The sequence below is a fragment of the Salarias fasciatus genome, chromosome 8 (assembly GCF_902148845.1).
Source record: "Salarias fasciatus chromosome 8, fSalaFa1.1, whole genome shotgun sequence".
In the NCBI taxonomy this organism is placed as follows: Eukaryota; Metazoa; Chordata; class Actinopteri; order Blenniiformes; family Blenniidae; genus Salarias; species Salarias fasciatus.
Window position 1 is genome coordinate 1,117,285 of NC_043752.1, and position 109,552 is coordinate 1,226,836.

At 47.0% G+C, this 109,552-nt stretch overlaps 5 protein-coding genes across 6 annotated transcripts; all 5 read right to left on the reverse strand.

Annotated features, from left to right (window-relative positions):
* Positions 1–5,540: 5,540 nt before the first annotated feature.
* On the reverse strand, positions 5,541–10,093 carry LOC115393676 (rap1 GTPase-GDP dissociation stimulator 1). Its single transcript, XM_030098783.1, has 5 exons — positions 9,997–10,093; positions 8,165–8,272; positions 7,455–7,577; positions 7,227–7,352; positions 5,541–6,013 (listed from the first exon to the last, which is right to left on the reverse strand). The coding sequence occupies exons 1-5, from the start codon at positions 10,091–10,093 to the stop codon at positions 5,541–5,543; spliced, it is 927 nt and encodes a 308-aa protein (XP_029954643.1).
* An 857-nt stretch (positions 10,094–10,950) lies between these two features.
* Positions 10,951–15,392, reverse strand: LOC115393388 (uncharacterized). Its single transcript, XM_030098375.1, has 5 exons — positions 15,319–15,392; positions 13,295–13,777; positions 12,936–13,136; positions 12,706–12,835; positions 10,951–11,752 (listed from the first exon to the last, which is right to left on the reverse strand). Exons 2-5 carry the CDS (start codon positions 13,578–13,580, stop codon positions 11,302–11,304), a joined length of 1,068 nt encoding a protein of 355 aa, XP_029954235.1. The 5' UTR covers positions 13,581–13,777; positions 15,319–15,392; the 3' UTR covers positions 10,951–11,301.
* Positions 15,393–16,612: 1,220 nt separating this feature from the next.
* On the reverse strand, positions 16,613–43,821 carry kif19 (kinesin family member 19). Its single transcript, XM_030098836.1, has 20 exons — positions 43,766–43,821; positions 41,525–41,605; positions 27,129–27,239; positions 26,959–27,046; positions 25,978–26,114; positions 22,551–22,676; positions 22,283–22,477; positions 20,733–20,879; positions 20,519–20,641; positions 20,286–20,442; positions 20,016–20,190; positions 19,649–19,847; positions 19,302–19,572; positions 19,099–19,223; positions 18,845–19,008; positions 18,661–18,766; positions 18,234–18,357; positions 17,552–17,940; positions 17,173–17,341; positions 16,613–17,006 (listed from the first exon to the last, which is right to left on the reverse strand). Exons 1-20 carry the CDS (start codon positions 43,802–43,804, stop codon positions 16,879–16,881), a joined length of 3,054 nt encoding a protein of 1,017 aa, XP_029954696.1. The 5' UTR covers positions 43,805–43,821; the 3' UTR covers positions 16,613–16,878.
* Positions 43,822–49,419: 5,598 nt separating this feature from the next.
* Positions 49,420–102,877, reverse strand: ttyh2 (tweety family member 2). Of its 2 annotated transcripts, XM_030098750.1 has the most exons (15): positions 102,749–102,877; positions 85,849–86,021; positions 78,226–78,337; positions 68,877–69,097; positions 64,262–64,357; positions 57,902–57,974; positions 55,597–55,666; positions 55,417–55,472; positions 53,644–53,736; positions 53,466–53,558; positions 53,191–53,333; positions 52,359–52,544; positions 52,201–52,279; positions 51,106–51,132; positions 49,420–50,315 (listed from the first exon to the last, which is right to left on the reverse strand). In XM_030098750.1, the coding sequence occupies exons 1-15, from the start codon at positions 102,875–102,877 to the stop codon at positions 50,235–50,237; spliced, it is 1,632 nt and encodes a 543-aa protein (XP_029954610.1). In that variant the 3' UTR covers positions 49,420–50,234. The 2 variants fall into 2 exon arrangements, with proteins under 2 accessions (XP_029954610.1, XP_029954611.1); XM_030098751.1 differs by lacking the exon at positions 51,106–51,132.
* A 1,392-nt stretch (positions 102,878–104,269) lies between these two features.
* Positions 104,270–106,960, reverse strand: rpl38 (ribosomal protein L38). The gene is made up of 5 exons (XM_030098091.1): positions 106,920–106,960; positions 106,702–106,728; positions 106,172–106,232; positions 105,836–105,958; positions 104,270–104,340 (listed from the first exon to the last, which is right to left on the reverse strand). Exons 2-5 carry the CDS (start codon positions 106,702–106,704, stop codon positions 104,315–104,317), a joined length of 213 nt encoding a protein of 70 aa, XP_029953951.1. The 5' UTR covers positions 106,705–106,728; positions 106,920–106,960; the 3' UTR covers positions 104,270–104,314.
* Positions 106,961–109,552: the final 2,592 nt, after the last annotated feature.

The window sequence follows — 109,552 nt, forward strand, 5'->3', positions numbered from 1 at the left end:
ACTAAACCGGACCCCGTTCTGTTGCTTAACTGAGGCAAACCGATGCGTCAGCTGCGACTGGGTGAGTAAAGCGTTCAGATATCTCTCTCACAGGAAACACTTCACCTCAACAGAAGGCCAGACGATGCTAATCCTGAGTCTGCTGACGAGGATTGTCATCACCTCGTCACGGAGGACCCGAGGTGAGAATCCAGTCCTCCAGAGAGGCGGAGAAGAAGAGAATCCCACGTTTGGATGGTACGAGTTGGATCTCGCCTGATTCGATTCTCACTTCACCGTAACGGCACTTATTCAATGTCCCTGATTACTGCCGTTACTGCATTTCCAGTTCTAACTTCCTCTTCCTGCCACCGTTTCCTTCGGCATGAGCGACTGGGTCTAATTACCACCCCCAAGTGTCCAAATAATGCAAAAAATATATGAATAAACTCAATAACCTGCTAAGAAAAAGCTGAAAGCCTCCTCCAGTGTTCAAATACAGCTCGTCTACCTGTGTTAAGTTATTGTATTATGATGAGTTTCAGCCAGGGCGTTATAATCTGCCATTCGTTCGTCCGTATCGAGTGAGTAAACGTGCTGCGAGTGAACAATGTGTGCGACTGCTGTCTGTCGCTGAAGGATACTACAGGCTAAGAATAACCCAGGCAACGACAAAGGCGGTAATTAGACGGCGGAGTGAAATCGTACAATTACACCCGGGTGTTTTCTGCAGAAAACAAGGGGATTAAAGTTTAAATGACTCATTTGCAAAGACAAGCAATAAAAAGCAGCGGCGTTATCTGGGTTTGAGGGCACAGAATGCAAAACTCATCATGCATTATTGATGAGTTTTATATTAAAAGTCATATATGCAGCTTCTTCAGAGCTGCAGAGGAAACACTTCATGCGTCTGAGACGGCATCAGTCAGGAAAATAAATGTGAAGCTTCGTAGCAAACCTGCGCAGGATGAGCCAAATGTAGCATGTTAGCTCGTGTTACATGATATAGCCATCCATCCATTGTCAGAGCCTCCTGAAGAACATGCAAACTCCACACGGAAAAGAAGCACAAGTTTAAATTCTTTATATGCAAACAAAAGTTAGTCTCATTGGAAATGAAAACTTGTGTCTCAACAAAATTATCTGTATGAATAAAGATCCAGTTTTTTTTTTAAACTACATTTTCTTGAAAAGCAAATCTCAACTATCAAAAAATATTCGAAATCAGCCTCAGACCTTTTTTCTTTTTGCCATAAGATTAAAATGATCTTGTATAATATTGTTGTAAAAAGCACTCCTAATCCTTTTACTTATTAATTTTTCCAAGGTTTTTATCGATAATCCAAATCTGGCAACGCGAACCTCCAAACCGCTTCTTACTGTAACAGTGATTTCAAATCAGAGAAAAATCACCTCCTCTGCTGTTTTAATGGGCTGAAAATGGAGGTGGATGTTCTCCACATTACTAAAGCTGGCCAGGGGCATGGAGAGCCGGGTTTACCCCCCGCTGAGAGAAAACAGCCCCTCAGACCCTTCGCCCCTTTATGCTGAAGTCGGTCTGAATCCACCAGCTAACGTTAATATTTGCTCCTTATTTTGATGTTAATTAAAACCAAGTTTGTGCCTCTCGTCCAATTTCTCAAAAACATCCAGTAAGCAGTCTTTGAAAAAAAGCTGTTTACAGCTCTTTCCAGTGTTTTAAGTTCAAACGAGCAGCCTCCAAGACTCCTTTAACATCTGAAAGGAAAAATACTCCCAGAATTCTTTATTTCTTTCAGCCCATTATGCAAGTTGCAAAGTGCTGCCAGCAGAAAAGCTTTGAAAACAGCCTGTTGACTGAGGCTCCTGCACGACCTGCTCAAGTGAAAATGGAAAAATGTGATTGTGATTTAAACAGTCGGCGTGTTTTCATGGGACTTTTTATTCCTCTTTAATCAGAATAAAGGTTAATTCCGCTCTAAAATGACCACTAAAACACCTGAAAACTGAATTAAACTGGACGGTTTATTTTCCTTCAGGAGCGGATTTATATATAAATCAGGCGTGTCTTTATTCTGGTCGCTCTGCGCCGCTCGTCCGTCGCCATGACGCAATATTCCAAGATGGCGGCTCGCGGTTCGATTCATATGACGATTTGTTTAACGGGAGTTTGAGAAAAAAAAAACAAAAAAAAAAAACAGGAGTTTGAGAAGAAATGGATATGATGAAAAGAACAGAGCAGTGAGGACATTTTCAAAGCTGTAGCATCAAAGTTAACCGAGAAAGAAAGAGAAAAAAAAATGGCCGCCAACACGCTTTGTTTACATCAGCAGCACCCACTGGAGGCTTTCCTGCCTTTTCTGAGGAAATGATCATTTTTACAACGTTGCCAGATAAACACTTAACCTTTCTGATTCGAAAATACAAATAGAGCGTTCTTTAATTAATTGCCTGTTTAATGAAGACCCTGTCAGGTCAGTTCAAAGGTCAAAGCCCCTTCCAGGAGTTCGTCTGCGAGCGCATTATGAGGTGAAGATGCCCGAGTTCGTTTTCTTCTGTAACCAGTCCTCAGTGAACCTGATTTCCACCAGAGGACAGTCAGAAAAAGGTGTTCACACCTCTTGTCTACTTGTAAATAATTCCGAAGTCTAATCTCATCTCACATCAAATATTTAAGTGGTTCCCAGAGTAATAAAGTTAAGATTGATCAGCTGACGCCCCCCCTTCGTTTGGACGCCGGAGGCGGGATGGAGCCAATCAGAGGGGTAATTAGATGAAGCGGAGGAGCGGAGAACTGATGAGCGGGGAATCGCCTGTGTCTGTCTTTGTGTTGGCGTTTGCATTTAACAGATTTACAGTCAAAGGTCAAGAGCTCGATTTAACATGCAAACTGCTCCCAGAGCATTGTGGGAACGCCGAGCCGTTGAATCTGTGTGGAGTTCTCAGCAAAGCCCCTCAGATCTGCTCTCGGGGTCCTGAGTAGGTTTGGTCCCTGAAAGAGACCAACTGGCTTCATTTATCTGATTTGCGCGCTGAGCAATGAGGGTGAAGCTTCCTGCAAAGCTCGTGTCTGCCCTCTGGTGGTCAACTGTGGTTACTGCTGCACGTGGCAGCTTCAGGCTGCTTACATGCATTTTTTTTTTTTTTTTTTTTAATAACCCAAATGACTGGAGATGATTCCAGGTCACTATAAGAAGAGGTTACACCTTCAAGCTATTGATATATTAAGTAGAAAAAAGCCTGCCTATTCTCCATTTCTCCTTCTGTCTCCTGACTCCAACCGGGAAAGCAGAAAATCTCCACATCTGAGTTTTTCTCTGAAAAGCTGTCTTGAAATGACTGTGCTGTTTTTGGTTCAGAAATAAACCTGAACTGAACTGTAACCAAAAACAAACCATTCACTAGTTCAGTGACCTGCAGCCCTGCTTCAAATGCTTCAACACCCCTGAAGCTCATGTGGTCATCAAGCTCAACAATCAGCCGCTCATTGCCATCAGGTGCTGCAGCAGCTCCAACAGGACAGGGCTGTGCATGGCTCGTTTGTTTTTTGAGTGGGAGAAAAAAACCAGAGCCGACACATGCACAGGGAGAACATGCAAACTCCTGAACAGAAGCCGGACTTGAAAGAAGTCAGTCTCATTATGAGGCCACATTTCTGACCACAGTGTGCTGCAGCTTACACACACACACACACACACACACTTGTGCATGTTTCTGGACTGTGGGAGGAAACGGTTCATCTCCATGTCCACCATTGTGTGTCGTCGCCACACACATTTCCCCTGAAGCCTTTTCAAAGCCCTGAAGTGTGTCACTAATCCCAGTGCAGCCTCAGGGCTCGGAGCAGATCAGGGGGGTTTCCAGGGTTTCCCAGCAGGCATCGTTTCTGGTCCCTCAGCACGTCACCGATCCTGTGGTTTGGAGCAAACACACTTCACAAGTCCACGCCAGAATATAGAATCTGCACCACAGTGAAATATTTCTTATCTCTGTCTTTTAATAAAGTATTGTGGAAAAATACAGAATATTAAAATCCAAATGTGCACAAATTCAGTGTAAACAATGATTCCTGGTAAATGACAGACACAGTCCAAAGATCTGCAGTACTGCAAAGGGCCTGGTTGTTTTCAGAGTGGCTGAGAAACCCATGAGTTACAGGGTCCATCTGAATTCAGCTTATTCACCACGGAAAGACGAACTGCAGAAAGGAGCAGTTTGCAGTGTCTGAAATGGCAATTCAAAGTGATCTAATGCACTTGTGAACAAATCAAAAATGAAAACTCAGCTATTTCAAACAGCCTATCATTTATGGGACTCAATGCGTTTATTTTACAGCCTGTTTCAGGATGAAGAAGTAAAACCGTTTTAATTACTATTAAAGAGACATCATTTTACGCTGAGAGGTGTGAGTGCACGCAGATTGTCACCAGGTGTGAGGAAGAGTAAAACAGGTGTAATTATAGTAACTGGACTCCGATGCTTTGTGTGTTTGTGAGGATCAGACAGATTAAAGAGGTGTCAAGCTGACGCCGGCTTCAGGGCGAACACCTCTCACCTGTCAGGCTGGAAGCACGGCTCCGGGTTTAGCTCCCGGCTGAGGACTCGGGTTTTGGCAGCAGCTGTTTACGAGTTACTAAAACCGGACATTCGGTGCCACAATGCAGCTTTTCCATGACCTTTGACCTGCCATGTCCCTCACGGAGACGCCACACTGCTGAACATAAACCGCCGTGTTTCACCCACTCTGTGCTTTTTCAGTGTCTTAACAATTTAGTTTTAAACCGTTTCAAGTGAAAAGTTTTACGTTTACACGGCAACGTTTTGAAAACGCTGTTCGTTCACATGGAAACAGGAGAAATGCTGAAAAGAGTGTAGTTGTAATGTTGTGCCACTAGTGGGTGCTGTTGGCTGTTTATGTAGGAAACCGCACACATGCACAGTATAAACAGCAGCAGCCACTGTGTGGAGCTCAGGCTCAACAGCAGCGTTTCCACCGTCTCCATGGAGATGAAGGCTGAGCGTTTTCAGAAAGTTGCGTTCCCCCTCGTTTATACGACGACGGCGTCGAAGCGTTTCCTTTCTCCACCTTGGCAGCCGATCTCAGACAGCTCTGAGCGCCGTTATCGACGCTCAGAGCACAATGGAAGTTCTGCGTTTTCACTTGAAAACACTGTAAACGGGCCACGGAGCAGCTCGGAGGAACAGCGCAGCTTCTTGGTCTTTTCCACGCTGGACACACCGGGCGATCAAACCAATCAGAAACATTCTCACCAGACGTAGAAGTGCAGTAAAATACAGTGAACAGGTTTGATAAGTATTTCAGGCAATGGATTTTAGTCTGACTGGAGAATTTTACCGTCTTAAGGCCAGCAAATCTACATAGCAACGCCTGTTTTCAGCTTGGAGATGATAATTAGAGCGTGAGCAGTTGAAGGGTGGGAGTGTGCATGTCCGGGTCGGTGGTGTGTGAAAAAGCTTCTGCTGCTGATCCTATTTAGAGCTGCAGAGTTGATTAGAGAAGCCATTGTAATCCCATGAAGGTTTTATACTCCGCTTTGTCCAGGCCGCCGTGTGTTCGGCCGTCAGAGCAGCGTGTGAAAGACGCGGATCTTCAGGCTCCGGGATCTCGGGCCGCTCTTGGTGGAGAACTTCATCAGTTTGTAGAGGTTGGGCCAGCCGCCCCAGCCGGAGAAGGGGAAGCAGCCGGCCGTGCGCCGGTTCCCGTGGAGGCTCCAGAAGGAGGAGGAGCAGCGCTGGAACACCTCGATGTTGACGGCGTACTGACCGGGCCCGAACTGGGACGCCCTCAGCAGGATGACGGAGGAGGCGAAGCCGCAGGTGTGAGGCGAGACGCCGTGGAACACCGCCTCCCCCGGCCTCACCGACGCCCCGCGCTCCCACGCCAGCCCCGCCTCCTCCGACACCGCCACGCCGCTCAGGTTGCAGAGGGCCTGGAGGCACGCCTCCTCCAGCTCGGCGCCGTCCGGGAAGCGCAGCAGGATGGCGACGAGGCGGGGGACCGCCCCCCGGCGGAGCAGCAGCTCCTGCTGCTTCGCTGGAGGACAGAGAGAGGACAGAGAGGACAGAGAGAGGACAGAGAGAGGACAGAGAGAGGACAGAGAGAGGACAGAGAGAGGACAGAGAGAGGACAGAGCGGCTCTCAGAATCTAACAAACGCTGTCGAGCATGGAAGGATGGATGAAGGGATGGATGGATGGATGGATGGATGAATGGATCTATAGAAGAACGGATGATGGATGGACTGATGCTTGGATGAATGGATTGATGAACGAATGAATGGATGATGAAGGGATGGATGGATGGATGGACAAATAATGGATGGATGATGGACTGAGGAATGGCTGGATGGATGGATGGATGGATGAATGGATCAATGAATGAATGGATAATGGATTGACTGATAGACGGATGAATGGATGAATGAATGAATCAATAAATGGACTGATGATGAAGGATTGCCGGACGGATGAATGGACCAATAAATGGATGGATAGTTGGATGGATTAATGGATGGATGGGTAGATTAATAGATGGATGATGGATGAATGGATGGATGGACGGACAGATGAATGGATGAATAAATGGATGAATGACAGTTGTATGGATTAATCAATGGGTGGATGAATGGATGGGTGGATGAATGGATGGGTGGATGGATGGATGGGTGGATGGATGGATGGGTGGATGGATGGACAGATGTATTAACTGACACTATGAAGAGATGAAGGTGTGGCTGATGGAAGGATTTGACGGCACTAATGACATTTTTCTGGTTAGTTTGATGATCCATCAGTATAAGTCCACTTAAAAGTCTGTATGAGTCCAGAATTCGTTCTTCTCAGGACCGGTTCTCCAGAGAGGATCGGAATTAGAACTAAGTCACCTGCCAACTAATTTCCAATTAAAAAAAAACATCGCCTTTTCCTTCGTAGTAAACAACATTACAGTGAAACACGGCGACAGTCTGAGCTCCTTATTGCAGAAGGTCACAGATTATCATCTTAACTATAGTTTGCTTAATATAGCTTTGCGATTTTCACAGATTACCTCAGAGAAAGGCTGTGACCGCATCTCTGGTTTACCCAAACATTAGTTTTACTTTTTTCTTACACCTTTTTTTTTTTTTTTAATTTTTTTGTGTATTTATGTTTGTTTTGTGAATTTCTGCTTCACTTTTACCACTTCTGTGAGTTCAGGTAGGCTACGCCTGGGGCCGGGTGGGATGCTGAGGCCTCCAGTGGACTTACAGCTGTCGTAGGACAGGCGCGAGATGGCCCTGGCGGCGTGAATCAGCAGCTCCTGGTCTCTGCTGGTCAGCACCGACAGCAGAGCCGTGACCAAGCCGGCGTCGCCGAACCCTTTCCGGACCACGGCTGGGAATCATGGAACACAAAACCTTCAGGATCACATCAAACTTAAGGAGAATCAAGTAAAAAAAAAAAAAACTGTGCGTAAACGTAAAGATAGTATCTTACACTCTTTGGCCAGTTCAGCCACGAGCTTGGCGGTGAGCACGGTGAGACGCCCGCGGCTCCTCAGAGACACGGAGAGGATCGGCAGGATTCCACTGATGACGACCTGCTCGGCAGCGCCTTTATCTGGACACAGATGGAATTACATCGACGTGCACGCCGCCTGCTTCACAGTGTTTCAATTTACAATGCTTCGTTTCTGCCTGAATGAAAAGTTTCGCGCTGACCCAAAAAGCATTCTGAAAATGACGTCTGTTCAAACAGAAACGCTGAAATCGATGTAGTTGAGCCAGTAGTGGGCGCTGTTGTTTGTTTTTCTAGTGGGACCACAACAAGAACAAGATGCTCTGAATATTAACAGTTAACAACGTCCTCTGGCAGATAAAACAGTACCTCAGTAATAAAAAACATCCTGAATGCCACAGTCACAGGAGAAGTTTGTTTTTGTACTTTTCACTTTATTTCGCAGTAGATCGTTTCATTAAAATCGACTTCACGTTGAGACCGTCCTCATTTTCAGTCGGTATTGTTTGGTTTTGTGTAAATAATGACATTTTCGCCACATATTCTGCGCCACTGCAAAGACAGTGTGAAGGTTATTGTGTCAGTATTTTACTGATCCGGCCCACATGAGGAACGGCGATCAGAAAGCTGCTGTCCGGGTGAAACACCGTCTGAATGTGTGTCCAGGCGGTGAGAGCTGCAGGACTCACTCTTCTCCCTGATGTTGCTCAGCACCGTGTTCAGGTGAGGTCTGAGCTCGTCCTCCAGCAGCTCCAGACCCAGAACCCGGATCGCTCCCAGGGCGTTGTTCAAGCTGTCTGCAGGGAAACAGCAGGAGAGGAGCTCCGGTGAGGGAGGGAACGTGAACAGGAAGTGGAAATGGAGACATTCAACACTGCTGCTGCTCGAAAGGACGAGCAAATCACAGCGCTGCTCAGCCAGGGGCCATTTAAGGTCTCCTGTTGACCTCACAGCATGTTCAGGGACAGACACACAGGGAGCACATGCAAACTCCACACAGAAAGACAGACATCTGAAAAATCCATTAAACCGCAGAATCCACACGACTGGAAAAGTAACTAAATAAGTTTTGCACAAATAACTGATGTGCAAATCTTGATGAGTGTGAGCATATTGATAAGTGTGTGTGTGTGTGTGTGTGTGTGTGTGTGTGTGTGTGTGTGTGTATTGTTCCTCAGTACCTGTAATTGTGAGTAAAGAGATTTGTATGTGTGTCAAAGTTCGTATTTGCATGACACAATGTGTAATTTCAATGGTCTGTGTAGACGTGGACACACACACACACACACACACACACACACACACACACACACACACACACACACACACACACACAGTCTTGTATTTCTATCCTTGTGGGGACTTTCCATTGACTCCCATTCATGTCTAGCCCCTAACCCTGACCCTTACCCTAACCCTAACCCACACCACAACAAAGCCTAACCCTAAAGAAATGTTTTTGCACTTTTACTTTTTTCAGTAACAACAACATGGTCAAGAAAACGCTGTTTCTCCTACTTAGGACCGGAAAAAGGTCCCCACAAGGCACGTCGTTCCACGTTTTGCTATCCTTGTGGGGACATTTGGCCCCGACAAGGATAGAAATACAAGAAAACACACACACACACACACACACACACACACACACACACACGTTTGTACAGCTATATGTTGTGAGGACACTCATTGACATAATGCATTTCCTAGCTCCTCACTCTAACCATCAAAAATTAATGCCTAACCCTGACCCAGACCCTCAACCTGACCTAAACCTAATTGTAACCATTTGTAAAAACTAGTCTGAACCGCAAAAAGGCCAAAAAAGGTGTGTCGAATAGTGAGGATCGGCAAAAATGTCCTCACTTTCCACAAATTGTCCTCACTTGTAAGGTTAAAAACCCATTGTCCTCACAAAAGGCCCTCACAACATATAGCTGTACACACACACACACACACACACACACACACACACACACACACACACACACACACACACACACACACACACACACACACACACACACACACACACACACACACACACATACTAAATGGTTATTTACAATATCAACTTGTATCATCAGTGTCAGAAAGTGAATTTGGCTGGACTTTAGTTTTCAGGTAGAAACAGAAATGTGAAAATAACAAATAAAAAACCTCCAGCTTCCATACAAGTTGTTTTTTTTCCTCTTTTAGGTGCAATCGATCAAACTAGAAATGATCACATTCACAAAATACAAATTCGAAGAAATTATAGTTTGAATAATGTGACATTTTCCACAATTTACTTTATCCTCAGTCGGCTTTCACTAATGAAAAGAGGGGCTTGAGTCTCCTTTCGTCTTGTAAACATCAGAAAGTACAATAGAGGTGTTTTGGGACAAAGCGTTTAACCTTTGACTGATCCCATTAAGCCCGTCACGAGCGGCGCGTGGCTGGAAACGTGGCCGATTCAACCGTCTCACGTCCACAGAAGCGGACGCTGCTGCCGTGAATCGGCGGGCGGCGGCGGCCCACTCACCGTTGGGGGGGTTGTAGGGCTGCAGCTGGCCGCCTCGGGGCTTGTCCCGCTGGGATCGGCTGTACTTGTGCGCCGGGGGCACGTTGGGGTGCCCCATGCCGGCCCGCCCGGCCGTCTCCTCGCCGCCGCAGGTGGAGAAGCCTCTCAGGCCGACATCTCGGCACGACGCGGACCGTCTCACCGCCCTCCACCCGTCCCCGGGACTCCCGCGCCTCAGAGGACGCCTCCTTCCAGCTCCGCCTGGAGAAGACTCATGAGTCCTCCTCCGGGCCTCCTCAGCCTCTCCAGCTGGATCTGTGCTCCCTCTCAGGGTTAATACACAGCAAATCCCTCCTAAAGCTGCTCTACTCCTGCGTGTGTGTGTGTGTGTGTGTGTGTGTGTGTGGTCACTGTTAAGGCATTAGCACTTGGCAGCTCTGCTGAGTGAATTCCTGCAGACTTAAAATCCCCCACAATGCCTTTCAGGTGCCTGAAGGTGGGAGTAAAAACGAAAACCTCTCCAGGTGGGAACCTGGCGCTTCGCCACCAGACGGTTTTTCTCTCATTGAACCGGATTTCAGCCCGAGGTTTGACGTGATGCTACAGAATCATCCGTCCCGCGATAGAAATGGATCTACGAGTCCCTGGAGACGATCCCGGCTGACAGTTTTCATTCAAACCCCACACACGAACACCGGAGAGACGAAACCAAACCGTGCCGTTTATATTACTGTGAGGCAACAGAGCAAACCACTGCACCACCATGTGGCTCTGGTTAGGCTTTACACTCCATACGGCTCCGAGTCTGTGGGCGTGGTTTATATTGATGCAGGTATCTGCGGTTCAGCTGAAGCCGGAACACATCTCTGTGGTTTCATCTCTTCTGCACTGCCAGACACTGAGTCGTTTTCATGCTTCACATTTACAATTAAATGTGTTCAATAACATCATGAAATGAGAGCAAATAACAGGGAGTTTAATTCAGACTCAATGTAAACGAGTCCAGTCGCACAATAAAAACAACGAAAGAGAGGAATTTGTTTTTCAGAGGAGAAGAAATCAGCTGTTTCCAGCTGGACGTTCCATCAGAGAGACGTTCTGTCCTGAAAGGCTGTGAGAGAAGAGCGGCGCCGTTCATCTGGAGTTCTCTGAACGTCGTCTGAGCAGAAGGTTTCTGTCCTGCGCCGTCCGACAGAGTGGAAACACTAACGTCCCCCTGCGGTCATGCTTCATCTCCAGGAGAGATTCTGGTGAAATATGAAAATCTGTTACCAAAGTCTACGATCTGCTGGGTTTGGGTTTGACGCGGAGTCTTCCGGACTCGGATCAGACGCTTCCTTCTACGTTCAGCCCTCCTGAAACGGCCTCGTATCCCACGGAGACCAGGGTGAGGACGTTGCTGTCGGCCTGGCTCCGCCCCGCCCCGGCGCCGCCGGCCTCCCGCCTCGCCGCCTTCCCGGCTCTCGCTCTGCTCTTGCCTTTGCAGACGAGCCTCCCCGGCGCGGCGACGCCCTCGCCGGCCCTCTGGCTCGTCTCGCCGTCCGCCGGCCGGGCCCTGCGGTGGCGCCGGCGGACGCGCCGCGCCGGCGGGCCGGAGTCGGCGGGGTCCGCCGCCGCCGCCGCGCCCGACAGGATGCGGATCTGCTGCTCGATCACCGCGACGACCATGTCCAGCGCCACGTCCAGCATGCCCAGGCCGAGGCCGTGCGTCACGCTGTCGAAGGCGCCGCTGTTGGCCGGGTCCCGGAAGCACTTCCTCATGTCCTCCAGGTGATTCCTGAGACACAGAGCAGGTCTCAGACCGGGGACTAAACTACAGCTGACTGGACATGAATGCCAGAAACATCACGAAAAGGAGTCGCAGGAGAAGTTAAAGAAAATAACAGAACACTGATAAAAAAGGCCATTTGAAATGATTGAAGCAGCATTCAAAGCATCCTTTAAAAATGTAAAAACTGAAGCCAATAATGTAATAATGGAATAAAAGGGCTGCATTTCTTTGAAAATAAAGTTTTATTGCAGGTTTTGTGCACACTGCTTTTGAACAAATCAGGATATTGACTGGAATAGTCATTAAATTTATTAGTAGAAGACACTCAGCAACATGCTCTCAATCATGGCTGTAAAAAATATTATTTCATTCCAATATCAGGAAGTTAACGGCTTTACTTCCTTCAGAATTGCCAAAATAATTCAGATTTTTTTATTTAATTTACACACTAGACCTTTTCATGCTATGATTAAAAAAAAAAAAGAGCTGAAATAGCTATAATGTCTATTTTGGCTCAAACCAGTAGTTCTTCTGCGGAGGATCTCACACACTGCAAAAATTCTAAATCTCACCAATGTTTTTAAACTTATTGAGTGAAAATATCTCGTTTTATTTAAGATAAATTCACAAAAATATTATATTTCATCAAGATAAAAAGACTTGATTGAAGAGAAGTTCTCTGAAATCAAGACAATTTTCACTCGTTCTATTGGCAGATTTTTTTACTTATTTCAAAGTAAAAGTATATCAGTTTAAGGAAAAAAAATCTACCAATGAGTGAAAATTGTCTTGATTTCAGAGAACTAATCTTAAATCAATTGTTTTCATCTTGATGAAATATAATATTTACGTGAATTTATCTTAAATCAAGTAAAATGAGACATTTTCACTAAAAACTTGGTCAGAGTTTGACTTTTTGCAGTGCAGGTCAACAGAAACCATGACCCAGAGAAACCTACTTGGACTCGATGATTTTGGACCAGTGCTGCACCATGTTGGAGTCGGGGATGAGCTGTTTGGCCATGTTGCTGTAGTCGATGTAATCCTGGGCGAAGTCCTTCATGTCGTCACAGAGCGCTCTGGTGTCGCCTGCAAGTCCAGAAAAACAAAACAAAACAAAACAAAACAAAAAAAAACTAAAGAAACGAAACTGAGAGACGAGACTCTGCTCCAGGGGGTCGGCCGTCACCTTCGGTGAGCTTGGAGAAGGACGAGGACACGGCGGTGGTGGTGCTGGGCGTGAGGCCCAGCACGCCCAGCGACTCCAGCAGGGCCTTCTTGCTGGCCGGGCCCCGGCTGACCCGGGTGTAGGCCGCCAGCGAGCGCAGCGACATCTTCTCCGGGGCCTGCAGCCGCCGCTTTATCTCATCGTACGCGACGAGGTACTTCCCTGGAGTCAGAGCATCGTTTCGTTCATTTTGCTTAACTTGACGGGTCACAGATTTGTTTATTTTATTCATGGAAATGTCAAGCTGTCAATGCTGTGTTCATGTTTCTGCAAAACTCCCAAATAAACGTCTTAAACACTGAAAGCATCCAGACACTCACGAGCCTTGGATCCCTTCATGTTGGGATCCAGGAGCGACGACACCTCTGCGAACGGCATGTGGCTGCCGGACGAGCTCGCCGGCGCCGCCTTGCTCTGGGCCGGTTCAGAACGCTGCATCTCCGCCTGGCTGTGCTCCGCCGGGGCCGGACTCTGTCCCGGAGGGAGAACTGAGGCGTGGTCGGACAGAGCGTGCACGCCCTGGAAGATCCCCACGACGGGCTTCACCACGGTGAACACCATGTTCCCCTGAGCGTCCAGACCCACCACGCCGGCGGACGGCTCCATGCTGCAGGCTCCAGAGGCTTTACCGATCAGATGGAACGTTACAGGACCCTCCTCCGCCCTCAAACCGTCGTGGTTAAGGTCGACCCGACAGAAGAAGAGCAAAGCGACGCCATCTGTGGTCCAGGTAGAAGCTCCCACATGAGAGCTGTCAGAGCTTTTCACTTTCTCTGTCCTGTTAAATGACGCCGAGTTTCATCCTGGGAAGAAAAGGAAAAGTTTTTAAGTTCAAAACAACACATGAGCTGAGAAAAGCTAGTGGATTCTGTGAAATGCAACATTTTATTTTGACCTTTAAACTTCAATGAAATTATAAGGGACTAAAATTGTCCTGAGTTATTTATTTATTAGCAGTTTAAACCCTGATTTTCATCACAATCCACTCAAAAATACATTTTAATACAGTACTCTAGAAACAAATCCGATTTGATGCGTCATCTCAATATTTTTGCTTGAAAACACAAACTTTCTCTACAGAAAACAACAGTTACAAACAAGCTATGGAAAAAAACTAAACAAAACCAACAACAAAATCGTATTTCAGAATTTTACAGAGTGACTTCATGTAGACTGAAGGCTAACAGGTCTGATGTTCAGGGGAAGAAAGTTCTGAACAGTTTTACTTTCTAATTTAAGAAAAAATAGTTTCTCAAATCAATGCATGAGTCATGAAGACAAATTAAAATGATAAAATGGGCTTCAGTTCTAAGAGTTTTGGACTAAAGAAAAATTACAAGATATGTGTAATTATAAAACGACTAATAAGCGGGAGGATAAATATGAATATTTTGTACTTTAAGGGTGTGAAATGTGATTTTCTTGTGTTTTAAATGTGCAGACACATTGTAAAGCAGATGAATGGAGCCAAACAGTTCAGGATTTTACTGTTAACTGGAACCAAAACTAGAGGAAACTATTTGTTAAAGGAAGATTTTCAATATAACAGACTGAAGTAGAGTCAAACTATTTCAAACTCAGACCAGGTAATACTAGAGTTTCCATTCAGAAACACTGTAAACAGTATATTTCATTTACATATATAGATTTTGTGTTATCCGCTTACACATCCTCATGATTCAGCAGTGGAGCCCCTGAAGAGGGGTCAAAGGTCATGCTCAGGGACCCCCGTGGTGAACTGAACAGAAAAAGTGTTGTGTCAGTGAGTGTGCGTGCGTGCGTGCGTGCCTGTAGATGACACAAGGGGATCCACGTGCATCTCCGTGCGTCACGACGCAGAGGGCGTCCACGCGCATTGCGCGCGGGTTTGGAGCTGCAGAATGAAGCATGTGCGAACAGAAAACAGCAGGGACACTGTGGACAAGTTTCCTGGGAGCTTTTTGGGATTCATTGTTCACGAAAACTTCTGAGAGGATTTATGTTTTGTGCGCGTGAACGCGCGGACACGCGCGTGGACTGTCCACTGCAACACTAATGAGCAAACTGTAAATTTTAATGAAGAAAATAAAGCGAAGAGCTAACCCAGTTTCGTAACTGTGGACGTAATTCATGAATAAAAACAGCGGTTGTTTTCCCGTGGAGGAGCTTGAATATGAATATGAAGAGAAATGGAATCATCCTGAACATCCATCATGGCTGCCGCGTCAAACCGCTGCTGTTTTTTTTTTTTTTAACTGCTGGAGAAACGGCGCCCTGAACGAAGAGGACAGCGGGCATCCTGCACCGGGACACTCGGTAACTTTCACCTCGGCACCCGGGATGCCGCGGCGGCTGTCCCACTCACCGAGCGGAGGCAGGAATCTCCCTGAAAGCGACGCTGATCCTGGAACGGTGCGAGCGGAGGAAGCGACGGCGTCCTTCTTCTCTGCTCCGGCTGCGGCGGGTTGCAAATCAGCTGAGAGTAACGGCCCGCCCACAGCCGAATAGCAGAATCCTATTGGTCCCTTTGGACATCAATCAAAAAACCCGACTCCCTGATTGGATGAAGAGGAAGTCGATCAAAAAGACGAGGCGGGATTTCCGACACGGAGTATGAGGCGGATTACAATATTTCGAGTTTTTGCCTTTTTTTCTTCTCTTTTTAAATTAAAATTTTATAGGTGCCACGTTTAGCTATTAAACAAACATTTACATACTGTGATATTATCGTATGCATGTAATAAACTAATATATTTGATTAAAAAATTATTAGATATTGTTGCATATGTTAATATAATATGAAATATTTAATTAATTTTAGCACGACCATAATAAAAGTCGGTTTTAAAGTGAATTAAATGTTGTTGGTGTGACAATATTTTGTAACCAGATTTCTATCAAACATGTATTCCCACGTCAGAATTCATAAATCATATTGATTTATGAATATAGTTGTTTAAAATGTTGTCTCACACAATACACGAAAAGAAAAACTTCCAGATTTAGGGAATTTACTTACAAAAAGGAGAACTAAAATAAGTAAAACTTTCACACCAAACTTGTGTTTTCAAAATGAGTGACAGCAAAATATTAATTGTAAAACATCCACGCTTCATTTACTGTATTGTAATTATGGAAACTGGCCGTTAGATGGCGTACGGTCATCTTTTTCCACTTGAAGACAATGTGCATTTCCTTATCTGGATTTAAATTGAGCTTTAAGCTCCAACCCCAAAAAAAGAGAAAAGAAAGAAAGAAAAGAAAACAAACTAATCAGAAAGTCCCTTTAACCCCCTCGGTTCCAGATGTGTTGTCTATAAAAACTGCAGCAAACATAAAATCACACCAATTATTTTGTACAAAAGACGTCCACATTTCAAATATCCCATTCAAATTTATTTGAGTACAAATTAAAAAAAATGTACAAAACAAAGCTTAGAAAGTAGTAATTATGAAAACAAATTCAATGACAAGAACACAAAATACAAGGCAACAGTTAAATAATGTAAAAACACAGAACTAATCAGGTGGTAACCACGGCGTGTATCTACACAGACGTGACACTGAGGAGGAGAGAAGGCCGTCATCACATGTCAGTGTGTCAGATCACCAGCACTACAGGAAACACGGAAACCTATTGACAGCAGGCCTCTTTCCACTTTTTTTTTTTTTTTTTTTTTTTTTACATCGGATTGTTTTTTTTTTTCATGAAGCCGGTCGATTCTCTCCAGTCCTATTTACACCTGCGCTCCAGAAACACCTCCGTGAAGCTTGAATTTTTTAGCTCATGACATTAGCGGTCTCTTCGTTGTGTTTGCCCTCGCCCACACCGACCAGTAACAGAGTGAGCTTATTTGTGAGAGGGCCTCTGTGTGGAGGCATGGTCCAGGCTCAGTCAGGGTGGGGGGTGAAAGCGGCGGCCGCCTCAGTGCCGGCGGGTGCGCTGGGCCCCCGTTCCCGTGGTGCTGATGTAGAGGAGCGGCTGAGGCTGCCGGAGCTGAGGCCCCCGCTTCAGGCTCGTCATGTTCGAGGTGGAGGACTCTGCATTGGAGCCTGAGGAGAATCAATCAGGGGAATAGTTGATCACAAACCACAAATCGCATCCTGATGACAAATCTGCCTTCTCCCCAAATTATATTGAATCCAAACGGTTAAACTTCCTGGTTTTGACATGTCTGAGACAAATAATGAATAGTAAAACATGTTGGTTGCGGCGTACCTGGCTGCTGGCTGCTGGGAGGCGGTCTGACCTTGGCCAGAGGAAGGACCCCTCTGTACTGCGGGCGCAGCATGGGGGCCTGCGGCTGGCCGTTGATGTGCAGGTGGGGGTCCGAGGTGCTGTCCAGGGGCCGAAACCTCGGCGCCGTGGCGGCTTTGGTTTGAGGAAGCTGCAGGCGAGACGAGGAAAACTGAGACACAGACGTGGTTCAAAGTCCTGCGAGGAAACAATCTGCATCACGGAGTTCTGAAGTATTTGGGACTGATCATCGGAAATGTTTGGCTTCATAATAATACAGAAAAAACCTTCAAGCTACAGTCGTATTAGATCATGAGAGAAGAGCATTTAATGTGAAATAACGCTGTAATCAAACACTCACAGCTTGTCCGGTGACCTCAAACGACCGGGACCGCCGCTTCTTGCGGCGGGCTTCGAAGTCCGCCTCCCGCGGCGTCTGGTTCTTGGCGGCGAGCTGCCGGTTGCGAGGGCGGGTCCAGGTGACCTGCAGGCCCGGCCCCTCCCCGGTGCTGCTGGACAGGTTGTCGTCCGAGGTGGCGTGCCGCAGCTCGGGGCTGGGCTGCCGGCCGCGCCGCACGGGCAGGCCTGCGGGGGGCGCCTCGCTCAGGGACAGGCTGCTCTTCTGCTTCTTGGGGTCCAGCGGGGAGGGAGCAGGGGGCAGCCGCAGGGCATCCACCTCCAGGGCCTTGGAGCGGCGGCGCGCCGCTTTCACCACGATGTTCTGGACGCCTTTTAAGATCTGCTGGCGCTCTGGTGGATGGTGAAAAGTTTTGAGAAGAAATGTGAAGCCAGAATTCACTTTGTTTAAAGAATAAACTACAAAAAGACAAGTTAAATTGTTTGGATGAGAATTTAAACTCAGTAAAGACTCGGGACAGCAATAGCAGTGAAGTAGAATTCATGGTACAAGTTAAGTAAAATTACAAATTAAAGAGAAAAACTCATTAAAGTGCCTGAAACTAGAACTGGGCAGAACTGGGTCAGAAGTGATCTTTACAGTTCTGAGGACCTGAGTGAAGACTGAATGCGTTCCATGAACGTACCCTTCCGTGTGAGCGGGGTGTCGGCGCCGGCCTCGCTGCTCTCGGGCGACGAGTCCAGGTGACTGCTGACGCTGTGGCTGAGGTGGCTGTAGCTCAGAGAGCTCTCAGGAAGCAGAGGCTGCAGCTGCACACACACACACACACACACACACACACACACACACACACTGATCAGCACCAGCGTCTTCAATTCTGTCTCTTTCAAGTTAAACCTCTGAATCAGACATTTAGAACACGTCGGTTCGTTTTAAGCCTCCAGGAGAGATGGAATCTGCCTGGAGACATCCGACGTGTTGAAGCTGTGATAATGAAGCCGTGTGAGTCTGACTCAAACGGGGGAGTCAAGAGAAAAGCAGCGTCTGACGAAGGCTGCATGAAATCCCAGCGTGGGGAAGAACCTCCCAGCGCTCCGGCCAGCAGTCCTCACCTCCCGGTTGCCCTTGCCGTTGATGTGGATCGGGGGCGGAGTCATCACGGCCGAGTTTTTCATCTGCCTGGCATGAGGGCTGCTCTTGAAAACCCTGTTACTGTCTCTGAAGGGAAGGAGAAAGAGAAGGTGTGTGTGTGCAGATGGAGCGCTGCCGGTTGTGAGATGAACTCTGTCGTCTTACAGTTCGGGCTCGGGCAGGATGGGAGGTAAAGTGTGCCGGCGGATCTTGGCCTGTCCTCGCCTGCTGTCGGAGCACGTGTTGCGGACGCTCTCCTGGTCCGAGTCCACGTCCTGCGCGTTGTCCCGGCCCTGGGCGGGCAGGCTGATCCGGGGTAGGGAGCCCTCCTGGAAACCAAGCGGTCATCCGTCTGGGTTAAAACGGCCCCTGAACGGGATCGAACCTCACCGCCACACCGCCGCCGCCGCCGCCGGTACCTTGATGGTGTGTCTGGTGGTGACCTTGTCCAGGGCCACGGCTCGGTCCAGCTTCCTCTCGTCCAGCTCTCTCATGTACATGTCGTACAGCTCCTGGAGGTGTGGCGGGACGAGCAGACTGTGATCTGAAGGACAGTTGAGGGACAGGATGAGCTCCTGTGGAGGAGGACAGGCTTCGGCTCCTCCGGGCTCCGGCGGCTCACCGTCGATGAACTGCCGCTGCTGCTGGATGATCTCGTCGCACAGGTGCCGGTGCTGCTCGAAGCGCTGCACCACGAAGTTCTTCTGCCGGATGACGTTGTCCTTGAGCAAGGCGTGCGACTGCATCTCGGCGTTCTCGATCTCCAGCTCGTGGACCTTGCAGAGGAGGCCCAGGACCTCGCGCTGCTCCTCCGAGCTGACGCGGCGGGGCAGCAGCTCCTCCAGGCGCCGGGCTCGATCCCGCAGCTCCAGGAACCGGCGTTCCAGCAGAGCCTGCAGGGAAACGCCGGAAGGTTTTCAGACGACGCGGTCGTTTGACGGCTGAACTCGCCGTTTCCGACAAGCCCACCTTCTGCTTGTGGATTCTTTTCTGCTCGGCCATGAGCGTGACGAGGTTTTCTCGAGCCACCGCCACCTCCTGCGTCTCCGTGCCGTCCGGCGGCGATTCGGGGGAATCCGAGTCCTTCTCGCTCTCGTCCTTGTTCACGCTTTCCTTCCTGCGTTCCGCACGCCACTTCCTCCTGCGCCGAGTCCTCTCCTGCTCCCAGCTGCACAACAACACACACATACAACGGTTACTTCAGAAGACCTAAAATCAAATCTGGCCAAACTGAGAAAACTGTACAAATTTCAAAGAAAACAGATTTTTTTTTGCAGTTTTTAAATCGGTGGAGAATCATCATCACTGCAGCGATCAGCGGGGATGAAACACTGACTCTGCGATGGTGAGGAGGTGTTTGGACGTGTCGATCTGGATCTCCATGTGGCTGTTCTCCAGCTCCATCAGGCTCTTCCGGATCTCCATCTGCTGCCTGAAGGCGTCCAGGAGCTGCTCCCTCAGCTGGTCCATCTCCACCCGGCTCTGCTGGCTGGAGTGGGCCTGGACCTCGGCTGCGAGACAGGACAGCATGAGGAGAGGGCGTAGCGCGGCGTAGCGCGGTGTAGCGCGGCGCAGCGCGGCGTAGCGCGGCGGAGGCTCCGTTTACCCTGAACGTTGCGGATGTCGGCCCGGTCCGAGTTCGTCTGGCGGCTCGCCTGATCCGCGATCTTCTTCTTGAGCCGCTGGATCTCGCAGCGCAGGTCAGAGATGATGTTGGTGTACTGAGCGATGTGGTACGACACATTTATCAGGTTCTTCTTCACCTGGGGAGGAAACGGAGTTAATGCACCTGGATTTCAGTGGAACGCCGAGGAAGCTCTTGATGCTTCGGCGGCTCACCCGTGTTCGAATGCTTTTGGCACGGTCGGCGTATGTCAGGGTGTTCCGGGACTCCTCAAACGCCACAGAGGCGGGGCTGATGTGGGCGATCATGACTGTCCGGCTGTTCCCACCCAGAGAGTCCTGTCAGCGAGAACGGGGGGGAAACTCATCAAACTACTGGATTTTAGTGCTACAGAAATAAAAACCGAACCGAATCGGGCAGGTGAAGTACCTTCAGCAGGCGCGTCAGCTTGCTGTCCCGGTAGTTGACGTACTTGTTGCCGTTCTTGTCGCTCAGAGCGTTGATGCAGTTTCCCAAAGCCAGCAGCGAGCGGTTGATGTGCGCGCCCTCCTTCAGCCGCTGACCCCTGTTCTGAGTCTGACACACGCAAAGAGCCCGGGAATCAAACCTCACAACGCTTCGTGATGTCTTAACGAATCACTCTGACGAGAAATAAAGCAGGACAGAGCTGTGCAATCACACACGGGCGTCAAGCCGAAAGCTTTGAAGAAACTTCACACGTTTCGCTGCTTTGAAGTCAAACTGAAAGAAAAGTCTGTGATCTGATTTATTAACGTTTCAGTTTGAACCCTGCTAATGATAAAGCAAATATATAATAACCTGAAGACATTTTAAGTACACTAAAATTAATAACGGCTTTAAATCTGTGTAAATTATTCTAATTAATGACACAAGATACACAAATATGATGCTTCTTTTTCTTTTCTACGTTTTTTTCTTCTCATATCTGAGTTACTCATTTATTGAGGTAAGTTTAGAAGTAACCTTGTCAGTGGTTTCTGTTTTTGACTGAATTATTTGAACGTTAGGAGGGATAAACTTTATTCTTCCCCTCATACTGATTAACACCAGCAGAGTGAACACGACACATGAAGACATTATCAGAAGTAATTATTTAAAATATAAGTGAAGCAGAGCTGTGAGAATGAGCCTAAAATCACAGAGTTTGCCAATGTTCATACCAACCTGACTTCATGTGTCTCTACATTGAAACTTACTGTTTTCTTCTTGGTGAGTTCAAATCAGGCTGATGTGCTGTGGTTAATTATTGAAGTAGACACACAGACTACATTTGTCACTGAATGCCAATAAAAAGTAAATCAGAAAAAAAAGAAATGGAGGAAATACAAAAAGAAAATAAATAATGTGCCACTCTTCAAATCACACTTTCTTAAAGCCTAAGTATGAAATGTATACATGTTGTGGCCACAATACATCCAAAACAATGTCATTAAATATGTACTGAGAGACACTTTGGGCTCTGAATCGTCCGGCCAGTAGATGGCCTTATCTGCCCTCCAGAAACACTTTAACAGTTTATTCCAGGGTAAACTCCGTCTGCTCCGTCTGTCATGAATCTCACACACACCGTGTCTGAACGGCGTGCGATGAGCTGTTTGTAAGTCTGAGAAACTGAACCGACACTTTTCAGTAGCTCGAAAACCCGATCGACCCGCATCGGCTCATCATGCGGCTCTGTTTCTATTAACTGAAGCACAGAAGCATTCGCCCCATAAAATATTGATTTTCTTTTTAAAACACATTTGAAAGCCACTAAACACACATTAGCCTCCAATCCGTGCTGTCAGGGCGACGTGGCAAAAACACACTGATTGCAACAAAGTTCTGGGCAATTCTCTGTACTACATGATTTAAATTTTCTTTATGTTCAGACTGTAGTGATTTTAAGAAAACCTTCAACGTTTAAAAGCAATGGCGGCACGATCTGAAGATGTGTGTGGCCTGGCGCCTGCGCTCACCTGCGCCGCCCGCTCGGACCCGGCCAGGTCGATCATGAAGAGGCGGGCGAAGCGGACCTCCTGCAGGACGTCGCGGCAGCGGCTCTGCTGCTTGACGGCCACCTGCAGCACGGCGTGGGAGCGGGACGAGGTCTGGTTGGCGGCCGTCGGCTCCTGGGTGCGCTGTTTGTTGCCCTTCATGAGCAACTCCATGATCTGAAGAAGAAATCGCTGCTGCAGCTTCTGGAGACTGACGGCGACTGGCGGGGTAACGGCGATCGGGTCTCACCTCTTGGGCGTTGATGGTGGACACTTCTGTGATACCCGCCACTTGAATGACTCCCTTGGAGTCCTCTCGTAGGTCGAGGAAGCCCGAGGACGGGTTCAGCAGGTCACGGATCATCTCATTATAAATCTATAACCAGAGAAGGATTTTCAGCGGTCAGAAACACAGATCAGACGGTTTTTCATTCAATCTGAATGGAGCATTTCCACGATCCCACCAGACTGCTAGCCTCTTCCAAAAACATCAAGAGCAGCATTTTCAGCGAGCTGCCATTAGAAAATCTCCTTGGGTGGCAGGACGTCACCGTGCCGCGCTCGTCTCCCGTGAACAGAAAGTTTCAGTCACTCGTCCAGGAAGACGGCGACGCCTGACGAAAACCTTAAACCACATGACTGGCCGGTGGACGACAGGCCGCCAGGAAGGCGCCAACGTGAAAGACGCTCTTCATTTGACTCTCCGACGAGTCGACGGCTGAGCTCACGGCGACAGCCGGACACGGGAGTGTTTTTCCGTCTGTACATAATAACTGCAGGGTGAAGTTTGAAAAACAAGGCTGAGTGTGGGTGGCCACGCCGGGGGCTCTGGAGGCAGAGCTGCTGCATGATGGGAGTCTGATGGGTTATTAGGAACATTTTGAAGCAATGCTGCTTTTGACATTTCGTTTTCAAAACGTTGCCATGTGAATGCAAAATTCATGCATTTCTTCAAACCGAAGGAGAGAGAGACAGCGGCTCTACAGATGTTTTCATGTAAAATAAAAGTAACAAGCCGTTTACATGAGACTTTTTATTCCTCTAAAAATCTGAATAAAGCCTAATTTTGCTCTAAAATCACCATGTAAATGCCTGAAAACTTTATTCAAAATTAAGAGTACATCCAAATAGACCGGTAGGTTTATTCTCCTTCGGAAGAGGAATTATATGCTAATTCTGCGACTTCCTTCTGGCCGTTCTGCGCATGCTCCGTCGGGATGACGCAATTTTCCAAGATGGCGGCCCACAGTCCGACTTCCGACTCGTACGAAGACGGAGTATTTAAGGGCAATTTATGAGGATTTGGACACAATGAAACGAGCGGATGGACGGGCGCTTAGGAACGTGGACATTTTCGAAGCTGTAGCGTCAAAGTTAATCGAGGAAGAAAGACGAGAAAAACGCTGTTTACTTCCGGGAGACGTCAGTACGTCACGGCCGCTCCGTCCAATCAGAACGCTTCACAGACCCTGGCGCGTGTTTTTTCTCATGCAAACATGATGCTCATTAATATAATTCTGAATTACTCAATTCAGAGTAAACCAATTCCGAATTAAAAACACCCTGCACAAATCATTTATTAGCAGTCTGTAACCAAAGTACCACGTAACTGGATTACTGGAGCCGCTGTTGTTTTTCTTTTAGAAATAAAGTCAAATTCAGTCCGAAGCTGAACTGATGCTGTGAAGTCTTTTATTTCGGGAGAAAAACAGCAGCTTGAAAGCCAGCGAGCGGATAATGACGCCTCTCAGGCTCCGTTAATGGAGCTAAAAAGGTTCCACTGAATGTCACAAAACCAGAATAAACACAAACAAAAGCGAGGGGAGGGCGCGTCGCGTGCGTGTGAGTGGCGAGCGATGGCTCCCGGTGTCTTTTTTTACCCGCCCGGGTCGCATTGTGCTCCGTGCGCGCGTGCTGCAGAGATTGCACACGTGAAAAGAAACGCGATCCGGAGAAGAAAGGGAGCAGATGTGTGCACTTCGCTCGCTGGGGCTATAAAAGCGTGTTTAAACGCTTTGTGGCGAGGCGGCGGTGGTAACAGATTGCTCCCTGGAAACAGCAAACACACATGCGCGCGCACACACGCACACACGCACGCGGACCACTGGCTTCATCACAGGTCAGAAAGCGTCCAAACGTCAGGAATCAGTCACTCACTGAACACAGTGACAGAGCTACAAACACAAAACGTAACTCTGATGTCTGATTACTGCATCTCACTCGCCTCTCTCCTCCTCTTCGGTCTTTTTCCTTGTTTTGTTCAGGCTGTCTTGACGTATTTGTGTTGTATGTGGTACGATGGAAAAAGAAAATGGGACTGAATTCAATCAGGGAAGCCTGATATATCGGCTGTCAAAGAGGAATCGAACTTTTTGAGCCATTTGGAGGAAAAAAAATGTGTAGGATAAACAAAGTTACTGGATGTGAACAATCAGTGTGTGTGTGCTTTCTTGGACGAGTGTGTCAGATAGATGAGACACAAACAGTCAGGAAAGAGCTCAACTGACAAATACATATCAGTGGATCCCTAAACTGAATTGAAATATTCATACATAAACACGAATGATACAATGAAATTATAAGAGCCTAAAATTAAAGCTACAAATGATCCATTTAAACCACATGTGTGCATCATAAGGCCCGTGGGCCATATGTGGCCTTTTAGCTCTACTTGAGCGGCCCTCAGACTGTCAATAGGGAATCCAGAATCACGTGAAAATTGACTGTTATTATTGGCTTTAATACATTTAAAATGGTCACAGTTTTACATTATTACATTACTAGTTTGTGTTACTTCACGAAATGAGTGTTTCAGTCAGAAAAAGGTTCATGAAAACATAGTTTTTATTTACTGAGCTCGAAATGTAAAAAAATGCCATCATGATTCCCAGACAAAGACTGGGAAAGAAAACTGACGTAGAGTAACAGCAGCTCCTGAAATTCATGTGGAAAGCTGCTTTTCATCAAGAGACAATTCCTAACGAACAAAACTCAAATCAGCGTTTGTCCCGGTCCTCAATAATAGAGCTAATTCTAATGTGGCTGGGTTTTCTGCTCCGAGCACGGCTGTCATATAAACATCCGAAATGCAACGCAAGTTTCCGTCGTCTAACCAGGATGTGGTTCTCACTCGGCGCCACGTGAAGCAGCAGCGTTGTTCCCTTCGCTATCGCAGGACGACGCGTCGGCTGAAAGCGCACGAGGACGGCGCGCCGCAGAGGCGCCTATAGATGGAGTATGTAATTAGTGAATTAATTCAGCACTTTGCGAAGCGTGTTGACAGAGCAGCGCAGCTGAAGCACCGAGCGTTTGCTGCTTCAGTAAATCCTGGATTGAAAACAAACTCGGCGTAACGGCCCTCACACCAGGCGACCGCAGACGGGTGACTCACTGCATTTGCATCCTTCTTCTTTTTATCTGTACTTTCACCGTTAAAAGTTGCATTTGAACGCCGCTGATAAACATATAGATTAAAGTTAATATGAAAAGACGCACAGACATGTGAGTTCGGCCCACTTCGCGCAGCATGCCAGGCAAAAGTAAAGCGACACCCGGCGTGTCCGGATACATCTGGCATCGGCTGACGAGCTCAGATGTTATCAGGCGAGCGGAGAGACGGCGGCGGCAGAGATCGGTCTGCTCAGCCGTTCAGACGTGAGCAGATCAGGGAGACTCACCTCCAGGTAGGACATGGAGACGCTGTACAGCATGTCGTCGCTCGTCTCCTCGATGGCACGGAACAAGTCGTTCAGCGTTCGCACGTAGATGCCGGGCTCCTTGTCGGTCCCCAGCATGGTGTACGTTTTCCCGCAGCCTGAGAGGAAAAACAGCAACGCTTCGGATGAACCTTACTGCTACGGCGCATAAAATCCCTCATCTTGTCTTCGTTTAAGATACAGAAAAACCTTAAAGTGTTTGATGGACAATGCAAAAAATGATCATAATCATGATGGAGTGTTTTCAAAAACTTCCACTTCTGGAGCCATTTTCAAAAATTTGCATTTTCAGCTCCACTGTCTTCTAAACCTAAACGGCTGGAAAGCTTTGGGTGTTGATTTTAGTTCAAACTTAACTTCCCTTATAGGAAACCCCACCAGCGTGTGAACACTTTATAAAACATGTTAGCCAAGTTTTTATCTTTTGTCTTTTCATCTGTAAACCTTTCATCCTGCATCATCCTGCGTATATAGCTTTCTCCTGCGGTGCAACACACTGCCTGGAACGCGAGCTCTTCATCTGCAGGCACTTTTACAGGAAAAGAACATCAAAGCCTCAGCAGATCAAATAAAACATAGTTCCACTGCTCAGCTCGAAAGCTGCATCGAAAATTCAAAATATGATCGAAAGCTGGACATGTTGTGAATAGTCGGCGCTTTCCCTGTTTGTCCTTCAACGGCGTGTCGACACTACAACACACAAACTGCTACAAGCAACGTGTTGACTTCTCTACGAGACGGGACAAAGAGCCGCGGAGGCCCGGGGCAGATGGGCGGGCAGAAGGCAGAACAATTCAGGGGCTGGGAGGCAGATGGGAAACAATCATGAATCATTTTCTAACCAGAAACTGAAACGGATCAGGAGAAGCAGTCAGACTCTTATTCTGAAAGAAGGCCTGCCTCAGCAACTTCCCATCCAGACCGGAGCGATCGAACACCCACCTGTGGGTCCGTAGGCGAAGACGGTGGCGTTGTAGCCCGATATGAGGCCTTCGATCAGGCCTCTGGTGGTGGCTCGGTACACCTCCTCCTGCACGGGAGACGCAGCATCCGCTCACTTTTCAGGGTGAAACTGTGCAGGAACGCTGGAGGGGAAACGAACCCCAACTCACCTGACTGGCCGAGAAGTCAAACGCCACGTCGAACATGAAGGTCTTCTCCCTGGAGCGGTTGGCACGCAGGATGTCGTCCGGATCCTCCATGGGGTCCATCAAGACCACCATCTGATGACGGAGACCAGGAAGACGGGGAAAGAGGGCGGAAGTGTTAGATATGAGTGACGTTCATCTCTTTATGATGTTATTTAAGATCGATATGAAAACCTGGCAACAAAAACGTGTTTTGTGCTGCAGCTCTCCAGTCAGCTGTTGTTTTCCAGAATGACTGACAGGCTGTCCTTGATAACAAACCAGCTCCTGCAGTGCGCAGACGCACTCTGCAGCATGCATTTATGCAAATAGACGTCCACTCAGACATGTGAGATCGTCCTCACAGCACATAATGACCCAACAAGCATCCCACATGTCAAAAACATGACGAGCGCCTGGAGGAAGGGTGTTTTTAATAAAATTATATGTTAGAGTTGTTTTATCCACCTATAAGGATCAAAATCTGCCCAGGAACAGCTGATCGGAGGCACTCAGACAGAACGTGACGGCCATCCTACACAAATACCAGACAAGCCACTGAAAATAAAGATCATCTTTTCGTGAAGCTGCACGTCAGCCGGGAGTGTTTTCCAGCTGACCGGCTTCTCTCAGCGGAGGGATGGAGAGTCCTCCGAGGCCGGCAGCACCGCCGCACTCGGCTCGTTTGATCGCCCCCTCCAACCACCGAGTCGCTCACTTTGAAGCCTCTCCATTGAAATTCAAGAGGGGAGATTTCACGTTTATTAAACTGACAACTGGAGACGGCGGCGAGCGGCGAGCCGGGCCTGAGCAAGGCTGCAATCAGCCTGGAGAGGAGAGCCGGGGAACCCAGAGACCAGGCGCTAATTGCTCTGTTGAATGTTGAGATTTCTTTTCAGGCACGTGGGGAAAATGAACGCCCACAGTCTGATCAGTTCTTCATCTTTCAACCGTCCCTCCTCTCCCACCTCCATGTCCTCCTGGCAGACGTTCAGAAACATCAAGCACTGCATCAACGGCGGCTCCCGTCTTTCCGATCCTTCCTCCCTCTTCCTTCGGGCCGCAGTGACGTCTGACTTCTGATCGCATTTCACAGCAGAGATACGGTGAACACGGCAGCGGAGGCTCCTCTTGGGCCCCAAGGTCAGAAGCTTTACAGCCACTTAGTATCAGGAGCAATCGAGATGGATGGAGGGAGTTGGCCAAAAAGAGGCAAAGACACAGTCCAAGTGTGTCAGATAGTGATTAAGGGACAGTTAAACCATGCACACACTAAAGTGGATCAATCAAAATCAAAATGGTAGACGGCGCTCGTACAGCTCAGCAGTTTCATTTATGCACAGAAACAACACTTCTGTTATTAGGGACAAGTTTTTCCCTTTTTCTCTGTGTTGTCATGAGAAAAAAGCCGAGATCACTCTGTGGTGGTTCAGACTTCATCCTCAATGATCAAGGTTCTTTCTTTCACCATCTTTACCTTGTTGCTGACTATTAATCACATTATCAAACACTGGAAATTTGAATGGCGATCACCATTAGGTCGGTAATTATTTCCTTGCAATATCCAGAATAAGCTCTCAGCTCATTTTGTTTAATTATTAGTACAAAAAAAAATCATTAAAAAATTCCTTACAAAGAATGAAAAAGATCCCGAAAGGAAAACCCGTACGACTGATTTATCTTGAGGATCATTTCATGGCCTTAAGCGGGGTGTCAAACATACGGTCTGTGGGTCAGAAACGGCTAGTCAGTGAGTCCAATCCGGACCGCAAGACGAAATTTACCAGCTGTGAGAAATTGTGACATTAACTGTAACGCACCACCAGGAGCACCCTGAACTGATCAGGATTACTGTAGCGATGTAAACATTTTCCACATTAAATGATTCTGATCATTATCTGAACTCGCCGACTGTACTTCTGAGTTCCAGCTACTTGTTACCGCCTCTTTCATGCCTTTGAAAATGTAAACAGTAGAATAAAAATCTGTCTGATCTGGAAGTTGTGAAGCACATGGCCACCTGAGGCAGGGCATTGTTGAATTTGTAGCTTTCTTATTCAGATTTCAGGGTTGTCACGTTCCTGCTGGCATGATTTCATGACAAAAACAGTAATTCTGCCGTCTCCATGTAAACAGACATCGTTTTCGAAACGTTGCGAAAACTTTAATGACACTGAAACACAAAAAGATGCGTTTTCACCTGAAGTGTCATGTAAACAGGGCCTTTAGTTACATTTTACCCAAAAGAAAAGTAAAGAAAATGACGAAATAGCACAATGTGATCATTTAAAATATCGACAACACACTTTACAATGTCAAAAAGGACTTCTAGAAAATGTCCTAACTGGTCTCATATTGAATGGAGACAACATTACCACACCCTTAAGAACCCCTTTTAATATTTAATGTCAAAAAACCAATAATGGAGTGAAAATTACTCCTTGTTCCACTCGAGTCAACTTGTGAAAACGGCTTCTGAATATATGCATGGCGCGGCCGTGTCAGCGGGTTCCTCCAGAAAACCGATGAGCGCGCCACAATGCTCTTACATAATTGCGAGCATAGCAGGTATCGAATAGTTGAGCGTATCCGTGCACGGCTTTGTGTCTGTGCAGGCACTTGGGAAAATCATTAAGGGCCCGGGGTGTTGATGACACCTCTGGTCCCGTCTGTCGTCTGCGTTTCTTGAGTTACAGCGGCTTCCAGCGCTCCACCCAGCAGCTGCTGCCTCCGACGCCGCTCATTTTCTTAAGTCTTTCTGATAAGACTGTAAAGTTCTGGCTCTGGTGACAGAGCGCCGCAGACCTGGGCATGTGCTCCGGGCTTCTGGTGCCAACAACGGAGCGCGGATAACCTTGCAGGGTTTTAGGCGCCCTTCGCGGCGGGCCGTCCTCTGCATTCAGTTAACGGGCCTCTGAGAAACAAAGAGTCCGAGGTGAGGCTCAGGTCACCGCTCGCCGCTGAGCGCTGACGTCCGGTACACAGAGCAGATTAGAGGACATTTGGAAACATGACAGTCTCGTGGATACCGTTAAATCTCCTCCTTCCTCACAGTCGCATGGAAACAGGTGCTCCAACACCCATGGCAACCAGGAAAGAGGCATTTCATGCCGCTGCAGGCAGCAGGTCTGTGCAGGCAGGGCGGCCGGAGGCCCGGCCGGCCGCACCGGGGGAGGCACAAAGCGTCCGAGTGTCTGAGAGGACCGAGGTGTCGGTGGTTAGTCTATCCAAACACTGGCAGCCCTCTAGAGCTCTGTGTAAGACTTTTTAATTGCCCTCCTTACAAGTTTCAGACTGATCCTCAGACCATAAGTTGTTGGTGCATTAGGCCGGGGGTGTTTCAGCTGAGGTGCCACATGAAGCCCAGAGTCATCCTGAGTGAGCTGCATGGATGAAATACTGCCGTAACAACCTCTGAATGTAAATCCTCTGTAGCTGTTGGATTCTGCATGTTATGACAAACTCACTCCGTCAGCAAGGCTTTGAGATTAATGCCAATTAGCAGGCTTTCACGGCAGCATCGCTGAAGTCTCAGTGTTACGTTATGTCTGCTACTCTCCACAAATATGTCAAAAAATTATCTCATTTCTTTCTTCCTTTTAAATTTTTACCATTCGTGGTTTGGCGGGCCAGATTGGAGCCTCTTACGGGCCAATTTTGGCCCACGGGCCTCATGTCTGACACCCCATGCTTTCAGTGAGTAGGTACATTACTGCTAATGCGTCTGCCTGATGCCTGTGCAATATGTCAAAAGCAGAATTAGCTGATGAAGCAGATAGCTCAGTCCGTCCACGACGTGTCTTTTTGCGTCACATGAATCTGGGCTGTAATCTGTGGAAAGCTGCACTTCAACTTGGAACTCAGCCACCAAACGGTTACAAGCAATTTTAAAGTCAATTTCCTGTTTTCTATAACGTCTGATCGCCGGGGTGATCACTGAGTAGCAAAAAAGCAGAAGAGGAAGTCATAAAGAAACGGCGAGAGGCGAGTTCACAGCGTGATTTAACGCTTCCTTCTGTTTGACCCTCTGAGTCTCATCTGCCTTCATTATCATCATGTGGAAATGATCCAATCCAGTGAAATCAGCGAGGAAATCAGCGAGGAAACCATCGGTGGCGGCGAGGGAAGCTTTCAATGGATAAAAACCATAACTGAAGAGAAGTCGTGACTCAGCCGGGCTGTGACGTCCAGCCCATGGATTTTGTGCAGAGAGCTGTTGAAGTGACTTTAAGCACTGAGCGGAGTGTTCGCGATGCCCCCATCTCACCCCCAGATGTCTAAAAGCCCCCACTGCTCCGTCTTCAGGGATCAATAACCCTTTTTTTCCCTGTCGTTTCATAGACGCTGCTGATGGAGACATCAGTTCTGATCCGAGTGGGCCGGAAGCCGGACGGATCGGAGTGAAGAGGAAAGCAATTTCCTGGTCGACGGCCTGCGCGGACCCGGTGTCATTTTTAGCAGTTTTAATCTCACCGTCTCCCGACACAATGGGCGTCAGGGGCCACCGCCACTTTTCATCCCGACTCAATTTAACCCGACCCCGCAAGCTGTCACAACGAAAACCGCCTCAGCATGAATTTACACGCTGTGGCTTTGAAAAAAAAAAAAGACAGAAGAAGAGAAGAAGCTCCTAAAATATTCATATCCCCACAAGGATCAGCCAAAGTCGACCAACAGCTTGCTTATGCAGCGACATGAAACCAATTAGCGTGATGGAGTTGTTTAAACACCATAAAGAGCAGCGGGGTGTGATGGAGCCCTGCCGTCCGCTGATGGCTTTCCTCGCCAACAGGACCCGCTCCTCCCATCAGCGAGGCGGCGGGGCCCGCTCGGTCGGCCGTCCCGCTGATTACAGCCCTCCTGACTCCCGCCGCAGATCCATAACTCAAAGCCCGGGGGCAGGGAGGTCGGCTCTCCTCCGACTCGCTCCGCTGCCATGTGGCGAGGGGGAAACGCCGCCAAGGCAGCAGTTGTGCAGAAATCAAGCACGTTTCTGGGCCCTGCTTTGTTACGGCCTGGGGTGAGGAATAAAATGAGAAAAGAGGAATATCAAATCTCGATCGAATAAGACCCGACAGTGCAGCGGCTGCCGCGCATTCCGTCTTTCCTCATGGCACTGATGAACAGGCTCAGGTGCCAGCAGGCAGAGTTACTGAGAAACCAAATACTTAATTGTGTGAAACATTTTGGCACAATTAAAAATCAATGCACCAACTACTAAAAGAAAGTGTTGTAGAAGTGAGAAGGAGCATCTTGGTTAAGACACCTAGGAGCAAGAAAACATGGTCTTTAGCCCCGTTTACACGACTTTTTCCAAGTTAAAAATGAAAACACAACTTCTTGATAATGGCTCCGAAGACTGACAAAAGTCTGGCTCCGTCTCCGTGGAAACGGTGGAAAACGCTGCTGCTGCTGCGACAGGCACACCACGGCCGAGGTAAACTCTTCTGCACATGCTCAGTAGGTGGACGAGGCGATGGGCTCATCTCTGAGGGAGCTGTGGAACTAATTCAAAGTTTCAGCAATAAAAATGACAAAGCAGCGGGGCCTCGCTCTCTGCCAGCGCAGCTTTCCTCCTAACAATTTGTTAACGGAGCCATTACTCAGCTGACCTCTTGACCCTCCTCAGCTCCACGGCCGCAGGTTGGGTTGAAAGCAGAGAAACAGGCGTTCAGGTGGAAATCAAGCTTATACAGCCTGAGGAGTGTGTGATGGCAGCACAGAGCCGTCTGAACACACACTTCACTTTATTCCAATCCTTCCTGCAGGTCGTCCATCGACGCCGACCTCAGAGTTGTTCAAACAAAGCCGTCTGTGTGCCGAGTCAAGAACACAGCGAAGAACAAAGGCTCGAGATCAGGAAAAGAAAGCGGGCGGGTCAGAGCGGTGACCTTTCAAACAGCTCTTTCAGAAACGCCGCCAACGCTTTGGAAAGTCCAGCAGCCACAATTGCAGCTGGGTTATCTGATCGAAACCCTCAACGATGCCCTCTGCGCCCCGACAATGCCGCCGTGGATCCCGTTTCAGGGGCTCGCCACGATCGGAGGAGCGCGCTGGATCACGTCGCACCTGATCCGGCCGGCCCGATAGCGCTCGGCGTTACGTAAGACGTCTGGCCGCGACAAGCAGACGTGGATCCGGCGCAGTCGCAGTAATTCTGACTCAGACTCGGCGGCGTGCGGACAAAAGGACCCGGGGCCTCTTACACAACACAAAAACACAGGGTGAAAGGTCACGAAATGATGACTGGCACTCCTCTTTTCATCACGCTGTACCTCGAGTCCCCGTTTTTCTCCCCTTCCCATTACTCTTTGTCACATCAGTTTGAAGAGCGCGAAGCGCAGATGAATGGCTGAATGGCACCGATGATTACAAAAGACGAGAGGAGCGATCGGGCGATTTGTCATCCACAGAGGCAATTTTCTGGACCTGAAGATTCTCACTGAGAGTGAAAATGTGGGGGAGGTCGGAGCATCCCGATGTGGCCGTTAATTAAAGACACATCATATTCAGGTCCTACATTTCAGTTGTTCTCATTAAAAAAGGGACAGTTATTCAATCTGTATCCTAAAATTAACCATTTTTTTCAGAGATTTAAGAAGTGTCTTTGTGAGAAGAGTTCTCTAACAAAAGATGGTGCTGAAAGCCTCCTTTGCCTGGCAGAGGTAATTAGGCTGATTACTTAAAAAGCTCTCAGCTAATCACAAGCAACAAACATCACAAAGTACACCGACTGGCAGGAAAGCTCGCTCGCCCGCTGGATATCAGACATCGGCGGATATTAAAGGTCAGGGCACGTGCAAAAACACACAAACTGGGGCAATCGCCAATTAGCCGGGCAGCACAGCACGGATATGCACACAAACACGCCAGGCAGAATGGAGCTACCGCCTCCGGGTCGCCGTGGGTCAGCGTCCAGCCACAGGCTGACCGCCGCGCTGCCAAAAGGACAACCTAATCTCTGGATTACTATCAAGTCAAGTGGAAACTTGAAGAGCAGCCTGCTTTTATCCAGGACCGATCCTGTCCTCGTTCACGGCATGACGTTATCCGTGGCGAGCGAAGAGACGGAAGCTCTACGAGCAGAAGTTGGGGGATTTGACTTGAGAAGTAACTGAAAGCAACATGTGGGACTTGATCCCTGCTTGATTTCACAATCTAACAGATTAGACAAATGTTTTTTCTCCATTTGTACCTCATTTGCTGCTTTTTAACAGCATGAATATGCATGAGCAGCCACGGCAGAGGAACATTTGCACCTCATTAAACCCGAGAACAGGCTGACCGGTGCAGACTGTAGCACTTCTGGAAATGCATCACTTCATTTTTTTCCACTCTATCACCATGATTTATTCAAACGAATAATATAATGGAAATGATTTATTCAGATTATATGACCAATGACTAAATATTTAACAGCAGGAAAGAAGCCCTGAATGTTTATTAAGACCCTTCGAGTGTCCTTTCAGGCAGAACAAGATCCATGTACTTCAGGGTCAAGTTGACTTCTCACCCGTCTCACATGTGAAGACAGAGACAATCAGACACTGCTGCGTTCAGCCTCTGGAGTCACTTCTGCTCCCATTAGCTGTGGCAGAGTGTGAGATAGCATCCAGTAAAGAGTCACTGTAAGCCGTGTAAGGACAGGTGGATTTTGTGAAACCGCATCGTTTTCGTGTCGTCGTTTCAGAAAAGTTCTGCCTTGGGAGTCGTTTTCAAAAAGGTTTCAGTGGCTCCGAACACTGATGTCTTGTAAGAGGAAACCCAAAACGAAACAAGTTTTCTTCTTTCCCTTGAAAATGTGTAAACGGGGCCTCAGTGGGACTGTAGGAGTGAATAAAGAGCTTTGCTGCTCCCTCTCTTCAGTCGATGCCACAGTCCCTCCTCCAATCTATCATGAAGACGACCTTATAAAACAGGCTTCTTACAAAAATTGATTTAAAATGAATAATAGAATAGATATTCCCACATCAAGGAGGATAAATGAAGGCAGGAGGATTGTTTCCATTTGGCTTTACGAGAATCGGCTTTGAACTGTCCTGAAGGGGCTTCCACTGTTCCCTCATCGATTCATTATATCTGACATGATGATATTACATGATGGAAAATCTTAAAAATAAACCTGTGACAAAACACTCACAGGTTCACACTCGGTGGAGTGTTTCTCTCTCTGCAACAGAACGAAGAGCACCATGTTCCCCCACTTCCTCTGCAGCCGCCGGATGCTGCTTTACACAACCGGGCAGTAAAGACGACAGGCAGAGGCAGAGGCCGGCCTGTGGTGGCAAAACAACCCTTCACTTTTAATCTATTATATTAGATGGTAACCTGATTCTAACAAAAAGCAGCTGCACTAAAAACAACATGCAATGCACCGACTGAAGGAGGAAAAACAGAGCAGATGAGCCAGAGCTACCGACTGCAGAGTGTTGACTCGGATAAAAACCTCCTCCCCGCTCGGGGTTTTCAGGGTCCAGTGGGATTTGGTCTCGGCGGGGGCTTTCAGAGCAAAGCTCTCGTCACAACAACAAGCCGTTTCTCTCTGGGGCTCATCATGAGTTCAGTGAGTTATCTTTCCTCTGAACCCAAGCACCTTGTGACTGAAACGTTCAAAACTGGTTCTAAACACGCCTCTGATTTCAGCTCCTCGGATCAGACGCAACGCGGCGATCCAAATGACATTCCCATTTTCAGTTACTCTCATTTGTGCTGCAGATCCTTTCTAGGAGGAATGTTTATGCTCTTCCTTTGTCGGGCTGCGTTTTGTCAGATATACTCTTCTTTCTCCCCACAATGCAGAGACATGCTCGCAACAGGAAATTTCTCCAAACCATATTTAATTTGGATTTTCAACACATTTGGGTTGACCATATTTTCTGTCTGGATGTTTGTCTGCTTCGTTTCGTTTCACAGGGTTTGCACCAGCGCCCAATGCCGGCGGACACCTCTGGGTTCTCTGAGAAGAGCGAAAGAAGGTGCAGGAAAGCTGGGAAAACAAGGGCCTCAACACCTTCAGTGTTGAGTGGATGAATGGATGAATGGGTAGATGCATCATAAAGCCATGGTGATTCATCCAGTCTGAACACTGAAGGCGGTGCCACCATACCCCCACAGGGGGTTCATCCAGGGCATGGAGTGTTTACCAGAGCACTATAAATGACACCAAGCGCCCTCCAGCATGGACGGCCCTCCAGGGGCTGCTCGAGCAGAGCCGTGACGCCCTCCGGATGCTGAGAGGAATCATCAGACCCATCCGCCAAGTAGGGTTCAAGGGGATCAGCGGACCTCTTCCAATGTCAAGGACCAATCCTGAGTGAACCAAATCACAGGGGAAGACGACGAAGAGCCGTTTAATAAGACTGATTATAGCAGGCAGTGCTTTACAAACACGAAGGGCCCGTCTGCTCACACATGTCGCGAAGGGCTATTTAACCATTTGGCAATTACTTTGATGCATCCTGGATTTTTGTCCTCACAGGAGAGAATTGGCAGAATGACAAAGCCTTTTCAGCACTGCGCCGCTCGGCGGGTGCGACGGGACGACTGAGCTTCAAAGACATTTTTTAGAAACAGCCCGAGAGACACCAAGCTAGAGGAGGAGAAGGAAGGAAAGCGAGGATTATCCTCTTCCCAAAGGCAGGCAGTCAGTTTGAGCTGACATACTAACCTAGCTTTGCAAAAAAGAAAAAAAAAAAGTAGGACTACCTTGTGTGCACGACTTAAAATAAACCGTCGGCGTTTCCTGTTCTGCTGCAGATCCCTGTGCTGCCTTCGTCCCTGACTCCCGTCTGTGTGTGTGAAAGTTAAAGGACATATCTGTTTGTGTTTCCTCTCCCTCTCTCGCTCGGCATTGAAGCTATTCAAACACTCGTAAAAGCAGATTCCGTCTGCCCTTTCTCCACTTCACTCCACATTTTTAACCGGCCTATTATCACAATGGGCTTTTTAGGAGAGAACACTGTCATCTGCAAAAAGAGGCATTAAGGCGGCACAGAAGTGGGAATATTCGTTTAATTTGCCATTTTCGACCAAGATTTAATGTGACATTACACAACAGCTTAAAACTGACCATTTGTCGAGTAAGCAGCTCCTCTAATTGCCAGCGGTTTGTCTGGCTGTGGAAGCGTCCATGTCGAATCAGATAAAGCGCAGCACAGGTGAGGGCAATTTGAATCTCCTTTCACTGCCGGGCCGGAGCGGAGGGAGCCGGAAACTCTACACTGAGCCCCGGAGGCGAGGCGCTTTGTGCTCCACAAAGGCAGAAAATTTGCCAATTCATGGCGTCCTGTAATCAAGTCGGATCCACATGAATGCTGCTGATTGTTTTTGAAGGAAAGACACCTGAAGGCGACACGGTGCATTTTTGTTCCCTGACATTTTCTGTCTTTTCTGGGCTCACCGTGCAGGACGAAAGTCTTAAATCCTCTTATTATAGAGAAATACAACGCGGTGAAATACCCCCATGTGTGAAACATCCATTACTATTCCTGCGACTTCTCCCCCTGTTGATTCCTTCATGCCTGCATGCTTCTGACTGCACGACTGAGGAGGACTAAAAAAAAAAAAAAAACAAAAACAAACAATGGCCCTGACCTTGTCTAGGTGTCTCCATGGAGACGAGACCTCGCCATAAAGCACTCCCCACTGTGAGGCGCTGACAGGTCCAACCAGTCGCAGGATCCCAGACACGTCGCACAGGAAGTAAACAACCACATTATTTACATCCTCGCGTATGAAAACATCTATTGAGGGCAGCATTCGTGACAAATGTGAAACAATAAATCTGCACATTTATGTGAAGATTTCTGCAGAGAACCTTCAACATGTTTGAAGGCCATTCTAGAGAGTTTACCTGTTTTTCTTTATTTTATTTATCTTCCTTTTTCACCCTGGAGAATTGGGTTATGTGAGGCTCTGAGCACAACCGTCTGCCGCGAAAGTCAGCGCCCAGATAAAACTGTCTGCTCTCGCGTTCATGAGATTGAGCGACCATCTTTATCTCTCGGGAGCTAAACATAGCTTTGGTTAACCTCTTAAGAGGTGCTTTGCTTTCACCTCTCCGAGTGTTTTATACTCCAGTGGCTGCCGGGGAAGCGCCTTTTGTTTACTGAGCACGAGAGAAACGTTTTCCCAGGCAGAAATCTGACAAACGCCAAACAAGTATAGAAATGGAATTTAAATTGTTTTTATGATTGGATTTCACTTTTTTCTAAATAACTATTATTATATAAAAATTGTAAATTTCAGTTGCAACAAAGAATCAGAGTTGTGTTCATGTTCATGCTTGTTGATCATTTTAAGAATAATTCAACTGTCTTCAGAAATATGTGACATTTTAAGAACAAAACACACTTCTGAGTTTACAATGAGCAGCAGTGAAATAAAAGAAGACAAAATAAAAGAGAATAAACTGATTTAAAGTATAAGTGTTGGCCAGCATACGGCAGCAGCTGCAGTTCATGGTGGTTAAAGAGACTCGGAGTCTGGATAATAATGACAGTAAAGTTCAGTAATCCTCATTCATTCCGCCCCCCCGGTCGACTCCCGTGTCCCGGCAGCAGAAGGTGTCCAAGGCGACACTGGTTAGGCTGGTTCCTTTATATCCTGAGCGATCAAGCCTTTCAACCTGGATCCCGAGATCCAACAACACGACAGTCTCAGCCCCCGTTTCAAGTAAAAACACATCGTATTGCTTTTCTGTTTCAGAAAAGTTTCGTGTTTACACAGCGACCGTTTGAAACTGACGCCATGAAACCAACGAAAACGAGAGTTTTCCGCTTTCCCGCTGTGAAAATGTGAGCTTAAATCTACTGTTTCAGCATCGACTGCATCTGCCACGAATCGAGATGTTGGGTTAAAACAGCATCTCCACCGTGGAGGGACTGAAAACCTGAGCCGTTTGTTATGTCATTCAGGAGTCCTCCTCGCTGCGCCTCCGACCTGCAGGACAAGAAAAGCCCATTGAGGGGAACAGGTGGTCTGCAGCGATCCTCAGAGGCCTTCAGCGGGGGGAGAGTCAGCCCGGGAGAGACAGGGAGAGAGAGAGAGAGAGAGCAGGTGGCACAAGGCTTAACCTGAGCTAAAACTCGTCCAATAAGCTCAACTCCACGGGCTAAGCCAGCTTCCAGTTGTCTGCTTTCTGCCAGGACAGGCAGATCTGAGGACTCCCACCCGGCCGGCCGAGTCGGCCGCCAGCGGCCGGATAATCTGTCTGAGCAGCGCCCCAGAGCCATATGGTCTCACAACACAACAGCAGCAACAACAACAACAACAACAACAACAACAGCAACAACAACAACAACAACAACAACAGCAACAACAAAACAGACATGTGTAAACAGGGCTGTGAGCCTTTCCATACACTCTGAGAGGTAAACGCCGTCAGCCCATCTCCACTGGGATGACCCGGCGCTCTACATCCCCTCCATTCATGCCAGGTAAGCCGCAATCCCACTGTCTCAATAACAAGTGTGTATCGTAAGCCGCATTAATCCTTTGCTGCGAACGTGCCCGATTGAACCTAATATGACCCGGTGGCATAACGGGCGGGATGCGGCCGGGGAGGAGGCGCCGGGGCGCTCGCCGGGGCTGCGTCAGCCTCCCGTCTCCCTTCCCGGCGTTCCGCTCCAATCCCACGAGTCCCCGGACGTTTTTTTTAATGACCAACAGGACTGCTGATGTTGTCCTTCAGACCGGCTGTAATTAAATTACTTCTGAAGCAGACAGACAAACAAGTCGGGCCTCTGGATTAGCTCGTCCCGTCCTCTGGTCAAATCCTCCCACAGCCTCTCAAAACACTCATTATCACACCCCTGTCATCAATATGATGTAAACAGGATAATCCACATCACCGTGTCAGGCGCAGCGGCCCGTACGCCCCCCGCCCCCCGGGCCCCGCCGCCCCGGCGCCGCCTCAGCAGGTTTCCCTCATCATCATTAACGCCGGCTTCATCATCTCCGCACATCCCGCTAAACGCCGTCGCCAGGGAGCCCGGGCGGCCGAACCCGGCTCTCTGCGTCTCGCTCGCCGCGGCCAGGTGGGAGTTCGCACGGTAACGAGCTCGTTAGGCAGAGGGGAAAAAAGAAAGACAACAGGCTCAGAGGGGAAAACCTTCTGCCACATTTCAGGCAGGAACCAGCAGATCGACGCCCGAGGTCGACGTTACGGATCAAACAGTCCTGCCAGCTGAGACTGAAGCGCCGCTCGAAGCTGCTCACGGAGAAAATGGAAAGAAAAGAGAATCGAGATCGCAAATGAGCCTGAGAAATCACGTTCGTTTGGTTAATTAGTTAAAATACATATACATATGTAGAAAATTCTAAATAATCCTATATATGTATGCAGAACTTCCTATTAGATACTGTAGATGAAGCTCTGCTCGACTCCACCAGTTTAAAGCTGTCATTATGATGAGTCATCACATTATTCAACAATATATCAGAACACATTTTACTGATATTAAAATTACAGCAAAAATATGTATTTACTCATCTTAAATCTAGAGATTGACTGATCTTTTTTGGGATTTTACGGCTGTAGAATTGTCAAACATATATTTAATGAGTATTTCTGCTCCATTTTCAAAAAAATATATACTGTATATTTGGTCTTATATTGGGCAATTTTTAGGACTAATATATGCAAACAAAGCTGTATTTGTCTTTTTTTCTGACAGTTTTGATATCTACAGTTGTCACCAGTGATGCAGGAGTTACAGCTATGAGACAAGCTGCATCCTGTCAGCAGCGGCAGGACCGGGATAATCAATTATTTAATGATTAATCTGCTAATGATTGTTGGGTTTATAAGATAAACAAAGGGAAGAAAACATCAGCAGTTCTCAGATTAGACTGCATCAAAACTATCCAAGTGTCAAAGAGTGAGCAAGTCCACAAATCTCCAACCAAACAATCGATGCTTGAGCTTCACTTTGAGGAACGCAGATGATCAGAAGACTCAATCATTCAAAACTCAGGCCGGCAGGACGAACGCAGAGAGACTCCCGCTCAGAGTCACTCATGCATGTTCTTCGACGATGAGTGGATAAAAAGTCAAAATAATTACTACTTGCAGCATCATTTAAGTCAGACGGGCTCGCTGAAAGGATGAACTATAATTAGGGTGAATGTTTTACACTGATAAGTGAGAAATCAGCACAGAGGGTGTGTGTTGGAGCGGTCCGACTCCTCCAGCGTTCGGTTACAGATGGAAACGGGACATCTGAGCTTTACAAATGAGTTGGGTTCTATAAAGAGCTGCCGGTTCACCGAGGTCCTGCAGATACCTTATCTGAGCCGCCAGCTGACAGGAGAGACGGAGGCAGCGGCCCCCTCCCACCCGAGGGCGGGCCGTGACCCCCGCGACCCCGCCGGGCTCTCACCTGATCGTCCAGCCGGTGGGCCACGGTGGTGGCCCCCTCCTCCTGCTCGGCATCGCTGATGGGCCGGATCCTTAAGGCAACCTGCGGAACACACACACACACACACACACACACACACACACACACTTTAAAGTCTGAATTTAAGGGTCTTCTATGCCGTCTGAAATAAAACATGTTGGAATCGACACTCCTGATCTGAGACGTTCTGCCAAAACCAGGTTTGTCTCCTGAAAGCTCTGGAGGTCTGTTAGTTCAGCTCCACTTCCTCTCCCGGTGCTTTTCACGGGCCGATTTGAGTCACGTTTAATTGCAGACGCGTTAAAAAACAAGCGATGACATTTCCCTCAATCCGACGACGACGATCTGATGAGGATGGAAGAGGCGCCCGCTGTTTCAGAGGGTGAACTAAAAACACTGGAAGGCACTCGACGATTAGAAAAGCACTCAGCCGGGGAACACTGTGTAACGGCACAAGTTTTAGTGTCAAACATAAGGCCCGTGGACCAAAACTGGGTCACTAGGGGTGCAAACTGCGCCCATAAGCACCTCTGACCTCCAGAATGACAGCTGGAGCTCATTTCTCTCCATCCTGGGAGTTTGTATATGTGGATCCGCTTCAGTTTCACCGCAGCATCAAATAATAAGGCGGCGTCTCTGTCAGCGGCCGCTGGAAGGTGTATTACATGCTGGACAAGAGAGGCCGGGCAACCGAAACAGCCGCCTCAATAATTCAGGCACGAGGCGCAGAACACAGTGCAGGCCGAGCGAGGGAAAAATGAACATATAGCAGCAACAACGGCTTCCGTTCGGAACGGCAGAAAACCAACGAATGAGCGGAGCAGACGGGGGAAGAGGGCGGAGGCGACCTGCTTCAGACGGCTTCCGCCGGGGGGTTCCAAGGGTTTTAGTACACATGTTGAAAAGTTATGAAGCTTCAGTGAACCAGGCTGCATTAAAGGACAGTAGAGGTAAAGAGGTGATAAAAATGATACTGTGGTCAAAAAGTATTAATAAAAAAACCTACCCAGCTATTTCTAACCTCCTTCAGTTTCATTATAAATATCTCACATGTCTCAAATTACCTGCATGAAATATCCAAACACTTTTCTCACATGCACAACAAATTATATTAAAATGAAATATAATTGGAAAAAAATAATTATTTGGTAAATGAAGTACAAATGAAATGGATGGAGGTTTTAATAATAGTGACAAAGATGATGTGTTTACATGAGTTTGAGAGGAATTAGCTGCTTAATAAACAACTTAAGGGGCCCAAAAATAGTACTTAATGAGGTATTAGTCCTGACTGCTCAGATCTGCTCGTGTCAAAGATTCAAAGTAAATACTATAAACTCTACATACAGATAATTTATGTAGCAACTTGAAGAATACAGTCAACGCATTAGAAGTATCACAATTACTCTTCTTGTCAATCGAATTTCTGACAATTTAAAAAAAAACTTTTTATGCTTCATACTAAAAGGTGATTTGAATATTTGGAATATAAGTTTGAATTTTCATTTCTTCAATTTAACAGGATTTCTAAAAATAAATAAAAAACAAATCAATTAAATGTGCATCCCATAACATTACTCAGTTACAGTAACAAAGTAACTATTTGGTTTAGATGAAGGTTACTGACTACAAATATTTCAAACTGTAATCAAGCACAAGTGAAATTAAATAAACTCATCATTGCACAGATATCAAAACCTTCTCAGTTACAGTGATATTTCTGAATACAGAAATGTTTGAGCATTACTGAGCCAGTGCGCAGCTTGTTTAAATCACATTCTCCAAATGACTGTTATTTTGGGATAGTGTGAATATGTAGAACATGTGACTTCTGCTCCATCTTCAGTACTTCATATGAGAACTCAGATTCCTACATGTGTTTACCTGAAACCCTGGAAGTTGTTGATCACGAACAACAGTAAATTCTGCAACTTCCACCACATAATGGACTCAGAGAGTGCATTTTTAAATCAGAAACAGCAACGAATTCAACAAAAATAAAACCAAAACTACCCATTTAATGAGAGAAAAGTGACTATTTCGACTGTTTTGTTCGGTGAAAAAGAGAAGGCTGTTAACCCTCAAAAGAAGCTTGTGTGTCCACTGTGTGAGTAAAATAACAGAGTTTGAGTAGAGTTGAAAGGAAGAGCAGCGACGCCTCAGTCCTCCGGTGTGTTTCTGGAGATCTGAGGCTGAAGAGTGAGGCGAGCGGTGCGGACTCACGGTCAACTGGTGGTCCTTGGACTCCCCGGTGTCCTTCATGATCACTGCAGGTCCGGATGAAGGCTGATCGGCATCAACAGCCGCCGGTGGCGCGCTGGACCATGGCGCGCGCTCCCCTGCGCTCCAAAAAAACAAGGAAAGCGCACGGAGTGAGCGCCGCTTGCTGCTTCCCTGCCCGTCCGAACAGCCCGTCTCTGTCCAGGCTCTCCTCCCCGGCCAGCCCGGCTCCTCTCACGGCTCTGAGTGGCCGCGGCGACGCGCAGCAGCTCCTCCGGCTTCACGCGCAGCCGCAGCGGCTCCGAGGCGCCACATGAACTCGTGCGATCAGAGGACAGAAAGGCGGACAGACAGACAGACAGACGCACGCACGCACGGGCGGAGGCGAACGTCCACCTGCTGCACGCGCTCCTCCTGCAGCTGTTTGTTTTTGCGTCCGTGCGTGCGCGTCGTCCCTGGAGACGCCAGAGCAGCATCAAGTCCGCCGCTGACAGCAGCAGCAACTTCCGATTGGAAAATAAAACTGTTCTCCAGCGTGGAAATAAATACGCGACACCGGTCCCTCCTTTCCAAGCTCATCTTACGGAAGCTTAAATATATTTGATTTAAAAGAAAGTTAATACATTGAATAAGAGGCAAAGTCATTAAAACAGATATGTAAATATTATGCAATATTTATATACGTGTCCTCTGATACTGTAACATTTTAAAGGATTTATAATCTATATGTGAAATTACAGCCAGGCAAAAACCCAAATTTTAGAATTCGCAACCGATAGTGGAAACAGAAATCAGCCTATTGTGGGGAATGTGGATCAAAGGTCAAATTGAAATTTGTTACCGAATACTTAGTTTCTATGAGTGAGAAAAGGCATTTCTGTCGATACATTTCAGTGTGATTTTGGATCGATGCTCACTTCCATCCCTGACAACTGCTCCCATCATTAAATTGTGTCTTTCAAAAAACTCAAGGTTGATGGCTCCAGTGCCAGGAAGGAGAAGACGTGCATGACAATGGACAGAAAACAGAAATTCTTGGAGAAAGAGGTGAAACTTTGTCAAAGATATTGATATTCTTATCGATTAGAAATCCAAAATATAATCTTGATGTTGAAGTAGCCTTAGCTACGATTACTACCTCTCTGATTGTTTCTTCTTTCATATATGTTGATGTTACCTAAAAAAAAAAAAATAAATAAAAAATCTGCAAGGCAGTTGGGGTGGGGGAATATCAGAAACCTTGTATTGCATTGTTCTTTTATACCAGTGCGCCTTGGAAGCTCGTTTTAAAGTTGATTCCAACTTTTAAACTGTGACTTCAAAAGGAGAAGGACGCTTCGTAAAATGGGGTTGATTCAACGAGTCTCCAGATCTGTGCATTTTTGACGATGAGTGATCTGTATTCTGTTAGATGATGATAGTATTGTTTTACAGTTGTGACAACACTGTCCCGTAGCTTTTCTGTGTTCATTTGTGACGACCCTCCGCGTCACAGCTGCATTTTATCGCTCTCTCTCCCAGTCAGCTGGGACTCTGGAGGAGCTGCCTGAAGCTGCAGCCACAGCGGTCTGTTTCTGGGTTTCTGTTGTAGTCTGCAGGGCACAGTTCTGGAGATAAACCTTTACCCACCACCTCTCTGTGATTTGCTGCCACTTCAGAGCCACGTTGTAACCTGGTCAACTAGGATTCTGGCTTTTGGTGAAAGAGGCCTCTGATTGTTACAGCCTGGCTCCTGATGTCAAGGTGAAAGCTCTCACACCATGTATCATGTCCAAACTGTTTTCTTGTCCAGATCCAGTCCCTGGTGCAGCAGCGACGGGAGCAGGACCGGCAGCTCCAGGCCCTGAGAGAGGAGTTGAAGAAGGTGGAGGCCAAGCTGCTGGCTTCTGTCCGGGAGAAGACGGGCCTGACGGCCAATGTTGCCACACTGGAGCGGCGGCGAGCAGAACTCAAGAAAATCAATGACTTCCTCAAAAACGACGTTTGTCTGTTTTTCATTTCTTTGCTGTTCTTACAAATGGTCTTCAGTTTATGCAGGATAATTTTTATTTTTCAGGTTTCTGATGATGCTTCTAAAATGACAATCAGTTCTCTCACAATGGAGTTGATGGAGGCCAGGAATCATCTGGACGCTCAGAGCGCAGTACGGATTATTTCTCTCTGCTTTAAGTGCTGTTGAGTATTGGGTGGTATGATGTCCTCGTTCATGTGTGAATGTAGGAGCTGAGTGTCCTCCAAGTTAACAGCGAAGGACAGTTGAAGGAGTTGGGCGCTGATCTGCAAGCTGCCAGGAATACAGCGACATCCCTGAAGGAGAGGAACACAAACCTGGGTAAGAGTCACAGCTCCTCCTCCTGGTTTGAAGAAAGAGGGCTGACTGTGTACGCTAACCTAAAAAGATTGTCTTTCTATAGAGGAGCTCCATCACGTCTTGAAATCACAGAACACTGATCTCGAGACTGAAAATGCAAGATTAAGTGGTGAGTTTTCAGTATGTGAACATGTATGCACCTGGCGTTTCCATTCATTGGTTTGATTCTTTAAAGCTGATTTCTCTTCTCCAGCTGTGATTTGCGAACTGAAGGAGGAACTCAAAGTCGTGCGGGGACATCTGGATGCAGCCAATGACGAGATCCAGGTATGAATCATCATGAGGAGGGCACACCTCTTTTTAAAAGCTGACACAAAATCTTTACGCTTGAAGAGGTTTTTGATCTAAACTTGTCCTTCCAGGATCTCCGCCTCCAGACTTGGGAGAAGATGGCTTATGAATCTCAGGAGAAGCTCAAGTAGGCAGACTCTTGATACTTCCTGTGTGAAGGCGTTCTTTCAGTTACGTGAACTCGCCTGTCGTCGTTGACAGGGACCTGCAAGCCGAACTGGAGCAGCGCACCGCCGAGCTCCAATCCATACGAGATGGGCTGAAAGAAAAGGAGCAGGAGCTGGAGTCCTCCCAAAAAATATTAAAAGTCGTGGAGGACGAGATGATCGTGGCAAACAAGAAAATTCATGAGATCGAGACGACAATTCAGCAGCAAGGAGTAGAGCTCCTCAGACTGAGAGATGTGCTCAGGAGAAACGAGAAGGAGCTGGACGAGAGAGTGGCAGCTCCAGAACAGCGATGTGTGGTTTCTGAGGAGGAGAGGAGTACGCTCATCTCCATACCAGATCTTATTTCTTGTGGTGATTTTGATGAACGTGTGTATTCTGGTTGATTGCAGGCAGAATTCAAGAGGAAGGCCTGAGGAGAGTCGACCGGCTGAAAAATGAGTTGAGCTCATTGACCGAGGCGAGGAATGAGGCGCTGAGTCAGCAGGTGAAACTCCAGCAGGCAAATGAGACGCTGGAGAAAGACCTGGCAAAACAGAAGGTCAGACTTGGTGTGGAAGTCTAAAATTCAGAGGAAAAAGCTCGGTGTGAAGCTTGAGACCCTGTCTGTGCTTGTGCAGTTTCAAAGAGAGCAATCGAAGAAACGACTCAAACAGCTGAAAGACGAGATGCAGGAGATCCTGGGGGAGCTCTCTGTGATGGAGGACCAAGAGGAGAGTAAGCGGGAGGCCATCCTGAGGCTGCAACATCAAAACTCTGAAATGGAGAGACAGCTGAGTGACACCAGCTTCCTCCTGGACAGGTGAGCAGCCGACGGCTCAACGCACAAACGACAACTACTACACTGACAGATGTTTGTGTTGGTTAGATCTACAGCAAATCAACAGACACCAAACAGAAAAGGCAGAGGAAAAGTAGTAGAGGTTCCAGTCAGTGGCTCACTGCCTGTTTCTGTTTACGAGCAGTTTGAAGTCTCCTCGGTCCTCCGTACCTGCTGAGGGAGGGCAGCAGACCACTGAGTGACGAACTCAACTCAGTCATTTTGAATTCAGCAAATGTTTCCCTTCAATTAATGTTTCTTATCTTGTAATATTTTTTCAATAAAGACTTTCTTTTCACAGAAGTGTCACTCATCTGTATTTGCCCACAGCCCGTCCTGCCTGGACTGTTTGGGCCGTGTCAGCCTTGGTCCAGTAGAGGGCGCTGTATGACTGCTGCCACAAGCTGGAGCAGAACACAAGGCTGCTGGTGTTTAACACAAATTCACGTCTCTGCAGAGAGCAGCCGTAGGTCATGAAGCTTTATTTCAGAGACGTTTAAGGCAACAATAAAAGAGCAAAAGCCTGACCACACTGCCAGACTCGCAAAAGAGGCTGGAGAGAGGCTCTGCACACTGATGGCTCAGACAAATGCATAGATTTAGTTCAGTAACAAAAAAAAATTCTTCTTCCTTCCAACTGTGAACATGGTGTGCAGATCCAAAGCCAGGCGGGAGCCTCGGGGTGAGGTCATGCTTTTTTGCTTTCTGAACGCTCATCATTGAAATAATTAGAAGCAATTTTACACAAAGTCAAACAGAAGAAGTCTTTTTCCCGGGATTGGCGCACATCTGATCGAACTGTCATGTTGGGTTTCAAAGACAAAGCACACAACTGAATCCACCGATGAATACTTCAACGCTGAAGGCCAGAAGACGAAGTGATGACATTCAGACATAAGAGGACCACTTTCTTTCTCTAACTGAGGCTATAGATGTTTTGCCATGCTCTTGTGAAAGTCTGTCGGATAGCTCCAAGCTGTGGTGTAGAAACTTTAAAGGATACGTTTGGTTTAAACAGTTTTCCCGTTGTTTATAGAACCAAGTAGAACAATACACTCACCCAGAAGGGTTTTCTGATCCAAACAGTGGTTCGGGAGAAATTTAGATCCATAGCCGAGCTGCAGACCTCCATATACTCTTAGCCAATGGGGCATGTGTGGCGCCGGCTCCCAAAACGGCTTTAATTGTCCAAAAACTCATTAGTTTCACCAATATTTCCTCAAGATGCATGCTATTGCAGTTTTACAGATCTCTGAAGTGAACACGGTGATCTGGATGTAAACTGAAGTACATTCACCAAGAGACAGTAGGTGGCGCTGTGCACCTAAGTTGTTGGTCGCCACCCGCTCCAAAGAAGAAGTAGGTGTTTGCAGTTCAGAGATCTTTGATCTCTAATCTCTGTTCTTCTTTGCTGTGGTGGAGGAGTGGCGTGAGCGGACCGTGACCCCCCCAGCTCCGGGCGGGGCTGCTTTACGAGGCTAAACACGACCCACCGGTGTGTCCTCGTGCTCCAAACACCACACCAGTCACCTCCACCATCCTCTGCTACGAGCCACACAGGCAGTTCGTTATTAAAGATGATTGACCAACTGTGACTTTTTTTTTTTCAAAATGAAAACAAAAAGTTCCCTGGGTAGAAAAACCTAAAAGACCATCAAGAAATGAGAGGATGAAGATTCATCCTCATGGTTCAGACTGTTACCTCCTCCAGTGTGGTTATTAAGTCTGAAGATGATCTGAGGACTGAAAGTATCCAAAAAGTCAAACTGTTGTGACCCCTGCTGGAGGACTGGTGCAATTACACCTTTAGTCAGCACAAGCTTGAGGTGAAAATGTGTTTAAAAAAAAACCAAAAACAAATATAGTCACGGTATCTTTTTAAATGCTCATCAAAAGCCCAACAGTGTCACATTGGAACATGATTGTGGAGATACTGTGGAGACACACTGATGTCTGTGAATAAACAAAACAGCCATCAAGAAAAGAGACTCGTTAGGATGTACTGAAGGCTGGTTTATTGGTCTGGGGCCACACACGTATTTCAAACCACTTTCAGTGCCTGTACAGTGTAACATGCAGAAAAAAACAACCCAAAGAATGAAATGGCACTGCATGTAATAAATCCCTACAGGAAAGGATTGTTAGTCGATATAAACCAAAACCGTTCTGACATTATTTACCTGAATATTCTCAATAATCTGCTCTCTGTACTTATGAGTTACATTATTCTGGGGAGATGAAGTCCAGGCTCTTGAGAAAATACAAAAAATAGTGATTCTATGTGACACAAAACTAGAAAACATATATAAAAATGGCACACATTAAAAAAAAATCAAAAGTAAGACAAAGTAAAAGTCTGTTATCGTACAACTTATTTACACATGTGGAGGGCTGCTTCCACTTTAGTTTCTGCGTGTGTGTGTGTGTGTGTGTGTGTGTGTGTACTGCCAGTGTTGAGTTTGTGCTTCACAAAGCGCAATAGAAATCGAAAAAAACAAACAAAAAATAAGATGTTTACATCCGTTTCACATCTTTGGGAGACCTGAATGTGAGTCAAACACACTTTTATTTCAAAGCTTTAAAGGTGTTTAGACAGAAACAGCTCAGTCAGTAATTTTCTTCTTTTTCCAAAACATTTATCAGGAATCCTCTAAAACTCTCCATATTCATGTAAAAGAAACAAACGGCTGGTTAAATCTGCGAGCAGGAGTCGGACCCCGGGAGTGCCGTCCCAGAGAGACGCCCGGCGCTCCCCGCCCGTCCACGGCGAGCGGCGCCGCTCCGCTCCACTCCGCTCCGCTCCGGCGCTCGTCCACTCACAGTCTATGCCTGGAAGTCGTTTCCAAAGTGTCTGCTCTGCTGCTCGGTCATGGACAGGTAGGTGGCTCTCATGGTGGGGGAGTACTGCGGAGGGGAGACGGACACAGACGGACACAGAATGACGTCTCCTCCGGACAGCAGGGGGGCTGAACCCCTCCTCCACTGGAAAGCCATCTGCACTGAAGGCTAAACTGGCCCGTTTGAGCCACAACCGCGCAAATAAATCCTGAGAAATCACAGCTGCTGATCGACTTCTTGCCTCAGTGCTGCTCCTCAAGGCCTCATTCACACAATGTTTTTAAGAGAAAACGCAACACTTTAGGTGTCTGTTCACACAACGGCGGTTTCAACGAGCCACTGGAAATGCAACTTCAAACGTTGCTTCATTTTAGCAGCACAAAACGATAATCCTGTGAATTTCAAACAAATTTGTAAAAGCTGTGAATGAAATTCGACAGGAGTTTTGCACAAAAATCAAGGCAACCTCCTTTTCATGATGTTTAAAAGACGCTTTCCAGTGGAGGGTTTCTTCAGACAGTCCCGACCAGACTCACAAGAGATGCAACATGGGAGTTACTTCAGAGAAACCTGCTAACCACTTCCCCGGCCGGGTATTGCTACAAGAGACACCTGCTGCTGAGCATCGAGTGTCTGAACTGAGGGGCTGGAGGGAGACGGCATGCAGAGGGGGGGTGGGCCGTGAGGGGACGGCAACGACAGGACCACCCTGTGGACAAGCCTGCTTCTAGATGAGACACAGAGATGAAGACGGGAGGAACCGAACCAGAACGCCATGCCAGAGAGGGGGAAACAAGCGGAAAAGAAACGTGAGGAGAGGGACAGAAGAACCTGAGAAAGAGTAGAGAAGACTTACTCGATTTCTATACTGCTGAGTGTATACCTCCAAAAGTTGATGTAATAAAAAAGAGCGAATACAGAAATGAAAGATACGGACAGACACACAAAGAAAGAAAGAAAAAAAATATATAAAAGAAGCCGTTAGCTGAAGACGACTGCACGGTGCTGCACAGCTGTAGTCATGAGGGAGGACTGAATAATGCAGGACTCGCCGGTGCTCATTAGAGGAGCGTCGTTTGGCAGGAAAACATCACTTTTTCTCTTTGCTGGAGCAGAAAGTGAACGATAATGACGGCAGTGGAAAGCAATCAGATTAGACATTTATCTCTGCGTCAGTGTCGAAAGGACTCAAACCTCGATGTGGATAAAAATCTCCCTTTAAACCAGGGGTGTCAAACACATACAGCACGATTTTACCCAGAATGCACCGGACTGGTGCAACAATAACCTCTGAATTTCAGCTTTTTTAGGTTTGTGCTATCTGGTGCTAAATACAGCTAATGCTAGCCTTCATGGCATCATCGCTGATGTCTCAGCTCGTCTCTCAGTCTTGTGTTTGTGTCTGAAGAAACTTGTTTAAAACAAATAAACATCTCAGAATTTTTTACCATTTTCTTGGTGGTGTGGCGGGCCGGATCGGAGGCTCTGGTTTTGGCCCACGAGCCTCATGTTTGACACCCTTGCTTTAAAGAGATGCGATGGTGGGGTTAGAAAACGCTTCATTTAGTCGCAGGCTTCCGCAGCTCGTTATCAAGAGGCTGCTTAATGAAACTTTCATGCAAAATGTTTCTATTTTTAAGCCGCTGACATAATAAAAGCCCCGGGAGGGGGCAGGAGGGGCAAATCCACTCAGAGAGGAAGCAAAGCGTGAGTGAGTTTATGGGATAGGACCTGGTTGACTTTCCTCCTGGGAATCAGACCTGAGAGGCTAAACGATGCTCTGCTCTGATTAAACATTAACGGCATGACTTCTGCTGGCTGAAGTCAAACCGCAGGAAGGCACCGAGTGAAGGACGGGGGACAAGATCCGGCAGGACGTCCTGCGTTTGGAGGGTCGGGCGTGTTTGTGGAGACGTTATAAGAAAGACTTGGCCTCCGGGACCCAACGCACCGAGGGGGGCGGCGAGCCTCGGCCGATCAGGGGAACGTTCTCGTACCTCGGGTTCCCCCCGAACAGAGCCGTGTGGTTCCTGCAGGCACAGGAGAACGGAGAGAGATTCACAAAGTGTGCGCCACGCACCGCCGGAGGGATTCCCGTCTCGCACTCACATGTACTCGGACACGGGCGCGTTGGAGACGGCGGGCGCCGGCGGCTGCAGGCTGCTCTGGCTGCCCATGCTGCTGCTGTAGCTGCAGAAGCTGTGCATGTTGGGACGGCCGGCGCTCTGGGAGCCCATCCGCCTCGCCCGCGGGTTGAACGGGTCCTCCTCGTCCATGTCGTCGTAGTCCCGCTCTCTGGGGGCGCAGGGTCAAGAAGAGGGGTGTGAGGAGTCTTCAACAGGTCAACAGTTTCCTTCGCTGGTTTGTGTTGGTCTGCTGATGCTTGTGCTTGTTTATTGATAGAAGACATAAGGAAACACTGTGAGGTGAGCTGCGTTTAAAGCGCTCATCAGCTGCTTTCAGATCTCACCTTGCAGGATCAAACACTTCTTTACTGACACAACAGACCAGGGTTCTGCCACCTTTGTGACCAGAAGAGCCATTTTTGTGACTTTCAGTCCAGCCAAGTTGTTCCGGAGCCATAAATGATGCATTCATGAAGTCAGGGTTCAGAGTAGAGAACATTTCATTACATTCAACATGTACTTATCAGGTTCCTTTGTACTTGATTTTAAGTTTGTCTCCTATATTACAGCATTTTTTTGTTGACAATTTTGACATTTTAGCTGTTTAAACCGTTTTACCTCCTTTTAAACAGTTTTTTATGCTTTTTTCCAACCTTATTTATGTTCTTCCTTTAGAAATTCTAGACATTTCACGTTTTTTTTAAGACATTCTATCACTTTTTTCCCCCATTTCTTGTGGTTTTAATGATTTTTCCCAATTTTAGGTGAACCTTTTCTTGAATCCCTTCTGAACCCGAGCCCGAGAACGAACTGACCTGCTGGCGATTTGCCGCCACGCCCTGGGGATGGCGCACAGCATGACGGTGAAGGCACAGGCCGCCAGGATGGAGAAGAGGCAGAGGTACAGCACGCCCTCCACGCCGTCGTAACACACCCCCACCATGGCGTCCAGGTAGTCCTGCGGACGGCGGCAGAGGTTCAGCCCTCGCAGGACGGATCCGTTCGTCTGATCCGCCTGCCGTCAGGACGCTACAGAAACCTCAGAGCCGCTCGGTGCGAAGCGGACCGGGCTGCGGTGCAGCCGACTGACCTTGTTGAGCCCCCGGCAGTCCAGCAGGGCGGTCAGCTGGTGCAGGCCGGCCTCCGAGGAGTTGAGCAGATGCTGGATCCCCAGCAGGTCTCTCTGTGGAGAGGCCAGCACATCGCTGAGCGTCACACCCCCGACACACCCCCGCCCTCCCGTGATGTCGCTGCCGTGCAGGCGGTACCTCGGCGGTGGGGAACAGAGGCACGGCGAACTGCAGCAGACCCTGGATCTGGATCTGCATGGTGGTGAGGGACCGCTGGAAGATGGTGAGAGGCTGCAGACCGCAAAGCCAAGAGCCAGAAAATGAATGGAAAGGAGAAGTCTGCACATTTCACACTTCTACGTGACTTTAGCGGGGGTGCCAAACATAAGTCAGGAAAAGACCAATAAAAATCTATACATTTCAAAGAAAACACTGATTTTTTTTAAACTGCGACCTGATGCTGCCAGGAACCACAGCTACCAGCCTCAGGGTGAGTTAGTTTGTAAAAACATGCATAATGCAACAGGGTTTTCTGTGTTTTGTGCCATAAGGTATCATTAAAACCGGCTGTATGCTGAGATTGTAGTAACTGTTTGTTTTTTGTGAAAATACAGAGATTTTCATCACGTTCACTCAGGGCCACAACAAAGAAAAAACTCTGAAAAAGTTTGAACCTAAAGGTTATTATGGCACCACTGAGGCACTCGGGATGAACATGGGCCCTGAATAAAAAAGGTTTGACCTTCTAAAAGCTTCAGATGAAGCAGAATGAGCCATATTAAAATCACACTTACAAACCGTTCCAAGTAATTTGTTCCCAATTAGTGAACCTTCAGAGTTTATCGACCCAAAACAGGCAAGAAATGAAATTCAAGTCCTGATATTTTGGACTGATTTCAGATGAAGTAAATTTACCTGGACTAATGGCAATTAAGAAACTGTTCGTCAAATTTTTACCCAACCATCTCCCTTAAAAAAACACTGTATTTAATCTTTATACTGTGTAAAGATGCTGCAGGTTGAATAAAATGTGATGATGTGAGGAATATTCTGGTTCAAGTCCCGGACTGCGGATCATCTCTGCAGCTTCTCTCCAGAATCAAGCATGTGTTTGAGGAGACCTGGTCAGTGTAAAAGCAGTTTGTGTGTGTGTGTGTGTGTGTGAGTGTGTGTGTCAGACCAGCGCCATTAATGATCATGCTTTTTCTTCTTTCCACCAACAGAGGGCAGAATATGCTTGAACATTCACCACCAGCCACAGAACACTCCTATCCAGCATGTCTGTCACCACTTTTTTCCTTTTAATTAACAAACACAACCATAAACGAATCAATCTGTCACATCTCTAAAAAATAAAAGTGGGCCTCTTCAGTTATCCGGCGCGGGGAAACCTCTGGCCTGTGGCACAGTGTTAAATTGAAACAGGATATGGCCAATTACCTCAACTACCCATAAATGTAATTGCCTTCCTGTGATCTGACACGTTTTCTTTTTTCCCCGGCCGGTCCAGGAGCGGCGACTGCTCGGTCTGATGCGGACGTCGCTTCTGGCTTCTCTGCCTCGGCTCGGCGGAGTTTGTTCTGAGGGGAACCGAGTGGAAGTAGGACAGAGAAACTGCACGGAGGAGTGAGAACAGGAGAGGGAAGAGAAGGAGAGGCAGGAAGAAACAGAGCCGGCAGAGCGGTGTTGCCCCGAGCGAATAGAAGAGCGGAGGGGGAGATCTGGAGGAGGAGGAGGAGGAAGGTTTTCCCCTGTTTCCACAGAGCATTTTCAAAACGCTCCACCTTCCACCTTGGGAGCTGTTTTGCAAAAACTTGCCTTTTCAGTGACTCTCGGCAGCGTCATCGTGTGAACAGACACACAAAACGCCACGAAAGCTTCCAGTTCTCACTGGAAAACCTCCTGCTAACGAGGCCTCAGTCTCATCAGCCTTTATTGTGAAGGAACCCGGCAGCTGGACGCGTTTCCTACCTGCTGGAAGGGGTTGGAGAGGGTCTGGTTGCAGTAAAGGTAATAATGAACAATATCTGAAAAACACAGGAGCAAACAGAAACACCGTCAACGGGCTCTTTTCCGTTTTTCCCTTTTCTGGTAAACAAGCCGGTGTCGTGAGAGGAGCCCGGCGTTCTCCGTCACGGCGGCGGGATTTACCGGCGCCGATGATCCCCTTGGTTTGGCTCATGATGTACTTGTCGGGGGACACGCAGAAGTCGCTCGTTCCCTGAAATCAAACAGAGGCGGCTGTGAGAGGCGGCGAGGGGGAAACACAAACACGCCTTCCCAAGCATGAAAAGCAAAAACCACATCAGGAAGAAATTACAGCGTCACGGTCATGAGCTTGATGCGAACACTTTGTTTCATCTCCAAAGCCCGCTTCACAAGGTCAAACCACGCTGATGACATTTAGCAGCTTTCAAATGAATAAAATCGTAGAATCCCGTTAAATACGTGGAGACTGGCGTGTTCGTCCTGAGCCTGCCTGCTGGAGCACCAGAGGAGCAGCGCTGTGCGGCCTGAATGCTAAAAGTCCCGCCGGCTCGGGACAAACACTCCTGCATGGAGCTTAACCTTCTCAGGGGGGCGACGCTAATGAGCCCCCCACACGGAGGACCGGGCGCTCGCCAAAACCCGGCCGGCCTGTTAGAGACGGGAGACATGAAGCCAGTGTGTTTGAATTCCTGCGGGGACGTCAGCGGCTGTCGGTAATTAGGAGCTCTGCAGAAGGGATGGATTCTTTATTCCTTCACTTCCTGAGTGTTCAGGCAAGAACACAGTCGTGGTAAACGCGCTCAGATAAAGAGTGTCTGTCAGTCTCTCCTCCGTCAGCCCTCGTGATAATCCTCAGACATTAAAATAACCAGCTGAACTGCCGGCCTCCTGTTTCCTGGTTGCGGTCGACCATTAGCGGCGGCTGAGGGGGGGTCAGCGAGGAGGAGGTGGAGGCGGCTGGAGGGTGGGGGCCGTCGCCTCACACCTGAGGCGAGGAGGAGCCGTTCCGGGCGGGAGAACATGCAAACTCCACACTGAAAGGGAAAACGCCGGGGGAGGACGGACGGCGGGACAGATTCTGCTGGAAGGTCACATGACTGATTCATCACGTGACGCCGTGGAACACTGACCTTTTCTACACTGCTTCCTGTAGGCAACGCTTTCTCGTTACACACACACACACACACACACACACACACACAAACACACACACTCACACCGTGCTTTCATGCTCCTTAAAAGGCCAAACTCCAAACTCCTGACGGTAAATTAACGGCTGAGTTGTTGGAACGTCCACGTGAATAATCGTTCCTCGTCTTTTTGAGAAGATTCTCACGTGCACGGTGTTCCAGATCACCCAGCAGAAGGCAGAGGACACCTGGGATCAAGACTGGGATCAACTGTCCCGAGGACTGACATGAAAAACCACTTGGCAGAAACACACCTCCCCACGGAAAGCAGCTTGGTCCTCGCTTCTCAGAAGCCGTTTCTGCATCAGCATCGATTCTCTCGCTGCTCGTTTGTTTTTTTTCATCGGGTTAGTGGTAACACCTTGAACACAGAAATCTGTTCTCCACAAATAGACACTCAGCTTCACCTCTGAACCCGAGCAGCAGAGAGATGTCTTGGTAAGAGCCTCGTATTTCACATTCCTTATTGGTGAAACAACAGGGAACTTCACACAGTAAAGACGGGGAACCTTTGATTTGTGGGCAAATCCGTGAAGAAGGAGACAGTGTCTATATTATTTTTGTTATTCTCATTAATATCTACAGGATACTGGTCTCAATATCGGTGCATCCCTAAATCAAACCTCTCTGTGTTTCTCTAGTATCAAGCTGAGAAGAAAAGCAGACGAGCCCGAGGCGAGCGAGGCGGAGAGTGTTCATCCAGCTGCTGCTCTTTGTTTAAAATCTTTCTCTTAGTTTTCTTCTATTTATCAGTCCGATACGAGTGTGTGTGTGTGTGTGTGTGTGTGTGTGTTGGTTTTTAGCCACAGGGCCATGACGGCAGAAAACACGGGATAATCTCTGACTTTAATTCGAGTGATTCAAGCTTGTGCAGAAATGCTGAGGAGGATTCTGCTTTTTGTTTTCCGTCTATTTTTAGCGGCTTGAGATCAAGAAGCGCAGGAGGCGACGGACCAACAACCACCCGCCGGGGGAGTTTCAGACCGGGGTGCAAAAAGCTCTTCAGATCAGGCTGTGAGCGCTTTTTATCCTCTTGATCAAAAGTTTCAAGCTCATTTAAATAAAGCATAGAAAGGCTGAGGAGTCCAAAGCGTCTGCACCATTATGACATTTTTCTAAAACACCATTCAGACAGGAGACAGGAACAGTTCTCTGAGTTCGTACAGGAGATGATTCTTTCTCTTTCCTGACATTAAAACGTAAAAACGACGCGACGTCAAACGAAACGTCGTGGCGTCACCAGGGCCTGAGCTTCGCGGAGGGTTGAAGCGGCTCACCACGGCCGTGGCGAGGTCGGCGCCCAGAGACGTCCAGCTCAGCACCAAGGTCAGCACGCCGAACACCATCATCCTGCAGAGACACAACCACAGACAGGGAGCCGGCGTCATTTCCTCGCTTCACCGTTTGTCTGCTGGATGCATGTGGTGCGAGTGGCGGCGAGCGCTACAGCACGAGAGACGCGCCGACACTTTGAGGAGCGCAGCATATTGCTTTGTTCTGGTCTGAGCACAAGAGGCGTTCAGGGACGGTTTGAAAAGTGGGTCAGCCTCGTCGTGGAGGAGAGCTCAGAGCACATTAGTTCTGCATGTGAAATGGAGGAAAATAGACCTGATGGCTAAAAATATGCTTCATGTTGTGGCTCAAGTCCCCAGAAAGACGGAGTGAGTCAGGAGATCGACCGGAGGACAGTTTTCATACGTTCACCACTGTTTTGATGGTAACATGGCTGGGGGCGGGGGTGCAGCTGAAAAACAAATAAAATACATTTTCTCAAACAGATCTCAGCAGTATTGACGATATCAGGAAGCTGTGTGGTCGTCATGGAAACCAGAAAAATCTGATATTTATTTTCCTTCTTTTCACTAAAATCGGCTTTATGTTCAGATTGAATTAATTTTCCATAGGAATTGTTATTTTGAGAAAATATGGACGGTATGCTGCCCCTGAGCTAAAACGCGTTCGAATAAAAGTTTACTGATTCAGTTCAACAATAAACCAACGCATCGCGCTGTGTGGCTTGAATGTGGTTCATCACCGTTAAACTGTCTGCTGGAATACAACCACATCTATCATCAGCAGCTACTTCATCAGGTCGTGGAGAGCAGAAGTCAATCATACAATATTTTGGTCTGTCGTAAACGAAGAAGGTGAACACAAGCTGAACATAATACGCAGTAAAAGAAGGAAATCTGTGTGAAATAACAGAAACGAACGGGTTCATTGGCAGGAGGGAGTGTGAAAAGCAGAGTGGGTGTTGTTAGCCGGCGGTCAGCAGACAGGCGGAGGTCATGTTTATTTGTATGGATGCTGATTCTGGAGCCTCGGACGTGCGGTTTGATGAACCGGGGAATGCTTATCCGCTCCATTGGCCTCCTCCGGACCGCGGGATGCATGGGTGGTCCTGCACCCGGGAGGATTAAAGGTTAATATCAATGATCCCCCTCAGTGATGCCGTGGGTTTATCAGAAAATGAAATCGAGTCGTGCAGGCCACAGGAGTCGGGAGTCGGGAGGTGTGGCAGCGTGCAGGTCAGTGGCGGCGTGTCTGATTGTCTGGGAGGGTCGGAAACGATTAGCAGACGATACCCGGGACAGATAAATAGACAGATAGATGAACCCCGAGCCCCACAGTTTAAATTCCATGTTTCTCCTGATTCACAGGCAGCATGTTCATCGTCAAACCGCTCAGCTCCCCAGATAATCTCTTCTCCACTGCTCTGCACAGATAGTCAGCTCCGAACGCTGAACTCTTCCCTCCTCCTCTGTTTATCAGCCGCTCTCTCTCTCTCTCTCTCTCTCTCTCTCTCTCGGTTCCTGGTATCTCCTCGCTGCCTTTACACCTACCTATCAGTGCTCTGCCTCTTGCAGTTCGTCTCCGTCGTCCTGCCTGATAGCCGGCCCTCGCTGAACCCCGGCGTGTAACCAGATAGGAGAGCAAAGCTTCAAAAACAAATCGCACTAAAGTCCTTTGACTTTGTGCAGATTCACTGCGTCTGGCGTGAGCAGCAGCAGCAGCAGCGGCAGCGTTTCAGAAAAGTGGTGTTGGCCTCAGTACTTTGGATCCTCTCTGTCCACCCTGGGCGATACGAGCCGCTGTGAACGGCTGTGACAGTGAGTGGCGGCGCTAACGGGAGGCGTCGCCTTCCATCGCGCCTTCGCTCACAGAGCCGGCAGGTCACGTCAGCGAGACTGCTCTCAGTTTGTGCTCTGGTGGGCGAAACGGGGGATTCAGCGAGGTTCAGGAAATCGGGTGTGAAGCTGACACAAAAGGCCAACTAGAAGGGCGGATGACGGCGGCAAAATCCACTCAGGGACGAGGTCCAGCCACTCTGAATTCAATCAGACGCTCTAAACGGCTGCGCTACCTACTGTATGGAAGATATAGAGAAGGCTTCGTCCTCCTCATATGAGCCATCATTATATTTTCTAATTAAAACTGAGTGAAATGAAAGTAATGTGACCTGAAAGCAGACATGCAGGAGACCCGGGAAGTCTCCGCCAATGCCAATTAGCTCGTGATAATAATCACATCTTCCTCTCAGTCTAATTCTGGCTTCCCCGTGCGACCGTGTCAGTTATCTGCAGCACCATTAGCGGCTCACATGGAATTTACCTCATTATGGTGTGTTTGTGTGTCTCCAGTAGATTTCTGTGACAGTCAGAGGCTCCAGCGTTCGGGATTGTGTAACAGTGAAAGTAACGAAGAGCCTGTTAATTGATTGGATTAATTAGTACGACTGTTGTGTGTTTGTGAACATTAAAACTATGCAGAGTTGATTTAATGAATGCAAGAGTCTAAATACATAGTTTGTTTTGTGTTGGCGCAGCAAATACTTGCATAATTGACTGAGGCCCCATTTAGGCGGAGAAAGCTGCGTTTCCATGGCAACGGTGCTCAGGACTACTGAAAACACCACTTTTTTAAAAAACTGCTCCCAAAGTGGAACTTTTTAAAATGCTCCGACTGCTGGATATTTACTACTTGGTTGTTTGTATCTGCATGTCTGTTACATGTTTGAATGAATTAGTGCATCTTGGAAAGTTCAGAGGTCCAAGGACACTACCCTGTGGTACACCATCAATATGCAAAGCATGTGTCTTTCTGTACATATATGCACGATATATTTGCAATAAACTATATTTCAGTCATGCTTCCAATTAAAACATCTTCTCATCCTTTTTGAAAGTAACTTTTTCAGCTGATAATCCGTTTCCGTGGCTCCTGTACGCTACGTCACATCACATTTCAAATAGAATACATTCAGCACGAGAAGAACATCTTTCCGTAACCTGATCCCGTCACTTCACCTACAAATCAAAGCGAAGCGATGCATCTTATTTTTATTTTTTTGTCAAATATGAAGCCTGGATTCCAGCTGGAGTTGGCTGCTCACATGACATCTCCCTCTAACTACAAGGCATCTCCGGCTCGGCCCTCTGATCATCGCGGCGTGCTTTCAGTGTCAGAGCTCGGCTCGTTCTTTCCGCTACATGCGGGCGAACCTGCCAGCCTGAGAGCTGCAGCGCTGCCTGCTGTCAGCGTTTCAAAGAGCTCACCTCCAACAGCTCAGCGCCCACCTGTCGGCTCCCAGCCCGGCTCTCCCTCCGGGGGCAAATTAGCATTGTCACTTCCTGTTTCCCCGCTGAGCGCCGCGCTGTGCTTCATGAGGTAAGAAGATGAACGCCAAACGCTGACACTCGTACATGTCTCACGTTTACGTAACTCTTGCACATGATGTGGCTGACTGAAGTGTTTCCAGGGCGAGCTAATTGCTGCTAATCATGCTAATTGTCGCTCACTTGGTTGTGTGAGTCAGGACTCTTATTGTAAGGGAAACGTTAACCACAGGCTGAAAGAGTTCAAATCAAACGACAGACGATGAAGATGTATTTCCAGAGAAACACTGACGGGTTCAGAGAAACGGACACACACACACACACACTGTTCACTAAGAACAATGGTTAACTTAGAATGAGATGTGTAATTGATTAAATAACTGGTTTTTAATCATCTGAACTGAATTTCCCAGTATTTTTCAAGAAGAAATCAATGGAATATGAGCTCTGGGCAGGGCAGAAATAGTCTGACTTTTGAGGAAAACACCGTCTTTGTTGGGTTTTATGTAAAATAAGATTGTGCTTGTAAACACCAGGCTACAAGCCATGAGTCAAACAGTCATATTCAATGAAAAAAAAAAACCTGCTTCTTTACAGCAGATATGAAGTAATTCACCATTTTGCGCCTCCTACAAGTAGCAGAAAGACTTCCAGAGTGTGGCGTGCCTGCGAGCACTTCCACTCCGCTGGAAGAGAGCATCCCACTGCTGACACTGACTCACGCTGGTGTGCACGGCGGCCGCGGGGCGGGCGGCGTGGCGAGCAGGGCCAGTTTAGCACCGCGGCTGACTGATTGAGAGAGACACGGGGGACACTCCGCTGAGTCAATGGAGGCTCGGACGGATTTCATGCCCCTGTGAAAGCTCCTTCACGAAGCGAATCAATGTCTGCGCTTTAAATAGACAACAGTGCTTGTGAGCGTCCATCAACCAACCATGAAGTCTCAGAGCAACGTGCAAAAAGGCGTGGGAAAGAGAAACAGCTTTGTTTTCTTTGGAATGTGAAATAAAGAAGAAAAAATTGACTTGGGGGGGGGGGAAGGAAATCTAAAAATACAATGCTGAATAATTAATTGCATAATGTGCACGGCTCCAGAAGTTTCTGTCTGTCATCAAATGTGTCTAAATCTATTTAGGCATCCCACGGCGTATCTCCCGCCTCTCCATGGCTCCGCTTCAATTTGTAGAGCAAAACCACGGAGTGGGCAACAGCGAGCAAGTTCAACCTGCTGCTGGCAATGCTAAAAGGCGAATGGTGAATTACAACGAGGGCGAGCAGAGCCGTGTTTGGACAAGAATATGATCCGGTGCTGAGCTGCCTTGTTCACAGCCCATTTCCCCCGAGAAAAGAAGCCTCCAGCACTCCACGTCTGCACCAACCCACACCGATTCATCAGAGGTCCGGGTGAAGCTCATCATATCTGCATTCTAAAGGAGTCTCATGCACACTGCAGGAACTCATTTGATAAATCAACAGGAATGAATTTGTTGGGATATAAAGATGTTCATGACAAGGTATTCAATTCCCTTATTACGAGACTCCTGTTTCCACAGTAAACCGAACTGAGAAGAGAGCAGAAGCTCCTTTCAGATGTAACTTTTATGCCCTCCTCCTAACAATGCTGGGCTGAATGCATTTCTCTGATTATTGTGGTTTTTCTTTTCCAGCTGAGAGCTAACAGACTCTTAAAAATGTATAAATAGAAGCTCTGCACCAATGAAGACGCACAACATCCCTCTGCTGCCGTCCAACTACATCCAGTTGCTTCATCAGCAGCTTTCAGTCTATTCTTTAGGTGGGCTTTGGGATCAAAACAGATCTGAAGGTGGACTATCAGTCGAATCCTCCTCTCCAGTACCCTGGAAGGAACCCTGGGAAGGGGAACCACCACCCCGGTCTGCCAATCCAGAGGCAGAGACGTGTCAACCAAGACAGTCCTGCACATCCAGAGACTTAAGCTACTCAGGGAGAATCTCGTCCACCCCCGGTGCCTTGCCACCGAGGAGCTTAGCAACCACCTCGGTGACTTCAGCTTGGTGATGGATGAGTCCACCTCTGAGGCCTCAGACCTCAGTCCACCTCTGAGGCCTCAGCCTCTGCTTCCTCCATGGAGGACGTGGCGACGGGATTGAGGAAAAGCCCCTGCTCACGGACCGTCTGAGCAATGCCCTCAGTAGTGGTTGAGGTAAACTGGACTGAGCCCTGCTTTTAAGTGACAACGGAACATTTACACAACAGTGTTTGGAGCCACTGCAAGCAAGTTTTTGAAAATGATTCCCAAGGTAGAACTTTGCGAAAAGGCTCTGACTCAGTTTCCATGTAGACGGACGAAAATGTAACTTTTCTGAAACGTTGCCACTGGTAATGCACACCTCTTGGTGAATAGTTCTTTGGAACATGCTCAACAGCACTCCTCCAGAATGTCATGACTTTTCTCCTGTAGTTTTAGAGTTGACGGTCACTGTAATAACAATCCAAACAGGATTCTGTCCAGAAAAATGTTTGTGTTCTCTGCACTGATACCAATTTGATTTGTTGAGCTCTGGGTTGGTTGTTTTCGGTCCAGACAGGTTCATATGTAGGAAGGGGGTTTGTTTCTTTTCCAATCATTACTTCTCATTACTGCCGCGAGAAATAAAGTCGACACAAAATTGAATAGTATCATATCATCGGCATGTTGTTTTATGTATGCCTTAGTTAACTAAGAAAGAGAGAACACGCGGATGTGCAGAGGTGAGCTTTCTGCATGCATACAGGCTGCTGCAGCCTCAGAGTAACAAAGACAAACAGAACACTGTGCTTTTATGGGATGCCTTCCGGTTAGCTGTGACTTTATCTGCTTCTCCCCTCTAACCTCTCCTTCTGTAATACATCCCGTCCTCGCCTCGTCACTGTCTGCCTTTCTTTCCCGCTGCGTGAGACTGAAGCACCCCACATAAAAAACACAGACGTGACATAAAAGGAGGCGCCTCCCCCGTAAACAGACCGTGATCCCGGCTTCAGGCGCCACATTAGACTCACGTGGTGAGGAGCCAGCGGGACTGCTTGGCCAGTCCCAGACAGGCCAGCAGGCAGATGATCAGGTCCAGGATGAGGAGCAGCAGGTAGGTCAGCCACCTGCACACACACACACACACACACACACACACCAGAAAATAAGTAAACCGCTGCCAGTGTCGACCTGGGTCAGCAAAATATGACTTTTGTTCAAGATAAATTCTACTTTCAGAAAATTCATGCCCCCTTAGCAGTAGTTCCAGCCTTCCACACAATACTTGCCTTTTTTTTGTGCTTCAGTAAGCTGAAAACTTTCCCAATGCCACAGAAGCCACGTCAAAAAGAAATATGGTTTCATTTTTGTGCCATAATTTCTGGACAATAAGTCACGTTCTGATTTCTTTTCATTTTTTTTCTCAGTAACCTGGCTTGTCACACATCACATTAAAAGAGAGTAACACAGTATATCAAAAAACAGCAGTACATAATATTGGTAACCAGAAAATGTCACTGAATGACCACAGAGAGCTGCTACAGCTCCACTGAAAAACCTCCATTACAACCAGATTTGACTGACGGAGCAAGAAAAACGTCTCCATGAAGGAAAATCTCCACAACAGAATTTAAAGTAAAAACAGAAACCTGTAAGAGAGCCGCAGCGAGAGTTCAGTGTGTGTCTGAGGTTTGTGTGGAAAAGCAGAAAAACTGCTGCCGTGATGAAGACGAGGAAAGCTGAGGAAGACGCTTCTATCCTCAGGTGTGACGGATCGTCCTGACAATACAGTAATCTGAACTCCCCACAGTAAGTCACACACACACACACACACACACACACACACACGCACAGAGTGACCTGGAGTGTGTGTTCGTGTTGACGGGGGTCTCCAGCTCAGTGTGACCATCTGCCGGCCGGACACTGCGAACATGTGCAGATGGTCAGTGATGAATGGATTCAGATCCATATGAGTGTGTGGGTGTGTCGTCCAGCTCTTCGGACAAGAGCCGTCATTGTTTCGATCAGATGTTATCGTCCCTGAGAGGGCCAAGAAAAAATGTTATCTCCACCATCAGAGACTCGCGCCTGTCATGAGGAAGAACGACGTTTACTGCAACTGTCCGAGAGTAAACAGCTCAAAGTCCAAAGTAAATTTAGGCCCAGATTTTCAAGTGAAAATGTAAAGTTTGTGTTGAATTTTGGGGATTCTGTTGAAACCAGAACACAAAAATGATGTGTTTACTTCAAACAATGTCAAGTTGATTCAACGGATTAAAATGTGTTTGATATTTTTCAACTAAATGTCTTTATTATTCCAAACATTCAGAGCATAATAAGTGAGAGCTGGTTGAAATGTGTTTAAATCAAGATGTCTGATGTTCAGGACGGGACGGCGGCCGCTCGTCCACGTCTAGCACGCATCACTTTGAGCACTTGTTCGCTTTTCCTTCCTGTCGACCTTTCCATCACACACATATCTTGCCCCACATCTCTCCCTCTTATTACTCACGCTCTCCCTTTCCCTCCCCCCCTCTTCGGCTTCATTTCTCTGCCTCGCCTCTCTTCCCCTCGAGCGCCACCTCCTTGTTGTTTCTCCTTCGCTTCATCTCTCCCCCTCCCGGCAGGGTTCAGTTCAAGGGCCACTGACATGCGAGGCACTTTGGTGGCACTGCCACTGTGTGTCTGTGACATCTTAATCCAATTAAAGTGTGCATTCAGAGGAGGGGCGGCGCAGCAGCACAATGGAAGAGCCCATTTTCTAAAGAAACAAAGGGTCTGATGTGCTGAAGGTATGAAAACCTGCGATGATAAACACACACAGGAGCTGCTGTACTGACAGGAGGGTCATCATGACGTCTACTTGTGGTCTATTTTAATATAAGATATTGTGTTTCAGCTCGTTTTGAGTAAAAGTGTTTTTTGAATGTCTCTGGTTGCTCTTGTTTTTCTCACAGAGTGTTTTTTTTTACTGTAACACTCCGGCTTCCAACACAACGAACTCCACGGAACCACGTTCCATTCTGCGAGTGATTTTCCGGCAGATTGTTCTTTGTGGAAACAGAGTCGGATTCGAATGCTCCTGTTTGCAGGTGTTTTCGTTAGATGTTCACAGCCCACATCGCCAAACCGCAGTCTGTCTGTGTGAGCAACGCCATTCGGCTCTGGAAAGCCAGCAAACAGATGAGATAATGAACCATCAACCTTTCCGTGGTCACCTCTCAGTCAAATGGAACTACAAGTTCACACCCAAGTCATTTTCATCAGTTTTACACTTCACGTCAGGTTGTGGTCACGGACAAAACTACACTTAGTTGTGTTTCTTTTAAAGACCTGAAACATGTCAACTGTTACATACAGCATGGACCATTACGGAGCAGGAAGTTTGTGTACAGAAAGAAGGAACCGTATTGGTGCAAAGTGCGTCATGTGACCTGACAGAGATACAGCCATCGAGCCCTGATCATTCAAAGGCAGCTTTTAAATGGAAGTACAGACATCCATGGACATACAGTTATTTCAATAGATGTATACCATTAAATGGTATCAAACGTTTAATAATGAAATCAAATATAATGTATGTTATTATGTTTGAAAAAAAAAAACCTCAATGTTGCTTTAAAACCAATTTACTGTTGCCAACTCCTCAGTCAAAAAAGTCCTAAGCTACATCTTCATCATCTAATTTGCTCATTTGCATATCTAGGTCAAATTAAGCGATGATGTCATTTTAAACTGATACATTGCTGCAAACTCCTCAGTCAGGAAGGTTGAACGACATCATCACACAGAAAGAAGGAACCGTATTGGTGCAAAGTGTGTCACATGACATGACAGAGCTACAGCCGTAGAGCCCTGATCGTTCAAAAGTAGTTTTTCAATGGAAGTACAGACATCTGTTGACATACATCTACTGTGTTTTATTATTCCTATACAAGTACAGAAATTCTATCTACGGCTACAAATCAACGTTGATTGGTGTTTTGTCTCACATTATCACATGGCAACATTTGAATAGATTTAGATTAATGTAGAGTTTCCTGTTTGAAATCTATTCCGTCAAGCGTCCAATTGTTTCATTAATCATAAATTCAGTTTTATAATAAATAATGGACCAAGCATCTTAAAGTTCCATGATGAGGGCATCCAAATTTTTACATATTTAAACATGTCTTCATAATGGTAATTACTTTGTTAGTTACTTTGCCAAGTAATTAGTTCCTTGTAAAATATTACAACTCGGTTACTTTTTGAAAAAGTAACGAGTAACTACAATTAATTACATTTTCAGAGTACCTTGTCCTACACTGGTAGTGATCAGGTAAGATGTAAGATGTTAAAAATAACCTGTCTGAGGGTCAGACACCCCTCATAGAGGGTTTCCTAAAGTGCAGAAGCACCAGGAAGTGTTTCCTGCTTGAAAATTTAAATCTGCTTCTGCAGTCAGCGTGGAGAAAATGAGACGGTCAGACGAAGAGGAGTTTATCAAAGGAGAGGCGAGCTTTAGGGCCTCAATTAGCAGGAATACATGTCTGTTCCTGGAGAGCATATTGTCATGTTTGCGTAACTCGGTTTGAGAACACGACACACACTGAGCGAGTAAATACACCACCGCTGGAGGTAACAGCTCTGAGGTGATAACTCCCATCAAAGAAACAGGCGCGCACACACACACACACACACACACACACTGCAGACTGTTTGGGAAGGCGAGGCGGTGATAATGAGTCCAATAAGTCCAGGCCGGCTGACTGCTTCTCGTCTGCCCACTCTATTAGCGCTGAGTTATCGGCAGTGCGGCGGAGTCACACCGCGGATCAATGCGAACACGGCGGCCCGTCCGGACAGAAACACCACTCAGCCAGTGCGAGCACGAGGAAGACGCCGGCCGCGGACCGGTTCCTGCTGCTGCTGCTGCTCCCAGACCATCAGAGGAGCGTCTCAGCAGTCATGACACGATGCCTTGGAAAACAGCTCTGACGACGCTGTGAGCTGCTCTGTCAGCTGTTAGCGGCTGCTCTCCAAATGTCTGCTTAAAGCAGCGATTGCTCACAATTTAATGCGTCTGTTTTTGAACGATCAGGGAGTTCCTCCTCACACACAATCACATTATCTTCTCCCATCGACCAAACGTCATGTGATCTATTCAGGTCAACATGCGCAGTGAAGCTACCGATACCACAAATGATCTGTTCCACTGAAACCTTAAACAGCTCAGTTATTAGAGGTATTCTAGATACATTTACTAGATTTCCAGGAACAAATGTATTTTAACTCCACATTATACATATTTTGAATTCTTTACTGCGGTCCAGAGACCAGTCTTGGCTGAAGACTCCAGTTACCGACACGATCTTGAACAGCTTCTTGAAAATTGCACTTTGTTGTATAAAATCCTTCCTAATTTTTTGCAATTCACCCAATATCAGATATTCCCACTCACACCTTTAGTAAGTCAGGCTCTTTCTTGTAAAGATGCTTGTTAGTAATGAGAAAGGAGCAGAGCTCTTTGCCTCTCGGATTTATTTACAAATAAAAAAAACAACCAAAAAACTGGAACGCCACAGATGTGTTCCTGTTAAAGCGAGGATATATTCTCAGTGATCTTTCAGCCACAGCATCACCCCCCCCCCACCTGCTCCTCACCTGTAGTACTCGATGTTCGCCGTCTGATCCGCCACGGTTGCCAGGTCCACTTTGGCCTCCTCCCAGTCGGGCAGGCCCAGCAGCTGTTTGATCACGTTGTCGGCCATCTGCTGCATGAACTGCAGCGTCTGCACGTAGTCGCCGCGCGTGGCGAAGATCTCGTCCAGCCGCGCCAGGTGCTGGTGCAGCGCGCTCTTCATGTTGCCCATGGTGCCGGTCACCTGCGGGTCGGATCGAGGAGGAGGGCGAGGTGAGACGACATTTTCCTCACGACTCTTTGCCACTTAATTTCTCAATTAACAGCTTCTTTAACAGCTTGCGGTGAAAAGACACTCGACTTTACGCCAGTTGCTCAGTATATTGATCGATCTCTGTTCAGATACAGTACTGTGAGCAGCTGTGACACTGTCACAGATGAGAAGCAGCTCTAAATATAGCTGATCCGTGTTGCTCCGAGCGAAGCTGCTGCCGCTCAGTCGGCGCTGGAGGAGTCCTCAGGAAACAACTGCCAGCATTTACACAAGGCTGATTTTCTAGGCTGCTGTCAGGAGTTACATGATGATCCTGAGCCACAGAATCACTGTGGAAATCCACGTCTTCTTTATGGGTGAACAACACACAGACAGGATTCATGCTCAGCTTGTGTGTCAGCCTCCACAAGTTTACCGCAAATACAAGATGGAAAGACAATCACGGCAATCATTCAACGCAACTTCCTGACATTTTTTTTTTACAGATTTTCCATAAATTCGTGGATGTTACAGAATTACTCCTACCTGTTTTGGTGTCAACCGAATGTTTTGAACTGCAAATACTGAACTGAATTAGAAGATAAATCTCTTTAAAGGTTTTTGAAATACATTCATTTCAATACACAAGCCTCCCCTGGTCCACATTAGTCTCATTTTGTCCAAAAGTACAACATTAAATCCACATAAACTCCGACTTAGGGCCTGTTTAGTGATTGAGAAGTGAGAACGGCGCTCAGAGCCACTGAAACCCAACGGCTCAGGTCCATCGCCATGGAAACGGGGGAAAACAGTTTTCCTGAAACACCGCTACTGCACAGACGAACCATGGTCGAAGTAAACAGTTCTTCTGCACAACTGAGAGTAGATGAACAATAACAGCAATGGCGACTGTCGTAATTGTTCGTAGTTTGCACACCGTTTCTGTGCAACCTGATGCAGTGTGTGTGTGTGTGTGTGTGTCTGAGTGTGTGTGTGTGTGTGCCTTATCTTTCAGTGCTGAAACAACCACGTCCCGCATGAAGGCAGAGCAGAAGACTGATCGATGGAAGACAGTTTATATATGAAAGCAGCAAACAGCCTTTTCTGCGGCTCTCTGTTATGATTCTCAAATGGGAGGCAGAGATTTACAGGACTTCACCTGCTCGCCAGTTTGCTTGAAACAAACACTCTGAATCAGTTAAGCTGCTGGTATTGACTGTACACTGCACTCCTTCATTGAAAACCCAAACCAACAGCAGCACAACCGAGTTTTCTGCACAGATATTTTCATCCTTCACCTTTCCTCTGAGTTACTTCGAGCTGACAGATGTTCCTCAGCGCTGAGCAGAGAACAGATTTCTGCTTGTAGCAACTGACCTTGGTCAACTTTTTTGAAACTTTTCCTCCAGACGTGAGGGAAAGGTGAGACGAGTCCGAACAGGAGCAGAGATCGGGGGGATGTGAGGGAGCGGGGATTCTGAGCGGGGGAGCCGGGGAAGAGTTCCATGTTCGGTAAACACAGCGGCTTGGAGAGCAGCCAGAACTCCAGCATCCAGAGGTGAAAGAACGCTCTGTCAGATTACTTCCCCAACTGATACCTCTCTAATGAGACCAACAGTTTGTTTACCTGTTTAAGTCCTGTAATCATACAGCCACTAATCCGTTCCCAAGGGGGGGGAGGCAGGCGGGGGGTAATCCACACAGGAAAACAAACAAACCGACGGCCCGACTCACTGACTGTGACTAGAAGACCCTTTACGCTGAGCAAATGTCTCATGTATTACAGCTAACCATCTCCTCCACTTTCATTACCGCACGATTTGCTTACAGGAGAATGCTGTTTACGGGGAAATGGCATTCATGGAGAGACATCCCGCTGTGTGGTAATTAAAAAGGGTAATGAACGCTCTCGTTGGGCGAGGGGCGCTTGGCATTCTCGGGAGAAACAACTCATATTGTTTGCTGAACCAGAGATGAGGACAGGTTGGGTGGAAGTAATTACTTCAATTCAGTCCACTGTTATTTCTGTAGGGCCAAATACAACACAGTCATCCGATCCAAATGATCAGAGTGAACCAGCAAGAGGAAGCCTGCAGAACCAGACTCACAGGTGCTGGAATTCTGAGCGTTTTCTCTACTTTCCTTCCATGAAGTTTTGCTTGTTGGCATCAAACTACATGGATTTTACTTCTGTGGACCTTCAAATCTGATCGTTTTCCTTTGTTTTTTGCATTTATAACATTCACATAAAAAAGGAAAAAAGCTCCTGATCCTGATCAAACCTGCCGGTTCTTTATCAGATCGCTTATCGACGCTTCTTCTTCCTGCTCGGGCTGCACTGATGAAATCGCAGATTTTAAAATAAGAAAAGGCGACGGGCTGATTCCCACCTCCTGTGTAAGAATCTTATCTCCGGCGCCGGCAGAGACAGCCGATCCAGCTAATCTCCCCGCCGCCTCGGTCTGATCCTCACCATGTAAGTGATTCTCACCCATCAAGATGATCCGAGTCCCAGCCGCCGTCTCCACCGTCTTTATCTCGATCTGACGCTTTCAGGCGACGCAGACTCCTCCTCTGCATCAAATCTTTCACTAATCATTCACAGCAAAGCGTGCAAAGCTATTCTACTGCGTTGTTCACTTCAATGTACCGGAGGGGAGCCAACCAACAGCACAAAAAAATTCTCAGAAAAGGGAATAAATGACATATCTGTGACAAACGACGCGTATCTCTTTATGCAGGCTCTGGCCCGGGGTGAGGCGAGAAGATCCAGATCAATGGGCATTGTGTGAAGACTCTCTATTCCATGAGCGAGTGTTTATCTGGAAGTCCTGAAGCGGTGTTTGAACAGGGAGACATGCTGTTTCTCCTTGTTTCTGCAGTGAACTCGGTACTTATGAATTCCATTGTTCACGCAGGCTTAAAATCAATCCGGTGTCTGCTGGGAAATCCAGTGTGCTCGCAACGCAAACACAGAGCGGCAATAATTACTAATATCATCAAAGATACGACTTTTACTGGGAGTGTAAATAGGAAACCTCGGATTAGAAATTGACTCTACTTCCAGTTGCCTGTGTGTGACTCTGCAGCTCGACGGACTATAAATACTAATTCCTGCGCCTGGATGCCGGGCCGGCGTTTGGGTCTGTAAGCCTGTCGGGGCCGGTTCAGACTCTCAGAGGAAGCAGATGAGAGGAACGGGAGCGCGGAACACAGAGAGGATGGAGGAGAACATCTTTAATTTAAGGCGCGAACCTCCCAGGGAGTGGGCGCCTCCGAGCGGAGACGGGTAATTGCCAGCCTTGTTGTGGATTCCACTCTGAACGTCGGTGTTCATTTCTCCTTCGTGGAACTGGTCGAAAACCCTCCCTATCACTTTCACATTTTATCCTAATTGTTTGATAATTGAAGCCGGAGCACTATATTTTAACAGCAGGGCAAAAGATAAGCTGCGGGATCAGATGGAGCGCTCTGCGTCTGACGGATGGCAGACGGAGTTTAATCAATTAAAACTGAATGAGGGAGTCGGAGCGTGAAATGGAACATGGGTCGGAGAGGCCCGGCTACTCGGTCACAGTCAAAAGACAGAGACCGTCTTCGGCGCTGTGCATCCAAGCTCAGCAGAACACTTCTTCGAGAATATATCTTCTTTTCTCTCGGCAGTCACAGAGCTTTGAAGAGTCGGTCCTGCAGGGCGGCGCTATGGAGCTAAAAATCAACACATGCAGCAAAGTCAAATCACAAACATGCAGTACGTTTACATGCAGCCAATAACCCTTTTAAAACCCGAACATTGGCAATAACCCAGTTGCGTGTGGCCATGTAAACGCCCCCAAAAACCCAAATAAGCTCATATTTGGGTTTTTAAAAATCCGAAAAAGACCGCTGGGTTACTCCTTTTCAAACCCGAATTTCTGTTCATATAATCGCGCATCGGGATGTCTCAGTCGAAAGAGACACTAAATACTGTTGTGGGCATGTTCTATCCACAAGGAATCTTGGTCTTTTGAGTACACGACCTACTTTTGACACAGTTTAGCTGCTACTGAGTAAATAAAATGTGCGGAAACGATCGTTCAGTTCTTCTCTTTTACTGAAAAAACGCTGCATCGCATCACTGAACACGTCACCACGTCTTGCCGACTCACACTCTTTTTCGAACAGCATGCAGAGAGAGCCTGCAGCGCCCCTCTTCTTCTGTGGTGTCTGTGTAAAATAAGGTTGAACATGCAAACAGCACACCTAGTGGCATGAAGTGCAAATGCAGTCATGACGTCGTCTGTGGCCGTGGTTTGAATGGAGAGATCCCGAATGAATGCGCTGACTTGTAAACGGGGTAACTCTCTGTTTAAGCATGTAAACGGGGTTTTCCGAATGTTTCAGACACTGGAATATTGACCTTAACCCGAATATTGACTGCATGTAAACGTAGTCATGGACTCTGAAGAGAGCTCTGAGGGCGAGTTGTGGCATCTGGCACTCAGACGTTAGCGGCTCATCCTTGTAGGTTGGGTTTGGGTTTGGGTCTTTAGCCTCTTTTATACGATGTTTTCAAGCAAAAACGGAAAACATCCATAGCGTTTTAGGGGTCCGTGTACACTCAAAGCCATGTAAACGGAGCCTAAAGTGGCTTCGATTGGTTGTGCGCCTCATATCTGAGGAGTCTGGAGGCCGGGGCAACACCTCAGACTCTTAATCTTCCTCAAGACATTCCTGAAGCATCTTCGTTTGAGTAAAGGCGTGTCATCCTGTAGGACCAGGCCACAGTCAGCAGAGAAGTTTTTCAGAGATACTGACCGCTGGAATCAGGAACTTGCTTGAATCCTTTCACCTGATCATAATAGTATCACACTTTTCAAAAAACACTTTTTTTTCCTGCTTGACCTTATCCCCCACTTTCGAGACATAACCAGTGTCCGGACACAAGCAGAACCATACCACACGGTGCAACCCTACACACAGCTGAGAGGGGTCTCACTGAGCCGCGAGAACCTTTCAAGGCTCGATTTATTTGAACAGCTTTGGCATTTAGAACGTTGTGAGGAAGCACTGGACACCCTGCTGGAAAATCCAAAGACCGCATCGATTGTTCTGCCGTGTCAGACGCAAAACAAATCCATGAACTGACAGGATGGGCCGTGTCGGACCGGGCCCGGCAGCCGAAAACCAGCGCTCTTTATTATTCATGATTCACATAATAATTCATTCACCCAAACGTGTTTACCTTTGGTGGCTGTTCACTGAGGCGGCAGCGGGAGGGTTAGAGGTCACAGCGTAATCACACTCTGTCGTTTTCCAAAACGCTTGATGGTGAAGACAGAATGAGACGTGAATGGTTCGACATGCACGTTCTGATCGAGATGGCAGCAGCAAAAAAAATAATAATGCTGAGCTAAGACTGAACACAAAGACGACGGCTTACTCCAGCAAGACTCCAGTTAACCCCGGACAGTCACTGCAAATCCGACTTTAATGTCTAAGCCCGGGAATTATCCGTCTATCCCTGCCCGGTCCGATCCTTCCTGGTGAACAGCACCCGGAGGCGATGGGGAACTTATCAGAAGGGAAGTATCCTGTATTTCCATGTTAGGTTTTCAGGAGCCGAAACACACAAATCAAACTCCTGCGAGTCACATTCAGTCCAACTCTGTCTTGAGTGGGCGGACCGGTGAAAACTGTGCCAAAATAACCTTTACAATGAAACTTTTTTCTATGTGTTTTCGACAAAACAAATTATCACTCCTGAAAATGACTACAATCTCAACATAAAGCCAATTTTAATCAAATCTTCTGGTGCAAAATACAGAGAAATGTCTTAAAAACCTCTCCTGTAGCTGCATGTTTTTACATGCATGGCTTTGAGGACAGTTTACTCGTTTTCACTGCAGCATCGGGGATATCTCGGCTCAGTGGCTCAGTGTTATTCTTCAGAAGTTTGTTAAAATGGAATCACATTTTCACCGAGTTTTGTTCCTCTTTCGCTTTTGAAAATGTCTTTATAACTTTTTTATATTTACAGAAAATATACATAGCCTCATAAAAACAGTCAGGGCTATTTTTACGTTGCTGGCGTTTTTATAAAATGAAATGATTCCTCTGCTAACTGGGGTGTTAGTTCCAGGTCAGCTGTACTCTGGAACCCATGTTTAACACACCCACGGTGAAGGTTACCGAAAGAAACAGATGTGGAGGCGAAGAACAGATTGCAGCAATTAAATTAAAGAAGAAAAAAAAAAAACCGGCTGATGATTAGTTTATTAAAAACAAGCCCTTCTCATTTAGAGCGATGTATTTATGTATCGCTGGTGAGCAGCGCTGCCTTCAGAGGTGTGGAATCCACAATAGTCCCACTTTTTCATTAGTTTCTCACCTCTGGACGAGACAATGGCGAAACCAGCCTGAAGCTGAAGCAAAAGAAAGGCTCCATGCAGGTCTGGGAACATGCCAAATTGATAAAACGGGCTTCACTTTTGAGGACTCTGGAAAGAAAATGCATTGAGATTTAGAGAAAATGGATTCCGAACACGGTCTGATGAATCTGAAGTATAAGCTCCCATTTATATTGTTCTTTCTCTCCACTGCCCTGATTTCCTTCCCTTCTGTTTATTCTTCTCCCCTCCCCCTTGAAGCTGTACCCTCCTAATAAGAAGAATTTAAAATCACAAAAGAAACACAAGGAATCAAACTACCCTACATATCTCTGTGTTTCCTGCATAACTCAGTGATTTCCTCTTGTTAACCCCCCCATGCATTATGAATCTCTCACTGGAGTGAAGAAATACGCTTGTTTGTACTCATGAAGAAGGCAAAAGTCCAAAACATGTCAGAGCTCAGCGACACCGACCCAGAAACTCTCACAACGCCCGACAATACCGCGGAACACAGCGTCGCAATTTCAATTCCCCCCGCGAGTTCATAAACATCACGAGCATTAACTCCAGACCGAAACTAATCAGCAGCTCCACGGCGGATGAAAGAAGCGGGAGAAAGAAAGCGTCTGCAGACAATGAGCGGAACTCCTTTCCCTTCTTCCTCCGTCAGTGTGAACCGCCTGGCCTCTCCGAGCCGGGCGAAAAGCCGCCTGTGTGGGACCCAGAGGGCGGCCGGGCCTCCATTGTCGCCGGTTTCAATCCCGATTTCAATCCTGACTCTGCCAATCAGACGGGCTCGCGGCGCTCCGTCCTCCGCCCAATCAGAGCGCTTTGTCTCCCGGGCTCACGGCTGATTAGGTGGGGGGAGACTGGGAACTGTGAGCGGCACACTGGGCTCTTTGTCCTGCGCCCAGAATTAGACTCCTTAACAGTCTGCAGCGGCGTGCAATGAAGCCACTCATGCACGAACACGCCAGCACACACACACACACACACACACACACACACGCGAGACGCTCAAATAAAGGGCCACCATGTCCAATTATGTATTTGCACAAGTTCACACGTCCCGGAGGAGACGCGCCCGGGGGCTTTCCGATGAGCTCTATGCTAATGCTTTCTGCTCTCTTGCTAATATGTCGGAAAAATAAACGCGGCTAAGTGCTTTCTGGGACTAACGCCGAACGCCGTGTGAATACCAACAACGCGGCGTGGAAGAGTCTGCGTGAGGGCCGCTCAAACGTCTAGTTCACGCCGCCGAAGTGGAGTCAATCAGAGAGGGGCGACGTGTCTAACACCACCCGGCCGACGCTAATCCACGCCAGCGCATCCGCCAGGCCTCTGCCACGCCACTGGCTTTCAGTTCGCGGGATTCAGCAGGCTAAGACCCGCGATGCATTAAAATGGAGAGATGTCCTTAAAAAACAAAACGCGGCGCGGGTCGTGGGCTCGCAGCCCCCGGCTGAGTGGCTCACACGCCGCCGCATTAATCTCCATTAACACAGATGGAGACTTAATCCCTCCTCTTTGACAACAAGTCAGCCGGAGTTTGTGGCGGCGCTGGCACGGCGGCGGCGGGAGAACCGGGGGAACACCAAGGCACTGCTAATCTCAGAGGACACTCATTCAGCCCGGCGCTGATCGGAATGATTCTGATCAACAAGTGTGTAGAGAGAGCGACGCCCCTCTTCAGCTGAATATCTCCGTTTTCTTCAGGCTCACTGAGTGTTGCTGGTTGGACTGATTCTTGTCTCTGATTGGACGGTGGAGTTGAGGAAGCCATAATGACGACCGGTGTGAAAGCTTTTCAGAATTTCAGAGGCTAGACGGCTCCCAAAATTGAATTTTTTTGAAAATGCTCCGAGTCTGTCTCCATGGAAACGGAGGAAAATGCAGCCTTCCTCGAACGCTGCGACTGTACGTGTGCTGCTCTGCACATGCTCAGTAGCTCTACAGTCAGAATGACGCCTGCCTGCAGCGTGTCGTGGCTCCTGGTCCAGATTCTCCTGGACTCGGTGGTTTTATAGCTGATTTACCCGTTATAGCAATCCGCTTCGTCGTCTGGCCACACGGCCCTGCAGAGGAGAACATGCAAACTCCACTACAATGACACCTCAGCATTAGCCTGATGAATTCTTCCTCCCATAGCAAGGACTTTGCTTTGAATGAATTAAGAGACTCATTTAAGAATCCACAATCTCTTAAAAACTTACTGCACCCTACAAACTTCCATGGAGGCGTTCAGTCCAGCTTGAAATATAGCCATCGTATTTTTCCTCACATTGCTTTTGTCTCCAGTGGACACTGTGCCGTTTCTGAAGCCGTCACTGCAGACAGACGAGCACAGAACTCTAAGATCTCCCATCTGCTGAGAACAAGAACATCTCCTTCAGTCTCTTTGAGTCTGAGTTTTGACAACAGTCACGGAAACGGCTGGTGTGAAATGTACAAGCGCGAAGCATATGAAGGGCAGGTAAAAATAGAAAAGCATCACGGACATGTACAGAGCGGCTCTCTGTTTGGAGCCGAGGCCGGGAGGACTGCGTGGCGCTGCAAAGAAAATCTATAAAAAGACCATTAAAACATTTAAAGGTGCACTAAATTGACTCCTTTAGGACCGTCCTCCTCTTTTCTGCGAATACATTGAGAAGCCTTGTTCATGTTCACCAACAAATTGCACAAGTTAAAGTGTTTTTTAATTCTCAAACATACAGAGGACAAAGATATTCAGCTCCGTGCTTCACCTACCAGACTGTCCACGCCGCCCAGAGTGTGATTGGCGTTGTACAAGGAGTAGGTCAACTGGTACACGCCATCGTTGGTCTCACTGTTGCCATAGAAACCCACCCCAACCGCAACACTGTGAATAAAAAAAGCAGAGGAAGAAGAAGAGGGGGTGTTTACAGACAGGCGATGCATTAACACCACTGACGAAATCAAGTTCACAAAACCCGAACAGAGAGCTCAGGACGTGCAGTTTATCTGATACGAAGAAACGCTGACGTCCACACCTTTTAAATCCTGAAATGTTTTAATACGATCAAATCTGCTTCAAACACAGAAGGACAGAAAAAAGCAGCACCTGCACAACAGTTCATAAATATTTGATGCCTCGTGGCCTTTATCACGAAGTGGTATCATTAATTTTCCCATCAAGCCTGACATTTGGACAAACATGAAAAAGTTAATGAGGTACTTTGGGAAACGTTATTCGGTGCATCTGAAGGCCGGGTGTGAGCGGCAGACCCGCCGGGGCGGCGCCGGCCCGTCTCACAAGAGGTTCAGGTTCAGCAAAGACCCCATCCAGGTTCTTCCTCCGTGGAAACACTTCTGCGGCTCGTTTACCCAAAACATCCGGCGACTCGGGCTGCAGCGCAAACTCTTAAAGGGCCGTTTAAAACACACACATATCAATAATGAATCAACAAAGAAATAAATACTATGGAGAAGCTGTTAGTCTCTGTGAACAGCACTGTCTGAACCAGAAATCATACAGCCCAGAGTTGTGGGATGCGTGTGAGAGATTCTCAGCCCAGATTTGCATATTCAGCCATCCAAGGATTTAATTTGTGGATCTGGAGAATCAGCACAAACAAACCAACGACCAGCACGCTTTTAAGTCCGTCCGAGCTTCACTTCTTTTCCATAAATGCCGTCAGACTGCGTGAGCAACACGACGTCTGGGACGAGAATCCCATCAGAAAACAAACCGGCGGAAATGCTGAACCTTCAGAGGAGAAGAACCCGTCAAACATCCAATAACGATCTCTGAGCGCTTCGTTCGCAGAGCCGTGAAGCCGATTCTGACGGTGGAGCTCAAACCCTCGGCTAACATCCAGCCCTCGGGAAGCTTTCTGCTGAACCGGTGGAACCCGAGACAACCTCACAGCCGAGAGACGAAGACAACGCAAAACCTCAGGAAGACTCTCCTCACTCAGAGAAAACCATCCGGACAACAGACGGGCCGACGGCATCCACAAATAACTCCACTGATTTAAAACAGCAGAGGCTATTTCCTCATTAGTCCGGTGAGAATCAGGTCTCATCAGCTGCCCCCCTGCAGATAAACCTCCAGCTTTTACTGGGAGAAAACTTCAAAATCAGACACGAAGCGTCGACGTGGAGAGAAGAAACCCACGTGGGAGAACATGCAAACTCCACACAGAACGGGCAAATACAATAAATACAAGAAGAAGTCAGCAGAATACTCAGGCTAACAACACAATCATATTAAATACAAAGATAGAAGAACATGAAAATCCCTTAAAAGCTGATAAACTAATACGAAGGATCAGAGCAGGAGAAACAAGGAGACGAGCGAACAAAGCAGGAAGCAACAGATGAGCCGAGCCGGCCTCCTGCTCCCACACACATCCACATTTAACGGCAGGAAATATGACTAAACGCCTTCTCGCTGTGAAGTTTTCTCTTTCCTCTCCTCATATCTCTGCGATCACAGAGCAGCCTCCACACCACATCGCTCTCTCCGTTTCAGCTTTTTAAGGGTCGAAGGTCTCCAGAGAGGGAAGAAGGGGAAAAGGAGAAAAATCTCGCATATATTTTCGAGCCGGTTTTCGCTCCCCGAAACCCTGTCAGATCTTTTCAGCCCGCTCCTCGGAGAACCCGCCGTGTAATTGGAGGAGAAAGAAAAGCATAGATGTGAGTCGGCGTGTAGTGAGCAGGAGTCTGAACTGTCACATCCAGGAAAGAGAAGTGGATAAAAGACAGAGAATGAAGGAAGCACAAAAAAAAAACCCCAGCTCGCAGCAGAAAGAAGCCTCTCGGGGACTTTATATACACTGTGACATGTTTGAATAGTTGACATTTTGCCCCAGAATGGCAGCAGTGAATCCCCCGAGATGACAAATACAGTCCAGTGGCTCTGTGTCTGACCCTGAAGGCTCCACCAAAAAGCCCCGTCAAACACAAAAAAAGCCCCTTTCTCCAAACTCCGGCCGCTGAAAGGAATAAAACATCCTGCAAAAAAAAACCAAACTGTGCAGCAAAAACATCTTTGTTGAGGTCGACATGCACCAGGAAGAGGATTAAATGAGGGTAATTGCTGTAGATTTGAGGTGAATTCAACGTCTGCATCGACTCGACCTCTTTATATTACTCTTTTATGATTGTTTCCAACATTTCAGGTTAATGTGATTAATCTGCGCTTTTCAAGTTTCACGCCAAGGACGATTATTGCTGCTGCAGACGAGACGTTAATGAAATGAAAAACCCAGATTAGTTTAGGAGAAAAACTCGAGTTTGATCATTTGCGGTGTTTTTTTTAGGAGAATATTTGAATTGGTTCCAACAATATCGACGAGACGCATAAATCCGCTGAAAAGCTTTATGTTTAAGAAGCTTTTGAAAAGCATGAGCGGCGACACATTCTTCAGTTAACGCATCGTTTCACTTCAACATGAAGATCTGCAAGAAAAATTACCTTTATCCTAAATCATTTTTAATGAAATACTGAAATAATCCAATTTTTCTGACACTGAGAACTTTAAAAAACAAAATCTTGAATATTCCATTCATGTCTTCAGATTTTACGAATTGAATTAAGTAAAAAAGCTGAACTTTATTATTATCTTCTAAATTCATCCACGAGCTCCACATGTGATCCGTCTGGAATCAGCTTCAGAGAAAAGTCAAAGAGCGGAGAAGAAAACAGTGTTTTTAACCTCCAAACTGCAGAAATGCTTCATCATAAACACTTAAAAAACGAGCTCCGGTCGACAAACAGGGCTTAATTTAAGTAAAGCTTACGAACCCTTTTGTAAATCTCCAGCCACCTTTTATACTCATAAATGTCTCATTTTGGTTTTTGCGTGTCTGCCAAACTGCAAATGATTTCTTTTTTCTTCTTCTTCTTCTATGATTGATTTATAAGAAAGGTCACTTCTGGAATAATGAATATCTTCTCCGGTTGCAGAATCAAGGTCGCGTCCGGCTAATGAAGCCGGGAATCCATCAGCGCGCCGCGAAGCCATTACGCCGGAACAGCCGCCGTTTTCACGCCTCCTGCCGTCAGAAGCATCCGTCCCGGGACCGATTCTCTCTGAAACTGGCCGTTTGGAGGACGTGAAGGTGACAGATGGGATCGCTTGTTGTGGCAGACCGGGCGGCTCTGACGGTTATTTTATTCAAATTTTACACCTTACAGCTGATTCTGTCTGTCCATAAAACATCTCAGTGATTTGTACTTATTTTATTTGCTTAACTGGCGAGGTTACGCTGTGGAAAACACTTGGTACTGCAATGTTTTTCTAACATTTGATGCCCTGTGGTACAAACTTCCTGCTGACACACTCACGTCTTTAAAATCAGGATAATCAGGACAATAGATTTCACATTTTCTTACAATTATCTTAATGAAGTTGTTACTTTATTAGTGCCTTCCTTAAACACTTTGTTTTAATGTATTTTATAATCTTAGTTTCTCAGGATTAAGATTCTTTCAACAATGTCCCTGTGAAGCAGTGAACTGTTTGAACAGAGACTGACTTGCTTGCTTGATGCACACGGTGCAGGGTTATTATCAATCAAGCTTCATATACAAGCGTTTCCTGCAGGTTCGCGCAAATTTAAGGGACGACTGACAAAATAAAACTGAATAAGTGAAGAAAGGAAAACAGGAAATGCAAAAAAAAAAGAAAGAAAACAAGCATTAAAATGCATAATGGGAATGAATGAAGTCAGTTGTCAGGGACTGGAGCGGCTGAAGGACACTGTAAGATTTAATTCTGATTTTAAAGCCTCACTGGTGTCCATATCCTGCATCTGAGGCAGAATGAGCTGCGATTCACAGAGATCCTCACACCGGGAGGGTAAACAGCCTGCCACTGTCAGCAGGAACGCCTCCATCGGTCTAATTACGGCGGCGAGGCGCTGCGCGGCGGGCGGCGGAGCCACATCTGCTCCGACGCCGTTAATCTGAACGGACACGGCGGCGTGTCAGCCCGGGCCGCTGTCAAACACGGTTAGAGCGGGACGACGGAAAGGGGGGCGGGGCCATAACACAGGGGCCAAACATGAGCGTGGAGGAAGCAACACGTGGAAGAGGAGAGAAAGTAGAAAGTAGTAGGAGAGATTTCCAATGTGAGGATCCGACCATCAGCTTCCTCTAAAGAGACAGCAAAGTCATGTTTGTGATTATAAAACCTGAACGACTCAATTCTTCCATTTTTAAAAAGGCTTCAGCTCGAGAGCCAAGAAATCCTTCTGGATTCTGGAGATCATCTCAACGTGAGTCAAAACACAACAACAGCTTGACAAATATCCTGCGCGTCAGAACACACCACCCGTCACACACTCCCGGCTTCCGGCTCGGTTTTCACGCTCCCGTCTCCAACGAGGGGCAGGATGACGGATCGGAGGCCGTTTGAGAAGGAGCGCATAAATGATTCAACATAATGGAACGCCGTCTGACGGCGTCCAGCGCGCCACACGCGGCTAAACGTCGCGCGATTAGCGCTTCGCCGCCGTTCTGAGTGACTCAGACGTAATCTGACACTCAGGATGTTTGTCACTGAGCTTTTAGTGGACAGATTTTCCCCTGGAAAAACCGAAATCTCTTTAAATAGCTGGAAGGGAGAAGCTGCTCAGAGACAAAGTGACGAAACGCGATGTGTCACCGTTATCTCCCTGCATTCAGCGTTCGGGAGCGTCTATTGACTAATTCCGCTGAATTAAACAGAATTCACTGTTCGTCACATTCCCAGGTTTCATGACGCGTTTTCACTTCAAACGTCGTGGTGTAAACGGAGACTTAAAGGCAGGTTCTGGAGTCGTGGGGGGAACCGGGACCCTGACGGCGCTCTCGTTCACCTCAGATGATCCCAGTTTTTATCCCAATTCCTTCACTGAAGCGGGAGAACAGTTTTCTAGAGCGATACAGACGCTTGATTAAGCTCCTGCGACGTCAAAGAGAAGCTGATTTTGTGGCGAGGTGTGAGTTTCGGGACGCGTGTTTTGTAATAATTTAGCCTCGAGGGTTAAATTAATATTTCCAACTGGCCGCCGCTCACATAATGGCGTTCTTTGTGAGGGTAGCGCAGGTCTTCTCCTCATGACGTGTGTGTGTGCGTGTGTGTGTGTGCGTGCTGCGTCAGGCCTCGTGGCTCCCGTGACTTTATGACAAACGACACGCCGACGTTTAGTCCGGAGCCGCCACGCTCCGTCGGTCGATCCGGATTCTGACGCAGCGGCGGACGGTCAGACGTAAAAAACACGCAGCACACGCTGCAACGCTGATATCGTTAGTCGGCTGGAGAATCCCGGCCAAACCAGTGTCGCTTGACATCAACAAAGTTTTCAGCTCGACGCAAACTTGATGAGATTCAGCCGCTCGGAGCCAAAACAGATCAGGACGAACGCGGCGCCGCTCGGCAGGAAACACTGGGCCGCGGCGTCTGGAACCACAGCAACAGCTGGAAAAGCCCAATTCTGACCGTTCATCTGCTCCGTTCAGCGCAGACAGCCGCCCTGCTCGCTAATGAAACATATCTGAGGCCAGAAAAACTGAAACTCGTCACAAATAACCTCGTGTTCGGCGTGATCGCCGTGTGTTTCTGCGTCTCGCTCTCAGCAGTGGAAACTGGATTTGTTCTAATGAGTCAGCGGCGCTCGGTGAACTTCATCGTATGCCAGGTGAGGCGTGCAGCGTTTGGCCGGGAGGAATGTTATTTACATCCACATTAAGAGTTCAAACCGCAGCATGAATGAACAATGAAGCTGCAGTTCTCCTGCAGAAACACTAACGGGGCTTTTTTGGCTGGAAGAGAGACTCCAACCCCAAATATTTATCCTCAATACATTATTTCTCTGTCTTCTTCTTCTTCCCCTCTTACAAAATAAATTCGTCTTTATAGACGGAATTTCTTGATGCATCGTTGATAAAGTGAAGCATTTTATTTACTTATGGAGTTATTCATCTTTTCCCAGTAAAATAAATCAGATGAAGACTATAAATCATTGTTGCTTTACATTATTTACATATCGTGGCCCATTAACTTTGATATATTGTATTATTTTTTCTTAAAGCTGCTGTAGGCAGGATTTTGCTAGTCAGTGCTAATGTTTCTGTGTTTTCTTTGGATTAAATGTTAGAGTATCCATTGATAATCCTTTAGGAGTGTAGCATCACTGCTCTACCGCGAGGGCGCAGCGTTTCCATCTGTCTCTGTTCTGAGCTGAAAAGGAATCTCGACAGCTCCAGGTATCTTTGACCAATCAGAAGAGCCCATGAGGCTCTAACCGTGATTGGTCGAGGGGCGTTCGTCGCACATTCTTGTGGGAGGGGCTTAACTTGCGTAAGGGCGTGATGTCAGAGAAAACAGGACAGGATTGGCTGTGCTGGGTTTCAAATTGCCATCTTAGATGGGTCAAATCGCCATCTTGCTTAGGTAACCCTAAGCAAGATGGCGGAGATGCCGAATCCTGCCTACAGCAGCTTTAATGTAAATGAAGGGATGTTCACCTATCATTGAAAACATTTATTTAATCGATTAATTTGGACTTCCTGGATGAACAAAATATGCTAAAACACAATTGTGTATTTATTTATTGTGTAATGTATGTAGACTAACCCATTAACTTACACTTATCTTAACTTGGTTCTTCAACAGGTTTGCAAAAATGCAAAAAATGAGTGTATTTTTTTCTTTTACTACACAGTGAAAAAACATATTTGATATATTTTCATTTTTCTTTCATTCAAAGAAAAAAACTCAATCATTTTGCATAAAAAAGATTGACGAAAACAAGAACCAAATCTACGGGTGTGAAAACATTATAGAACAATGACAAAGTTAACTTCAGGATTAATTTGGATAAAACTACTTCCTTGAAATGTTTCTGGTTTCTGTGTTTTGAGGGGAGCGTGTTGGAACACACACTACCTGCCTTTCTGGATGGTAACTCTGTGACTAACGGGGGTCGAGCACCAGGCTGCCCCGCTCATTCACACACCTCCCCTGCCAACACGCCAACACGCCCACGGCAGGACGCTTTCCACGCCGTGGGCAGAGAGCTCCACTGCCAACAGGATCATTTGGTTATTTGCGGAGCCGGGATGAAAATACACAACAATGGTGCCAATTTTCTGATAAATCACCGGCAAGGAGCTCCGGGGATTCAGAGAAAACACGCGCAGCCTGTGAGTCACAAAGCAGAAATCACTGGAAGATGCACAAAAGGTAACCCTGCTCAGATTTGATCTGCTTCAGAGTCTGAGGAGGACGGCAGACGGATCAAAGGAAGATCTGACGACAGGTGGAAATATGCAGAGGAAAGAGGAGCCGTCTCCGGAGGGAAGAGACGGACCGACAGGCATGCAGAGCAGAAACGGCGGCGGCGGCGGCGGCGGCTCACCAGGTGAGGAGTCCGGCCGCCACGGCCGACCAGGTGACGCAGCAGGAGCCGGGCTTCTTGCTCTCGTCGTCCTCGTCCTTGCGGCAGCAGCACAGGCAGCTCAGGTAGACGGCCAGACACAGCAGGTTGAGGCCGAGGCCGGCGGCCGCCACGCAGCCCAGGAACATGAGGGACTGCAGGGGGAGAGGCAGGGACAGCGGGGGGCCGGCCGTGAGACCACCGGGAACCAGACCACCACACCCAAAAAGCTGCTAAAGCCACAAACAAAGTGCAAACAGACTTATAGGCTCTGGATCATCATGGTTTGGTATTTGTGTGTTTTTTTGTTAAAATTCCTGGAAACATCTTGAGAAATAGTTGCGATTTCTCCTAAAATTCCATCATGTACAGAATGATTCTTGTACAGAGATACTTTTCATTAAAGGAATAGCATTTTTGACTGTATCTATGCTGCATCCCTGAATATTTTTGGCCATGGTGATACAGCATGGCACTATTTCTGACAATACAACCAGATTTTTGGAAAAAAAAGCATCATATTTATGATATCTTTAGATTCATTTATCTCATGGACCCACACAGCTTACCAGGGTGTTTTTTTAGAGTATTTATGACAATATGATGGGATTGTAAAATGTCTGGGCTCTACAGAGCAAACAGAAAAGACATCAATGTAATTATGATCAATACATTTGTTTTTTTGCTCATTTCATCAAAACAAATGTAAATTATTGGTTTAAATGTGTTCAGTTTTCTTCACGTCAAGATTGTTTTCCGGCTCCTGATGATTTACATTTGAACAGCTCCGGCTCCCGCAGTCCCTTCTGGCCATTGAAATGCTTGTAAAGTCACAGTACAGCTTTCTGTTGCCTCAAAAAGTGAATTTAGCTGCTTGAAAGGACTGAAAGGATCACAGCAAAACTCTGAAACAGGGCCGTCAGAATGAAACCAAGACATTTGGATTCAAAAACAACGTTTTATATGCACAGCAATCACTTTCTGACAAATGCTTCAGAGCTCCGGCTTTAACAGTCTGAGTGCGCTCACACTGACAGACATCGAAAAAAAAAAAAAAATCTTCTTTTTGGAGCAACGCCGACTCGTTGAGGATCCGTGAGAAACAGCAGATCTGCGGAGAGTTTTCCCATCCTCTCCGCTCGATTTTCCTCACTTTAATACTTTTGCGAGTTGAATGAAGACGATCACTTATTTGTGGGACGTCCGCAGAGCGACGTTCTGCTGAAGGAGCAGAACTTCTGCACCAAACAGTTCAGCGTCTCACCTGCAAGCTTCACGACGAAGAGCCAGAAGGCCGCCATGCTTTCACCCTGCAGCTCAACGCAAGCGCCAGACCTCCACTTGTTGAAACACACTGAAAAGTTCAAACTCTGACCAACTTTTTTTGAACTTGTTTTGAGTGAAAATGTGTCATTTTACTTTATACTACATTTTTTTTCCTTAAATTAAGATACTTTTACTTTGAAATAAGTAAAAAATCTGCCAATAGAACAAATGAAAAACATCTCGATTTCAGAGAACTTCTCTTAAATATTTACGTGAACGTATCTCAAATCAAGTAAAATGAGACATTTTCACTACAAAATAAGTAAAAAAAAAAAAAAAGATAAGATTTTTTGCAGTGTTTATTACTTTTGAGGCTTCAATTTTACTTAATTCGACATTTACACGATATTTTCAAGTGAAAACAGAAAACCTTCATTGGATTTTGATGTCCATTTAAAAGTCAATGTGCACAAGAAAGTTCAGAGAGAAACTTCTGGATTCTGGTTTTCGGCCGTTCTGCCTGTCAGCAGCTTCATGGAGTCTCGCCTGCAGCTGGACCTGCAGACCTGCAGACCTCCTCATGTTCCTCTGCTCCCACCCTGCCCTCTTCATCCCTCCTCCTCATCCTCCTCCTGCCCCCGTTCTGCCGTCCACCAGAGATGACGAAAATAGCAACAGGACCGCCGGAATCAGCTTCCAGTGACTTCTGCGTCCGTCTGTGAGCAGATGGGTCTGTTCAGGCGCCGCACCTCTGACTCTTCCTTCTCGGCGAGTCTGAGATCTTTCTGGCGCCGAGCCATCTGGTCCTCCTGCGTCCCCGAGTCCAGCGGTGGGACTCAGACCCAGAAACAGAGGAATCGGCAGGAACATGGCGGCGTAAACCGAACAATCTTCCAGGAGGCAGGCGGCAGCATCAATAATCTCACGCGGTGGCTCTGAGAGCAGATTTCACGTCGACCTTCACATCTGACACTTGTTCATGTTACGCCATTAAAAAGGCTCGTTGTTTTTTTACTCTCCTCTCCTCAACTTCATCACTTCAGGCTGTAAATGTCTTTCATGTTCAGAGCAAGTCGTCAGCTTCTGTCCTTACAGTGAGAGAGAGGATCTGATATTTATATTTTAAGAATTTGAATGTCTCCTATCATGTTGTGTTTCGATGTTTCTGTGCTACTCCGACGTTTCTCCAAACACACAGGGTTAAAATCGTGTTTTCCTCTGTGTGTGTGTCAAATTATGCACATATAAGTGTTCATTTACACGATTCTAGGTGCTAAACAGCCTTTCAAATATTTCCTGGATATGTAGCACTCTCTGGTTTTACACTAAAAATGGCAGTGAGAAAATGTGGGTCTACCGGTAAACAGAGGCCCAGAATGCATCTGGGCAGGGGCCTGACCACAACACGTGAGGTGCCGTGGCCGAGGCCATCTGGCATTCGTCACAGGTTGGGTCCAAATCTGGACACCTTGGAGCGACTTCGGGTTTGCGAAGTGAATGCGATGCAGAATCCTGAACTGCTGTCGGGAAACGAGCAATACTGTTTTCTGCAAATATCGATAGAAGTGAGCACGGGGTCGCTTCTGTTTAGAAACCCGCTGTTCAAAGGATGCAAATATCCCATCCACAAAAAGATGCTGGATAAATTGTTCCCCATTTCCAAACCTCGTCAATCACAGCTGGTGTAAAGAGATGATTTATGGATTCGTTTTAATGTTCTGTGTGAACCTCTTGATGCTACATTCTTGTCATTAAAAAATGCAATAAAAACAATGTTTGAACGGATGGATGGTCTGAACACTGACGGGAGGACTCATTACTGCCACCCAGAGCACAGAAAGGACTGTTTTTCGGAAACACGGCGGTTAGAAAGAAGACCAAAACAAAGCTTTTCCTGATCCCCGTCGGAGAAATCTCTTCCCTCTTTAACCATCACATTCACAGCTAATCTCAACTTTACAATCTGGGAGCAGAGAGCTGCTGTGGTGCAGGGCCCAGGGAGCTTATGGGGGTCAAGGGTCATGCTCAGGCACCCACAATGGCAATCTAAAGACGAGGGTCTAACAGAAGGTCGAGAGTTTGAAGAAAACTTCAGAAAGTCCACGTCTTTCAGGAGCCGTCCTCTAAATGTATGCAGATGTAGGCCTCCGCGAAGAAGACGGGACTGTAAATGTGTTAATTGGCGAGCGGAGACAGATGGATGGCAGCGAGCACCAAGGTGAGACAAAGGGCCGGAGCGAGAGGGAGGCGCTCCGCCGCCTCCTCGCCGGGCGGCGCCGCGCTCTCTGAATAATGAGACTTGGCACAAACCGGGTGTAATTGAGGTGAACGCAGCAAAATGAGATGGAGATGCGGGACGCAGGTGGATAATGCAAATGCGACGGGGGGGAGGGGAGGGACGGGGGGGGGGATCCCACACTGGGCCACCCAGCCGCTCTCTTTGTGCAGGTCGGTCGGTGCCTTCGCGTCGGGGAGGGAGGGATGACGACTGAAAGGCCGAATTACCGCAGCCCGCTTGAATTAAGCAGCATGTGACAGGCCGGCTGGAGCTGCCGCGCCGCTCGTCTTGTGATTCCCTCCGCAGCCAGGCCATGCAGAGAAAAGAGGGAATGTAGAAGAAAAGGGCAGAGCGGTAAAGAAAAAAGAAAGTGGTTGGGAGTTTGGAGACCAGGCTGGGAGAAACCGACACAGGAACCACCAGGAGCAATACAGCAGGAGCTCATATCCAGCTCTGAGGGGACGATTCTCGGCGTTATGAGACTTTTAATCCCCTTAAAATGTACTGTGTCGTTTAAAAGATGCATGGGACTCAGGAAGGGGGTCACAAAGGTTTCATTCTGAAAGACACACTTATTCAGAGGTAGCTCTTGAAGCAGCTATAGGCAGGACAACACTCTGGTTTTTGTCTCCACTGTTCTTTCTTTGCCGTAGCAGTTCGCAAAAATAATGGCTTCTGAATTATGTAGCATCCATTCAGTGGAAAGACACACACACACACACACACTCTCACACACACAAGCCCATCCTGAACCCATCACTTCCCAAGTACTCCAACCATCCATTAAGTTTAAAAACGGCATTTATCTTTCACTGACCGGAGTGGACACACATTCACTCCTGGGTGAAAATCAAATCGGCAGCTCCGACCACTTAACTGCTCCTCAGACGAGGTCCGAGCGGCTGGATGTGTTAACATCCCTCTCCTCACCCACTCACAACAAGCCCAGCCGTCTCCTCGCTTTTGTTTCCCCCTCAGTTCCTCCCTGTGGATGGGGGTGGGGGGGTGGGGGGGTGGGGGGTGGGGGGGCAGGCCGGAGGCAACGGCACGGGAAAGAAAAGCAGGGAGGCGAGCGAAGGAGGAGACGACACAAAGGGAGGGCGACAGAGTGATGAAGGGAAGACTGTAGGTAATGAGGACAGCCAGACAGCAGGGTGGGGACGTGACGGAGTGAAGACACAACGGAGAGACACACCGAGGAGGGCAAAGACCGGAGAACTGACAAACCCAGCGCCTGCATTCAGAACGGGGCCGCCGCCGCCGCCACCGCCGCCGCCGCCGTCCCACTTTCCCTCCCACGGTGGATAGCTTCACCCCCAGGCTGGAAAGTTGCATAACGCTACAATATCTCAGAAATACCAAGCAAACCCAAGAATGTCAGGGAAACACACACACACACACACACACACACACACACGATGATGATATGAGCCAGTCCCCCGCTGTGACTAATGGGCTGATCCGAGGCGACACACAGCTTCAGGATCAGCGATGGGACAGTCCTGGTCCCTGTTTTCAAGTGAAACCTGAAAACTTCCATCGTGTTTCGCAGGTCTGTCTACACGACAACGGTGCTCGGAGCCACTGAGAATGGAACTTTTTGAAAACACTTTGATTCTGTCTTCGTTTAAAAACGCAGCTTTACTGAAGCGCTGCTACGGCACACGTGCTCCACAGACGCAGTAAATGTTCTTCTGCACATGCTCAGTAGAGGTACACCAAAGCCAACGTCTGGACCGGGAGCCATGACACTCTGGAGGCAAACTCTCCTGAACGTGGTCGTTTTAGCGACGAAACAAAATGTGAAAACATCCCTCTTTTTCATGTGAATATCTTTTTAAAAAAAAATAAAACTCCTCTGAGAATTCAAGGCTCTTCTAACTAAAGTGAACATAACTCACTGCATTAAACAGCTGTGTGCGATTAAAAGCCCAAAGTCAACGTCTCTCTGGGATTCAAACCTGCAGGAGTAAACTGCCATAGCGTGAAGTGCAACGGATGAGCTGTGTTCAAACCGGGCAGGGACAAAGGGATAAACACACACACACACATATATATATATATATATATATATACACACACACACACACACACACACACACACACACACACCTCTAGGACAAAGAGGGAAGCATAATGAGGCAGTAATAACCCGGGGCAGGAATGACCCAGAGGCCACCGAATGAGTCATTTATACCTCCTCCGCCCTCCTCCGCCCTCCTCCCATCAGAGGTATGATGAAAGCCAGTGGGAGGATGACAGCACAGATGGGACGGTGAGATAAACGGACAGGGATGCTGAAATAGGCTATTACGAAGCCATCTGGAAAAGCAGAACAAACACAGACACGTTTAAAGGAAAGAAATCTTCCACGACTGGGAGAGAAAGTCGAATAAGTTTGGCTGAAAGCAGCGAGAGCATCTCCAACGCATCAAAGAGAGGAGCTCGTAATTAAAGCGACGTGCTCGCGCAGCTTTGTTGAATCAGAAGAGGATTTTCTTTTTCCAATGGGGAAAACATCTTACCAGATGTTTGATTTCCTTGTTTTAAAGGCGAAAGTCTGACCTGAATCTGCAGACATGCCTTCAGATGAGCACTCCACTGCTGCTTTTACCGAGGCAGAAGGGAAAAAGAGGGGAGGACGTGCTGTGTGTCAGGACAGATGCAAACTCACAACAGCAGAAGTGCCATACAGAGAGCGCCTTATGCTGCGGCCCCATTAAAAATCAATTTTTAATACACAAGTGGCGGCCATAATTAATACATAAAGATAGAAAGCGCCTCCATCTGCCACAGTGCATCTGCTAAGCAAGGCCAAGTCGTGTAAGAAGAGGAATTCCACCAACTTGGACGGATGCTAAACGCACGCTAAGCGACGTGAAGCCTCCCGGGCGACGGCGACGGCGACGGCGGCCGCTCGGCGGCAGGTGGCGGACAGCTGTGCGTCGGAGGAGTCGGGAGCTCGGCCCGGACGGACGGTGACTTTCCTCCGACGTGACGGGGATAGGGTTAGGGTTAGGGTTAGGGTTAAACGAGTGTCAGGCCGAATGAGCGGGAGGAGGAGACAGAGGGCGAGGACGCCACCTTGAAAGGTGTCATCAAGAAACCATTCCATCCAAAGAGGGAGCGCGACCTCGACGCTCCAGCCTGGCTTTCATTCAAGGTTCAAGGCTTTTCACATTTCAGTTTACCTTTGAAGTGAAGGCTTGGGTATTATTTGCATTTCAAACGCCTCCTTGGCGTTCCTCTTACTGCTAATGACATGAGCAGCGTTACGGTCCTCGCCATCAGCCATATTTCTACCTGAAAGATCTGGTAGAGTCTCGCCAGGTTTAGCTTCAAACTCCACGTTTGGTAATCGGCACTGGCTGGTTGGTCACCAACTCTCGTCTTGTTCCAGGTGTCTTTCTTCTCGCTCAGCTCATTTCGAGCGAAAACGAGTGAACACAGCAAAAATCTGTTGACAAACGCCAAAGAAAGCTTTCGAACACGGACATTAAATGGTAACTGCAGAGTGAGAATAGTCTCTTCTACACATATGGGAACGTAGCAGGATCAGAGGAGCTGGCTCACTCTGTCGGTTCCGCTGTTTTCACGATGGGTTACTCCGCATTGCATCATTAACAAACACTGGCCGAATGCACACGTTGTAATTACACCGGATCCTCTGAAAGCTGCAGTTCTGACAGGATTCGGTTGTTTTGCATGTTTCCAAGCAGGAAAACACATCTGTCCAGTCTCTTCAGTTTAAAATTTGTGTGAAAACTTTTCTTAAAACAACACCAACAGAAGGGTCATTTCATTTCTTAAACTGCCTCAAGTGCTGCTCACAGTGAACAGAGTTATCCTTCTCTCAACAGCAGAAAGTCTCCGCCTCTGCAGGAAGTCTGTCTGAAATACAGTAAAGCACTTTACATGAACACTTGCTGAAGCCGAGCTGAAATGTCCGCCACGATGAGTAAAGCCCCCCTCCCTGAGGATCAGGCGGCAGCCCACCTCGTGACGCTCCTCCCCCTCTTCCTGCGCCGGGTGAATGCCCCGGGGACCAGGGCCCTTTCTGGCACAGTGCGCTCGGCTGGGCCCGGCCCTGCTCACAGCTGGGACACCATTAAGTCCCAGCAAGCAGGCCCATGGGACAGACATGAGAAGAGGAGGAACATTAACGTGGGAGGAGGGGGGGGCTCCATCGCTGTAACGTACCATAACCCTATTAGAGTATGTCAGGGACGTGTGATGACGAGCAGCGAGGGAAGCACGACACCAGAGAACAATACGAGCAGCTGACTGAAGACGGGAAACAAATAGCTGAAGTTTAGGTAAATCAGTACTGCGCTTTGTTAATGTTTACCGTTTGATGGTTTATTTGCCACATGTTTCAGATCCAGGGACGTTTCCATAAGAGCCCACTGGTGGAGGTTATCCAGGAGTTCGTACTCCGACCTAAACACCATGAAAGTGGTTCAGCTGCCGGTGTTGTGTAAACTCGCTTTCTGCCCCTGATCTTGACATGATTCACTGGTGATCCAGTCAATATGAAAGACTCTCTAAATCCCTTCCAGAGTTCGTCGTCTGTTTGCAGACCTGCTGCTGACGGGTCGCGTCATGTAAGACTCGCCATCGCCGCACTTCAACAAGTACGCCTAGCAAAGCTGAACCGGTACTTGCAACTTAGCCTGAGCTGGTTTTACAACTGGGATTTGAACCAGCATCCTCCAGATCTAAAGCACAGCTGTTCACCTGGGGGAGCCACAGACCAGAGACCCCGACTCCCACGGGAGGAGGTCTGAGCGAAGCTGTCCAGAATCCAGTGGAGAGCCCGGCATCGCGACGTTCAGACAGATTCCGGAGGGCTTCCCCCCGCGCTCGCCGCTGCTTCTCAGTGGAGTCGCTCATGTGCAGCGATGTGCGTTACTGCCACTTCCTGGACGGCCTTTCTGGACCCGGAGCGCCGACCCTTCCCTCGGGGGACACGGGGGTCACGATTGTGAATCTACACACCCACAACAAAGAAAATCCCCACGAACCCCCACCCCCTCCTCACTGCTTCCACGGAAGAGCGCACTTCCTATTGTTGCTGGAGTGTTGCTCGGGGAATCAATTTGTCCTCGTTCACCCGGCTGGGGGAAAAACCAACACTTTCATTAAACGTCAGGCGAGACGCTGAAAAGCCACATAAAGCCCACAGATCACACGTCGGGCCGTCGGAGCCGGTTGAGACGCCGTTAGATCAGAAGGAGGGATGGACGCGCTGCCTCGTTAGCGCGGACCGCGGCCATACCATGGAGCCAATCAGGTGATGCTAATCAGCGGCTTCATGCATTATGGAGACAGATTGAGGTTAATGACCTTCTGGAGGGCCGGCGGGGGACGCCGAGCGGGGCCGTTTTCACGTGGACGCATAACGCAGGCGGGGAATACAGGAGAAGAAGACATCACAAACGTGGAGAGTCACTGCTGAAGCAACGGCAAACAGGCTGAAGAGGGACGGGCGCCGCGGGAATCAGCGGCGACACATTTCAAATTGATTTTCTCCACGAGGAGGCAATCTGAGTTACCAAATTTCCAGTGCAATCAAAGAGGCTGCGAGAGAGGAGCAGATAATGGATTTTTAGCTCATGGCTTGCATGATTTTACATTTTTCCATTACACAAGCTAAACACAGAGCAAGCAGCAGTGCAGGAGGTGTATTTAGCTGTAAAGTGGAACGCAATTACTGAAATCCACGCAGCCATATAAAACAAAGTGAACGGAATATGAGCATAATGTGATGGATGGATGGATGGATGGATGGAATACACACCAAGAGGAAATTAGAAAATCACTAAATGTCACATAATGTAAAATTAATTGGTGCATTTTTGAGAGAAACATTATAAAAGCGAAGAAAAAAAGGCTTATGAAACATTTCTCCCAGTGGAGAAGAGATCTGGGAAGCCGGTCACGGGTTGTGCTCACACTCATTTCTCTTAACACTCAGCAAGAAATCCTGAATCAAGACTAGTCTACAATTTGTGCACGATTAAAATCCAAGCATTTCAAACAAGAGAAAGTCTTCAGTCTCATCTGTCACTGTATGTTTTGAAAGCTGCTGGAGTTGGAGGCAGCTGCACTTAATTCCACGCAGCTTGAGTGAGACGACTGAATACCATGATATTGATGAATCTGTCTTAAAATTAACTTGAACGTGTAGAAATTTGGAATTTTTCGGGCTTTGTGAATCCCAGGTCCCTTTCATACGATGACGTTTCAAGTGAATATTATTGTTTTTGCATCATTGCTTCAGAAAAGTTTCATGTTTACAAGGCAACATGTTGAAATCAATATTTTTTTTTCTATAGAAACGGCAGAATCAACAGCTTCTCTGTTTGAAGAAGCCTGATAATTATACATATATATATATATATATATATATATATGAGATGTATGTGTAAATGGGGCCTTGTTCGCAGGATTTCAAATATCTTCAGCTTGCCCCAGGTGGAGCTACAGATTGTAGAAACGCTTCCATCTGCCAACAAAAGAGAAAATCTAAAGAGATACAGACACGCAGAGCAGCTTCCTGATGTTTTATGCAACAGGGAAGGGGAAGCTCTGAAGCACAAGAAGACTCTGGACAAGCCCTTTTCATATTGTCTGTTTTGAGAGCTCCAACAACCACTCAGGCTTTCATCACTCTATTGTAAACTGGGTTGAAGCTGATAAAAAAAAAGCTTGGTGCTGCTTCGGGTTGACACTTAAATGTCGGTGGACTGAGCCTGAATCCCATTCGTGGTGAATTCACTTGCAGTTTTAGTCAATTCCCACAATCAAAATGACTCACTTCGCTCTGCCACAAACTACAAGCCAAATCAGGTCCAGAATTAAATTTGCTGGACTCCAGCTCAGCCGGAACGATCCTCAGACTTCTGTCTTTAAAGGTGGAGAATTGTCACTGCTGTCGGCAGGCGTTTCTCTCACCTTGAGGCCGATCCGCTTATTGGAACTGGCAGCATTAGCTTCCCAGTAATTGCCAATAATAATGCATAAATAATTCAGTTCGGCTAATTGCAGCTGATTACGACACATTCGTCTGCGCTCATCAGGGGAGAATCGAAAGTTTTTGCTCGGTAATGGCTCCATTTGTCCTTGACAAAACAACACGCCTCACCTAGAATCCCTTTTAATGTCTGCCTCAGACAAGTTCCCATTGAAAGCTTTTATCTTGTTATTACTGCGGTTTAGGATGATACGGGCTGAATGAAAAAGCCCCAGACTTACTATTCAATTACAGGAGCAGACACACACTCTTAATACACTCAGTCCTTCTGCCTCGGTGGCTTTTCTTCCACATATTTCCTGAGGAAACACTTCCTCAAATGCATCTCTACATCAATTTCTTCCTTTTTTCTCATTTGTCTTGCTCCCCCCCCCCCAATTCTTTAAAATCCTTCTTTTCATTCAGATTTGGACGCGCCATTATCACAGTAATTACACGACAACTTATTCAAGGGAAGACGGAAAACTTCCGTTACGTTTTGGGGTTCTGTTTACCCAATAGAGGGTTTTCCCCGACGCGTCCAGGCGCGTCATCGACCCGGAAGTCGCCATCTTGGAGGTACTCCGTATCACAACAAAGCACAAGTCCTAAGGCAGATCCAGAGCGTTATCAAGAAAAATGGTAAATTATTGCCGTGTCATTGGTTGTACCAATAGGTCAGACCGAGAAAAACATTTGGAATTCTGTAGAATTGCAAAAGTTATAAAAAAAAACCAGGGTGAGGAATGCCAAAAACTATCAGAGGAACGGAGGCGCTTGTGGTTAGCAAAGCTTAGCCAAGATCTACGAGGGAAAAATATGGACAACATCCGAATTTGTTCGGCACATTTCTTGTCAGGTAAGTGAAACAGAGCGCAACAGTTTAAGCTCATTAATGACTTCATATGTTACGCTGATCATTCATAAACGTTTAGCTTCTACAGAAACTTGAATTTTTCTGTCCCCAGCCTTAAGAGATGTATTACTCCTGAAGAAAACAGTTTGTGCTAGATTTTTAAAGTATTTATGTAAAAAAACATTTCAGCTCTCACACTATTTGTAGCCATTTGCTTGGTAATATTTGTGTTTTAATCAATTATTTAGAACCCCAACCCCAACAAAAGTGCTGGTCCCCAGTGAGAGTCCAGGAGGTGGGAGCCAACTCGTACGGATCTTTACCACCAATAAACCGTAGTTTCTCGAAATATTCTCGATATCGGCGTGACGTCACGCATCACATGATCTTCCTTAGTTACCAAGCCGGAGGGGCAAACAACGTGGAAGGGACGTAGCGACCGTAAGGGCTTGCACAGTTATTAAAACTTTCAGCGTTCTGTTGTGTAGCAGCACAAGTCTATTATTGGTCACTGGTGCCAGGTGTGGCTCACCAGTATCAGGATGGGTTGAAGCCTGAAGCTTTTAGCAAGATATAAGGCAAAGCTTCACATCGTCAGGCTGGATTTGTGCCCATACAAGCACACAGCTGATTCCTGGCTAAATAATCCAAAACAATGGCCTAGTCTGGGTTCCCAGATGTGAACCACTACCTCATCAAAGCTCCTGGTAAGTACAAATATTGCTATAAAAGGTGTCTATTTTAAAAAATTATTTGACAAACGCAGTTTGATTAAAATGAGGACGCTAACAAGCTAGCGTTAGCTCGCCTGCTAGCGCTTGTTTGTTACCACGCTTAAAGAAAGGGAACAGGCTCATCATATCCTGGCACGCCAGACTGTCTCTCCACGGGGAAACACGTATCTCTTTATGTCTTTATATGTGTGTAATACATAAAGTCAGTCTGGCATGCCAGGCTAACAGACTAACAGGCTAACAGGCTCAGCTCACATCCACCCATATAGTACGGAAATGGCAGCTCTAAACTTTCCTTTCTTACCTGTTACAAAGTGTGCAGAACAAACATATGTCTAGTCCGATTTCGATAGCCAGTTTTCCCGGTGTTTTGCTGTCGGCGGTTCTGTTTATAACAGCCACTTTCTCCTCCTCTCTGGTTCAGTAGCCTCTATATCGCTCAATCTATAACAAATACTGAGCAAAAGAAAACTCCACAAAAACGCTCCACTTGCAGCACTGTCCGTGATTGTTTGCCCCCTGGCACTGGTTGCTAAGGACCGCGCATACGTGCTGAGTTCCCCGGATGTCCGTGGTCGAGAATCGGTCTTTCTCTTGTAACCCAAGGCCTTCTCAATATGCCTTTGCTTCTTCTGTCCGTTTTGGCGAGCTTTCTTGTGCATTCGACATGGCTGAACGCACTCAAATTGTTCCATAACACACAATCGTGACTACTGTCAGTATGATTGTTTACACCGAGTACCTCCAATATGGCGGCGCAGAGACGGTACCGCCCAAGTCGTGACGTCGGTGAAAACCCTCTATAACGGTGCTCAGAGCCACTGGAAATGAAAGTATTATTCACGTTTAATGCATAATTTGCACATTTATTTGGTGATTTATTTCCTATTCAATACTTGGGACTTTTTTATTTCTCTATAAATCTGAATAAAGCCTAATTCTGTTCTAAAATGTCCACGTGAAGCAGAATTATATGCTAATTAGGCGCGACTTCATTCTGGCCGTTCTGCGCATGCTCTGTCGTGATGACGCAACATTCCAAGATGGCGGCCCGCGTTTCGACTCGTATGGAGACGATTTATGTAACTTCAGTTTTAGAGGAATTAGATGTAATGAAACGAGCGGATGGACGGGCGCTTAACAACGCGAGCATTTTCCAAACTGTAGTGTCAAAGTTAATCAAGAAAGAAAGACGAGGAAAACGCTTTTTTACTTCCGGGAGACGTCAGAACGTCACGGCTGCCCCGTCCAATCAGAACGCTTCACAGACCCCAACGTGAGAGAGGACTTAATCCTTTGTTTTTCCCATGTAAACACCAAGATTATGAATATAATTCTGAATTACTTAATTCAGAATAAACCAAATTCAGATTTAAAAACACCCTGTAACCACACTCAATGAATATATATGTTTACACCGTCTGAGGACATAATCTAAATTCTACCGCGTCTTGCACGTGCAGCACAAATTGACAATAAAGCTCACTTTGACTTGACATAAGCCGGGCTTAACAGTTTTTACAGGTTCATGCACCGGGCGTTGCTTCTGCAGAATTGACAGATTGGAGGATTATCTGTTATGATTCCAGGTGACCTCTGTGTTCGTGTATCTGATAATGCAGGAAAAGTGCAGAAACGATTACTAACTGCAGACTCTTTGTTCAAACTGGGGTCGTTACTAGAAAGGTCACATAGTAACAGTTGTGCTTTTGAAAATAAAGCAGTATCTTTGAGAGTATCTGGCACAAACAGGCGGCTGACACACAGCAGGAAATGGCCGGAGAGAAGAGAAGTCAGATGGACCGGGACCTGCTGACCTAAACGTCTGGCTCCACGCACAAACACAGAAACCAGCAGGCCTCAATCCTATTTTAAGCCACGTTTATTTTCTTTTTTTTACTACATCGTCATCTTTTAATCAGTGGAGCCTCCAGCTGAGGGATGGCAGAGCGCCGAAACACACCGACAGGCCTGGATGAGGACGTTAACATTAACAAATGGCCAGCGTGTGTGAAAGAGTGAAAGCGGGGGAAAAGTATCTCATTCGGTAACTTCTTTATTTGCAGATTGCCGTAAAGACTTTCCCTCCCGAAAAATGTGAGCATCAGTTAAAACGGAAATGACTTTATTACTGTCAGAAGACTGAAATTAGAGTTAAAAAAAAAAAAAATCTGCAGGGAGATGAGTCAGCTGACAGACATTCCTGATGACAATAGTGTCCAACAGAGTGAGAAACACACACACACACACACACACACACAGACGCAGACAAAGAAGAGTGAAAGAGCGCGACCCCTTTACATTCCTCCACATTCGATGGCCTGAAGCCAAGAGAGGAGTCCGCCGGGTTGAAGGCCCGGCTGGGCCGCTCGCCGCGATTCGCCGCTCTGGACAAACAGGCATCGATTCAGCAGTTTCCTTTATCGCACAACCAGCCTCACGTGGCTCCGTTCCAGAGAACTCCTCACTGTTAAACACGGCGGGAATCACACTGAATCACCTCAGAGCAAATAAAAACCTCATTAACGTCATCATCAAAGCTTAGTAGGGTTATAAACAGGACTTTAGAAGCCGTCTCACATAAATACAGAGTGTTTACTGGCTCAGAGTACGGCTGCTGATATTAGATCCCGCCAGCCGGAATAATTAATGACGCCTCCTTCATTAGAGACATTAACACCACCCCTCAAGAAGTCAATGCAGTAAGGGCGTGGAGGAGCGATGCATCACCTCTGCCTCCTCGTCTCTGCCTCCTGGTTGTTTACACGCCACATTATCACTGCTGCTAATGCAGTCAAAACAGGAGGCGGCCGCTGGAATGAAGGCTGACGGGACGGCGGGCGCAGCATCAGCTCCACGCCGGTTTCAGACTGTTTTTACGAGGCGTGGGAACGGGACGGAGCGAAGCCGTGGCGTGACGGGAGGGAAAGCGGAGGGGATTCCCCTCACCTGAACGCCATGCACCCTCCCCCACCACGTGGCCGGGAAGCTGCTCCCACCGAACCGCTGGAAATAGAATCTGGCAGCGTGAGAGGAGGGAGCTCTCCTCGCCGCCTCGTCTTCAACGCCAGCCCAGATGAATCCAACCGGCCTCGGCGGTCACGTCGCATCTCGCAGAGCAGAAATGGACCAAAAAACACGAGATATCATTTCTCAGTAAAGGTTAAGACTTCAGTCGATATTTCTGTGCCTCCAGGCTACACCGGCAGGAATAAGAAAAAAGAAAGTGATTGAGCTAAACACTGAACATTAAATGTGTGTTGATCATCAGCCTGGTCTCACTCAAACACACACACACACACACACAGCGCCTTTAACCTTCACCCAGCTCACTGGTTTAGCTTATTTAGTCATTAGATACAAGAACAGAATCTTATCTTGTCATGATACTAAACCCAGATGCAGCTTTTTGAGGACGGTTCCTGGTGGAACTTCTTGAAAACGCTCCGTGGAAACCGGTATTTTTATCAGAAAATGCATGAATACATCTTCATGTCAATTTGAGAATACGATGCTTTTCTGAAACGCTGCTACTGGGAAATAGTTCTCGCCATTAATAATGTTTATAACGGAGTGTGTGTGTGTGTGTGTGTGTGTGTGCTCAGTACAAAAACAAGCAGCTGCTGTCTCGTGGTTTTCAGCGTTTCAGCGTGAACTCACTGCCTTGTAAATGTGAATTTATTCTGAAAACCAAGACAGAAACTGTGTTGTCACTTGAAACGTTGTCGTGTGAACACGTGAAGACCTGAACTGCACATTAGCAAACAGCAAAATTCACAACCTGAAGACAAAACTGGACTCGTGTCTAAAAACGAGGGAACAGGTCAACACCTGGACTCTGTCAGACCCCCCCGACCCCCTGAACCCCCCCGACCCTGTACACCACTGACACGCTGCAGATCAGCTCCAATCCCATCTTTTCTCATAGCGACTGGCGCTGACAGACGCCGCGCTGCATCCCTGAAACATTAAAGAGGGAAGCCATGAAACATTGATGGATCCCGACATGTGTTCAGGTCGGTAGCCTTCCTGCAGTTGATCCCAAGAAGCCTGGACGGCGTGTGAAGCGGTCCTGTCGCCGCCTCTGGAGCTCCAGGAGGGAATCTCCCGGACTCCGATGGGACGAAGCCACGTCCGACGCTCGCTCTCCGTCGCTCCGGCTGACACAAACACTACACTTGAAAATAAAAGCCAGATGTTGCCCGGTTCGACACATGTGCACGCTCTGGCTCTGCAGGCAAGCCGTCGGTGGGACGTTCCTTTAAAGGAGCAGGTGAAAATGGTGCAGTGGGAAGCCCTGCTGCCTCACTGTGAGAAAATGCCAGTTCGAGTCCGGGCTTAAGAACCATCGATACCTACTGTTGGATGTTGCAGTATTTGGACACAGGTTGTGTATACGAGAGGTCAAAGGTCACAGGTGGGGGAGAGAGAAAACAAACCCGACTAGTTTCATCATTTGCCTTGAATAAATAAACAACTGAGTGAGAATTCCGTTTATTGAGTCCAAGCTGCTTCACTCCACCAGTGGGATAAAGACAAGAACTGGACTGTGGGAAATTCTCATCACAGCAGCTGAGCTGGAGGACTGTGATCGATCCATGAATGAACTCATAAATATCTTAATTCAATTATTACTGGTATTTAAACAGTCATTTGATGCAAAATGAAATCTGAATCTGATCCCAGCAGAGCAAAAAGCACCACAACACTGGTATTAGACGCACAGCACTGACCTGCTGGTAGTTCCCATCCTCAGGCAGGAAGCTGTGGTCCGCGGGCTCGAACCTCAGGTTGATGTGAGGGAAATTATGAAGCCAGTAGGTCCACCAGGGCGCAATGTAATCCACCCGGGCCGAAGACATCCCCGAAACAGCACAAACAAGGACGGAAAAGTTGGGCTCCGCTCCGGGATCAGCCTCTCCGGGGGTCGAGCTGGTCCAGTCGGGTCCTGCTGGAGGTTCCGGTCAGCGGGGATCGAGCATGCCCGGCTGGACGGCCGCAGGACACGCGCACATGGGAGGAAGAGTCCGGTCCGAGCAGGGTTTCGGTCTTAATCTGTCCCCACCAGGAGCTAATCACTCTGCCTCCATGTCTTCATGCGTCCGGACGCGCAGACTGTCCGCTCCGAGACGCGCGCAGCGAACAGCGGCGGCGGCGGGGGCGCGCACCGACAACCGAGAGGAGGAGGAGGAGACACGGGAGCGCGCCCCTCAAACACATTTTTCTTAAACATCCGTTTATTTTTTTTTCACTTAAAGTTGATTCAAAGCAGGATTATATGCGTGTTTCAATTCACTCCGTGTTAATTTCACGTGCAAGACGTGCATACCGTGTTTGATCTGTGCTTTTTAGATGCTGCACCGCCACCTAGTGGTCAAACAGGAGCATTACAACAATCCGCAGAAAACTTTCAGAAACGTGTTTCTTAGAATTCTCTTCAGCAGAGTGAAATATTCAGCTCCTCTGACTTAGTTCTATAATCTCAGTTTAGAAGTCAAGAAAAACAAAACTTGTCAAATTGCGCCTAATTCTCCCTACTTTAAGATATAATAATTAAAATTCCAATGAAGTTTGGCATTCAGGTGAATGTCAGAGTAGCAACAGTTCAGAAACCTTTATTCAAGGACAACTGAGGTAATTGTGCACGTTTGAAGGCCAGTTTCTGTCCTGAGGTGGACTGTAACCTGCCTTCACACATTCAGCTGGATTAGCTGCAGCACCTGCCGCCCTCACTGAGACGCAGTGTCCCGTTTTAACTTTTTAACCTTGTCTGAAGATTACAAGCCACCAAGAGAGAAACAATTTGTTTACCAGAAGAAACACAGCTAATTTCCAAATTGAACTTGGGAAATCATGATCAGATTGCCCAATTTCCTCACTTTTCTCCAGTTTGAATGAGTAAGGTCATATGTAAGATTTTGGTGAATGATTTCTTCAGACACACTGTGATAAAAATGCTTTTAATCTGGTTTATTGAGGTGGAAGCAACTGTTGTATATTTATGGAGGAAATTGTGACATTTCACTCAGGTAGAATTAGTTGAAAGTTCATTTAACAGTTGTGCATATAAAATGTGACGATTGATCCACTGTAGGTGTTCATCTTTTTCATTTTTAATGGAGCACTCGATAACTAGTGAGATTTGGGGGAAACCTGTAAACCTAAATCAAGCAGCTGAAGCAGCGAAGCCACACGGGACTCCGAATTCATGTTACAGCAAGGAAACAAGGTCAAGACAAACTCCAGAAGATATATAGAGTTTTTCCAATTTTTATTACAATTTTCTGCACATCACAAGTTTACTTGAGCTCCTTCACAGACAGACCTGCAAAGAGAAAGACAAGAGGTCAGAAAACAGGAGACCGATTCATTGATCACATCGTTCATGCAGACTGTTTAGTATTGAACACATCTGAGATCTGAGGGGAATTTTAAGGACCAGACACGCCTGACGATCATGTGTTCACTTTAGCTCCAATAAGGTAAAATCTGCTCATCTGACAAATAAACTCATTTTCAGCATCTGATGACAAATAATCACATGATGACAACTAAACAAGAGTCAATCCCAAAGGAGGAAGAGTAAAAAAACAGATTCAAATACCAGAAGGTAAAAGTAAATTTCACTTCAACACCTCCAGGATGAGCCCAAATTTCAGAAATCTGAAACATCAGTTTGCTTTTTGCATTAAATCTTAATGTTGATATGAAAAACAGACCATCGCCAACTTGAATTACAGTAAAAAACAGTATCTGTACTCCAAGTAATCTAAAGGTCCAACAACCTGAGCTCAAAATCAGCAGAATATGTCTGGTATTTTCTACTCAGTAACATTCTGAATATGAGATGGTTCATTATGAGATGAGCGTGCAGCTTGAATGGGCGTAACTTCACAGAATCCAGTAATCAACCCTCCACATATACAAATCAGTTTCTACATTCCAGCCATCAGCATAAAGTGACCTGGCTGATTTTTTCCTCACAGATCGGATCAGCTTTTGGACGTTAGCCAGAAAAAGACTGATGCATTCAGATATTTAGAGACCAAACAGACCTCGTTCACATGTGGGAATAAATCAGGTGTGTGTCAAAGCGGCCGCTGTGTAACCAGGCTGATCGGATTTCCTGAATATTGGATCCAAAGTCATCAACTCTGCCACTATCTAGTTCTTCTTCATACTGGAAATGCAGTAAATAAATAAGCAGGGGGAATCCAGCACTTGAAGAGCTCACAAGAACTCCCGGTCTTTGAAGAGAGGAGGAAATAATTGTAGCATCTGCATGAGATGTAATCAGGGTCTTTTTCCTCCTCTGGCTAACGGTCCTGCCCATGTTAGGCCAGCTCCTTCTCAGGCACAGTGACAGATACACCAGCTTGTTTTGACTTTGCAGTCGGTACTCGGTTGAGAAGCAGTCTGAAGTCAGTAGACACTACAAGTAAGCCTGCACGATGCTTCTGGTGTCGTAGAATCAAGAGAACCTGATACGTTTTGCTTCATACAAGACATTTAACTCAACGGTCAGAAATTGGATTCAGGCAGCAAATCCGATCAGGGCAGCAAGACATACAGTCAATAAGAAAGTTCATTTTATTCAGTGCTCCAAACATTCTACCGTTGGAAACACTTTCCCTGAGGACAGCAGGAGATCATAAGATTCATACAGTCAATGTCGGAACATCTGCAATGTGGAACAATGTGCAACATTCTATTATTCTACTTTATGAACTAAACCGGTCTTTTGAAGTCAGCAGTTAAAAACATTTGAGCCAGACGTGTGAAGGAAACCTATTCCGATCAGTTTGAGTGTTGCTGCTGACCTGGTGGCAGGGACTGCTTGAGCTTCTCGGCCTTCTCCTTGTCTGTGATGACCAGCGTGTACAGGTACCTGCTGCAGCGCACCTTGAACTTCACATTGTCCTTGTTCTTCTTGATCTTGACGGCTGGAGGGAAGCAGAACGAGGAGGGGCTCAAATTCAACTCCAAACACCACTCATTTACATAGCATGACAAAAAAAAGTAAAGTGTGTTGGAACCATTTAGAAATCTGGGTCTAATTTCCCTAATTCCACCTCTGATCTGGGTTTGTCACCCACAATATGATCTCAACTCCCTCTTCTCTCTCCTAAGAAAACGTTACTCATCCAGTAACTTACACTTGGCATCCTTCCTCCTGGCTGTCAGCAGGAAATCTTTGATTTCTTCTATCTTGCGAGGCTGTAAACAAGCAGAACAGTGGCATTTAGAGAGTGTAGAAACGCTGGCAGGTCGTTGTGTTAACTGGATCATTTGTTAGTGGACCGGTGGAACTGAGGTTTCTGTCAAAAAGCCGAAACTCAGCACTTGGTCCATCTTTACTCTAGCAAGTTTGTGAAATGCATCTCAAGCACATCAGCCTGGGATGTTTGGACTTCTTGCTGCAACATATATGAATAAATCTCATCTGATCTTAAAAGATGTTAAGGTGAACTTATATGAAATCTCGTTTATTCGTGATAATCTGAACTGACCTCCATTTTGCTAATGCTAACAACCACAGCTAACCACTGTTTACCCTCACTACCACACGAGAAAACATGACTGATCACATATTTAGTACTAAACAGAGTTTCTACATTTAAACCATACAGTTCCAGACTTATTTCACCGTGTGATCATTGGAATTAACACCGAAAATGAGCCTTACCATGCTGCCGAGTCTGCGGACTGGACGCTGCGGAAGAAACAGTTGTGCGGTTAAAACTATGAGAATACGTGTATTGGGAATGAAATTGCTGTGTCACATTGAAGGAATTAAGTGTTGCAAAAGTAACCCGATGTAAATTTAATCGAGATTACGGCCGATGATAAGGATGGATATGGATTAAAATACACATTTTGCTTGTGTGTGGACGTGAAACTCACTCAGTCGCCAGAGAGGGGATGGAAAGGGGCGGGACTTCCGGTTGACACCATATTTATATCTGAGTACGGCAAGCGCGCAGGCTCAAGAAAAAAAGGCGAATTTGTACAAAAAAGAATAACTCCGAATAAAAAGAATAACTTAACTTTTCCTCTTAAAATGAAATAGCATGCAGAATTACATGACTGAGGACGAGAGGAAAGACACAGAGGAAAAATTGGGAAAACCTGAAAAAAGTTGTCTTGATTTTTTAAAAATGTATTGAATATTTATTAATACTACTGATTTCATTTTATTTTGTGTAGTTTGACACTTAGATTTATTTTACATTATTTATGTATGTTCTATCCTGTATGAAGCAATGCTTTAAAATAATTCAGGATTAATAATTTCTTTTGTATCTCAATCAATAAACATCACCTCAGTGTAAATAAAAATAACAAAGGATGAAGGGAAAACAAGCACAGAATGCTAGCAAAGTGACTGCACAACATGCAACCATGCACGACTGCAAGACATTTTGTGTCACATATGATCACTGTGTTTGTTTTGAAGGTAGTTTTGTAAGTCTGTTTGGTTATTTTCCCATTTTCTTTTTGTTATCGATTTATAGCTTTGACTTGTCATTTGAGATCATCTGAAGGACTCAGTGTTTCTTAAAATACTCATCAAATGATTTCAGTTTGTCCATTTTCTTTTTTTTTGTTTTCTTGATTGAGGTTTGTTCTTGCTATTTCCCTTTAGTTTTCTCTTCGTACTGATATCGACTCTGACTGTGCCTGTTCTTGCTTGTTTTGGGTCATTTTGTCATTTGAGTCATTTTCTGGCTGACTGTACCTCTGGGGGTTTGTCTTATTTGGCTGGTTATTATTTGTGCTCATAGGATCTCCGTTTAACGTTGCTTTGTGTATCTCTGTTCTTGTGCTGATTCATGCTTTGTTTGTATGGGTGTGTTTCTTGAGGTACTTTGTGGTTATTTTGAGTCTATCTGTGGTTATTACTATGTTTTTGGAAGGATTTGTGGTTTTTTTAACAGCCATATCTTTGTAATCAGGTGATACTTTGAGTCTCTTTTTGTGATTTCTTTCCGTCGGTTTTGTTGATTTTGTCTACAGTTGTGCTGGATTTGTTCCTGTTTTGATCTATTTGAGGGTCACTCCTCAGTCTGTCCGGTGAAATATTCCCACCATGCCACAGATCACCACACAATGCCATGATTATTCATTTTAATGAAACAACACTGCAGTAACACAGCTTTATTTACTCAATTACAAACTTAAACACAGAAGAACCATAAAGTTTATTCAACCAAATCAATAAAATCCCAAGTTTTTGTAATTAATAACATTAACAACAATGTGGAGAACGAGAAGGGGAATGAGTTTACATGAAAGATAATTTCATCCTTGGCTGTTCTGTACATAATTCAAATGAATACTGCATTTGGACGACATGTCGTCAGATTATACATGTATTATTGAGGAGCTGAGCAGAACACACAGTGTACTGTTTTTTGAACAAAGCGCACGCCGTGAAAAACATCGTGTTCTGAGAGCTGCTGGAGTCTCTCCTGTAAAGCGCATTATGTATGGAGGTCATTCCACCCACTCTGCCTGTCCCTTTTGTTATCCTCCACTGAACTGCATTGTTTTCCGTACAGCACTTAAAGTGAAGCAGCGATAGGCGGTGATGGATGCGCTGCTGCGGATGCTGCTCCAGAATAGAAACACTTTCTAATCTGAGGGAGGAGCTGCGCTGACCCCTCCGGACCGACGGTGTATCTGTGACATCTGCTCATGTGAGCGCTCCGTTCCTTCCTCTGCAGATCTGACGGTGACCTGCGACGAGCACGACTCTGATCAGTGATGCATGTCGCCGTGCGCCGCCCGCCCTGCCAGGGCCGCCTCTTGTCGTCAAGCAAAGTCAAATTGAATTTATTCGATCCCAGTTCGCCTGTGAAGATGTTGCAGGGTGTACACTGCACGGCGTAACAACGCGGGGTAGAGACGGCGTGTCGCGCATGCATCAGGAGATCTTTCCTCGACGTCTCTGAACGAGCCCTCGAAACCAAAACCAGCACAAAAACCTCCTCAAGGACAGACTGCCCGAATCTTGGAAACATTACTAAAGAAAGGAAACTCATGTTCTGATTTCTTGACATTAATGCTGATGTCCCAGAGATGTAGAGGTGGGCGCTATTGCACCCACAGCCAGACGAGGTTTCGTGATTTTAAAACGATGTCGGTTTACATGGAAACAGTGGAAATACTGAAAACGATGTAGTTTTCATGTAGAGCCACGAGGGGGTGCTGTTGTTTTTGGAGTAAAACCACAAAAATATGCCGAGAACAATACTCTGTAAATGGGAGAACATGGACAGATGACCTGGACTGTTGTTACAGTGGCGGCCAACTCTGAAACAAAACTACCGCTGTGCCGATTCGGAGTCAGTTTGTCTTTTTGTCTTTGAACAAATTATTATTTTTCCATCTGATGCCATAGAAACATACTGGAAAGACATAATTACAGCATGAAAGCCGAGTGAGAAAAACAAACTTTACGTTGTAATTAACTCTCTTTCGATACAGATTACATTCCCGCCGCAGGCCGTCGCAGCTTTTCAGGTTTTTCTAAC

What these genes read in the sequence shown, in the direction of transcription:
- LOC115393676 (XM_030098783.1), bottom strand. Translation starts at nt 10,093, where the DNA reads ATGGGGCACCCCAACGTGCCCCCGGCGCACAAGTACAGCCGATCCCAG. An exon ending in GGCTGAACTGGCCAAAGAGT is followed by an intron (nt 7,353 to 7,454) that starts GTAAGATACTAT and finishes CATGATTCCCAG; the next exon opens with CCGTGGTCCGGAAAGGGTTC. An exon ending in GCGCCTGTCCTACGACAGCT is followed by an intron (nt 6,014 to 7,226) that starts GTAAGTCCACTG and finishes TCTGTCCTCCAG; the next exon opens with CGAAGCAGCAGGAGCTGCTG.
- LOC115393388 (XM_030098375.1), bottom strand. Translation starts at nt 13,580, where the DNA reads ATGGAGCCGTCCGCCGGCGTGGTGGGTCTGGACGCTCAGGGGAACATG. An exon ending in CATGAAGGGATCCAAGGCTC is followed by an intron (nt 13,137 to 13,294) that starts GTGAGTGTCTGG and finishes CTCTGACTCCAG; the next exon opens with GGAAGTACCTCGTCGCGTAC. An exon ending in CTTCTCCAAGCTCACCGAAG is followed by an intron (nt 12,836 to 12,935) that starts GTGACGGCCGAC and finishes CTGGACTTGCAG; the next exon opens with GCGACACCAGAGCGCTCTGT.
- rpl38 (XM_030098091.1), bottom strand. An exon ending in CAGGAGGAAGGATGCCAAGT is followed by an intron (nt 105,959 to 106,171) that starts GTAAGTTACTGG and finishes GCTTCCCTCCAG; the next exon opens with CCGTCAAGATCAAGAAGAAC. An exon ending in CAAGCAGTCCCTGCCACCAG is followed by an intron (nt 104,341 to 105,835) that starts GTCAGCAGCAAC and finishes TTCTCTTTGCAG; the next exon opens with GTCTGTCTGTGAAGGAGCTC.
- kif19 (XM_030098836.1), bottom strand. Translation starts at nt 43,804, where the DNA reads ATGAAGGACACCGGGGAGTCCAAGGACCACCAGTTGACC. An exon ending in TTGACTTCTCGGCCAGTCAG is followed by an intron (nt 27,047 to 27,128) that starts GTGAGTTGGGGT and finishes TCTCCCGTGCAG; the next exon opens with GAGGAGGTGTACCGAGCCAC. An exon ending in CCACCATCAACGCCCAAGAG is followed by an intron (nt 22,478 to 22,550) that starts GTGAGACCCGAT and finishes TTTCTTCTTCAG; the next exon opens with ATCATGGAGTTGCTCATGAA.
- ttyh2 (XM_030098750.1), bottom strand. Translation starts at nt 102,877, where the DNA reads ATGTCTTCGGCCCGGGTGGATTACATTGCGCCCTGGTGGACCTACTGG. An exon ending in CTCTGTTCCCCACCGCCGAG is followed by an intron (nt 53,559 to 53,643) that starts GTACCGCCTGCA and finishes GCCTCTCCACAG; the next exon opens with AGAGACCTGCTGGGGATCCA. An exon ending in ACTGCCGGGGGCTCAACAAG is followed by an intron (nt 53,334 to 53,465) that starts GTCAGTCGGCTG and finishes CGCCGTCCGCAG; the next exon opens with GACTACCTGGACGCCATGGT.